The sequence below is a fragment of the Melanostigma gelatinosum genome (assembly GCF_949748355.1).
Source record: "Melanostigma gelatinosum genome assembly, chromosome: 3".
NCBI lineage: Eukaryota > Metazoa > Chordata > Actinopteri > Perciformes > Zoarcidae > Melanostigma > Melanostigma gelatinosum.
In genome coordinates this window covers 22512943-22657121 of record NC_136636.1, presented here as the reverse complement: position 1 = coordinate 22657121, position 144179 = coordinate 22512943, and the positions used below count along the sequence as shown (strand labels likewise).

The window sequence follows — 144179 nt, the reverse complement described above, 5'->3', positions numbered from 1 at the left end:
GATTAATGATTGCCGTTGGATTCTCCTGTCTCTGGGGAAATTCCACACACACGCCTGCCGGGATTCCCTCTAACGCTCATGCGCGTGCCCTTTTTTTTCCAGCACAGTGCCTTTCATTGCCAGTCACTTTTGTTGGCTTGCTAGTGGTAACAGCAGTCTGGCGGTGTGACCCTGAGGAATCCGCGATCTCTGGATTTGCAGATAATAGTCTTTATCACACACTGGGATTGGAATAGCTATCAGGAGAGCAGTTTTTCTGTTGATAAATGCATGTTGCTCATGGAGATACAGACTCAGCTGAAAGCTTAGAGTGGTGACCTTAATCCTGCCCTCCACCTTTCTTTGACTGCAACAAACAGCGTCATGTACATGCTGTTATCCAGGTTGACAAAGTTCAACTCTCTGTGTGTGTGTGTGTGTGTGTGTGTGTGTGTAGACTGACTGTGCAGCTTGCTTAAAATGATGACTCAAAAACGTGCAGATTTTAAATTACGAACCTGCAGGACATTAACTTCAGCTGACATTATCACCCAGAGCTGTCAGTTTGATGTTAAGTCATGCTGCATGATTTATCTCAGCGTTTATCTTTGTTTAGTACAGTGGCGGGCCGTGTGTTTTATACCTGGGCCTTCACTGCTGCCCGACTACAGTTGAACCACCTCCTAATAACCTCATCATGACGCCACAGCTATGGTTTATTATTGTTTTCATGTAAAAAACGCATATTCACATAACACTGCAACATTTGACAAGTGAAATAAAATGTTACATGAAGCTCAACACCTACAAATACACTAACTGCAGAGTGCAGATACATGACTATGCGCTGAACTATTTCAATCAGGAGAGACAAGTCAGGTAAATCATCGGTTCGGTTCAGTTCCAGGAAGAAGTCCTTCTCGATTGCCATGGATGCCAATGATGACAGTCGAGCCTCCCCAGTTGTAGGCCAGCAGAGAAAGCCTTGAAGCCTTGAAGGCCCTGACGGCACACCACTGTTTAATACAATTCTTTAATTAAAAGATTATTCTGGGTTTATAAGAATCAAGAGTCTCATTTCCGTATCCTTGGCATTCATTCTTACTGGTAATGCTTAAACTTTAGCGTACTTGCCATAGTTGTGTAAACACACATTTTTTCAGTGTATTGAAGGATTTATTACTGACATTTGGGACGCGCTCACATTCACCTTATCTCCAAATAAATTGATAGACATGATCTGGCTAAAGGAACGGTTTGTTCACAACCTGATGGATCATCTGATTGCTGTTGTTTCTTGCAGCATTTGTCTTTGTTGTAGAGATGTGGCTGTGTTAGCAGTTTGGTGCATACAATGATCTAATTACATATGTGTAACGTTGTAGATGTCCGGATAGGCGACACCCGACCACAGCGTTGGGTCATTCATCCACTTGGATCGGGGAGGAATGAAGGGATCATTCTTAATTTATTAAGGTATAATGAATGCTCAGGTTCAGGCAAAAATAATGATGAGACATCTAAAAAACAAACGCTTGTTTAACAAGAAATAAATGCATGCATTTTGGGTTCAGCATCTTGCCCAAGGAGACCTCGACTGGAGCAGCCAGGTATCGCACCTTCAACTCTGCAATTATTTGGCGTCCTGCTCCACCGAGTATCTTCCACCACCAGCCAGTTTCTCCAACAGGCTGCTGCTCATCTCTGTCTTTCTGTCTCTGTGAACTCATTTTGTATCCATGAAAAATAAAATCTCGTCTTCCCCATTGCGGCTCACGAATAGAAGTACATGATACTAATAGAACTAATGTTGCAGACACACACACTCTTTTGTGATGTGCATTATAAACAACGTTTTGACTCACAATATCATTCACTGCAGGTGCACGCTGAATTACTGGTATTTGATCATGAAAAATGTATGAATGCACAGCAGTGGGCATGCTCTTAATGTTTTAGTCCAAAATACTTTTTCCAGCTGGTATTCGTAGCAGGACTGAATACAAATTGCAGTCATTGATCATTGTTCATTCAAGAGTCATCTTCCAAAGCCGGTGTTGCAAAACTACATCCCCCAGGGCAATTATCTCTGTCTTGCACAGAAACCAATATTTTACGATATTTCTGCCCGTTTTGTTATATCTTAATACAGATTTACATCTTATATTTGCATTCGCATTGTTATCTGTCAAGTTCAATTCAGCTCAATTTTATTTGTGTGTAAACCACTTTCAAAAATCACACATTTTCCTCAGAGGGCTTTACAATCCGTACGACATCCAATATCCTCTGTCCTTGGACCCTCGCATCAGATAAGAAAAAAAAAAAAAAAACCTTCAACAGGCGGAAAAAAAGGAAGAAATGAAGGAGGGATCGCTTTCCCAGGATGGTGCAATAGATGTGTACAGAATGAAAAACATAATTCAATAATGGCAACACTGAACCCCCGGCACCCAGTGTATTGCTCAGGTACACTTCGACATGTGACACGTCCCAGTCGGGGATCGACCCGTTGACCTTCCGGAAGGTGCCAGCTGTGGCTGTTTATAGTCTAGTACAGTATCTGTCATTTAAAATTAAACTCTGCAGTTACAATGAACCTCTTTAATAACACCAGCAATATGAAGGATTTAGAATGTAGACGTACATGTCTTTGTTTGCTTTGTTTTTATTCAGACATTTAAAATCTCCCATATAGAAGAATGTCGGTCTTTTTGAAACAATAATCAATCATTTATAAATTTGAAATGGGATTATTAGACCGAAAAAGCTTTTTTGTTGTTACAACAAAACTGTTTTAGGAGGGGTATCTTTGAAATCTTCTTCCATTTCCTCCATTTATGGAGCATTGTCAGTGTTTGGACCTAAAGCGAGATTGTATTTCAAATTATGAATACAAATTCATAAACACAACATTCTCAGAGTTTTATGATCTGATAGATTGATCAGTTCTCTATGCACTTCTGCTGTGACTTTTACACAAATATCAATGATGTTGAACACTTGATACAGTCATTTAATGAAAATGCATTCATTCATTCATTCATTCATAATATTTTTCACAGGAAAGGGCTGCATCTCAACCAGCACTGACTCTCTGAAGAGAGATCCAATTAGTGCTGATCAGCAACAGCTGTGACAACTGCACAATGGGGTTATTTAGCCTGCCATGTGGCAACAGGTGTAGCGTTTTCTGCTGGTGACTGAAGCAATGGGAGTGTTTTGGGCCTTGTTTATTTGTGCGCTGACTGTCTGGCTTACCAAAGGTATTTATATTTGTTCTGTTTGAAGCTTGTATTCAATAAATTGGTAGTTGAGTATCGCTAAAGTGAGGTATGTTAATTTCTTAATTCCTGAAATGCCATTTAGCGGTGACAAGTTTGTCTTATGTGCAATCAAACAGCACAAACATTTGATTAACAGAAAGTATTGTCCATAGGCTCTTGTTTGCCTGTTGGTGGCTCAACTGAAAGCAGCTCTAATGGGCTACAGAGGAGAATGAGAGGTAAGAATATTGGTGACTATTTTAATATTTGAGATTTTCTGAGCTTCTTCCTGACACTAAATTTCTTTTGTACTTTAGATCTGCCTGCCGATGACTTCTCCATAAAGAAGGCCCTTACTCTTCACCATTCACATGAGGCCATGTCTGTGCGAAAGTATAAAAAAGGTGAGCAGGTTCTGCTTAACCCGATTGGAAAAATGCAACTTTGTGTACGGCTCAGGTTCCTGGTGTCATGTGGTTGGTTAAGTCAAGTTAAGTTTTCATTAATGCTTTGTCTGGCTTTTGGTGTTTGGGTTCCAAAAAAAAGGTCTAAGCTGCATTGACTATAATATTTCAGGTGTACAGTTGCTGCGTATTTATCATTGGGCACGGTGAGAGGCGTATGTACTGTAGTGTTGTCGTAAAACGTATATATTTTAAATCTTTCAAGCTAAATATTAAGAGCAAGTGTTTGCTTTAAGTTTATGAACAGAATTCTCAAAGCACTGTTTAATTTAGCAATCGACTGTCTTTATTTCAGTGACAGTGGAAGCCAATGAAGTGAATGTTGAGGCATCAGCTCTCTACCTAAAAGTTCTTGTTGAAAGCAACGACAAGAACCGCTCCCTCCTGGCCGACAGCTTCAGCGCCGAGGGCAACCTCTCCCTCCTGGCCGACAGCCTCAGCGGCAACCTCTCCCTCCTGGCCGACAGCCTCAACGGCAACCTCTCCCTCCTGGCCGACAGCTTCAGCGCCGAGGGCAACCTCTCCCTCCTGGCCGACAGCTTCAGCGCCGAGGGCAACCTCTCCCTCCTGGCCGACAGCTTCAGCGCCGAGGGCAACCTCTCCCTCCTGGCCGACAGCTTCAGCGCCGAGGGCAACCTCTCCCTCCTGGCCGACAGCCTCAGCGGCAACCTCTCCCTCCTGGCCGACAGCCTCAGCGGCAACCTCTCCCTCCTGGCCGACAGCCTCAGCGGCAACCTCTCCCTCCTGGCCGACAGCTTCAGCGCCGAGGGCAACCTCTCCCTCCTGGCCGACAGCCTCAGCGGCAACCGCTCCCTCCTGGCCGACAGCTTCAGCGCCGAAGGCAACCGCTCCCTCCTGGCCAAGAGCCTCGGCTGAACAGTAGCGTCTTTCTGCTTGTCTGTACTTTTATATCTATTTTGAATAAAAGTTTTTAAATTATATTTTGGTTTCCTTATTTCTCTGGGGAGGGGAAGAAGAGTGGGGACTGACAGTGCATCCTGAGATTTGATATTTTTTTTTTGTCTCTTTTCAAAACAATGATGCACCAGAAATCCTGACTCAAAAGATTTGTGGGATTCTTTCAGATTGTATTTTAAAAGGCTAACTTACAAAATATCAAATCGGGGCAAAATATCCAGCAGCATGTGTATTGACCTGGCTTGTTTTGAGAGTATCTAAATCTGCTATTTATTGCAGCAGCATAAGATAATCCTTTTATTAGTCCTGCAGTGGAAGAATGTACAGGATTACTGCAGCATAGCGGATGGTGAAAACAAGACTACTGTAAAGAATATTAAACAAGTCAAAATCCACAGTAACTAAAATTATTATAAATGCAGACAGAATAATTTTTTGTTGCGCGGTATATTTATATAGTGCTGATTTTTAGTGTTGTGTGGTCCATTGGGAACACGGCTGGTTGTGCAGCCTGACAACAGCAGGAAGGATCTGCGGTATCTCCTTCACTCACCGGGGGTGACTCGGCCGGCGGCTGAAGGAGCTGCCAGGGAGTCCTGCATGGGATGGGAGGTGTTGTCCATCAGGGATGATAGCTTAGCCATCATCCTGTCTTTCCCCCCCCCCCACACTTCTGATTAAAGGCTGATTAAATATCTGCAGGGCTGGTGAGGGAAGTGGGAACAGGTGAGCATGTGGTTGGACGGAGGTGTTGAGGGAGAAATCTCCTCACAATGAAATGGAGCAGGCCAGCACACGTGGACTGATAGCTTTTCAGCCACACGGCGCTAAAAACGTTACCGAAACTGATTTACAATTATAAGGAATTTAATTCCACTGATGCAAGTACGATTACAGTTAAACATTGGAGTACATACTCCTATGAAATATTAAAACAATAAAACCCCATTTGCAAAAACCTCAACTCAGCTCCTCAGGTATAAAACACGTCTGTCCTCCGAGGGCCATCACACGAGAGAGGAAAAAAGACTTGAAATTAAACCTCCCACCTCTGTTCGAAACACCTCCTCTTCCATTTATCCCGATTCCTATTGGCTAACTTCCAGGAGTGTATTTGCCTGTCTGCCCCTGAGTCTACTAACACATTCAATGACTGTCAGTTACGTTTTAACCCCTTCTATAATAATCCTTCAGTATGAAAGTTAAACTTCTGCAACTTGGCAGAAGCTTCATGTCTTTTAGCTACTATTCCTACATCACTTTATGTTTATCTTAATTATGCATTCCCAAAACCCTTATGATTATGACTAATTATGAATTATTAATTATGAATTATTAAACACTTTTATTATATCTACTAACTACAGTTTTTTGCTCAAATTTCTTACAGAGGGACGACACTTTGCTCAATCCAATTTCGTGAATACAAGATATTAAGTCACTATTTTATGTCCACTCTTCAAATCCACTTTAAATTCAACGTGTTTGTTCTCACTGTGAAATAAAAGGCACTGTTCCCTCCACTGTGTTAATACATCATGAAATCCTCTCCTGTACACTTGCATTGAATGCCAGGTGAATCGAGGACGCTATTGCAGCTATAGATCCAGTGTGAAACAGAGAGCAGTGACTTTACATTAGGCTCAAGAGAGGTATTTGTGCACACGCAGTCGCGGACGAGGGCAGAACCAAGAGCCAGAAAAACATCACAGCAAAGAGGTGCATCATTAATGCAATTTGAAAATCCTCTTCACAATGTGTAGCATGGTCAAAGCCTGCATATACCGAAGATAATTATTAGTGGGCTAAGTACTAGAGTTTGGCAAAGTGAAATATCCAACAAAGTAACTAAAAATGTGTGTTGAAAAAGAAGAGGCAAATAAGGAATTGTTTTATTTTTGCTCACTATTTTCAGTTCTGGCACAAATCAGGTAACGGGCTTTTATTTCTAATGATTAGTCATATTATGATAAGTTAATCAACAGAAACTGCATGTTTAAGATATCAGCTGCAGCTGCTATGGTATTGCTTAACAGCCTCGTTACATGTAAATGAATCCACGTCTCAGTTGTTTCAAAGCTTGAAGATTATTTTCAAATTCTTTCATGGTTGTCACCTGGATTCACCTGATCAGTGTGAGTGACAGATAAGAATCCCCGACATCCGTTCAATGAACTCACAGTGAGGATAAGTTTTACTGCACATAAGCATGGGATTAGGGAACAAGGAAGACAATCGCACACGCAAGCTCCAGTGGTCACAATAATTACACATGCATGAATCCGAGGTAATCTGCAGAAATTGTGGGTATTGGCTATGTAATAGGGGTCGGCTAACCTTGTGTACTCTCTTCCCCTCCGAGGATTATCCTCCCCTCCCTCCTCGCTGAAATCAATAATGGCAGGACACGCAACGGGGGGGGATATACATTTCCCCTGTAAATGTATATTAACAGGGGAGGGGGATATGGAAGCTGGGCCCTGTTACAGGCATCTGTGGTTTGTTCCACCCTGGAGGTTCAGGCTGTCTGGCTACAAACGCTCATGTGCCAGGGCACTGATCAAACAAATGTAAATGCTTGGATTTGCCTGGGCCTCTCGTGTATCTCATGAGTCGGGATATTGCTCTGGGCAACCGAGAGAATTGCTTCGAATTCACAGGAACAGACCAGGACTTCAAGAAATGTGTTTTGGCTGTTTGCTCTCTGCTGTAAAAGCGTTTCATTTTTTTTTTGAAAACAGTTTAAAGCGTAAAGGTCACAGATGATGGATAATCATTACACTGCGTGAGAGGAAACATGTAATGGTGGTCTAATGGTGGAATAATTCATATTAAATGCCGCTAGACTGTATTTTACGTACACACTAGCTAGGCTAGCTTGCGCAGCTAACGACAGCTAACTTCATTCATTCAGCAACATTCATACAAGTATGTATCACCAACTTACTTTTTATGTTCAGTTTCAGTAACAAGGTTATTGTTGAGGCAGATGACACTTTTGTATATTGAAGTTGAATTTGCAAATCTAGTTATTTACTTTCTTGCATTAAGAGGGAGTCGTGTTTGGCTTCTGTTATTGTCAACGTTGCATCCTTCATTTGGTAAAAGGGTTTTGCCAGCCAGTGTATGCAATATGTTCTTCCTGTGTGTTATTTAGCAAGGTCGATACGTTTTTTGTGACGGTTTTATGGTATTTTGTGTTCAGCTGTGTCTTTTAGAGTGCAATTTAAATAATATTCACTTTTGCTTGTGAGCTAATGAGGGTAATGATGACAACTTAACACAGTATTCGACCAAAAGTGATCGAGTCTGAGCCAATTCCATTCGCTCAATGAAGACTGTGAGATGAACTTCCAAATCTAAAATCTCGTGCAGTTTAGTTGAAGCTGCTATAATCAACATTTCCACATCTTTAATATTTTGAATTACATTGTGCTAATAAGTGGCTCAAACTAATCAGTTATTGCGTTGCAGTTAATTCCAACAAAAGCGACAAATTGACCCCCAAACACTTAACATCTGTATGCACCATTTCTTTTATTCAGCATGAAACTACTTACACAAGACTGTGTCACCATTCAGGACATCATCAATCTCAATTCATATTTCCAATATCCAAAAAGCATACACACAGATCTTTTATTGTTACAAACATTAGAATATGCTCTGTGCACTAAAATGAAGAGATGTCTGAATCAGTCTCATGAACACAATCTAAACTAAGATGCTTATGCTATAATTAGGCCACGTCTTCAGGTATAAAATCAAAAGGGAATAGTAAGTGTGGAATCTAAAAGCATAGAGATGTACGGCTCTACAGTACTGATCATTCGTTATCGTGATCATATCTATCAACAAACGCTTCTTAAAGTTAAATATGTGATACGTTTGGAGAGGGTGAGGCTGTAGTCTGTTTCATATTTACATCATGTTGAGATCACCAACCAGGAGATTTCAAAGGCTACATTTAAAACCAAATGCCCGAGCAGAATTGTGAATATATGTACATAAAATGATAAGATAACGATAAGATTTGATATTTGCTGTGTTGGGAAGGACATCATTTGGTGCCATTTCACCATTTTTTGCTGGTGAAGATGTGACAAAGCCACCCAAAGGCACAGGAAGTGGATGTTACAGTGCTTTCCAGGGAGGGTGAGATGGCCCAGCAGATGACAAAATATGGAAATGCCTATATACAACAATTAACGACCAATTATGGAATGATGAAAATGGATTTTGGACTAGTGTATTGAATTTGGAGCAACGTCCTCATTAGACTGAATTTGAGACTGTAATAGATATGAACAAATGACACCACTTCACACATTTCCATTTCATAAACATCAAGGAGTCAAGTCTCTCTTCAGTCATACAAGATTCCACACCGAGTAAAAAAGAAAAGAAAAGGAAAACGACCAAGAAACTGTGAAAAATAAAGTGCTGCTAAAAAGAGAACTTTCCTCAAACAACGCATTTAAAGAAAAGAAAGGCTCAACTAGTGATGCAGCAGTCATTGACGACTGAATACAAGGCAGCGCACTACCCGAAGAGAGAGCTGACAATACTGCAGAATTCAAGGCACAAAACAAGCCTTGCAGCAAAGCGAGACGTGTCCACCTCCTCAGACACATAACGGAACGACGGGGTTTGACCCAACACGGGGCGACAAGCACTTCCAGGATAAGGAAAACCTTCCAAACTGCAGACATTCACTTTTGGTCCCCATTATTTATTAATTTTTCTTTCTAAGATTTATTTTCTGAAGATGCTTCTGAGTTGCAGCTCCCGCTTGAGGGGAAAGATCCAGCTCTCGAGCCAATTCACCAGACTTCGGAAGCTCTACAGGTTAATCTCGGCTCGCAAATAGTTAAAGTGAAGATCGTCCGCTGGACGGATCAGGCCGACCTGACTGCTCCTCTGTGATGAGGCTGTCACGGCTGAAGGCAGAGAATGCTACATTGTTTCAGAAGGGAACTTAATCCCTCAAACGTTACGGTTCTGTAAGGCGGATGTATTTTTGGTTTTGTGGCTGCTGATTGTGAACGCGTACTTATCTGTTGTGATGGTAAAATGGATGGATGATTTATTTCTTCTGCCAAGTTTAGCGCTGTGGTGCGGATCTGTGCAGATTCTGTTCCTCGTGCACCGATCCGTGCAAATCCAATAAAGAGGGAGTAAAAACACACGAACGGTGGATACATTTCATATATTACTGTCTCCGTGGACATAAATCTAAGAAAAGTCTTTTGTCAAACAATAAAAAAAAAAAGAGTAAAATATTGTCCAGCAAGAGTAAATAAGTAAAAACATTGTAGAATGTGTGGCGCGCTAATTTCATAAAGGAGATTAAAATCCTCACAGCAGTGCACTGATATATCGCAGTCCCTTAAAAAAGGTACAAATAAGTTATTCCACATCAGTGGCGCATCGGGACCTTTCTTTCAGGGCAGTGCCCCACCTGGTGGGGAGCGACATCGCGGAGCTGTGCAGCATCTAGTCTACACTGTAGACTCTACAGTGATACGGCATTACAGTATTTATGATCAAAACAGTGAGCGGATCTCTACAGCAGCGGGGCTCTTCAACCAGATGGTAACAAACAGACTTCATGGTAACAGGCTACAAAGAACAGAGCATGAGCCCATATCAGTTATATATGTATAAAGTGAAAACAAAAAGATTAAAAAAGGTAGTTTGATTGATGACACTTCTTTTCCTTCTTTAAAATATCTTTAAAATATTAAAAAAACCTTCCCTATCTATCCTCCGCTCCCCGCTCCACACCAGGCGACATAGTGCCCATTTAGTTTGTTTCTTCGTGCGACACGAGAGGGACAGCGGAGGACGTCATGTAGGAGAATCACACGGGGCTGTTCGTTTTGGTAAAAATGCCTGAAATGTGGCGATAGTGTGAAAATGATTCTACCAGTGGATGCGTCTACTTCTAGTTCGTAGACCCTTCTCGTAAACCTCCTAGGCCCGAGGAAGAGTCCGTCGGAAGTCAAAGTCCACTCAGAGCTGAGAATCGGCTCCCAGGCTGTTCAGCTCCTCCGGCGAGTGCTTTTCGGCTCCGCCGCCAGCCGACTGGCGGAAGCCGGCCGAGATCTCGTCGAACGTCCGGCCCTTGGTCTCCGGCACTTTGAAGAAGGTGAAGACGAAGAAGCCGAGCAGCAGCACGGTGAAGATGATGAACACGTAGGGGCCGCAAATCTCCTGTGAAGAGAGATAAGGGGGAGAGGAGCGGAGTCCAAACAAGGTTCAGTCCTCAATAAACTGGGAAGTTTGTAGCAAAATATGAGGAAGGAGCAAATATATATATATATATATATTTCTTTCATTTAAATGAGTGACGAATGATTATTAATTGTTTAAATTGATTCTTTCAAGGCCATTCCTCTGAAAATCGATTTATAAATTCACCTAAACGTGGGAATTTTGTCTCATTTCTGTACACTGAATTAAATAGTCAGCTCACAAACACAAACATCCCCAAAACACCCCCAAACCATCCCCAAATGTTTTCTTTGTCTCCTCACCTCCACATACTGGAAGGTCATTCCTACTATGAAGTTCGCGGTCCAGTTGGAGAAACCAGCCACGGCAAAGGCTGAGGGCCGGGGTCCCTGCGAGAACAGCTCTGCCACGATGAACCAGGGGATGGGGCCCGGGCCGATCTCAAAGAACGCGACGAAGGAGAAGATGGCCACGATGCTCACATAGGACATCCATTTCAACTGATCCTACAAGAGGACGAGAGGGAGGTCAGATGCTGGCATTTTTGTGGGTGGGAATCTTGCCCGCCACATTGTCTTAAGGGAAACCTACCAACAGAGCCAAGGCAATGGTCATCAAGACGGCAGAGCCGGCCATTCCCATCAGCCCCACCAGGTGCAGTGACCTGCGTCCTGCACGCTCCACAATAAACAGCTACACGGAGAAAGAAACCAGAAGAGTCAGAGCAAGGTCAGTGCAGTACGACAATGTGATGAACCGTATTTCAGCTGGTTGCAATCTACAACCTCACCACTAGAGGACATCCTCCACACCGTCTCTTTAACGCTTTTAACACCTTTATGCATCTGTGCTGTAACGAGGATTTCCCTTTGAAATCGGAGAAGTTGAACCGTACTCACCGACACCACAGTGAAAGCTGTGTTAACTACACCGGCTCCAATGGTGGCATAGACGGGCTGCTCGACTCCGGCTTTCTCAAAGATACGAGTGGAGTAGTAGAATACCTAGCAAGTAAGACAAACACAAAGAAATGAAACATGAGAGAGTCTCCTTTTATTTACAGCAGCTGACATGTTCTGGATATCTTTGGGTGTGAATGTGTGCCGAGCACGTCGGGGGAAAGTGGTGTTTCCCACTGACAGTCCTCAGAGTGGACAGCGGGACGGTGTCTGGTGGACGGACACTCACAGCGTTGATGCCAGACAGCTGCTGGGAGAGTTGCAGGACGACGGCAATCAGGAGGGGCTGGCGGTAGAGCGGCGAGCGGAAAAGCTCCAGGATGGTCACGGTCTTCTCCCTCATCATCTGCCGGCTCTCCTCCTTCATCTCCTGCATGTCGGAGCTCACGTCTGTGGTGCCTCTGAGCTTCTTCAACACTGAAAACGTGAAAGAGGGAAAGCAGGTCGTTAACTCTACCCCCAGTTCAGTGACGGTTTCCTTTTTTTTGTTCGTTGTTTTGTTTCCTTTTGATTACATCTTTGCACATTTTAGAAGCCCATTGGAATCTGGGGCGATGCTTCAAATTTGAGAGAAACCTCGGTGTAAAAACACAGCACTATTAGACGATAAAAATAGTAGGATACAGCAGTTATGTGGGTGTATGTGAACTCACCAGACTTGGCCTTGTTCTCTTCGTTCCTGTTGATGAGCAGGAATCGGGGGCTCTTGGGGCAGAGAGGCAGCAGGATGCACTGAATCACAGCGGGGATGAAGGTGAAGCCCAAGAGGAGCGGCCACAAGTTGTCGTTGCCCATGAGTGCCTCCATTCCAAACACCTGCCATCAACAGAGACACCAGTAACGCACATGAACCACACGCACAGGCTGCTAGCAATGCGCAGTAGGATGCTCGAAGGCTGTTTTGAAACGTTGTGACGTTGACCGACCTGTGCAATGAGGATGCCGACGACGATGCCCAGCTGGTGGAAGGTGCCCAGGGCTCCACGTAGGGCTGTTGGGGAGACCTCGCCCACATACATGGGCACGAAGCCTGTGGAGAGGCCGGAGTAGAGGCCCACCACAAAGCGACCAGCGATCAGCATTTCCCAGGAGCTCGCCATCTTCGAAAAGCCCATCAGAATGGCTGCGATGAAGGCCAGGACGTTGGCCATGAGCATAGAGTTCCTCCTGAAGGCAACACAGAACAAGACACATTCAATGCATTAAAGTCAGACAAATTACATTCGGTTCATGTGCTTCTATACCTTCAGCATTTCTTCCACATAAAATGAAGTAATTATGTCTTTAAGACCATAAAAGCTGAGAAAAAGCTATGCCACACAAGAGTGTGTGGGTTTAAAAACATCAATAAATATTTCATGACGAGATCAGTTCGTGAAGTGCCCAAAGGCCTCAGAAAACATTGACCTAAAAAGTTTCAGTCTAACAATCGCAGCTTTATTGTTATTCATCATATTTACTGCATTTGTATCCAGCAAAGTCGACTTCTTGTAGAAAAGCCCGAGGATGTCACGCTGTCACAGCAGCAGCGGGGGCTTTTGTTTTCACCTCACCTTCCAAAGCGGTTGACAAAGAGCCCGACGGAGAAGGAGCCAAAGATGCCGCCGACAGAGAAGATGGCGACGGCGACGGACCAGATGGCCGTGAGGGTGCCTTTGGAGATGGGCTCCTGGTATCGCTCATACCACGTCTCATTGATGTACTTCTCAATAACCTGCCACGAGAACAAATATCACAAGGACCAATGTTAAGAAAATAAATAAAAGAAACGTTTGAATGTGTTCTGGCGTTCTCTTGGAGTGGACTAAATGGGATCATGTTTTATTCTGTTACATTATTACAAAGTGATGGTGAGCTGCTGCTGTGTGACCAGCTGATGGCAGCACTGTATTACCATCTCAACAGCCGTGGTTGAGTGTCAAGTTCCCCCCCCTCTCCCTTTTCCATCCTCATCATCACCCGTGACTATGTTGACAAACACGGCCGGGCGAGCCAGCGGAGCCCGTGTCTCCTTATGTGTGGGACACTTCTCATATGATCCAGAAAGGTCAGCACCCTGTCTGCACCCTGTCATCACCCCCCCCCCCCCCCCACTCCCTCTCTTGTAACCTCTCGCCCTGTCATGTGCCTCTGTGAAAAGGGTAATAAAAGCTCAGCAGTGTCCCCACCAACCATTTGAAGATAGCAGCGCTATCGTTTCTTAAGAGCTTTCCTACGGTGGAGGGATATATATAGGAGGCCACTCGGATGCTCTTGACACAAGGATTGGGTCATGTACACTATCAACTTTCACTCACAAGACCTTGCTCAGTGATATCACAAGTACGTCATGGAGCACCGTACCGTACCCATAACATCCACCCTTTAAAACCAACCAGTTTGACCAACTATTTAGAGGAGCTCATGCTAATCGCTGAGTTTTAAACCTGCATTTACTCTAGATGTGTACTTGAAGTACAGTTTTAAAAGGTACTTGTACAACTCGACCAGAATCCATGAACATATAAAGCCAGAAGAGGCATGTTTTATTGTTGAATCAAAGTAGATTTGAGGCTTTTCAACACTGATCAACAGAAAATCATCCTTAAATATATCAAGTGAAAAAGACCTTTACAAATATGGGCGTAACTGTGTGCCGCGGAAACATTGACTGTTATCATCAGTGTGCATTTGCTTATCTACGGTATTAAAAGAAAATGACATAAGGGTGTGTGTGTGTGTGTGTGTGGGACTTAACGATACAGACAGGTCTGGCTGCGCTACAGGATATGTTAATTGGTAATAATCATAGGACATATTTTTCATGAGTGGTACTTTCACTGACTTGAGTGGCTGATTTTGAAGAGTTATTATTTTGTTCTCTTTCCGCGTGTTTCTCTGAATAGACGGTGCAGCTCAGATCAGCAGCTCTAACCCCACAATGAAGCAGGCTGTCAGCATCATGTTGAGCTCAAGGTGAGCTCTGTATTCAGCACGCACAAGCTGAAAATAAACAGACGCATACAACTGAAATTGTCTGTCTTTGAACAAGAAAGAGTTTTTCCTTTTTTTTCTTTTTTTTTAAACGTCCTTGAATTTGTAGTAGGTCCTAAAAATTGTCTATCCCACAGGAAGCCATATTCTAGTAGCAGTACTTTAGATATGTCCTGCTTCGGGGGGAGCAACCTCACAGTTGGCATGAACAGCGATAAACACACAGAAATAAACTTCTTTCAGGGAAAGAAAGGTGTAGAAGCTCTAACCGTAAAGATGTTTAAATTAAACCAATACACACACAACACAGATGACCCTTTCGATAAAAGTTCCAAGCAAGGATATTGTTTGCTTTGTGGCACAGGCAGGCAGGCAGCAGCAGGAGGAGCAGCAGCAGGAGGAGGAGGAGCAGGAGGAGGAGGAGGAGGAGGAGGAGGAGGAGGAGCAGCAGGAGGAGGAGGAGGAGGAGGAGGAGGAGGAGCAGCAGCAAGAGGAGGAGGAGGAGGAGGAGGAGGAGGAGGAGGATTTGCAGCTCGGCCCTTGAAAGAGCGTATATCTAATCAGGGGGGCTCGGACACGGAGCTCGACCTGCGTCACAGGCAACATCACGGCAGCATTTATCGCACACCGGAGCCCAGAGCGGTAATCTCCAGTGCTGTTGCTATTGAAAAGTTGCATTTGTGATATTATAGCCTCTTAAGTGGTCATTAACAAATGGTGGATTCAGAACATGTGTTGAGCAACAGTTTTTCAGCGGGTGAAGTTGCTCAGACCTCTCAGTGTGTGTGTGTGTGTGTGTGTGTGTGTGTGTGTGTGAGAGAGAGTGAGACGGAGGCTTGGGAAAAGGGGATAAAGAGCCAAGAGGGCAGCTTTACACTAGCTCAGTGTGTAACAGACCACATATCCCCCCCCCCCTCAGTCTGCAGCCCCTCCTGAGCTGAGCTGCATGAAGCCGAACACAAGCTGTTTTCATGGTGGAGTAAATCTGTGCGACACCAGGAAGCTGCAAAATACCGGATTAGATATTATGAAATATCAGTACATCTCGATTACTTAACAGCTGGTGAGGTCAGGAGCCGCAACGATTAGTCAACTATTCTGATTATTGAGGTCAAGAGAAACAAAGAGCTTCTCAAATGTGAGGATTTGCTGCTTTGCAGTATATTTAACTGGTCTAGAACATTATTGAAATGATTTTTAGTGGCATACTTAGCAGACTGAACCTTTTTTTACATCCTCAACCAGATTTGAAAAAGAACACAAAGGTTTTCTAGTATTAAGTTGCATTACATCTGTGTTTGCACAATCCATGACTATTGCACAATTTCATTGCACAAATGTCTCAAGACCTAAAATCGTATGTGCTGCCCACTTCTTCTGCTCTTTATGACTCAAGAAGAATTGAATAAGAGATCTGATCTTTAACCGAGACTCCTTTCCGTCTATAATGTGTCAATAAGTGAACGTGTCTCTCTTTTCACAGACGACTGACGAAAGCTTCTGTGATTTACAAAGCGTCCTTCGCGTCAAAGCCTTTGACGGTGTGGTGACAGAGGACGAGCAGTTGGAAAACCAGGCTGTCCTCACAGTGAGAGCAGCCACAAGCAGCTGTGACGGTCCGTCTCCGGCACACAGAGGACTCTGCACATGTGAAGGGTAAACAAAAAACAAAACAAAAAGGGCGAGCTGAGGTCCGACCTGTGACCCGTGGACAGACAGCTGCGTCACCACAGGGTGTGTTCGGACCAACGCAAACTAACCAGGCAGAGGTTGTTTGCGCGCGATACCGACATTCCCCAGGAAATGAGTTTCTACGGTACACCTGTCTGCTAATAAAACCTCCTGTCGACTTAGTGATTCACCGACCGTCTACAATCTTTCACTTGATCTCCTCTGAGTTTCCTTGTGTAGCTTTTCCCAGCCTGTTGCTGGTCAGCAGAGGTCCATTTTTGGGCATGGACACACTCTTTTACACAGGAATCAGAGTCTGTTTAAGAAAGATGTCATTGGGCCACATCGGCCCCAATGTGGCTATTATTATCTCACCCCTTAACCCAAAACTCAAAAAACATCCAGCACTGGGGCTGGTTTGGAAGGGGAAATGAATCAGTATGAATGATATAGTATACATATAGTGCAAACCCAGAAATATTGGCGAGCTGAAACACACCGTAAAAAATCTTTTTGGAGATAAACTAAACTAAACATTCAGACGTTTAACTCACCTTTTGAGGGGCATTGATGACTCCGGTGTTGTAGCCGAACTGCAGGGAGCCGATAACAGCTGATCCGACACTCAGCATCAACGTGAACGTTACTTGCTGCAAGACAACGGAGAGAAGAGGAAGTATTGTCAGCGAAGAGACCAGTTCGACCAGTTTACCCAATGCAAAAAGGAGCTTCAGTGCAAATAGTATGATGAACAGTTATATCATCTTTCCGGATGACATGTTTTATCTAGAAACTCTCACTTACATACGTTGATGCCAGTTTTTCTGGGACAAGGTGTTTTTACTTGCGGTTGTGCTTCGGCCGCCCTGGAATCGACTGAATATAACGTTCAGGTCGGTCAGCCGCTAACTTTATCCTCACCGCGTATTCATAACAAGCACAATGAACGCACACATCGACATATCCTGAAATATCTTGAAGATGTTTGGTACCAGGCCCCTTTAAGCACCATGGCGGAGCTGGACTGGCCATAAAAGACGCTTTATGACACCTACAGCGATCTGACAAACAGATGGAGAAATCTATGTTGACATCCAACATCTGTTCCCTGTTTACAGAGTTGTCTGCTTATTTTTCTAAAAAAAAAAGAAGAAAGACCTGTGGTGAGGATCCGTGTTTTTCCAGGTTTGACTGAAGGAAGCTGCTTCTTGGAACGTGTCCAGGTTCAACCCAGGTCTGCATGTTATCGTCAGTGTTCCTGTGATTACAGAGTTCACTTGCTGCTTGATCTCGGTCGAGCCCAGCGGATTAGTAGAGATTTTCCTCATACCAAAAAGTTAATAAACCAGAGAGGAGTATGTCGCTGTCTATTTGCTTCTCTCAGACAGACCACGTCTACATCGACTAACTTTACGTCCGAGCGTCTCAGTGTTGGAAAACAACCTGAAAACACCAGCAAGGATTGCGCACACACACATGTTTTCGCATTGGACCACTGTGTGGACCACACAGTTTGTGCAAAAGTGCACAAACTTCAGATCAAATTGAGAGCGGCATGAACAGCATTTCACTGTTTCCATCTTTCATACCTCACCATCAGTCACCATGTGTGGGTGATTAACGTTTGGACTTGTGATTCACACTACGCCTCTTTCCACAGAGATTCACACCAGATAGGGTCCTTATGTAATGGCAACAGAATACCTGCCTTTCAGTTCCTTTATCACATGCAGACAATACGAGCAAAATGAAACGTCTTCCTCTGAAACACTGTCGGGACACAAATCAAACCTGCACACGTTACCAGAGCGAGAACGGACCCAAGCCAAGGACCCCTGTCCTCTGACCCGCCGAGACGTTAAACAAAAGACCTGCAACAGCCAGTGTTGACGTGTCTTTGAGCAAGGCACTTATCAATCTATCTCTGCGTGTTGTAGGTGCACAAACCTTAAATGTTCCTGTTTTTGTAAATACTACTGTTGTTTGGCCACTGGGGGCAGCAGAAACAAGCATGGCCGCCAGCTGGTGATGAAGTGGAGGTTAGCAACAGCTCAGGTGCACTTAAGGTGGACTGTCCTATAAGGTGGACTAGCTAATGTTTTCATTCGTAGTATTTCTTAATGTTGCTGATATCATGGTTAAACGGGTAATAATCAACACCTGCCATCTATGCTCTGTTTGTATCAGGAAAACATCATTGTGTATATTTTATTCATTACAGTCAGTAAGTGAGGAACATCTGATGAAAATAGATGTTTTCAAAGTCACAGTTAGTATTATGTTCTGTTATTGGTACTCAGTATCGGCAAGTACCCAAATGTAAGTACTTGTACTTGGTCTGAAAGAAGGTGGTATTGGTGCGTCCCTAGATTTGGCGAGTTTAACTTTAAGCCAATCTCGGGACCCATCGGCTATTGGCGGATAAGCCTCCAGGGGGGGGGGGGGGGGGAGGAGCTATATTTCTGGGGTTCTGGAGCAGCCAGACCCCCGGCATGTTTAATAAAAAAGAATAATCCTTAGAAGTGATTGTGCATGCTCCTCTGCAATACCACCAAAGTGCACGATCCAGACACTTAGTTTTGTGGGAACCAGAATTCCTCCCCTGCATAATAAAGAGGAAGGACAAACTTCTGTGTGTGTTTGGAGGCCGTCACTCCTCGGGCCGTTCAGTGGTGCTGGCTGAAGACACTTAAAGACCCGCCTACATTTCTGCACCAATAGGGACTCTTGTTATGAGGTCATCAAGTCCACGACAGGACCGCATAGTATGTAAACACAAACCCACACACCCTCCTCGGCCCTGAGGGCTGGTCTCTTAAAGGAGCGTCTCATGTTGTTCTGCAAAGCCACTGCTGGTTTGAAGCGAGCAAGAAACAGCACACAGTTTCAGTAAACAACTACCAGCTGCTTTTAACTAGAAACAGAGTAATCCTTTCTTTCCCCAACTGGTAAAAGAAAAGAGAATAGCTGCAAATATTTTCAAAAACTACATTGATGTCAAAAGTGGGGGTGTGTTCCAGTGAAATCCTCTTTGACATCTTTACCTTTAACCTAGATACTAGCAGACCTCCCTGAGCCTGACTTCAGTCCAAACACACTGATTACTGCATAGAGTCCGATGAGTGCGAGTACAAAGTCCACCAATCACAGTGTTTTGGGACTTTCTTCAGCCGAACCTCCCCTGTTACCTGTCAACAAAGAAGGTGAATTTGATACTCTTCCTCATCTCCAGGAAGCAGAAGCGGCAGCGTTATACAGGACTTCCTCACCGGAGAAACAATGAAGTCACACTCAAAACAAATATCTCATGATCATAACTAGCTTTTTGTTTTGTTGACATTTTCTAAATAGAGTTTTTGTCTTTGTTTACTCGCACATGACGGCTAAGCTAACCATAAGGGTATTAAACTGCACAGCACGCTAATTTGCAACAAACCTAAAGCTGATTACAGGAGCAGGAATTCACTTAGAAGGATCGTATTATGATGCAAAAAAGGATAAATAACTATTACTAACCAAACATTTCTCAACATGAGGGATCAGTATAAACAACATCTAAATATCTATTAAGCATGTTCATTGTTTAAACAACATAACTACTTATCGGTGAAAGCTAGATTGGAAGGAGTACTTAATGCCTTGTAGTTAACAAAGATTTACGGATATTTTCAGTCATGACTCACAAGGATTTGGGTTCATAAAAATGTCAGTAAGGAGTGAAAGTGAATAATCGCTTGTGGAATTAGCCTGCACAGGTCTCAGCGACTTTTGTTCACTTTTTCAGTTTTTAACCTTCAAATTGAAGATGTAAAAACGACAACATGAACTGTCAAAAGGCTGTTGATGGTTCATTTCTCACCACAGTTTATTCACTCTGTGTAGATCATTTATTTACCCTAGGGTCACATTGTGTTTTTTATGCTTTTAAATGTCTGCTCTGTTAAGCACTTTGTGATAGCACTGTCTGTGAAAAGCGCTATATAAATAAAATTCATTCATTCATTCATTCATTCATTCATTCATTAACCTACATAGGAATGTCCACGACCTGATAATCACTCGGTATGAACAGCTACTATCACAGAGGTTACAGCATTAGTAGTTCTCTCAAATGTGGGTGGTGCTGGAAGAATTATTGAGAGCCCTCTTAAGTAATATACAACAATACTGATAAAATACTTTAAAATATTACTTAATAAAGTTAAGTTCTAAGTATAAATACTTAACTCAAAAGGTGTTTTTTTTTCAATAATGTAAAAGCTGAATCGGAAAAGTTACTAGCAAATATCGCTGACAGATAAATTAAATGTAAAAGAGTAGAAGTATAAAGTCACATTAAATAGAAAAACTTTGTGATGTACAAGTACTTCAAAGCTGTACTTCAGTACAGTACTTGACCCCTGACATTGGACACTGCCTCAGGTTTGCTACAGAAAGTGTCTGCATTGCTACATTTCACTTCCAGTATGCAAAACATTCCGGTTGTGCCTCTTCATTCTCAGACATGTTGTCCAGGTAGTAAAGTCAATGTGACAGCCAACAAAGGGAAAATATGAAATATTTAGGTGAACACTCTGAAGGCAACTCCTAACGCCAACACTAAACAAAGTCAGCAGAAGACTGGAAACAAAGTCTGCTTGACTTTACGTCATTGTTTCGTTTTTACTGTAATACTACTTAGTTTGTGACTCATCGTATCCGGCTTCCTCTGAATCGGGTCATTGTTCAATTGTAAAAAAAAAGAGAAGAGAAGAGAAGCATGTAATTCGACTCAGACCACTTCCTGGTTTCCAGAGTGCACCTGGTTGTTGGGGACGGCCTGCGTTGCTGCCGCCACGGCCCTCTAAACGTCACCTCTAGGTCTCAGCTTACAGCTGTGGGGAATCCAATACGTGCTCACCTCCTCTCAGATCGGTTCAGCTTTAAAGCTTAAAGCCTCCGCATGCTGGGGACAGCTCCCAAATATCTCAGTGTTTGTTTTAATGTAGAGCGACGTATTGTTCTTACATTAGACTGTTAAGACACTGCTGTCACTAAAGTTAAAGACCACATACTAGGACTGATTGAAGCCAAATTATGTCTCGGCCTAATGCATGCTTTATTTAGTGCTAAACACATAATTAATAATCTTCATATTTTACCTGTTAGTTTTGTTCCTCTGGTCCCTAAGTCATTATTAAAATTGTCTCCACTTTCATAATTAGTTGCCTCAACTCTGTTCATTTCATTGTGTATTTGTTTCATGTGTACAAAACAAAATAAGTAGAATGACGGCACTGTGCGTCTGTGTTTTAATACCGAGCTCAGGTTCACACTTGGTCAGATTCATTCATGTGCAGCTGAAGCTTTCTCTGAAGGGGAAGCAGGCTGATCTCTACAGTAACCATGGGCAGAATAACCTGATGAATAATGTAATAATGTAGGAGGGATCGGCATATTTGCCTTTGAAAACTTCCATAGACAAATATATGCAAAACGACACACAGTTGAATGTGTACCATGTAATTGTCCGAGTTTCCTGGTACTTTATTGTCCGTTACTCAAGCACTGCAGAAGACAAACGTATCTTCTGCATGCGACAAATAGCCTAAGATAGATCATCATTTTGTTTTGAAATTTGACTACTGCATTTTGACCCATCCCTGTATATAGGGAGCAGTGGGCTGCCATTGATCGGCGCCCGGGGAGCCGGGGGTTCAGTGTATTGCTCAGGTACACTTCGACACGTGACACGTCCCAGTCGGGGATCGAACCGTTGATCTTCCGGTTCCCAGACGACCCTCTTAACCCAGTGAGCCACGGTCGCCCCGTTTGTGAGGCTAACAGCTTCAGACAAATAACCCGCGTTTAAATCCCCCACGGCGCGCAGTTTTAACGAAGCCTGAGAAGACGAGATTACATTTAAATGTAAGGGAGGGGACAATATATACATTAGCATTACAGGTAAATACAATAATACTAATTTGAGGTGTGTAATCTTTTCATAAGTATTAGATCAAGGAGTAAAACTGCTGAAACGGTAGTTTTACAGGTCAACAAAGTACATTTCCCACGTAGTAAATCCTACAAACCGTCACACTATTTTCAGATACTGTAACTATTCCGCTCAGGTCAGATTAAAAAAAGTCAGACCGTTCAAACTGACTCTGCAGCGCAAGAGTTCAGAGGTCAAACACATCAGTTAAAGCCCCGTGGTTCAAAGGGGTTGTGATTGATGACGTCGAGCTAATTTCAACTGAATCGTGAGAAAGTCAAAAAGGGGTCCAGAGGGGACGCAGCGTGGCCCCGCATGAACCACTTCATCCGACCATCTCGTCCCTGTGAACAGAGGGATCAGTGCCGTGTGCACAGTCCTCCTCCAGCTTCTCAGAACAGCGAATTAAACGAGCACTCTCGCTTGCTTGTTCGTCTCAATTAAAACCCTCCCAGATCTCTTGATCCCAACTTTTGCAGCGAAGCCTCATTAAGCCCCATTAGAACATGGCTGACCGTTACACGCTGAAGGGGCCGGTCATGCAGATGAAAGTAAACCTACTGGACTGTCTGAAGGGAGGCAGGAGTTGGCAGATGGCTGCGAGGCAGCGGATGGAGAGGAGTTAAGCCCGTGCAATTACGTCTGGACAATGGAGGCTGCTTGTTGGCTCCGGACTCCCAATCAAAATACCTGTGCTGTCAAGTCTGCCAGTAATAAAATGCTGAGTGGCCGTTTCTATCCAAAACAGAGCAGGTCAACGGTCTGCTGGACCCCAATTACTAGTTTTCATTCTTTGTTGGGGGACAACAACAGCACTGAGGTGAGCTTCTCAGAGCCAAACAAAGCTTCCTGTTGATGAGAGTGAAGCTCTCGTCGGGCCAACAATGTGAAATCATTAACACGCCGTGTTTGTGATGGAAATAACCGCATTGTAAGATAATTACAGCTGCACTGAAAGAAATGAAGAGGAACCATGGAATTAAGTTACAGATGGGTGATATTAGATTGCCCGAATTTGCACCTCCCTGAATCAAACGCACAGTAAACGTGGACTGAGCGTAATGCGTGAGACACCTGACTGAATCAATGGTTGCCTGGGCAGGTTTTACACTCTGGGTCAGTGAAACTGTAGTTCTACCACTTCTGTGTGTCACTTTGTGAAGTTTACACCAACTGGACTCCGCCTGCACATAAATAGGCCCAACACTAAGCACAAGCCAGGTATGAAAATCCTGACCACAAGTTGTTCAATAACCCCGCGCTTAACTTCTGTTTAACTACGGCTCAACACTGCTGGAGGCAAAGCAACACAAAGGAGGGAGTGAAGCCAACAGCCTGGGAAGGGAAGGGACTTTAACACCCCAGCAATAGGCGGAGCACTTCCCTCTGTCGAGTCGCACTCCCTCTGGAAATCTGCTGTGTCGGTGTCACAGTGGAAACTGGGAACACGGAGAACTGTTCCCATCACGTCCACAACAAACCCGCGTCCAGCTGACGACCCCCCTCCCCCAGAGAGCACAGTCTAGTGGTGATGGCTAAGGAAACATTCTCTGACCTCCGTGTCGCACCGGGCTGCCTGGTGCTGCTCCACTGGGTTTAATTAACAGGAGGGGGAAGTCGGTGGCGTACGTGCTTCATTATGCAGCGTGTTGCATAATGCACCAGATAAGTCCTGTTTACTTTCTTTAAAGCTGTAACTGGGATGAGGTTTGAAAGAGGTTGTTTGGATCAGATTACTGGAGAAACATTACAAATGCTCCGGCACACTCTTCACTCGATCAGCATCGAGAGGCAAATGGATTAGATGCAATGAAAAGTCGTCCATCACAAGTTCTCAGAGGCTAAGAGGATGCTTTCCACTGTCCCAAACCAAAAGCAGGGGATCCAAATAATCAATTGATTAGAGACAGAAAACTATTTCCAAAACAGAACAATTATTGAAGCAACTTATTTGTCTTGGTTGTTAGCAAGTGATTTTAATCCAGTAGAATTTAGCAGCACTTGCACATTGAGTATTTCCATTTGCAGCTACTTTACTTCTAACTATAACACTACATTGTCCTTCTTCCTGACAACTACAGTTGCTTTGAAGATCAAGATTTTACATAAAAATATAAGTGTATAAAATACGATGCATTGCTACTGATTCATCTGCCAACAGAATATCGGGTAATTAAAATTACCTCCAACACCTACAACAACAATAGCATATTAGAGCTGAAACGACAAGCATGAAAGATATTATGAAAGATAAAAGCAAAGCAGAAATGCCAAACATTAGAGGATTCCATCTTAAATAATTAGGAGCCCTGCAACAGAGACTATCCTGCTGCATAAAGAGTACTTTAAGTGGATTTCGCGAATACTTCTGTACTTTATAATGGAGTACTGCTACTTGTACTTCTTCCTCTTGGTCTGAAACAAACACTGTTGTATACGGCTCTTATAAAAGACTTGTGTATAAATAGCTTCAGTAGTAGCTTTAAAACAGGAACAGAAACGCATTGAATACAGTCTGCAGTGACATCATGCTGATACACACACACACGCGCAGCACCACACACGGGGCTCGAGACATGACAAAGCACTATATACCCCCCACTCACCATGACGCAGAGGAAATAGTTAGTAAGAAAGCTCCTATTGAGCGGCAAAACTGTTGATTTTCAGACATATAACGTTCGCTAATACAGGAAAATAATAAATAATGGAGCGACTTAAGGTTACTAAGGTTACGTGCAGACACGTACTGGACTATTAAAGTGTATCTTAAGTGATATAGAAGTGATGACAAAAGAGTACTTTTAACTACTGCTGACGCGTACGGAAGGGTAATAACTCCGCAATAGACAACGTGGGCACTCGCGGCATCATGGCTCTCCATCATGGCACATGTGGAAGTGTATCATGGGTAAGAAAAACAAATACGGTGAACTGACTTAACCGGTCCTCAGTGACAGCGTGGGGCTGAAACAATAAACACATGCAAACCAACAGGCTCGACAGGATTTAAACACCTCTTGTTGTGAAAAGAAGGGAGGAACAAAAAGAGCCACACAGTGAATAACTACCTTGCCGGAGTCCATGGCTGCGTTGTGAGCGACACACTCTTCTTCTTATTATTATTATTTTGTGATCGCTTAGGGTGATGGTAGAACTTCCTCGGCGGTCTCCCGGTGAGTGTTGCTCAGAAGTCGGTCATCTTAGAGGAATTTTGCTCCGTTGAAATGACTTTAAACTTCAGTCGAGTGTTCTTTATTTTAAGAGAGAGAAATGGTTCGAGTCTTTTGTCGATAAAAGCCCGGCAGCTTGAGTTGTGTGTGTTTGTTTCTCTCTCGCGCGTCGTTTTAGCTCACAGCTTCAGCTCACAGCTTCAGGGATGTGTAAAGTCTCTTCCAAGAAGTTACCGGGGCCAGGCGGCCGTGGTCCATACAATATATAGCTGACGCAATTCTTAACGGGGTGTGTCCGTACTCGAAGCCCATCCTCCAACACAACCAATGGAGGAGCACAAAGGGTTTTAATTCAGAACACGCACGCACAGAGAGGGATGGGGGAGGAGGGGGAGGGTTATCACGCCTGCTAGCTGTGGTGGAAGTATTCAGATCCTTTACTTAAATAAGAGCATCAATGTAAAAACACCCCTTTGAAGTAAAAGTCCTACATTCAAGCCCTAACCTTAGTATTATTAAAGTAGTATCAGCTAAATATACTTGTATCAAAAGCAACAAGTACTGAAGCAGCAGAACAGCGCCTGCTAGTTGTATAGTTCATATACATCATATCATCATATCACAACTTACAGAAACACTTATTTTTTTGTATTTATTGTAAGTACACTGAGAGCAATGAAAAATACAGTCATATTAATTGTATGTGTACACATACTTGGCCAATAAAGTTTATTCTGTTTTTGTTTTTATTATTATAGTTTATTATAGTTTTGTATTATTATCTTATTTTTATATTGCTGATGTGTTTATTGTAAGCAAAACTTTAAAGCTGAAGCTTGTGGAAAAAGAGATAATTCATCTTCTCTAAAATTGTATTCATCTAACTTTTTATTTATACATTTAAAAATCTTCAAATATATCTTTATGAAGAAAGGCCTTTCCTTCTATTTTTTTTCCGTGTTTTTTTTTTTAACAGTGGAGTCTCAGGATACCGAGTCTTCACAACCTGGCAACCCAACACTCATGAATGGTTTATGCCTGATCTATGAATCCTTCGTAAATGATTTGTTAACTATTATCAGCACTGTTAATCACAACGTACAAACCGTTTATAAAGGGTGCTTTATTTGAAAGTGGTACTAAATTTGATACTGTAATATGACGATATATTGCCATTAATTGTGACATTTCTGGAAAAACTACAGAGCAACCACCTGTGGATAAAATAATTAGGAAGGAATTGTTTTTGGGTGAACCAGGAAATTAAATATCTGACACATATGGTATATATCATCATATTACTCAACCCTAAATGAGTTACTTTACTTACTTGTCTCCCATGCTATCTTAACTATGGTTCTGTTTGTTCTTTCCATTGCTCTTTATCTTTTACTCAATAGAGTGGTCTCGTGTGACGTCACAGTTTAGCTGTCGGCCATGTTGGAATACACACAAAGCCACTGGCATGCACGACTGAGTCGCATAACCTATCGATCATGGTGAACTTTTGTGCTGTCTTTGGTTGTGGCAGCAGAGCTGATAGAGACAAGAAATCATTCTTTCGTTTGCCAGCGGTCATTACACATCAAGGAAATGACACGAAGGAGCTATCCAAGCGACGTCGCAAGAAATGGCTGTCACGCATCTCTCGAGATATAAAGGAATATCCTGCCTCTGCTTTTGTTTTGAAAAAAAAAGTAAAATAATTTATAAAACTAAGTCGATAGAACGGGAATCTTAAATTCATTTTCTAGATATCCACACCCCTGATAATATATAGTCATTGTGTGCATGTGTGTAGCCTGTAGGAATTAACTTTAAACTAACGTTAACCCCTAACTTCACCCCCCCCCCCCACACACACACACATATATATTATATAATTATATATTACATATTAATTATATATATATGTATATGTAGATGTAGGGGATATATATGTGTGTGTGGGGGGGGGGATGAAGCTCCAACTCGTCTTTTGTGTAAGGACTGGGGGTGTTCACGAGATACGTGTAGATGTTGGCGTAGTTTACCGATGGAAGATAAGTAGGATCGGCACTGAAACGATCTGCACTCATCGTATAGGGATCCAAGTTACCAATAACCTTCAATTTGGCCAGGTAGCGAACCTTTGATGCACTATCCAGTGATTCAAAGTATTGTATTTTCGCCGCACTTCCTTGTTTACTCGCCGCCATGTAGGATCTGTATGTACTCCAACATGGCCGACCGACCTCGTAACTAAGGAGATCGTGACGTCGGCGAGACCACTCTGTAATGTATACTCAGTCCCAGATAACCATGGAGGTTATGTCTAGTAAGTTGTTTTTAAGAATGTTTGTTACACTATCACTTTAAAGACGTATTTAGAATATAATGGATTGATAAAGTTGTATTTAGTACTGATTGATGTATTCTCATTACCATGTTGCTCGTTTTGAATGCAGCATCTGTCGGCTTGCCTTCAGTTCTCAGCCTTCTAACAATGAGTTATTGAAAACACCCACATGTGTGATCTAATGATCTTTCACTATGTTGGTGGAGATACTGTATGACATGTCTGCCCCCCCCCTCCCCCCATTCAATCCGTCTTCTGTGATCTGGGATGTTTGTTGCTAAAGGCCAAAAAAACCCAAACTACGCACTACCTTTTGTTTGGGATTGAGGGGAGGTGTCCGGTCTGAGTGGATGTAAAAAAAAAAAAATGATTATGGGAAATGCATGCGTTTTCACTGTGCACGAAAGCTCTGCGAAGAGGGAGGGTAACGGGTAGGATTTGTCAAAATGTGTTCCCTTTGTATTTGATCTTCTGCCTTTGAAACCTTGGGAAAACAATAACAGGGAAACGCCGGGGAAAAGGTCGAGTGTAAGCCACAAACGGACTGCACAGGTTTTTCAAGAAAATGCCTTAAATGTAGAATGTAGAAACAAGCAACACGGCAGCAAGTTTCAGTTTGTCCTGAAACAAGTGTCGGGAATCGCGCTTATACCATTTCCTCTATATTAGTCGTTTGCAGTAATGGTAAAGAAAACGTTTTTCCATCCGTTTGAGGTGATAAAATGCTCATGTATGGTTTTTATCAAACATGCAGAGCAAATTCTCGATGCCTAAAGCTAAGATGATGGAGTGCTGAAACAAAATGCTTCTCTCCCTTTCCTCTTCCTGTCTAGGACCACTACGTCCAATACACAAGCAGAGATGAGGTGACATCACCACCTTACAGATGATGCACATGTCTTTTGTTACAGGTGCGTGGTTGAAGCATATTGAAGTGAAAATAGTCATGATGGCGGAGGAGGAAGGACGCCTGCATTCATACGACAGCGGCGGCGGCGAGGGGACATCAGGGCAAGGAATGACACATTATGGAACAGTTTATTTATGTTTGGTTTTAAAATGCAAATCCTTTGAAAGCCCAACGAAAACAATAACAGACATTTTTCTGGAACAAAAGCCTGGTGCTAGTGTTCTGAGGGATGGTATTGTGCACTAAATCAAACACGCAGGATGCCAGCGACAAGTGGTCCAAGTTTTGTCCAATTTGGACAAAACCTTTGCATGAAATTATATTCTGTTGGACGCTTTGCTGCGCTTAGCGACGCATGGAAATGTTGCTTTCCCTGTTCACAGAGGAATCCTCTTCCATGCGCTTCCAGGCCTGCAGACAAAAATAATCTCAGAGAGAAATGAAGTGAATAGTTTAAAGCAGGGATTCCCAAAGTGGGGTGTGCGCACCCCTGGGGGTGCGCGAGCTGCCTCTAGGGGGTGCGCGAGAGGAAAAATGTAATGGCGGTGCAGTCCTGTCTCCTAAAAATTACGTTCCCCCAAAACTAAAATGTATTCTCAATTACGTTTTACCACGAACGTATTTTCTCCCTGATTACGTTTGTGTTTGACGTACAAATACGTTTCTCATCAACATATCTTTGCCATACTCCAGTCTTTATTATTTTTCTGTGATCTGCCTCGCCTCTACCCCGCCACCCACAAGTTATTGACCCGCGGCCTGTTCCGAGGGCTGACAGACCTGACGATCGGGTGCCTCACGGCGTGGGCGGCTGGAGACCTCGCGTCCCGGCGCCAACGAGTGAGCGCCCGCCACTCGGAACCATAAAACCAAGTCCCGGATTTCACCCGGGGGACATTCTGGAGGTATTGTGACCGGGTGATGTGCCTCGTTGCTGGGGAGGTATGAGCCGAGAGTGGCGGGGTGTTATGGAGGTATATATTACAACTCGGTGTTGTTCCCGTGCGTGGATGAGCGCATTTCTGCCGAAGACAGGCGGCGTGTTGTGGTAGTATTCTGACCGCGTAATAGGGAGAAGGAGAGGCGGTGGTGGAGAGGGAAAAATGTTAAAGAGATGGTGGAATGTATGATTGGAGAGAGAGAAGCGAAAAAGTTGTACGTGATCCCGGTGTCCAACAACACTGTCGCGCGCATCGATGCTTTGTCCGAAGACATCCTGGCTACATTGGTCGGTCGCGTGAAGAAGAGTGAGTTTTACTCTCTGCAAGTAGACGAGCCTACAGATGTGGCCAATCTGGCCAATCGTCCGTTACCTTCGTAACGTTACGTCCGTTACCTTTTCGAAGGCACGGTGCAGGAAGAGTTTTTGTGTTTTTTATCTTGTAAACAAACGCCACGCGCGAGCAAACTGTTCTCTCATTCGTCCGATTTTTATGCGGCTCTGTTGCTTTTTTTTTTTTAAGGTGTGTGTGTGTGGGGGGGGGGGGGGGTTGGGGGTGCGTGAACCCGGTCGGGATGTAGAAGGGGGTGCGTGGCCTAAAAAGTTTGGGAACCGCTGGTTTAAAGCAATAGCAATAGCTTGGCATTTTGGGGAAATATGCCCATTCCCTTGATACGGTAAATGTGAAGTTACAGCCAGCAGGCAGTTGGTTGACCTTAGCATAAGCCTGGCTCTGTCCCAAGGTAATGAAATCCACTACCGGTACCTCTGAAGCTCACTTATTAACAATTTATATCTCCTTTGAAGGAGGGAGGTTTACTTTTGGACAGAGCAGGCTAGCTGTTTCCCCCTGCTAAGCTAGCCACCTACTGCTTCTGACTTTACATTTAGTGTACAGACAATAGAGTTGTATCAATCTTCTCATCTAACCAAAGCGATAAGCGGAAAGCACAATGTCATATTTTTGCATTTGTTTTTTTTTTCACTGAAAAGCCTTGAACATATCTGCATTAACTTATATTTGGTCCCTTTTGGGCAACAGAAAGTCCAATATTCACTCTTTTTAAGGTTTTTTGTCCCCATTCATTTCATTCACAAGCTTGTCGCTGGATTTGTGTAGCGTTTGGTGCTGGGCAGGTGGGGTTTTATCGCTTTTTCACTGAACACTGGCGTTTCCCACTGAAAATAATGGCCTGCTATGAGAGCGGTGAGACTGAATCACAACAGGAAAGTTGTGTGCTATAAAGCCAAGAATGAGCTGGAAGATGCCATGAAGCACAATAAAGCCTATACTTCAAAGTCACATGACATGTTGTCATTTTATCCATTGTTGGGCTCTGATGTTTTGGATTTACTTTGCTGAATTCATGTGAGGATCTCCCCTGCAGGGTGCTTTATTTGTTGACTTCCTCACCCACCAGTGGCTCTACTGAAACCTTGGGATAATTTTCACCTGACTCAACAGGCATCTCAAATTCTCCTGTTCTGAATGGGAGCCCGGGCCTCAGGCTGTGCCCTCGTGCACGTAGGCTACCCTGCTTTGTTTGCTCACGAGTCAGTGTCCATCACCAGCTCCTGTGTCGCTCTCTCAGGGCAGGTTTGCAGTGCCGTGGGAGCTCACCAGTTTCTCACAGTCACTTTTCAATGAACCCTCTGCTGTAAAAACAGTGAGCTACACAGACTCTTTTCCTTGTAAAATTGATCAATGGTGAGCATCTTCAAACTCTGAGTGAAATTCTAGGAATCTTGATATGTGTGTTTGCAATGGGGCCTGTCCACAAATGGGTGCGTCAACCCTGAAAGAGACACAACTGACACGCCCAGATCAATCAGAGGACACATCAGCTAATTAGTGCGAGATAAGTTAGCCTGGCTCTGTCCAAAGGTGATAAAACCTACCAGCACATCCAAAGCTCACCAATTCACATGTTATATATTGTATGTTTGATCTGTACAAAAGCCGAATTGTATCGTTTTTACACATGTTTTTTTTAAAGATATAACATTAACTAGTGAGCTTTATTAGTGCCATTACGTGGATTTTGTTACCAACAGAGCGAGGTCTTTATGCTAAGCTAAGCTAAACAGCTGCTGGCTGAAGATTCATCTTTACCGTACGGACATGAGACTGTTATAAATCTTCTTATCCAATACTTCCCAAAATGTCCAACACTTCCTTCAAAGTTGGAACACTGTTATAGGTCTGCAGCTTGATTAACAAACTATTACCTGCTCTAAATGGACAGAAGACAACTTTTACGACAACGGACTTTAACTCTGAGACTGGTGGTATTTGACAACACCATTCAAACCTGATATCGATAACATACAAAGATAAGGTCTTGACTATGAGCGGAAATGTGACATCGGGTTGTGTTCCTACGGCATCCACCTGTTTGTCACACTTTACATCTTTGCAGGAGGTTTTCCGAAAACCGAGCATGTAGACGCAATACGGACACTCCCAAGAGCCTGGGTTTGGGTTTATCAAAAAAAAAAACAGACTTGTTTCCTGTTCTGCACAGCCTGGGTTGTGGTCCTGCAAAACACAAACGCATCAAAGGCCTTCTTTTATCATGGGGTCATAACAGTGCATCACTGGTGCGTGTGATGTTACACTTTACCCATGGTGGCCTGAGATACCAAAATCAGCATAAGATAAAGACTTACATGACATCATAAAGTAGTTAAACATGGTGTGTCAAGGAAAACATCCTCATGAACATGGCCTCATGTTATCACATATTGTTTGGGATTCATGTTACTTTTTTGCTATGATCCAGCAAAGGAGATGAAAAGGAAATTGTGTATGTATATTTGTATGTATAACACATACATTGACAACAGGTGTGCTAGAACAACAAGCTGTACACAACATTGGCATATCACCTTATGAGGCAAACCTGTTCTAGTCATATACTGGTTAGAAACGGTGCAAGATTGGCATTCATTTGGAGTCATGCTTGTGTCTACCTGATGAATACAAGTCCAAACGTCAGACTTCGTTTTGCTGTTTTGATAACCAACTCCTGAGGGAAGTATCTGGGAAGTATCTTGTCTGTCCGGGAAGAGAACGTCCACCGGGATTTTAGAGCTTTCTCACTGAAAAAAGCTGCTTGCTGCATCTGAAAATGACACTAAAGAGAGCAATGAGAGTTAACCACGGTTTTGGTTAAGTCATAAGGAGTCTATAAAGCCAAAACAATGAGCTGAAGGACTCTGAAACGTTCCATATAGCGGAGAGAAACTGCTGAGTTGAGTGATAATCCTCTGTTGGTTCATCACGAAGGATGACTCCCTTCACATGCAAACCATTTGATCCATTGCAACAGTACAAATATCAATTAGAACAGCTTTAAATCATGCATCAACAACATATCACATGGGGTTTTCTGTGATTTCATTCTGTTGTCACAGAAGCAGGGCTTCCAGTATGGTGAACACAAAAGTCCTGTAACGGACCAGTGACCTTCCTGTGGACCTTGTTTTCTGTCACTGGTGAAGTGAAGAGTTATGGACTTGGCCTCTCGATGGAAAGTTTTCCCTTGGCCCTTCACTGACATGTCTGGTAGGTTCATCCTTTTCAAGCATTTTCAATGTAGTTGGCCGACAGGATCTCATGCCATGGTTGTTGTTAAAACAGTGAGAGATGTCCACACCCTGAATGCGATTGTGCAGGGTTACTGTTACTCCCAGGAGCATTGCTTACATAACCATGGATACAGCCAATCCAAAGATATGTCCTCATGGGACAGGGACAAATGGGGAAAAAACCAAAGAGGGACAAAGTAATCAGTTCAGCCCAACTGGCTTCATGGCTCTTTGGATGGCAATGTCGGTCAGTTGGTCCACTGTGAAACCGGAGCTGCTGCAGGACAATGCCAACACGTCTAACATTGGGACATCTGTTTGGTTTATCTCCGTTGTGTGATGCTTATTCAGCAGGTATTGATAACCTGGACTGTATGTGCACATGCTGTCACTCCCTCCCATTGCAACATCCAATATCAGTCACTGTTAAGATAAAACTACCCACTCACATACCTCTCTGGTAACACAATAGGCCATATCTACAGTAACTGCATTGCATTCCACTTCAGTCAGCTGATCTGCAATGCTAACATGCTGATATTTATCAGTTTAACACTCCCCATGTTCAATATCTTAGCATGTAAGGTTGTGAACATTTGCTAATTAGCACTAAACACAAATACCGGTACACTAAAGGCTGATGGGAGTGTCGTGAGTTTTGCAGGTATTTGGTGATAAAAGAGAGTATTGGAAAATGTACTTGTGATGGTATTGTATTCCTTTGTTACCTCAGCATCAGCGGAGAAATGACAGGAAATGGGATTCCCTCGAGGTTGAGGGGTTAAAGCATTGACCAAGGACTGTTGTTACATTTCCCCATCTCTTGCACCTCTTGTTTTTTACCATCTCTCTGCTCTCTAATAATGGAATAAAATACCCAAAATACATAGAGACAATGCGTCATACTCTGAAAACCACACCCACCGGAGGGGAAAACAATCGGTGGCACAATTTTCAACCAATGGCTGAAACACTAACAAAATGCCTGTAGCTAGCTAAAAGGGTCAGATTTCAGCATGTCAATGGATTAGTTTAGCACCCTTTGCCTGCCAGGGGTTAGCTTTTCGCAAGCTAATGTTAGCAAGTTACTCTAGTTAGCTAAGGCAATTACAAACATAACACTGCTTATTTTTCCGAATGTTATCCACAATCCTTTATCAAACAAATTGCACATTGTCAATCCTTTAGCATTACAAAAATATAGTTGGCCTAAAAATGAGTTTTGGACAAAATGCTAGCTGCACACGTAACATTGGACATACTGAGTATCACAATCCTCCAGTTTTCATATTCTTCCTGCTGATGCCACATGTCTTAGTGCCTGTATCCTCAGTTTTTTTGGTTCCTATAAGAACTTAGTTCCGGGTTCTTTACTTGTTGGTGGTGCATCCCACCACACAGCAGCTTTTAGGTTTGCTAGCAGATCAAAGTGACAAAGGGGCATCTTCAAGCAAAACAAAGTCAATGGCAAGCAATGACTTGTTTTCCCCTCCGGTGTGGGCGGGATTTAATTGTGCTCTGTCGACATAAAAAAAAAAAAAAAAAAATGTAATTACAGGTAAAGAGGGTAAAGAGGGAATGACATGCAACCAAAGTCCCCTGTAAATTGGGGATGGATTATGGTCCGGTCAGGGTGGCGCTAAAGGAAAAGCCAGTGGATCACCGAAGTCTGTAGGTTTCCTCCTGTGAGGACAAACGTCTGAACAAATTTACAATCCATCCAATAATTGCTGAAATATTTCAGTCTGGACAGATATTGCCATCTCTGGAGCCATACCGCTAGCTTAGCAGGGAAAAAAAGTAATAATGAAGTAACAGCCAGGGGCAACATGAAGGAAAAACACTGAACCCTGAAAATGAAGGTTATGTGACTGACATTTCGAAGCAAGGAATGTTTCACAGGTGTTTTAAAATCAAAATAGAGGCCACCTCCTGTGTGAGGTGCAGTTCTCTTTTTACTACAGCATGTTGGGAGACTACTTTTTTATTTTATTTATTTATTTTTTTTTCCAAAGGTTTCAACTCAACACAACAACCAACCAACATGCAGTGTCATTACAAGCAAACACAAATGAAAAGCCTCCGAAAAATTCACTTTTCCTTTCTTTTTAAACATCACTTAACTTAATGGAACATTGTGTTGCTAATTACATTTGACCAGCTGCTGCGCTGATGGTCACTGATAACCTTTTACCCAGTGACCTCTGCCCCTGGCCTCAGCTGACAATGTTTGCATGCTTTCACTGCTTTTACAATAGAATTAATGAGAAAAGAGTTCTCCTAAAAAACTCTCATTTAATCCCCAACTCTTCTCAGAAGTTTGACACAATTGAACCTCTGTTGTGACCTTCTAAAGCTGCAGTATGCAGATCTGAATCCCTCTCAACTGCTTATAACTGTGGCCCTCCTCCAAGAGGCCGTACACAGCCTCCTCTAAGCTAAGCAGGTTAGAACAGGTTTTACTTTTCGAAATTGACAACTCGTTCAACACAAAGGGCCAACAGGTCATTCTGCTTGTGGTAACGATCTTGAGGCGAGCCGGAGGGAGAGATGTTCAGCAAGTCAACTTTGCTTGTTTGTTGTCACGTTGGTATTATTTGACTGGCAGGATTATCACTAAATATGTTGCGTAACTGAGGTGGAATTCAGACGATCAAGAAAACAATCTAAACTCATGGTCACCTGAGTTGTGTTAGCAGCCACGACATTCACATTTTAATTGTTGGTTATTTGTTGATATGAAAGTTAATTGTTGAAAACACTGCAGGAGATTCCACTGACACATACAGATCCATTATAGTTTTCACTCTCCTGCTGTCTTCATTGACACATGAGCAATAATGTAATGGAGATAATTATCGACAAAGAAACAATTAGATCTGACTTGGTTTACCTTTACATAAAAAGGATGAAGCTGTACTTGGCAGAGTTACCGCTCTCTCCTTTTGTTGATAAAAGGCAACGTCTTTGCTCTGTGATCACTCCGTCATTCAGGTGAATGGTGGTTTGAACAGATTTTAACACAAGGAACAGTCAAATTCACATTTTACTTTATTGATGTCCATATTTAATTTTCCTTTAGAAGAAAATATTGAGTGTTAGCACGTCAGTGATGATATCAACTGGCTACGTCCAGATAATACAAAGAAGGCCTATAGACTGTATATAAGTGGACGTAGTCACTGTGACGTCTTCCGTCAGCGTTGAAGTATGAAGACGAACACACGAACAACTCCCAGACCGGACAACGTCATGGTAGCGACCTGTCAATCACAAGGTAGCCAATCCATGAATCATACTCTGCTTTATCATCTATTTTACTTTAACGGGGCCATAATTTACCAAATGATCATCATGCTGTATTGAAGAAGACTTGGAACTAACGATTGAGACCATAAACTGACCGTTATAATGTTTAATAAGGTAATAAATCAAGTGAGAAGTAGGGTCGATTTCTCATAGGCTTCTATACAATCTGTCGTCTTTTTGCAACGAGGAGTTGCCCCCTGCTGGTCATTAGAAATAATGCAAGTTTAAAGCACTTAGGCATTGGCTTCACCCCTCAGAACCGGAGGTTGCCGACTGGGAAGGCCCAACCAGATAGCATCAAATTCCATCGCATTTTTAACGTCCACCAAGGAGGTAATGTTTTCGGTTCGGTTTGTTTGTCTGTTCGTCAGTCGGATTATATTAAAACTACTGGCCTGGTTTTCATGAAACTTGGTGGAAGGGTGTAGCATGGGCTAAGGAAGAACCCATTACATTTTGGAGCTGGGGCTGCTTTGGTAGCTCTGTGGTTACAGCGCATGCCATGTAACCACAGAGCTACTGGGTTCCACTCTGGCCATGGGACCTTTCTTGCATGTTATACCCTTCTCTCTCTCTCTCTCGCCCCTATTTCTACACTGTCCTCTTTCAAATAAAGACAAAATAAATGATTCCATCCATTATCTTCAACCGCTTATCCTGTTCAGGGTTGCGAGGGCCGATTCTAGCTGACATCGGGCGAAGGCAGGGTCCACCCTGGGAAGGTCAGCCAGACTATCGCGGGACACATAGAGACAGACAACCATTCACGCTCACATTCACACCTACGGGCAATTTAGAGTCATCAATTAACCTAGACTGCATGCATTGGACTGTGGAAGGAAGCTGGAGAACCCATGAGATAATACCCATGATAATAATAATAATAACAATAGTTATTATCATTACTTATTTTGTATCACAGGCTGGATAAACAAATTATTATTTTTGTTAATATTGCAAGTATGGCCTTGGCAGAGGTCTGCGCTCTCCATGTGCCCTCTATTTCTATTTGATACAGTTTTTGGAGGAAGCACTATCCCAGGGGAGAGTATCAACAGAGTCTAACCGTTTACTCCATCATTCCTATCAGTTACGATAAGTACTGAGTTATGGGAACCCGTCGTCACAAATACTGAGATGATTTCTGCAGGATTTCTTTTCATTACAATGGCAATTTGGGATTCTTATTATTTTTAATATATATTACACTTATGCGTATGCCTAAATCTGATATTTGGCAAGGAACAAATAATGGATTTTATTTTATCTGTTCTTTCCAAATTTATCACATGCTATTTGTATTCTGAGGCTTCTAATCAAAACATAGACACCTGAAAATGTTAGTTGGAAAGTGTTTCTTGTCCATAACTGCATCAAAGCATATTAATTTCAATACAATATTAAAAAAAACACTGAAAACGTGCTTGAGCCAGTTCAACAGCTATGGTTTTTTTTACATGTAGTTTTTGTGACAATGATATAATCATCACATAGTCATGCAGTCCAAAGTAATGCTGATGTGTGGCGTGTTCATGCCACATGCTCTGAGATGGGAGAAACTTTGCAGAGCATGTTATATTATCTATTCTGACCCCCGATCCTTTGTGCAGCAGATCCAAAAACACGAGGCTCAAAGTTCAAGGTTCTGAGGATTGTGTATGTCCCAATTGAATGCATACTACATGCAACATCACATACCTTTGTAAGGGCAGCTGCAGAATGTAACAAAAGTAAAAAGAAAAAGTTCCCATTTGGAATGCAGCTCTGGAAAGCTTATTTAAATTCCTTTGTAAATTGCACCACAAAGAGTCAGAGAACACATTTTCCGACAGAATACAACAAAAAAAACTCTGTAAAACATCCCAGTATGTGACAAGGAAGGTTAAAGAACCTGTTTGAGGCTTCATTGTTTGAACTGTTCCTGCATATCAGTTGCTGTAACTCTGTTGCCTCATTGAAAGTGTATAGAACATATTCACGGGGAATAACACAAGCATTGTTTCTGCATTTGTTTGCCCCAAGTCTGCTAAGCTCTTACTGTATTTCACAAATACAGAGAAGGTCTTTGTCCTTTGAATAACCGTGTATGAGCTCTCTCTGCACCGCCTGATAGTGGTTAATGGCCCATATTAGATACAGTGAAAGACGGAATCTACATCGATATCTCTGCGGTAAACGGACCAGGAAGACGTGTATTTGTAAAGACTTATGCAAGTCTTTTCAGTGGAAGAATGTTTTAAAGTCAGCCCAGTAGTTTACAAGGTTGAGTCCTTGTTCTAACAGCATGAAGTAGTTGTATCGCTATATACACAATATGTTAACACTGAAAAATGATTTTATACAAAACCAGACGTGGTTGTTTGTTGTTAGCATTGAATATAACAACACGTATAACAAATGCTACTGTTGAATACAAGCTGGCATTGCAACTTTTCTGATTCAAGGAGCTGTCACACTTTGTCCATATTTGCTTTTTTTAAATCGAGGAAAGAGTCGAGTATGTTATGTAGGTTATCAACTTGGTTTTTCCCAACACTGATTACTGACAAAAAAAGAAAGAAAAACATATCGAAAAACTGTAGAATTGTTGTTAAAATATATATATATATATATTCGTTCATCTTTTGGGAGTGCGTTTTCAACAATGTAAAAACCATCACGCAGTAAATAACTAAATAAGTAACGACAAATGTCTTGTCAAACAGGTTTTATGGGATGCAACTCAAGTGACACATAGGGTGTGGTGACTGAAATTAACATTCACGCACCAGCTCAGGATATTTGAATGACACCAACATTCACCAACATTCACCAAGGCAACAGACAACAGAGTGGTGAATATGTGTGTGGTGGCCTTTAAGAGAGTTGGCATGCAAACTATGGTCGCTAAGGCTTTGTCAATCTCATTCACTTCACCCATTGCCTGAGAGGTTGGGAAACTACAAGATAAAGCACATGTTGCCAACAACAGATTATGCGTGGCATAACATAAAAAAAACAAAGAAGAATACATTGTGTTGCCTTGAACTGCTATGGGCCACCGGCCTTCTTTAATCATATAATTTTCATAATTTCCCCAATATCTGTTGTCAGGATTTCTTTTCACTGGAGCTAAATGTTTTATTTCTTTCAACAGAAAGAAATGCCAGAGATGTGAATGTTAAAATGGGAAGTACTTTAGTTTTGTGAGACGTTTTCCAGTGTTCTTAGTATGAATCATCTTCTGTAGAAAATGACTGGTAGCACAGATTTACATTTTTATTGGCTCATTCCAACCAAGCGGAAATATTATGATTTCCAGTCAAAGTGCTGTTTGGATGAAAAGTAATGAATTCCTTGAAGAACATTTATGAACGTTTGCACAACTTAACAGGAAAGGCCTTAATGACATAATAAAACATTTTATTTTGCAACTTCAACAGCCAAAACAGTAGCAGCACAAGTTACAAATTACATTTTCATTATTTCAACATGTAATGCAGATTTACAATAAAAAAGAGAATGGATAAAATACATCGAATAAACAGGAATCAAATAATTAAACAACAAAAAACTGAAGAATCAAGTAAAGTAAGTCAGCAATCAATTACAAAATGTACAAAACATTATGCTTACATTTTTAAAACTGAGAATCTAAAAAAATAAAGTGCAAACTCTCAAATCAGCCGTCTTTTACTTGTGTGTCGAACAGAAATGCAGGTAGATATTCATTTGATCTAGAATGGAACTAACAAGTTGCCATTTTGGATGATAAGAGGCTGCTTCATGTGATTATGAAGACTCATCACTGCTCTGTGCCAGCTCAGTACCAACCAGCTCACATGAACGAGCCCGAACCAAGAAACCAACCGGATTAAACCGGCTGCTTCAGAGGCAGCCAGAGGGACTAAATACCCATTCTTATTCTCTCCATCTCGCCTCATCCGTCTTTGCAAACTCACCTCGGTCCAACAAGGTCTTGATTCACTGTAACTGGGCCTGTCACTCTGCCCAGTGCCCCTGCAGAAACCCAGTTGACCAGGCAGCAGGCAGGGGGCCAAACAAGGCTGTAACTCTCTCCTAAATCGCTGACACACTCCTTTCCTTTCTTTGCTGGGCCCACAAAGGCTGCACCCCCTGTACCACGGGGCCCCTAAGTCCGTCCCGATTAAGATGCCCGTGAGCTGCGTGGAGGGGGGAGGGGGGGGGGGGGGGGGGAGCTGAAAGTGTCTAATCCCACAGTAATTAAACTACCGGAAACTTTAGACTTTAATGTTAAATGTTTGGTGGTAAACTTTCCCATGACCCTCTCACCATTGTTTGCCTTTGTCTGTCTTACATTACCCAAAATGATTGGTTCATGCATTTAGGATTGTAACAGTAGCTCTGATGGATTTGACTTATACATCTCTGTAAAAGAAAAGCGTTCCCACTGGTGTCATGGACTGTACTTTAAAGCGCTTTTCTAGTCTTCCGACCACTCAAAGCACCCCCCCTTCCCCACCACCACCACCACCACCACCACCACCACCACCACCACCACCACCACACACACACACACACACACACACACACACACACACACACACACACACACACACACACACACACACACACACACACACACACACACACACACACACACACACACACACACACTGATGGCAGGGGCTACCATGCAAGGTGCAACCTGCCTATCAGGACCAGCTAATCATTCACACCCGTTCATAGATGACAGGGAGCAATTTGTGAAAAATGTGAAAGTAGATCATTGCCATGATTCTTCTCCTAAACCAGCACTAGCATCGGTAATGCGTTATCAAGGAGTTCAAAGTTGCACATTGTTCTTCATAAAAAAAGGTGAAGTGGGCACACTGTCGTCTCAAACGCAGAAACCCACCTCGCCTCTCTCCTCATCATTATGTCCAATTAGAGAAATGTCACTCCCGCCGCCTCCAACACCGTGCAAAATAGCAAACACAGATTGTCACATTGCATTAGGCCGCTGCTGCAGTGTTTGCTGAAATCCACTGGAGCATCTCTGAGGTCTGCAGCCCAGGGCATATGAGGTAAGAGGGGACTGACGCCAGTGAGAGGACATGTCAGCAAGTCTGCTGTCTTCTTGTGAAACCGTCTTCTTCTTTTCCAGAGAATGTTGCTGTACAATAATTCACTATTACCGTCTGCTGCACGGCCACAAGGCCCATAGAGGTGGGATAGCTGCTGGTGAGTAAAGGTCGTTTTAGCATGATTATGAAAGCAAGGTGGAATAGGGGATAATTATGTAGCATACAGTAATGGAAGTTTTGCTTGGTCATACTTCCAGCCCACAGTGTAAGAATTCCAGTCTTGAACTTTAAGGCTCAAGCAACTTTTAGGAAATGTTTATTTCCTGGAAAAAGAGCATCAGTCTTTTATGTTTATCTGTTGGCAAAATGTATTTACATGTTTGGCTTATAAGGAGGGATATTTAGGTTTTTTATAGCATTCACTTCGCACTTACTCCTTGCTATGCTCCCTTCTAAACTTCCTGGTTTGACTACCTCTCCATTTTCCCTTTTAAAAGAGCTTTCGGAAATCTGGCTAAACAACATGTCTTATCAGGCTGGTCTCATCCAGCAAAAACAACATTCTTTTGTATGTTGTAAACGTATCGATGAACAAGGAAGTATAAAGACTGCTAAAGCACACACAGGGCGGGAGGGGAGGTGGATGAGTCCAACAAACCTTCTTTGTTCTTCAATCAAACTTTCACCAGGAGACAGCCATTGATCTATTTGTCCTGTAACTTGCGTAATTCAATAGCACTTCAATAACAGCACTTCTGTGGTTGTTGTAATTGTTTTAATGAAAACGACGAGCGAATCGTAACGAAGTGGTTTCGTTGCCTAAACCGAACAAATTAGTTTCCTGTGAAGACGGAAATTTATTTTTGAAAACACAGAAAGACAGAAGGTGAATGGACGAAAAAGTGAGGAGTAACTTTTTCATAAGACATCATACGAACAGTTGTATGAGGATATGTTGGCTATGAACAGTTGAGACATGGACTCCGTCGGGCTCGGGCATTACTCTGTCGGACGCGCGCCGGGCTCGGACAGAAACATTTGGCGCGATCCATACTCTACTCTACACTAACAACTTTGAAAGTATGTTTCCATTGTAGGATGGGTGGCAATGTAAGGCTAGCAGGTTTGCACTGTGTGGGTAGTTAGCCTGGCTAGCTAACAACGACCTGGGCTTCTTGATAGCTACTTACCCTCTGGGTGGTGAAAAAACTTCATATATCTCGTTTCTTTTTTGGTGGCATTTTCCTATCTACAAAGCACAAAAGGGTCAACTATCAATGCTGAGACCAAACGAAATACTAATATGAGGCGTTATTATTTCCTAGTGTATTTAGTAGCTTACCATGTCAGACCACTGCCAGCTGTCTTTCCGCACTTCACGATTCACGGAGTGTTTCTGACTCTGCCACTTCAGCAAATTAAATGACAGCATCTTGTCTCGCAGGCTCGAGGGCGCATTGGAAAACTTGGAAATGTATTTTTCACTCTTCGGGTGACAAACACAGTATAATAATACGAATGAGCTTGCAAATATATTGTGCAAAATTATTTTTTCTAACAGGCATTAAAATTAACAAAATATTGGTGGGGACAATTGTGTCTTTCCCAAACTTTGGTCGTGACTAGTCCCTATGGACCCGATGCAAACCTACGCCCTCGGTTTAATCCCACGGTTGTTCAGTACATCCGTGCGTTTTAGTTCCAGTAAGAAGTCCTTCTCGATCCATGGACGCCAGTGAAGACAGTCGAGCCTCCCCAGTAGTATTTCTTGAATACGTTTGAATGCGTTTGAGGGCTGAAAATGTCCGCTCCACAGAGGCAGCAGATATTGGGATTGTCACCACCCAACATGTCAGGCTAGCCCACTGACCAATCACGTACTTGTAGGCCAGCTAGCAGGTGCTGGCACGTCAAAGAATATGCCCAACATGTCAAACTAAAGATCTGATTGGTTGAAGACGATGGCAATCAACAATATCGTCCCCATTCACTTAAACTGCAAAGAGATTCACTTGTGAGTCTGCAGGCCTCGGGCCTCTGTTCTTACCTAGAGACACAGAGGTGAGATCTGATTGGATAACAGCTCTACTTAAAACAAGCTGCACTGGAAGCAGAGCAACTGAGGAAGACAGTAGCTGTGCAATGAGAAAATAAGATAATGGGAAAAGAAATGATAACACATGTAGTGTATTAATGAAAAAATATAAAATAAAAAAATAGCTATAACTTTGTGATTCTGTCTAGGCCAGCAGAGAAGGCCTAGCTGGCCCTGACGGCCCACCACTGGCCTAATAATCTGACTGTGACTGGAATGATGTGTGAACTACGAAAATACATTGCAGTAATATCCTTTAGGATCCTCTGCTGGGGGACCATCTAAATCTTAACCAAATGTCACAGTAAGTGGCTGTGAAGACATCTTGGAGACAGATTGACAGACCATCATTAGGGAACCAGCTGGCTGACCATCACTATCGTTCTCATTTTTTCAGCCCTTTCACAAGTGACTGAAACATATTTAGTGTGTACTGGAGAAGACTGTGTGATTTATTTCATCAGGCGAGGCGGCGAGAGCCGTACGTCGATGTGAACTCAAGAGGAAACCCGAGGCTGGCTGTTGTTTTCAGGATGGTAATGCATTATTAAAACCTTACAACTAAGGAGGGACTGTTGCAGCAGCCGGCACATTCAGGATGACACTGGTTCAGCTTCACGCACTGATATGTCAGTATGACTAGTCAGACTCCCCTCTCTCCTTTTTTCTCGCCCCACATTTCTGCCTGCACATCTCGTCTTCACTGTTTTTAGTTTTAGTCATGAAGACAGAGGGGGAAAAGGCATCTGGTAGCACTATATGGAAGGATAATATACCTTTTTTCAATTTAAGAGTTGAGAATTATTTGTGTACACCTTACAACATTTAATAAAGTTCTATCTTATCTTGTCTTTTTTGGCTCACTGCCTCTGATGATTTCCATCATCCATCTCTTCCTCATTGTTTAAATTCAGTTTAGTATACACAAGAAGATGAGCAACATTATTTACTCAGGCTTTCAGAGTTTGCATTTATGCACTTCCGGCTCCCTCGTTAACGTTTTGTGTGCTGCGCTATAAAATACTCCCTCTTGTGAATTTTGAAGCTTTAAAGTGTCTTAAAAAAGGCGGTTGCTAACGGAGACTAGAACAATCGTTCGCCTTTATCTTATTGGTGGTGACGTTGAAGTCATGTGACCTGAATTTACATTTTCGCCTCAAAAATCATAAAAGCAGTGTTCATTTGTGAAGATTATCTTTTGAACAAAACATGTACGTACCAATCGTTTATAACCACAGAGCTTATTTTCTGCAATAATCCAAAATCCAATCCAAAAAGGTTTTGTCAAGGGAAGCAGTGCGATGCTAACTTTTAAGGCGGCCTAAAACATAATCCCTTCACACGCTACTGCTTTATCTAGTTTTGTTAAGCTATTTGTTTATTTTGCGTTTGGTGTTTCCGTCTCGTTTCGTCTATATTTTTCAAGTGTATGCCACGGCCACTGTTTTGTGTGCCGCCCATTGCGGAAAAAAAAGAAATACTTGTGGCACAACGCCATAACTCTAACACTAAACAGAAGACCAAGCCTTGGTAACCAGTTTGTGGTTCAGTTCACCTGTTCAGTTTCATTCACGATATAATAATGATCTTGTGACTTTGAATTGATGATGCAGGCACCTCTTCCTGTTCGACGACATACTGTCATGGTGAATGTGCACAGTGTCTGGTATACTCATTCTCGTTGTCTCTGTCTGAGTCACTGTTAGTTGTCTGACTACACTCAAAACTTTTTTTTAGGTTCTGCCTCTTCACAGATCACAAGCCTCTGTGGTTTAAAGCCTCAACTCTCTCTCACAGTGGCAGACTGAAAATAGAAAGTGTGTGCGTGCAGGCAGGCATGCTGCACACACTCGGTAAGCTGCAGCAGACCGCCCGGCTGTAGACAAACTGAGTGTCATACAGCAGAAAGACATCTAGTTCACCATATGTAGCTACATATGATCAGCTTTTCAAGTTAAAAGAAATTGAGCTTCATAGGTCAAACCACTAACGCATGTCCAGAAGTGCATGTCCCGCCTACACTGTTCCTGTTAGGTCACCTCATTTTACCGGCAATGCTCACTCACACACACACACACACACACACACACACACACACACACACACACACACACACACACACACACACACACACACACACACACACACACACACACACACACACACACACACACACACACACACACGCAAGAAAGAAGAGGGAAAATGAGTTTCTAAATGAATGTCATGATATCATTCCTTAACTCCGCAATGATCTTTGCCAAGGGAATTCACAATAATAATCTTATCACCATATCTGTAGAAAATTTCAAAAAAATGAGTTCCTGGATTATTTACACGATTTTATCAAATGTGTATTATAACACGATAATCATTTGTGCATTCACACAATATCAATATTTAATTTGTAAATATCAGTTGTCATTACAAGCCTGACAAATACGCCTCAAGTATTTTTTATTTGATCTTATTTTATCATGTGGCTATGAACACTGACAATCATTACCACGCGTACATCCAACTAACACACCACCTTTTATGAAAAATACAATAATTACAAGGACGCATTGCAGTAAAATCTTTTTTCAACCGGTGTTTTGTTTTTGTCTGTGCAGCTTTGACGCATCAGGATGCTTTTGATTGACGCCATTTTCGAACCTTTTACACCAATTTGCATATCGACAACATTTAACAAAACGGCTTGCATGAGCATTTTTACAAAATGTACAAAAGGTATAAATATTAAAGATCCACATGCTATTAAAGAAGAAATACGAGGAGACAGGTATGAGGGATCAGAAAAGGATATGATGCAGAGGAAATCCTCCCCAAGTTCTTTTTTTTTTCTTTTTCCAGGATGCCAGTCTTAAGTCAGTTTCATTTCTCAAGAACAGTAACTGGAAAGACCAAAAGTTCAGTTCTGGGTTGAATTGTAAATCAGAGGAAGTTGGCAGCGAGTCATCCTCCTGTGTTGCTTCATACATGACTGACAGCTCCTTTAACTGGTTAACTCTACTTGTGAATAAGTGTAGATGGTGGTAGTATTGGTGTAAGCACACCACGACTGAGTAGACACAGAGGTCAACATAGCCTGTAATCCCAAAACCTGTCTTATGCAGCAGGGAGGGGATGTCTGCTGGTGCTGAATCAGTCTAAATATCCTTCCTCACAATAGTCATCCCTGCTGTACAAACAGAGTGAGACAAATCGGAGAACTACACAACAATGAGGAGAAAACCCAGTAATTCTTGAACAAATAAGCAAACTTTGATGCGAGAGGCCACTCTATCGTCATTCAAGCTCTTTCATGCCGAGGAAAAAAAAGAAAACGGTTCAAAGGGCATCAAGGTGGTGGTTTAGTCTCTCTCTTTGTCGAGGATAATAAAAGCAAATACAACCGGACGAACCAGAGAGGAAGCAAACGCACGCAGCCTTTCATTTCAGGAATTTTCATTGTTTCAGGGAACAATTAACCGAGTTCCTGGATGCTATTTTAAACACAGTTCACTGGCCTGAATGACGAACTGAGACAACTGGTTGAACATTTATTTTACAAATGCTTATACATTCTTTAAATCTCTTCTTTGAATACCAAACAATTCATAGATTTTGTGCATAATGCTCACACTAACATCATTTTCCAAAGACAACCACATAATTCTCCACTACTTGTAGAAATGAATTTGGGAAATCACACTTGGTCGGTCATGTTTGTGAAGTCAAGTGTCTGATGATGCAAGTCGAACGCTATTTTCTATGATGTCTCGTCTTTGGTTGTGCCTGCCTGGAGGAGCCTGAGCAGTGAACGTGCTTTGTAGACAGATTACATGATGGCGCCCCCTTGTGGAAGACAAATGCAAGAACATCACACGACTTAAAACATCTGTAAGAGAGAGAAACATGTTTTCTGCAGTATTGACGAACATCCCCCCCATCTGGATCCAGCAGTCAGATAAGCTTTTTCCTGGATGAATAAATGTAATGAGGGACACACCCTCCTTTTGCTGTGGGTCGTTATAGTGAATGTAGTGTCGTGTCGGTTAGGTTTGGATCGTTCCGTCTTGATTGTGACTCACTAAAATGCTATGATGCCTCACTCTGTGGTTGCTTTTCTTGATTTTTGTGTTATTATCGTGTCGTGCATGAACAATATGCCCGAACCAAACAGCCTCACAAGACACCATCATTGAGAAAAAGAGACCAGAAACCAGGGAATCCATTTTGTCATCAACACTGCATGAAAACATTTCAAGATTTCATTTAATATAGATATTCTAAATAAAATACAATGAAGTAAATACAAAAGAAAATGTGATTCATTCTCAAATTCCCCTAATTTGCATAATTCACACAACCTGGTTTATTTTAAAACTGCCAACATCAAGTGCCCGAGGTACGATTCCTGATCTCAACTGTGCTACTAAAGACCTTTGACCTCTTAATAAACTTACTAGAACATAAGGTTCATTGCCATGATCACGCTTGATTTGAATATAAGTTTTTCATTTTGGTATTAAGATATCTTTCAGCCTTTTTTTCAACTTCACCAAGTAACTTTCCTCTAATTGTATGTTGAATTATAATTTATTGCTGTTCATGTATTGTAAATTGGCTCCCTCAAAAAGATCATGAAGTTCCGTTGCCCAAGGAAAAGAAGAAACACTTTCTTATTGACCCTGTGTTCTGACGTAATCAAACGATTCTTCTAATCCATGCTGCAACTCAAACATTCAAAACCTCAGCTCAGGGTTTGTCGTATGTGTGTCTTGCTACGGCTTGTAGGTCTCCTTGTAGTTACAGACAAGATGTTCAATCAGAGGGTAAAAGCCTCAAGTTGAAGACAAGTACGTGTTGCGTCATAAATAATCCATCCTCTCGGTATAAATGTTTGCACTGGCCACAAACACGCAAAGTGACTCATCCGGGGCTCGAATGATTCACACTGCATCAACGTGGGCCGACGACTGCAGTGGCTGAATTTCAATTTGAGTATGTGCGATTAAAAAAAAGGAAATATTGCATTATAATAATGAGAAAGTAATATAAAAGTCACATTTTATACTCATGCCGGTTCAACTATCAGGTCAAGATGTAACCTGATCGTAAACTTACCTACTGACTGAACTTCTGTAGACTCTTCCTGACCTCCACCTGAGGCTAAATCTACTCCTTTATTCAGTCACAAGAGAGTCACCATACAATATGTATAACGTGTATAAACTGCATGTATAAGCTAACAAAAGTGGTGCTTTCCTTGGTTTTATGGGGGGTTTTGACAATATTCTCTGGGACAAAAATCCATGTTGTGTTTTCTTTAAATGACAAAGCGTTAATGCTTCCAAGTGGCAGTCAGTTCTGCTCACTCAGTCTACTGTTCCCTTAAAGGGTCATCTTCCCGCTCTCCCATCACCTCAATCTATAATGTAGTGAAGTCATTATGTGTCAGAGAAGAGCTCGTCATTGGTTTTAAGGCTGATTTATTCAACCTTGAGATAAAGCGACAGATTGCTTTAGCTGTTAAACATGGAGGTCGTTGAAACCAAAACATGCCACACTAAACTGTATTCAAGATGGTGTTGAATTAACATGCAGTTTTTTCTTAGAACGAATCATGAGCGTAATGGAAGGTTAGACACCGTCTATTTAGATAGCCGGTGGTATAAAGATATAATTGCAGATGGCTGAATCTTTGATGCAGATGGCTGAATCACAATATAAAATCGCAGCAGGTAATGTAACAGCTTTAGATTATCTAAAAGAGATGTGAAAAGAGACTATATTCCTGTCAATTCAAATCATTTCCCCTGAGAATTAAACCTTTAAATTGTAAGAATTGTACTTTACTGGGTAAGATCAGTGTTTTCTCATCATTTACCAACACATATTACATTTAGCACACACTACCTGTGTGTTTCTCCAGCAGGAGGCTGTGCTATTGTGTATTCTCACTGAAAACATTTTCTTCAGCTATGATCAGCTATAATACTCAAGATAAATGCTTCTTCACGTTTTGTTTTGACCCTAGCGCTGGTCAGCAGGGTTGAAATGGTAAAACACATTCAACTAGAGGCCATCTTACGATGCGATCGCACCAGCAGCGACGCATAGTCACTGGGGAAGGGGCCAATTCTCCTAGCACCCCTTACTTCCGGCGCCCTAGCTCGACCCACACCCATCTTCGAACTCGGCCTTCATTTTGATCTGAACTACACACCTGGATAATTACGGGCCTCCATCTTGCACGGTTGTAGTACCATCACTGTCATAACATCTGTCCAAGGACAGAAATATAAACACCTGGAAAAGTACTTGAAACCTCTTCTGTAGTAGTTCTTGCTACAGTAGAAGTCTACAGGACCACATTTTGCCATGACACACACGCACACACACACGGTAAAAATAATAGGCCGCATATAGAAGTCGACATAGTAACTGTGACGTCACCATTGGTTAGTGCGGTTTTGAAGCCTTAAGTTTGACATTTTGGCCTTTGCCATCTTGGCTTTTTACAACCAGATGTAAAACCAAACGCTGAATAAGGCGTTTTTAGGCGACCACAATGTTATAGTTCATTTTTGTGAACCGCAAATACACGGAGAAAGGGTTAAAGTTGTGAGACGAAATAATAATATCTCATAATGTTCCGTTTCAAACCAGTGAGCAGCACCGTGCAGACACAGAGACACTTTGCTTGCTGATAGAGAACCAACCACCCAATCCCTGACCTTGTTGAAATGGAGGATCAACCAAGCTGAACGGGAGCCCACATAAATATTCCATTAGGACTCTCATGTATTATCTACACATTACATCTGGCCCATTATCTTGCATAAACATCACCGTGCAGGTATGTTCCAGCCCAGCAGAGCAGTGCTTGAATTTAGCATCACCTCTGCAGCAATATATTAATATTAATATCACACAGTGTGTCTGGCTGCGGGCCCATTATGCGCCTTTGGGGATTAACCGAGTAGCTGGAATGATACTGTGCTCACGCTCATGCTGCGAGCGAGGTATCAAGGGAGCTATGAAAGACCAGATAATTAACTCAAGGGCCAAGCAAATAAGTCATATTCTGATCAATTATTCAGTATTTGCAGGCGGATGAATGCACTCCCTGCTCACATTGCGAGGAACACAATAGCGACTCACTGAAACATTAGCCATTCATGGCTGATCGATTTATCACCGTGCTCGGTCGCTTCCATGTGGACACGCAGTGTGGATTCAATGCTTGTTGTCCAGAACAAAAGAGAGGATCTTCAATCATCTTTAGTGTATTTGATATTACCGGGCCATCACAATATTTCTCATAGGACGCACAATATATGCACAAGAGACCAACTAAAGGTCTCATCATTCTCCTCTAGAGAATGAAAGAACATCACAATAAGAAAAGAAAAAGAAGTTCAATCAAATATTTAAAAAAAACAGTTGAAAGAATATAGAAATAAAGTACTACATTTGAAATAAATATATATAGAAACAAATATATTAATTTAATTTGCTAAATGTCCAGGCTATGGTTTTTTGTTTGCTGATGAAGACCAAACGATGACGAGGGTGAATTCAGAGAAAGCAAATACACACATTTTTGAATTGAGATTATTTTGTCGCACGAACACCAAAATGGTCTTAATTTAGGGTCAGCAATCCTCAGTTGTTTATGGAGATATTAAACAATAAATTGTACTTTGTAGTGATTAGCCTATGGGCAAGCAAGAAAACAAAAGCTTCCTCTGACCTGCTGAAGTGCTCAAAATCCCAAATCTCGACCAGCTAGTGGTCCCGTTTAGAATATATCTTCATCTTTAAGACTTTGCTCTGGTCCTCTTGTAACACTATTAATATGAGCTGAAAACCACTAATAGTAAAATGTGACTAAGTGCATTTACTCATATAGCCGTCTCACACTCGCAGGTCCTCCTCAACACAAACACTGTTCACACACACTGCAACACCTCCGAGCGCACGCAGTCCAGCGTCCACAATATAGTCAGCCTGAAAGGTCAGAGATAATTAGCAACAGGTTATATCTGTGCCAATTAACCCTGAACCACTCCCACACATCTCTCCCCTGCAGCTGAGCACAGACCATGCCCACTAACACAACACAGTACTGTTAATGTTGGATGTACTTCTACTTTATACTTTATTCAACACAACTTTATACTTCTAGAATATACCTCTATACGAGTTTCTTTCATATAAAGCGGGGATATTAATCCAAACGCATCATATATAATAATAAAACCATTTTACTGCACATTAGGCATACTTTTACTTTATACTTTGGGGCATTAACTGCAATATCAATGACATAATCATGAACCTTCTGTACCATGTTCTCTTACACCTAACTATACTTCAGATCTGATACATGCATACGTAGGCAACCCACCTAGACTGATCCTTACCGTTCATTTTTTAAATTTCTTTATACATACTGTTAACTGATCTTGACATTGTATTTATTGTAAATATTTTGGATTTGCACCTTATCATTGTTACCTTGGAATTTACACTCTATATTTGCACTTTTCCCACTTTTTCTTGCAACTGCTGCACAGCAAATTCCTTTATCTATCTTATCTTATCTTCAGTAAATTCTGCTGAAACTTCTATAGGTTTTGAATGCAGGACTATTTCTACTGTTGCTACTTTTACTGTAGTAAAGGATCTGGATACTTCTGGAGCTGAAAGTGTAAATAGAGGACAGTGCAAGGGTTAAATCCCTTGTTGCCATGGAGATGAAGCCAGCGGTCGCGACTTGACAGGCGCGTGGAACCAGCCACAAGGCGGGCGGGGTGGGGAAGGGAAGGGAGGGGAGGGGAGGGGGGTTGGACCTGAGGGGAGGGGGGTTGACAGTAGAAGGGGCGGGGTCACATTGCATACTCTGTTCTGATTGGTCAGATTGACGTCACGTTGTCAGCTAGGAACGCAAATGTAAAATAGTTGCTCTGGCCCACCCCTGCTCTGAGCCACCATCCACAAATGGTGAAGAATATCAGGAAAAACAGCCAGGGACTGCGAGGCTACGAGGCTTTTTACGATAACGGTAAGTTGATTCTTCGCACAGGGTGTCACGCTCGGCACGGGCGGGGGTCAGTCACCGCGTGTGTATGTAACGCTAACGCTGCGTGTGTCGGAACGCGTAAAGTTAACGAGTCGTATTAGCTACGTTAACGTCTTCCCGGCCGGGGCCCCAAAACAACAACAACAGCAGCGTTTGCTTCTAGCTTGCTTGCTAACGTTGTTTAACGGCCACGTTTAGCCTGCAGTGTCTCCATAAAACCAGCTAAAACTAGAATCAGTGTGGTGGTGAACAACAACCCAAGTAGCTCTAGCGTTAGCTAATGTTGTGAAGGAATTCAGTACCCGCGAGGGAAGGAGAAAATTAACTATGAATGGAAGTCAGTGCGTGAGAAAAGTGTTTTAACTGAATGTTATGGCCATCGACAGCAACTCTTCTTCGGCTTGTGTAGTTTAAGTTTTGCCTCATCCTTCTAAAGACGTTTGCTAAAGTTAGCCAGGTGCTCACCAGAGGGTCTTCGGTCCCAGAGGTCATGGCCTTTGGCACAGAGGAGGAGTTTCGTCGTTAAGTGGAGGTCATCACCCCTATGCTCCAGGAGAGCTGGGGTAGTGTGGCCGTGGCCCTCCAGTGACCTGAATGTAGTCGCAATAACATCACTGCTACAGCCAGCCCTTCGGCGCGTCTGTGTTTGGTTTACACACTGTGTGTATGGTCACGTGGGTGTGTTGGCACCTGGGCTGCTGCTAACAGCTGTTTTCCATTATAGATCATGTGTTTTTTCTCTTGCTCTTATTGCTTTGTTTATTTCCCAGAATGCAAGACAACATCTTCAAATTGCTATAGTCTGGAATGCAGAGATATGCAGTTTTCTAGGAAATTAGCATTGTTGCATGGAAAATGACAATCAATTGCTTATGTAAATAGTAACTGATAGGATTTGGTGTCTAGCTAAATAGCTGATTTGAAGTTTATGTCAATGATGTGTCATTTCAGCTCTCCGACACATGATTGACCTTTTCTCGTCCAACACACAAATGTGTAGAAAGCGTATCTGTAATACGCGCAAAGACGTCACATCACTGTAACTTTAGGCTGATCAGTCGAAAGCAACCAGCGCCGAACTTCTACAGACCGTGTCAAATAAATAGATGTAAAGATGTATTATCGGTGCACTGCAAAACATCAAGACTGAGTAGGGTTCACCAAGTGGAGAAAAAAACAACAACACACACTTACTGCTAATCACACTCGCATGCTACTCTTTCTCAGATGCGGGATGAGTACATTCGTGGCTCGTTAAATGAGCGACAAAAGTGAGAGCACCGAGTACATTTGACTCCAGGCACACTCGAGGTGGAGCTCTTAATGGGCAGCGTGTGCTGTGGTTAACTCACTTTGCAATGGCCTTTGTTCAATTCGGTCACACAGCCACTTTACAAGGTGATGCCTGATGACACGTGCCACCTTTCACATCCGTTTGGAACCACTGAGTGAGCAAAACTTTCAGGGGAGTGTCTGACGACGTAAATCCCCCCGGGATTTGGGGTGCGTGAACCCGGCCGGGATGTAGAAGGGGGTGCGTGGCCTAAAAAGTTTGGGAACCGCTGCATTAAGCTGTCGTGTGCTCTTTATCTCGGCGTCATGAAAAGGCTGATTTGTTTATTGTGAGAGCCACACGTCGCACTCATGTTTTGTTTAGACGTATTTGCATGCGAGATGTGACGCTCCCTCATCTGTGCCCACTTTACTTTCTCTTGCTTCTTGCGCTACATCTATCAGAGGAAAGCGTGAGCAGCATCAGAGGGGCTTGATGTCTTCACTCAGGAGGAAATAGTTGGATTGATCTCATTCTAGTGCAAAAGCAGCAGACCTGGGCATGCTTTCGTTGGCATTACACTCACCAGATGTGTTCCTGTATGTGCGATGTGCCAGTTGCAGTCACAGTGAAAAATCTCTCAAGGTTACCGCAGATGTGGGAAGTTGACTGGTTGCAGGAGCGTACGATTAGAACCGCTTCTTAGTCGAGTGCTTGAATCACACGCTTGGTCTTTCCAATTGAATTGTTTTCTTTGTCGTTGCCATATATTTAGTGATGGGTGGGTGTGGATATGAGAGAAAAATACAGCAAATTGAACCACAGCAGATAACTGCACGTGTTATGGAAGAAATGATCATTGTTGCCCTTCGTTACTAAACTAACTTAACAGATGAAATGATGAAAATATAGCAAAGGATGGTTCGACCACAACTGTCATAATCCAAATGCTCGATAACTGCTATGCACAGCATGAACATGAATTGTGGCGTGTAATAACAGCTATTTAACAAAGGTATGGTAATTATTTATATGCAAAACATAATTAGAAACACCTGCACAGCTCCTTGCAGGAGCACAGACTAGTTCAGTTCAATCGTGGCAATTAACAACAATCAACCGCAGCCTTGTGTTAAATCCCTCCAAAACGGTCACTAACAAAAGGCTATCATTCAGATGCAATTAAAAGCTTACAACAGGGGTCACCAATAGGCGGTCCGGACCCAGACGCTGTTGTATTCCAGACCCAGACATAAAACCGATAGCTAATTGAGAATTATTAAATTGTGACAGAGCGCTTCTATTTTAACCGGCGCAGCTTTTCCAGCCTTTATGGCACTCGTTAGTCGTAAGGCGGTCCAGGAAACACACCGACCAATTACTCAGCCAATCAAATTTGTGTATTCAGATAAGCATCGCGGCATGAGTGAGCTATAAACAGACAGGAGACTGGACCAGAGGCTGCACAGTCAGAATAGTACTGAGTCAGAAGTTATTTCACATGCCGTTCTCCAAAAAGAGAAAAGTGGTCAGTGAGACCAGAGTCTTTCACCGAGAATGAACTGACTCTTATATGTTAATTATTAAAAGCGATAATGTGAAGCGCCACTATGAGACAAAGCACAAATCTTTTGAGCAAACGTACCCACTCACATCAGAAATGAAGGAACAGAAAATAAACTATCTTAAGAGGCAAATAGAGTCCTGATTAATTAACTGTTTAACAATGATGTTAAAAGAGGAATAGAGCTGAAGTTTTAATTACCACAGTGGACACACATTTCTCTTATCAGATGAGAATAATATAATATTGTGGCTTTGTTGGTTGACATCACTTCACTCTGAATGAACTGAATTTAGAGCTGCAGGGCAAAGACGATTCAGTTAAATTCATTGTTCTTAAATTAAGTACTTTATTTTACGATGCACATGTTTCAAGCTGTCTACGGTTCCTTTACTTGTCTGCTGCTAACAATCTCTTCATTGACAATAATTAGAGCTGCCTGTGGCATCAGCTAACAGCTGCACATGATGGGTGGGACAAACGTCAATGAAATCAATGAAACGACCAATCAGAGCCATTGAACATAAAACAGCCATGCTTTCTCATTCAGTGTCTTTTTTTTGTCTTTACAGCCAGAATTTCCATTTATAGTCACCTACATGTTGTCAGGATGTGTGCAAGACATCAGGAAGTAATTTTTTTTTGTTGTTGCCAATTTCATGTCTGATTTTGTAATAACAAGTGCACATTTGTTCATCTTTTTATCTCTTTATGTGCAAATGTGACAATTACTAGCCGGGTTTGAATGGGTGAAGTCAACGACATCCAACTGTGCCCTGATAGAAACCGCTGTGATGACTGAAGGGAGCAGAATCTGCGCTTTATTGCGATGAAAATAAAGCTTGTTGTCTGACAGTCGGTATGATACGGAGAAGCTTTGCAAAGACCCACCTGCTGGAAAGATGCAGGAACAGAGATGTTTGGAAACGTTTCCCTGAGCAAATGTCACATGTTTTCTACCCACTCGTTGAAGAAATCTGTGCTCGTCACACCAAGTGATTGCAGGCAGCTGGAAAATGTAGTGTTTGTATTCAATACAGGTACAAATATAGAGGAGTGGTGTTTAGTCCCCTCCACCAAGCAGCACAGTTACAGCGGTACGAGTCTGTTGGTGCAGACTACAGTCAAAGCGGTGTTCCACTAAAGTAGACAACAACAGCATCAGCCACGTATTATTAATATGAACAGCGTCGGTCAAAGATGTTTGTCAAACGCTTCATAATTTTAAAAGGCTGTGCTTTTTTCTTTTTTCTTTAGATAAACACAGGAAGTGCAAGACAAAATGTCAGATGAGATCAAAGAGCACTCCGACCCGGTGGTGACCTTTGAATCCATCTCAGGGAGCCGGCTTATAGATGATCAGCTCGACCTTTGCGTCTGCTTTGAACAACACAGTGTGTGATCAGGATGTTTGTTATGAGATTAATATTGTTCCGAATGAAAGGGAAATGCGGTCCTTCATTTCTAACCTCATCAGCATACATATGGTCTTCTAGTTCATGGAAAGTTGATAAAGGAATACATCCTTGCAGATATCCCGCGTCTCCGGTGACCTGGAGGCGTCTCTGTTATCCGTCTGATGTGGGGCCTGGTCCACTGCTGGCGTTGATGGAAATTGAAAGTGCTCGTGTCTGATGAAGGCAGCGAAGCGCCACATTTTTCCGTGCTGCTGCTCATCTCGGCTCATACCTGACCTATTTTATTTCTCCTCTCGCTGCGATCGAGGCCCGAGAGCGATGCCTCTGTGACTGCTCTGATTGAACAGTCGGGATTGAAGCGTGGTGCTAATCTGCGAGCTTTGCCAGAACTATTTAACTGCGGTATTTATAGATCGTTTCGTTTTCTGCCACAGTCTGACTCTGTGCTTCTCCGTCTGCTTCTCCTGCATTTTGAGAGTTATTAACAGTTGGAGCGTTTTTTTGTTGTTGAGAATTTCGCCGAGCAATCGGCACTTCGCGGGCCGAGGCCCTGACTAAATACAGCTGAACATGAAAAAGACCACGGCCCTCTGGGGAGAGTCAAGTGAAAGGGTTTTGTATCTTCACAGCATGAGGCTGTGTGTGCGCTGGAATGGACACACACACACACGCTCTGCACACTTAACCTGGAAAGCAGCCAGCATCTCTTTGTGCTGGCTTACTCTGCTGTGGAAGGTCCGTCTGGGTGAGACGGCTCAATTACGGCTACCCGACCAATCTGGCCCCGGGATCAGAGGGTATCTCTGTCTTACACACTGTAACAAAGGCAGTGCCCTGCTCGCTCTGTTTGGACAAGACCCATCGACCGGCGTAACCCTCGGGGGACACCGAGGAAATGCTGCTCTGGAGAGGAATCTGCCTTTTACTGTTATCATCTAAACAGCAGGGCTTACCCTCTCAGTCATTAGAAATTAACCACAATATAGGAGACTAGAGATGCACCGATACTCTTATCGGTCCGCTGAGGACTCAAATAGCCAGATCGGGTGTCTGTGACAGTGGGCCAATCCGGTATCGGATACCATTATTTTAGTAGATAACAATTCAGTACATTTATGTATTTATTCGTTGCATTTATTCGCAACAAAGTTAGGAAAGCAATGTTTAAGTCGAGCCTGATGTTGCCTTAAGAATGAGCCCAGTCACTTCCACACAGTGAGGCGTACAGCTTATTGACTAAACGCCGCTATTGGATCGGTACTCGCTAGCCCGGTATCGGGACTGAAAAGGTCAGATCGGTGCATCCTTATATGTGACATGTACGTTAAGATTTGTGAGTCCATTAGTTCAACATGATCACTGAACTTACTTTTTCCATTTAAGAATCTGCGAGCCACCTGTTTTAAATGGCAGAAGAACTTCCCCTTAAGAGTCAACGCTGGTTGTTTTTCCACAACCAAGAGTCCAAAACTCAAAGATTAAAGTTACAATTTCACATAAAGCGCAAAAGCTGCACATCCTTTAATCTGAGAAGCTATTTATCATTGGAATCTATTATTGTACATTTTCTGTCGATTGACTCATCAGCCCTATAATCGTGCAAGCATACGGCATAGTTGGTTTCTTTTCTCCTTTTTCCCTCTTTGTTTTTGAGGAAATTTCCACCAGCTTGAACACGTCCATGAAACTCGATGAGCCTGGCAGGCAGATGTACATCCTCCCTGTGTGATTATAAACGGGCACTGCTCACCAAAATATAATAATTGAAGACAGACAAACTCAACCAATGGAATCATCCCCTTAAGAACAAAGCATTTTCTGTTTTTAAAGGACTACGGCATTTAATTAAGCAGCTCGTGTAGCTCATTTGTCACTTGACATGGTTTCATTTACAAGTTTTCACATAAATCATAACGAGTATAGAGTTAGTATGTTTTCCATCAAACTTTTTAGTGCATTGGTTGGCGATGTCTTTGATGTAGGTGTCTCGAAGCTACGGCTCATATGGTGCCTAGACCATTTATAATTATGCTGCTCCCACCAAGAGCTTGTTTGGCGTCAGCGTTCTTAAAATTAATAATGAGCTTGAATGCTCTTTTGACCAAAAGGTGTCTGGGGCTTATTTGTTTTAAAGCCCCTTGCTGCACCACCCTGCTGCCTCACTTCACTGCGACCGCTCTCTGTTGATCTGAGAGTCCCGGGCTCTCATCATCAAGCGGCTCACGCCGTACTGAGCCGCCCCGCTCCTATCTTTATTTTACTTATTGATCCCTCAGCTCTGTCTGCCAAGTGTCAGACTGGAGGCTTGCGATGATTCCGGCTGCACCGCCAGCTAATCTATATGCTAATGAGAAGATGATAATCAATGGGGATCATGCATGGTTGGCCCCAATCAATACCACATTGCACCGGCAAACGGTTCAAATGGCTACATTTCATAGCGCCAGACGGTTGGGTGGCGCGCTAATGTGGCGAGGCAGAGCATAAGTATGCCATTACCCTCTGGTTTTATCTTTCCTATTTCACATCAATGAATTCTGTTGTTAAAGAGAGGTTTGGATTCAGCTGCAAAGATATCCCGTTTCAATTTTAGGGAGAGGGTTGCAATTTTCTAGTCTTATTGTTGAGCATTTTATTTCCATAACTCCTATGAGTCGGAGGTTTGATGCTTTCCTGCTGCGACTTCATAGATCCTGAAGTATATTATTAGTGGAGTTTGGACTTTAAAGGTGCGGTTTTAGCAGGATTATATTACTTTAAAAAAATTTAAATAAAAGATTCTACCTCACAACTGACAGTTACTGGCTAATGGGCGTCTTGATGGATCATGATTTTATTTATTTCATCGCATCAGTGTCAGTCACAAAATTGATGATGATTACTGTGCTGCTAGTCAGATGATGGGTTCAATGCTCTGGCCGTGAGTTACTGCTCCTGTCCATCGCTCAATGTTATGATACAAAATTGGCCCACTTACTGCTGCTGGTTATTTGTGGAAATAGTGCTTTCTATAACTTCTCCGGTCGACCCTCAAATTTGAGGCACTGAAATGGAGACATCTGTTTTCATCTGTCCAGATGTAGACTAAACAAAATAACGCATATGCTGTCATTAAAATACCTCATTACCTTGGATTTAACAAAAAAACAATTAGGTGATGATTACACAGTCTACCTTATGTTGAAGGGTCTAAGCATCCTAAAAAAATAAAATCAGTATTCAGGCAGCAGCAGAGGGGGAGGGGAAAGACGGAGTAAAATCATTACCATCATCTTCATTAGAGAGCGTCCTGCTGACCAATGAGCACGCTGCTCTGCACGGGGATTCCATAGGCACCCCGTTGGCTGTCGCTAGGATACCAAATAATCAGGAGGCAGCCCGCGGCCTGGTTGGTGGAGCGGGGTGTTGATGCTGTGTGTTGGGGGTAGACGAGAGAGAGGTGCTGGGGTTTTTTTTGGGATACGGCACGGAGAGACGCGCTCGCACACACCGCTCATTCATTCAGTCCGTCGGCCAGTCAGCCAGGCAGACAAAGAGGAGCAGCATCCTGCAGGAGGACCGCACGCTCCCGGGGGATGGGGCATCATACCCCTGCATCGCGTTGGGGGGGCCGGAGGAGGTAGGAGCACCGTGGTTAGGGGGCTTTGTCTCAGCAGCAGAGTACCCCATCTCTTTCCCACACACACACACACACAAGCAAACATTGCTCAGGATCTCATGGCTATTAAAGCCATTATCGCACATCTATCGATTTGTGCGGCGTTCCTAGTGGTATTCTTTTTTTTTTTTTTTAATGTAGGTCGTCAAGAGTTTTCCCATCTGTGCACTGAAGGATGCACACTGATGGACGCTACTGCACTTCCTCACTGTGATCTAAGCTCTGTAGAGACAGCCAGTCTGTCTGTCTCTTAACAGCTCTCCTCTTCCTGCAGGCCACGCAGATCCTCCAGACACAAGTCTGACAGTTGCTTCTTGCGGTCTTGTAATGCCAGCATGAGCAGATCAATATGTTCTCTGGTGAGGAACACATTGTGTTGTTATGGTACTGACTGGCTGTTTGCTGGAACTGCTTTGATTTGCTGTCAAACACTCTTGGTTTCACCACTTTTCGTGGGTACCATCTAAACCATCTCACGGCATTATTGTAGATGTGGATGTGGGGTTAAGGATTGGAGTGTGTGTGTGTGTGTGGGGGGGGGGGGGTTGTTCTCTATTGCATCTCTTCACTGATGGATGGCTGACTCCTCTCAGAAAGACTGCATGAAGGCATCATTACCAGAGGGGATTCCCTCCCCTCTCCACACATGATGGGTAGCAGACTCTGGGATGTAGGCTAATGACGGCATACTGGCAGCGCTGGTGCTTTGTTTACAACCAGAGAGTCCTCTAGATATCAGCTTCGGAATGGAAACCCACTATTCCTTTGTTTTGGGGGACGACAACTGATTTTAGTTTTTATATTTTTACTCAATTTAATTTCTGCCAGGTGAATTTCTGTTTTCTTGGGGGGGCCTGGGTTTGATATTCATGTTTTATTCAAAGTGTCCTCATTTCTTGGGACGACCCCAGACATGCTTGCTGAGATAATAGTGTTCAAGAGATTTCTTCTGTTTTGCATGTCAAAGCATATTTCATTTCAATGGTTTGATGCTATTCAGTCACTATTCACCTAATTCATGAGCAGCTATAGAGCACAATTCTACAAACAAAAGCCAAACTCAAATGCCAGTCAGTTTCTCATTCACAGGTTTAGGGCTGATCTGCTTTTGCCATTTCAAAGAACAACATTTGGTTTAGTGAGATTGCAGTTTGTTTCCTTGTCTGCTTTGTGACATAAGTGGGCTGTAGAGCCGTGTTCTTTGGCCCCGGCCCCTAATCCGTTGAAAAGAATAATGAGGAGGAGGAAATAGCTGAAGAACTGCAACATGGCGGCAGCATTGGTCCTTATTTAATTACTTCCATCACACCCTCTTTCAACTCCAACCCTTTAAAACCCTCAACCTGCTCACTCAACCTCCCCCCTCTAACTTAAAGCTCACACCTCTAACCTCAAGGCTAGAAATTCCATCCTCCCTGATTTGGCCTCCCTTTTCAGCTCTGTCACATCAGCTGTTTAACCCCCCCCCCCCCCCCCCCCCACATACACTCTCATTAATCCCACCTCGTCCTCTACACACCACCAGCATCTCAAGTCCTCCTGTCCCATCTGAGCCCTGCTTTCATCAAAGACCTCTGAACTTTCTCCATATTCTTTGAACAAACTTTGCCTCCACCGAGGAAGGATCCTTCCTCTCCTCCCATCCTCTTCGTATCCACTCGCGCTGAAGCCTCCTCCATCTCGTCTGTCTGCAGTGCTCTGAGCCTCTTCCTCCTCCATCTCGTCTGTCTGTAGTGCTCTGAGCCTCTTCCTCCTCCATCTCGTCTGTCTGTAGTGCTCTGAGTCTCTTCCTCCTCCATCTCGTCTGTCTGCAGTGCTCTGAGCCTCTTCCTCCTCCATCTCGTCTGTCTGCAGTGCTCTGAGTCTCTTCCTCCTCCATCTCGTCTGTCTGCAGTGCTCTGAGCCTCTTCCTCCTCCATCTCGTCTGTCTGTAGTGCTCTGAGCCTCTTCCTCCCGTGCTAATGGACAGCAGAGCACCAGGGGAGCAACCTTTTACGGAAGGGTGGTAAATCATTCCTTCTTTTCTCTTCCTCCTGACTGATGAGAAGAAATGGACGTGACGCTGTTTATCTTATGAACTTGTTGTTAAGAAGGACACTGGACTGGACTCTCTGAGAGAGTCTAAGTACCGTACTTTTCGGACTATAAGCCGCTACTTTTTACCCCACGCTTTGAGGCGTCTGCGTATAGTCCGGTGCGCTTTATATCAGGATTTTTTCCTGAGCTTTTCTCAGCCACAACAACAGCCGCAACTTCCGGTTCCGGTCTAACACAACATTTACTAGCTCCCGACACAGAACAGTTGCTACCAGCAACCCCTCTGCTACCAGCTGTTACTGACAGGGTCGCTACAATATGGATGAAGTACCTTTGACCTACCTCTCACTAGGGCTGTTAACAAAAAAGGTTGAACGGCAAGATGCTTTTAACAGTACATGTCCGACTCGCTAGCTTCTAAGCTAATTTTAACATTACGGCCAATGGGGAAATGCTAACCGCGATTAGCATTAGAGAATATATAATATATCTTTGTACATCTTTTCATGCAGACATACTTGCATTACTGACTAAGGTCTCTCACGGCTACCAAACGAAAAGCAATGAGGCAATAACTGTTGATGCTCATAGCTCTGAATAGCTGTTGTGCTAGCAGCAACTGGCCAAGCCAGTTAGCCGTAAATGCTATTCAGAGCTATGAGCAGAGAAGATCAGCTTTTTCTCAAGTCTGCCAGTGGATCCTAACAGTGCGGAACAGTGTGAAAGAATCCACCTTCACCAACTGGTTCTGAAAGGCTGGGATACTATGAGATTAAGGGGACAGCGCAAGCTCAAGGGCGGATTTGCCCCGGTATACGATGTGGTGTGTTCAAGGACCCAAATGCAGACTCGTTTTTTCCACTTTTTTTTTTTTACAGTTTTTTTTTTTTACAGTTCTACAAAACTTGTTCAAGAGTGTGCGTGTTTTTGAGTGAGAGAAATAAATGTTTTGTAGAACAAGTTTTGTAGAACTGTAAAAAAATAGCTCTGAATAGCATTTACAGTTGCTGCTAGCACAACAGCTATTCAGAGCTGTGAGCAACAACAGTTATTACCGCATTGTTTTTCATTTGGTAGCCGTGAGAGACCTTAGTCTGTAATGCAAGTATGTCTGCATGAAAAGATGTACAAAGATGTATTATATATTCGCTAATGCTAATCGCGGTTAGCATTTCCCCATTGGCCGTAATGTTAAAATTAGCTTAGAAGCTAGCAACATGTTATGATGTTCATAGAAGAAGACAACTTTAGTACTGTTAAAAGCATCTTGCTGTTCAACGGGGACACCTGCGGCTTATAGACCAGTGCGGCTTATCTATGTACACCTTCTTTTTTTCTTTTAAAAATCAGCTGGTGCGGCCTATATACCGGTGCGCTCTATGCCCCGGAAAGTACGGTAATAATCGGGCCTTTACTTCTAATAAAGGCAGTTTCTTGTTTGCGGCGGTTCTGATGGGAGTGGGAGCCCCCTGCCGCCTTCTTAATTAACTTGCACTAAGTGTGTGTGTTGCTGTATGTGACACACTCCACTTTTTAAGATGTCATTTAGGGAGACCACTAATGTTAGCCAGCCGCTCCACCTCTTCTGCTTAATTTCTCTGGATTTCATTTGCTTCCCAAATGGCATTTTTGTGCGCTGCCCTAACCAGCTTTGTTGTGCCATGCCTCGCTTTTTGGAGAATGACGTCATACTCTTTGTTTAGGCCGAGTGTTTCAGAACCTGCCGGTTTCCGTCTGTAATCACAGGACAGTGCAGGGGTAGTTTATTTTAACAGGCTCCTACATTTACATTTGATATTCCTGCTGAGGATTTGTGCATAAAAATAAACTTCAAAAGAATCCTTCATTTCACGGCTGACTCTCGTCCTGCTGCAGAGGAGTGTTGTGCAGAAGTTTGCATTACTTTGGTATTTACTGCAGTGAGTCAGTTGACTGGCAACTATGTTTATCGGCAACTATTTGGTGATCAATCGGTTTCAGTAAATTTTTCAAGTAAAAAAAAACCTTGTTTCTGGCTTCTGATTCTCTCTCATATATGAAGGTTAACTGAATATCTTTGTTTTGTTGTTAGTCGACTTAAAGGAGCTATCTAAATAGAGCACGTTGAGCTGTGGGAAACAGGCATTTTTCACTATGTTGTGGCCTTTTATAGACAAAAAGAATCCAATAATTGAGAAAATGGTCTGCAGATGAATGGATAATAAAAACAATCGTTAGCTGCAGCCCCAAAAATGTTTCATCTCCGATGTGCCCACACTCACTTCCTTTATCTTGATCAAATCTTGACATTTCATAAGTGCTGCTGGTCTCACATTTGCTCTGCGTTGAGCTGCTCATTAGCTGCCACGTACAGGTGTAGTTCAGCTTCTGCTGCTTCAGCTGTTTCTTCTCTCATCCATTGTGTTCTCTTCTTTGAATCTGATGAGAGACGTTCGGGTGTAAAGAAAGTACACAGTGTGGCCAGGGTAGGAAATATACATATTTTTTTGGGGGCAATTTTTGCCCCCACTGACTGAAATCCAGGGGCATTTTCTAAAAATTGGGGGCACTTTTTGAAACTTGTGAAATAACATTTAACCTTTGTTCAAAATAATAAATATACTTATTTAGGCTTACAGTATATGAGCAACTGTCATCAAATGGCAGTAAGACTATTAGGCAGTAGCCTACAGATTCAACAAAAAACAAACATAAATCAGACAATCATATTCAATTTCATTCTTATTTCTTTGTGGTTATTTATTGTTATTAAATGTTTTAAACAACTATTAACAATTATTAAGTCAACGATGACTTGAATACATATACATCAGTCATTGTATGGAATTATTGAGATTTTTTTTTTATAGCACCTTAAAAATAAAAAAAAATGTGCCATTTGAAGGTACAAATTCAGTTCAGAGGTTTTACTTTGTAAAATATCTTAATTGACTGTCGGTCAGGTATTACTCATTTCCAGCAACCCTCAAATCAAAGAATAAAGACACTTTACACACACTTTAGGTACGTATATTTTCCCTTTAACTCACGAGATGCAGGTAGCATGCTTTATACTTCATGTGAATATAATTCATTTAATCTAATTTCCATTATGCAATATTTATACTTTGTCTTATTCTGAAAACCGGATGTTCGTCTGAAGAAACCGGATGTTGTCTCACGTTAATCTTTCCGTTAACTTTCAAAGTCCTTCGCTCGCTCCCGATCTGCGCCGTTTGAATGAGTTTACTGTGAATTTCAGGATATAGGTGCACTACAATTTAAGTGTCTGCTGAGTTGACCGCAGTCACAGGTCAAATTAAGAAGCGCTCCATTTTTTTATTCGTTTAGAAAGTTCGGGGGCATTTTTTGCCCCTCTCCTAGTGATATCAGGGGCAAAATGATATTTCTTCGGGACAGTTTTGCCCTTTGCCCTCGTGTATTTCCGACGCTGAGTGCGGCACATCTTCTCATGTGCTCTCTCTCTCTCGCTTCTCTTCCTCAGGCACAGGAGAGCCATTCAGAAGAGCCGGGGGTCAAAGGTGAGAAGAGCAGAGGGCACCATGGAGAGCGAGCCGGGGGCCCCCGCCTCCGCGGCCAACAGCACCATCGCCTCCTCCAGCACCACAGCTGCCAGCAGTAGTAGTGCCTCCAACACTACTACTACTACTGCTGCTGCTACCACTTCCAGTACTAGTAGTAGTAACACCAATAGTAGTGCCAGTAGTAGTACTCCAGCAGGAAGACAGACGGTGCCTCAGATATCTGTTTACAGTGGGATACCTGATCGGCAAACAGTGCAGGTGAGTTTCTTGAAGTTGTTGACCGCTTGATGTAAAGTTGAGGTATTGTGTGTGTTTGAGTGACACACATGACTGTCCCTTGCTCTACTGCCCTCTATTGGTGTCTGTAGCGCCACATAGAAGCCAACACTTCATTTTCTAATTGGAAATAAATGAATGAGATAGCAGCCATTTGTCTTCCCGATCGAGGCATCGCTGGAGGAAACTCAAACGAGTGGCCGTCTCACGGGATCTGTCCCAAGTTGAAGGAAGGAATGCTTCATGTGCTTTAGTGCTGCTGACCCTTTTGACACCAGGATAAGCCTCTACAGAGGCTTTTAACTTTCAGTGCTGATGCTTCACAGCGTCCTGCTCTTGTACTCAGCCGGCTGACGATTACACAACTACAAGGCAGGCGCTGTTGTCGCCGGCAGCCCTCTGAGCACAACGGACTGCTGGTCGTTTATGGTCAGCGAGAGTCGTGTTGACTCTGCTACTAATTTTACCCCCCCCCCCCCCCCCTCCCGTTTCGAGAAGGTGCGGGGGTCCGGATGCTTATGTGGACCACAGGTCAACATCCTCTCTGGTTACTTGGCAACCAGGAAGAGGGCACTTTCAGAGGTGAAGGGTGAGGAGAGTTATTTAGGAGCTTCAGTCACGGAGTCTCTTGCAGACAATGATTGAGGGAATGGGTTTATTTTGGTCTGCATGCTTTGCGGTGATCACAAGTTTTGGACGTTTTGAAACACTCTAGAGGCGAGTTAATCTCTCCCTGTCAGTTGATATTTATCGACTCCAGATTCACAGTCTATGATCTATTTAAAAAACACCCAAGTCCTTCAAAGCCCATTCCTTTCAGCCGTGACTTGGAGATGATATTGTTACTCTTTTTTTACAAAATGATTTGGACAGATTTGGGACAGATCTGTGGTCGTGTACCAACTCTTAGATATTCTACTCTTCTAATCTTTCACCCAGACATCATTTGATTTGTGCACGTTGCACATTACATAACCAGCTCTCTCCGTCTTTACATGCAGGTGTTCCAGCAGGCGTTACACAGACCCAACACAGCAGCACAGTACCTGCAGCAGATGTACGCTGCTCAGCAGCAGCACCTGATGCTGCAGACCGCAGCCCTCCAGCAGCAGCACAACCTCAGCGCCGCTCAGCTCCAGAGCCTGGCCGCGGTACAGCAGGTCGGCAGACGCTCATCGCATGAAAAAATCACGCTCACCGTGTAGCAACGATGTTGTTGTTGTTGTTGACCCCCTCCAGGATGCGTTTCAGGAAATTGCAAATTTCTCTCTCTCTGTCTCTCTGTCTCTGTCTCTCTCTCTCTCGCTCTCTAGGCCAGTATCGCAGCTGGCCGGCAAAGCTCTTCACAGAACGGCACTTCCTCCCATCAAACAGGATCAACTCAGACTACGGTACGAGCAGTTTGTAGTGTCTGGTGTGTCTCCTAAGAGCCTCACAGGTTAACGTTATCATTGTCCATTAATTAGATTGTCATGGAACTAAGCTGATTTTAGTGACAAGATGCTTTGAGGAAGCTTTGCGCCAACACTAGCTGTGCTCCTGCTCTTTTGCTTGTGGGTTTCCGTTTCACAACATGCCAAAGCCACATGACATAGACGGTTCAGCAAAGGAAGTGCATAACCCACCTAAGTGTCCCGTTGATTGTCTCCCTGTAGATCAACCTGACGACCTCTCCGGCAACCGCTCAGCTGATCAGCCGGGCCCAGAGCATCAGTTCGACCCCCACCAGTATTTCCCAGCAGGCTGTTCTGCTGGGCAGCCCGTCCAGCCCCACGTTCACGGCCAGCCAGGCGCATATGTACCTGCGCGCACAGATGGTGAGACAAGGAGCGTAGCCGCTGCCACATTTACATGAGCGTGCATCTTTCTGTGTGTTCTGGGATTGGTGCTCACTCTGCCATAGTAAACAGTGCGCTTTATTCTCATTTTGCCACCAGAGGAGGTGGTAGGAATAATCTGTGTCCCAGAGGGCTGAAGGAATACACATCGATTTATTGGCTTATTTTGCTGCTGGTTGTGGGAAAGTTGTCTGTTTGAACTTTCCATCACTTGTTGTGTGTGTGTGTGTGTGCTTTCCAGGCGCAGCAGAGTAACCTGGTGCAGGTGGCCAGGAGCCTGGGCCGGGCTGTTCCTCTGTCTCCCCAGATCATCTTCACTCCAACGGCCACAGTGACGGCCGTCCAATCAGAGAGCTCCACGCAGACCTCCTCACAGGTAGGGCCATGTGGAGGATACTCTCACTAAATAATTACGAGCTCATATTAAACGTCCTGGACTTCATCCCTCTGGTCAAAAGAAATAGAAATGCAGAGGTGAATAACTGGAAATCGTGCATTCGATTATATGAAATTGCAAAGAATATCTTCGACTGATATCTGATCTTTTAACCCACTTTGTAAATCTCTCCCGTCATTCTGTCTCCATCAAGAATCAGGTCCAGAATCTGGTGATCCGTGGCCAGCAGGGGGCGCCCACGTCCTCCTCTCAGACTCAGACCCTGCAGGCTCTCAGTCTGAAGCAGAGCCCCGTGCCCATCCAGCCCGCCTCCCTCATCAAGAACCCCGGCCAAGTGACGCAGGCCTCCGCGGGGGGGAAGGCCGGCTCGTTTGAGGCGGGCAAGAAGGGCGACAGCGCAGCGGTCACAGAAGTCCGAGCTATAAACATGAGCCGCAGCGTCACCACCATCAGTGCTCAGCCCCTCATCGCTCCAGGTGAGTGGAGACACAACCTCACCGCTGAAAAGTTAGAATAATGTTAGCGTCTGAGTATGTGCAGGCTTCTTAATACTGATGCTGGCAGTGTTTACATCAGAGCCAACCAGAGGAAGGAACTCTCTCACAAAGGCTTTCAGTGTTTGGTCTGTATAGTTAGAATAATGCAAAATAGCAATATGGGTTTCAGAGCGGAATAAATTAGTGGATTAACTCAACTTCGATGATTGATAAAGTGTCATACACCTGTCACTTCCAGCTTCTTCAATGTGGCGATTTGCTGCTTCTCTTTGTCTGATGTGATAGACAAGTGAATATATTTTTGTAAGTCAAAACAAGCAATTTAAAGATGTCACTTTGGTCTTTTTTTTTTTACCATTTTCAAATTGCATCTAATCAATCAGTTGATAATGATAATTATCATTAGTTGGGAAAAAAATAGAAAAATGGTGAGACACTCAGACTTACATATTTATTGATCAAGTAAAGAGCAGAGTTAGTCAGGCTGAAGACACAAAGTTTAACAAATAACAGTTTGTGAGAAGGTACCTAAACATGTTACTTGGATCTGAATATTCAATCAGTGCGTCACTTATTTTTAGCCATAAACTAGCAGCTCGTCAATTTACTTCATACAGCTCAATATCCTATATTACAAGTTTACATGTCTCAACATCTACTGGACGAGTAACAGAGATTCAGGGTTCCTAAATGATCAGTCCTCAGGACTTTGGTGATATCCTGACTTTTCTTCTTCTTTTTCTTTTTTTTCAAGCACCATAACCAGTTAAAACTTTTAGTTTGTGTGAACATGTCGGGGCCGCACCAGAAACCCCTTCACGCAAGAAGTCTTTCTGAACCATTTATTATGTAATCAAAAGTTAGCAGCTGCTGTTGTTTCTTTTTAGTGTGAATGGTTGTGAATATGCCAGCAGTTCAAGCTGATTACATCACATGTAGTGCTGTTTGTTTGCAGGATAAGGCCCTTCTGATGCATTAGCACATTTTAAAGAGGGTCCTGATACGACATGCATGTATATGTGCTGGGAGGGGTTTACACGACTGTAAAGTGTGCGTGCGTGCGTGTGTGTGTGTGTGTGTGTGTGTGTGTGTGGGGGGGGTGTTTGGATTATCTGAGTGTGTCAGTGCACCACTGTGTCTTGCTTTGTTGCAGTAATGGATTCACATAAAATGAAAGGGAGGATGGAAGCCGAAAATCTGGCTGCACGCTGTCACGGGTTGCCATGGCAGCGGGCGGTGAGGGACAGGTGTGCACATGAAATGCAGGAGAGTTAATACACCGTGGACCAGCGGAGAGGAGGTCTGATGGGACTCGGATTAGGATAAAAGCTTGGATTCAACGGGACTGTGACGAATGGGTCGTTATGCAATTTGAATTACAACGTTCGGTCAGGGGAAGGTTTTTAGTGCCGACGTGTCACAGATTACGTTCATGACTGATGTTTAGTGTCCTGTTCTTATCAGTCATTTAGCTTTAATGAGTAAATATCATGAGGCTTTGTGTATAATTAGTCAGTATTTTTATTGTTAAAATGTGGAGAATTGTTTCAATCAAAAGTAGTTACACACTTATTACTGTCAATAAGAGCATTTAGTTACATTCATTTGACTTTCCTCCTTAAATGGGTTGAGCTAAGCTCACTTTTATTTTATTATAACTGTAGACTAAGCCTGCATTACTAGCATTAATATTGTCATCTAAATAATGACAAGATCTTCTATGAATCTATTTTTCGGAGTCATATTTAGTACATTACCTCTCGTTTCTTTTCAGCATTTTGCTCAGAATCTGAGCTCTGACTTGAAAAACCCGGGAAATGCGTTTGACAGATAAGATGCCAATAAAGAGTTTAAAAAAGGCTCAATAATTCTATTTTCATCAGGTCTGGAACCTTATCAATAACCATAATGTGATTACTGAAGGGGTATCGTAAATCAAACACGTCTTTACTTTATAAGCGCTGAACATGACTCAACAGAAGCCAGCCTGGCCTGATCTGAGAGAACAACAGACATGGAAGAACTGTGATTTATTGTGTTTCTTTGGTGCTATTTTTGGTCATCAGTTTTCATCTCGCCTTCCAAAAGATAGCGGATCATTTTAGAGCTACGTCTCTGCTGCTGACATTCAGAGTCGGTGCCTTGAATAGGAATTGGATTGGAAACAAAATGTTACTTCTGGCTCGTTGGAGTCAGCGTTTGTCATCACCTTACTGTAGACAAAAATAGAAAAACACAGCAGGGAACCCCCAAAAGCACCATGCTCACACATTAAAGACCAGATCTGCACACAAAGCAAAGTATTTATGGATATTTATGGAGCTTCTATCAGTTGCCAGTTTCACTTGAAAATTATGACAAAAAAGAGAACCCACAGTTAAACTTTAACTCTGCAAAACTTAATGTCCACTGATAATTCACCTTCCTATCTTTTGTCTTGTCTATTAAAATGAACATTCAGCACCTCACTTTATAAAAATAGAGCGTCACTGTAGCGTGTGCTACTGTTAAAATACTGATGTGTGTGTGATGAATTACAAACCTGATGGTGAATCGTACTGAAGGGAGGAAAGATGTTGTTTCATGAACGTGAGCCAAAGCAGCAGAACAGTGACGATGTGGAATCTCAGGGATTTTCCAGGTCCGGGTGCTACAAACCCATCGGGAACGTAGACCGTCCTCAGCGGCGGGATGTTGTGCAACAACACGCAGAGGGAGTACTCGAGGGGGGGGCGTGGAGGCCACTGCCACATACTGAATATTGCATGATGAGTATGTGGGCGGCTGAGTCATTCCAGCCCTTAATCCCAAGACCTTGAGGGGGGGGGGGAAAGAATCTAAATGAATCCCCCTGTCGTTAGGGGCTTGAGAAAGTCACCAGGATTCACTGGTTGTATCCGGTTTATCCGATTCAGAAATCCCCCTCCTCCGTCTGGGGCTGAGAAATCTCTCGCTACTTTATGATTTCAGGGACATTTTGACGTCACGGTGCTACTATTAAATTCTGAAAACTATTTTTTTTGCTGCATTTTGACGCTGGTGTGGTAGTTTTTAATAAACACCAGTATTAACCATGAAAAAGGTCATGTGAGTCCTTTCATTACCGGTAATGAAATGGTTGAGGGGATGTTTGGCTGCAGTGCAGTCTGGGTATGTTGTGTCTTGGTTCTGTTGTGAGTTTTCAGTTCTGAGTTCCTTCACATGCCCTGTTGTCCTTGAGCTGTGCCACTTTCTCATGGTTGTTGTCTTATTAATTGGTTTCCAGACGTTAAGTACGCAGGTCATGAGAAGGAAAGGAACTGAATAAGTGCCCTCATCCTTGACATATTTTGGTCTAGCTTTTGCCTGAGTTTGTATGTCAATTTGATGAAACTAAAGTCGAGCTTTGAGCATCAGTATACGGTTGGCAAAACGTAAGAAGACGCCGGGCGATCCGAGACAAACGCTGACGTTTATTCGGGGCTTTATTAACACCACGTCAGTGTTCACGTGCCTCATATAGCAGAGGCTGTGCTGCGGTGCAGGAAGCCTTCTTGTTTGGCTTCCAGCAGTAAGAATGAGTCCATTAGTTCTCAGTATTTACTGGTAGATTTGCTAAAGATGAAGGAGACAGCAGAGGGGCCCCTGGACCTGCTGACTCAACATTAACTCCATGAAGAGTGTTGCGGTCAGTTGGCTCTGCGTTGTTCGTTCTTACATTGAGCTAGCCTCGGGCTGCTTTCTGCTGAACCCATCTCGCACTCAGACGTGCTCCCGAAATACAAGATTGACGCTCTGTGTCTCGCTGCTTCGGGGCAAGTTATGAGTTCAGGATGTCTTTTCACTGACAGGTGGTAACAGGCCATTTTTAAACGATTTGTGAATAATGGCCAGGGCCTCTCTGTGCACCTTTCAACGAGCTCTTACTCTCACATCCTGTCAACAAAGGGGCGCACGGGTGGAAGGAGAGCTACGCAACTACTTGAGATATTTCTGAGTTACCTTTAGAGAGGACGATGGTGTTTGATGGAGACTGTGGCACGCAACGTGTGTTGTGTAATCACACGTCTATTAATCTGAAAAATATTTTGGGTCTGTCAAACAAAAAAGGAGCAGAGACTCAAATGTGACGTAAATGTTGTCATTCCAGCGTACACACAGATCCAGCCCCATTCGCTGGTTCAGCAGCACAAGCAGATGCAGCAGCAGCAGTTTGTGGTCCATCAGAGTCAAGCTTCCCAGAGGGCCGCGGGCCAGCTGCTGCAGACTGCCTCCATCCAACCGTCGCAGCACCCCGTCCCCGTTCTGCCCAAACCTGCTCCGCACCAGCCCTCCATGCCCGGCCAGCAGGCCACCATCTTCCACTCCACCATCGGCCCCCACGCCCTCCACTCCTCCCTCAACCACGCCAAAGCTCAGCCCGTCCAGCTCACCGCCATCAACCTCCAAATACAGCCGACGGTGAGTTCAGATACACACACCAGGGTCTCAAACTCAAGAGCATTTGGACAGCTTAATGGCTGTTGCCAGCATCACTGATAAGGTTAAAGCCAAAGATGGATGTTGGTGTACAAGCAGGACAGGGACTTGCTCTGTCAAATCAATGTCTGTGTTTAGATTTAGTTCATGCAGAAAGGCATGGAAATATTTTGTTATTGCAGAGTGTTTCTAAAGCATAATGTTGGCGCTAGAAAATAATGTTGCAGCATCGTTCTTCCAGTTTCAACGGAGAGCTCTGTTAATTGGGATCTAAATCATTTTGTTTTTAGCCATGCGAGCTAGCAGCGTGGTTGTAGGGATGGCTGATGGTCTGTTTGTCAGTCGGTTGGTCAACTTCGGCCCAGACCGAAATATCTCAACAACTATCAGATGGATTTGCCGTGATATTTTCTGCAGACATTCATGGTTCCCAGATGATGCACCCTACCTACTTTGGTAATCCCCTGACTTTTCTTAGTGCACCACAAATGACGTTGACATTTGTGGTTCTGAGTAAAACGTCTCAACAGCTGTTGGATGGACAATTATAAAATTTGCCGAACGCATTTATGCCCCCACCCCCGCCCTCAGGATACATTATCACTTTGGTGATCCCCTGACTTTCCTCAGCCACAAAGGGCTGCTAGCTTGGCTGTAAACTCGTAGTCTTGTTGAAAGTGATTTACTTCATTTGGAAATACTTGGGAAGATTAATTAAAATGTGGACAAACAGTCGATTTTTGATTCTACAGAGTCATATTTCTCATATATCGAGAGGATAGGAGGGCACCTCCTTCTCCCAGTCACAGAAAATCCATTGTGTGTTTCCAGTATTGCATATTTCATGAGAGTCATTGTTTTTGTCCACCATTTGTTTCCAATGGGACATGACTTTCTGTCCTGCTTAACATCTTAACTGCTCACATTCTTCTTGTTTTTTTTTTTGGGTGGTAACCAGCAAAATACAAACTACTGTTCCAACAACACCCACTTGTTCCAAGAACACCCACCGAATCAATTTCCCCTCCAAGACATACATGTAGAAAAAACACAGGAATCTTCTGAGTTTGGGGTTGGTGGTGTAATATTTTCCCACTGGTGTGATGTTTTCCAGGCCTAATGGTCTCTTAGTGTTTGAGTCACTGACATTAAAAGTACTGACGGCCCCTGATCTGTCTCACATTTCTCATGTTTTCCCTTTTCTCACATTGTAGGCCTCCCGACTGGTTCAGGACAGTAAAGACAAGCCGACCTCGCTGGTGGTCAGAGAGACGTGTCCGCCCCCCCTCACCGCCTCGCAGCAGCAGCAGCAGCAACGGCAGCAACAACAGCCACAGCAGCACCAACCTGCGCCTTCGCCATCGCAACCCACCAAACCTGTAGAGCAGCCCAAGGTCACTGCAGCCCCACCAGCTGTTCAGCCGCAAGGTAATGACTCAGCATGATTTCCTAAGCTGCTGAATTAAGAGTTCTCAAACGTTTAAACCAATGAGCCACTGGGACTAGATGTAGCAGTTAAACAAAGAGAAATGTGTCTTCATCTGTGCTCTCCTCCAGTTGGCCAACTCTTAGAAACTGTCAGTGGAGGGAAAGAAAAATCAATGTTTACTTGTAATTCAGAGCGTGTTGTGTCTGCGGCAGATTTAGTTTCTCTACACTTTGTCTCTTATTGCTCTGTTTGTCCTTTTCTCTGTGATTTTTCTCACTGAGCTCAGGCCAAAAAGCTCACCTGATACCCACAATTCCCTCTGCGCTCTGTTGTGCACTGAACATTTAAACCCACAACATTAACAGTCCTACAACCCGTCTCATAATGCAACTTTATTGTTTTCATTATTTTGTTGCTTGTAAATTATATTGGAGACTGTTTGGTGCACACTGGTTCACTGTGTTTGTGTGGGTTGAGGGGTTGAGGCCAACACCCACAATGCAGTGGGGGGCGCCATGGTCATGTTTTGTTCAGTTTCATTTACATACCATGAGGGGGGCAGAACTTTTGGACAAGCTGTTTTGTAATGTTGGTTGACTCTGAAGTGATTTTCAAAGCATAATCCAGTCAAAAAGCTTTCATGTAATGATAAAAACACAGAAATGTTTCATCGTCAGCCAGATGTATTTTCTACTTACTGTGCACATTTAGTCAGCCAGGTGATTTGGATAAAAGTGATTAAGCAGGCTCTAATAAGTGACTCATGGCCAGTAGTGCATCACCCTGCAGCAGCTGGACTCTTCTTGCTGAGCATTTCATTATTTGGGTATATATTTTCTAAATGTGGACACATTATATTGTGATACTTCTCCTAAATGGTTGGAAATGGGGCTGATGCTGTGTTTCTTGTAAAATGAAACATTGTGTGGACCACAAATTGCTGTTTTATGGGCAGCGTCTTGGGTGTGATGCTCATCACCAGAGCAGGAAACTATTTTTGTAATCCACTGGCTGCAGGGGCTGACGATGACGGCCCCAAGTCTTTTCTTTTTTTTAACTTTAGGAAAATTTAACAAAAACTGCTTTTCAGTCAAATTGGCTTATTCAGCATTCAGGCTTTCCAGCTCCAAAGATGTATGACACCTCAGCCTTTAAAAAGATATTCAGACACACCGTCTCTTCTCTTTCAAGTATTTAAATGGAAGTGTGTACAGTCAGAGTAGCAGGCATTACTTTTCTGGGTATTTGGAGGACCCAACATTGGGATCACATTATGCACCTCACCATTGCTTTCTTAGGAAAGTTTTGCAAATATTAAATTCATCTTACAAAGAGTAATAATGGACGTTGTTTGTAGTTGAAGGTGTCCTGTCAAAAGGTTTCACAGATGTCTCTTTTATAGTGGTGGTCAATGGGGGGAAATGTTTTTAGGTACCAGCACCAAGCAGTTCATTTGTCCCAGTGGCTTCAAACTCATTGATCTGTTAGCAAACTGGACTTTCTGGATTATATTTCATATGATGCAGAATGGCACATTTCAGTATAATGTGCATTATATTATTGGATTGAATTATTGATGCAATAATATATAAACTGGTTACTACACTATCTGCTGGGTATCTTGTGAATTTCCCCTGGTGATCAATGCAATTATATCTTAATCTATAACATTACATCATTGTTTATTTGCTATTTATTATAAATCTGAATCTGCAAAGTAACTAAACTCCTCAAATAGATTTAGCGTAATAAATGGAGTACCTCAAAACTGTTCTTTAGTACAGTACTTTGGTTACTTTCCACTACTGCTGCACACGGCCCTAACTCCACCAGCATGTTCCAAGCAGTGTGGAAAATAAACTTGAATCCAAAAAGAAGAAGAGCCTTTCGGTGTCTTTTCTCAGAGGGTGACTTGGACCCTAAAGTTTCTCTCTCTATGTATCTGCTGAAAACGTGAGTGTGTGTGGTTTTAATGGGCTCTAGTTGAATTGGTTGTACTGGCAGAGTGAGTGGATGGGACGACGTTAAAAGGCTGAATCTGGAGACACAGTTGAACCATGTAGTCTCATAGCAGCAGGATGCTAACGCTAGCATGCTAACGCTAGCTGCTGTGGGCGGAAGCAGGGAGGCGGACCCTGGTTTCAAAGCTTCTCTTTAGCGGCGCTGCGGCTTCAACGCGAACTCAGCCTCAGACAGCAGCTGCAGCAAGTCGTGTGTGTGTGTCGCGGATCATCACAACAACAAACACGAGGAGCAAACCGCACATGTTTTCTCTGTGAACTCAGCGGGAGTCGGTAAGAGATCCAACTCAACGCAACGCCGGTGACTTTACACATGAAGCGTCGCGGCTTCGTGTTGACTTTCGCTTTGTGGGGTTTTTGACGTGGGTGTTGTGATGGTGGGAGTGATCCGTGACGCGCTGTGGATTCACTGTTTGTTATTGACCGACTGTGCGGCAGCAGGTCACTTCTAATGCTCAGCTAGACCGGTAAGGAGGCAGGTGGACATGACCGGATGTCTCTATAATGCAGGGGTGTCAAACTCATCTTCACTCTGAGACACATCAGCATCGCGGTCGCCCTCAAAGGCCGGGTGTAAATGTAACTTCTCCCTAACATATTGGTAAATAACTGTCTCTGCATTTGATTATTGTTTATTCAAGTGTAAAAAATATTGTACATGCAGTTATATTAATGTAAATTATATTTAAGCACATTTCTGTTGTAACTTAAATCCTTTTAATTGAGGGTTAAGAAACCCACATTACTCTATCAAAGATCAAACTATTAAGGAAAATAGCAAAGACAAATATCAAACAAGTTATTACAATAACTTTGTTCAAAGCTTAAAATCCTTTGAAGGGTGCATTTGCACAAGCCCACGTGAAGTATTTCATCTGTTGTAAAGCCACGTTTAAAGTACGGTAGTCTTCAATGTTCTCACAATACATTTCAAGTGCACAGTAACCAGCTAAAGAGCTGCTTCTATGACTGTGTTTAAGTATCTCATAACTTCGACTATGGGGATATTTTTATTATAAAGTCTAACTTTAAATTATAATTTTTTTAATCTGATGGATTCGTGGGCCACATAGAATGACGTGGCGGGCTGTATGTTTGACACCCCTGCTATAATGTGATAGCTGTGTGTCTTGTTAGAATAATAGGACTTCATAAAGGCTATGATGGGATTATATTGTACTGTTCCACATACGAGCCGGAGACAGAGTGAAGTCCTTGCAAGAGGTTTATTAACACAAACCGTCAACAATAGTGCAGAGCAACTCCAGCGAACATTATCGGTATTTTTTACAGTGTTTTTCAATAACAACTCTTCGTCGTTGGTTCCGGTCGAACAACCTTTACTTAGCTCCCGACACAGAACAGGTAACCCCCTCCTCCCCTCAGCTCTACCAATCACAGGCACGCACCTTGACTAACGTGTACAGTGCATCCCGTGATTGGGAAGAAAGAGGGAAGTGACAGCCTGACCCCTCTACTACCAGCTGTTACTGTACAGGGTCGCTACACTATTAAGACAGGCATAGCTCGATGAAAATAACCAATCAAATGATTTCAAGTTTTAGCTATCTATGTTATTCCTCAGAAGTTTAAAGACATCAACAGTTTGATGATGTACGAAAAATAAAGTGGATGTGCCGAGTTAAGGTGGATTTGCTCTCTTAAATTCTGCATTGCTGCTGTAAGTTTCTTCACTGTAATTTGATTTAGGACCGCAAGGAATGATTCATTTTATTGTTAATTAATCTTGTAATTTGTTTCAAGATTACTTATTTTGACCTATAAAATGTCAAAGTACTGAAAATGAATTCTCATTCCAGATTCTATGAGTCAAAAACTCAAACATATTCAGTTTACCGTCATATACGACGAGGACAAGCAGCAACACTTGAGAAGCTGGATTCAGAAATAGTTTTCTTTCCCTTCAAAGATTGGATCTGACAATTCATCTCAGGCTGCTGATTAGTTTCCAGATTAATTGCCTATAAAATGTCACAAGACGGTGTAATTATCCAAAGCACAACTTGACATTTTCAGAATGCTTGTTTTGTGTGACCAACATTCCAAAACACCCCAAAATATTAACTTTAAGATCTCATGAATCAATTGCTTGAAAAACAACTATGGATTAATCAACCCTTTTCCTTCAGACTCAATCCACCAGTGAGCAGCGCTCACAGAGTGCATGTTCTCTACATTGATGGTGATGGTGTCGTATTCATTTCTCTGGTCAGCAGGCGGGGGCTCGACCAAGAGGCCGAGCGCTGCACCTGGGACCCCGCCTCCGGCCATGACCTCGGGGAACGAGAGCGAGGTGCCCACGGTGACGGGCAGCGCGCCGCAGAACGGGGAGAACAAACCGCCGCAGGCCATCGTCAAGCCCCAGGTCCTCACGCACGTCATCGAGGGCTTCGTCATCCAGGAGGGGGCCGAGCCGTTCCCAGTGTGTGTGAGTGGCCCCATCTCGACATGATAAACAACCCAGAGCCAACTCGCTCTCTCTCTCTCTGGTGTACTCGCCTGCAGGGAGCTGTCAGCGCAGGCAAACAGAGATCCCTCTGTTACTACTATTACTGCCGACGGCTCACAGCTTCTGTGGGACTCAGTCATTCATTTTAGAACGTGTGTGTGTGTGTGTGTGTGTGTGTGTGTGTGTGTGTGTGTGTGTGTGTAATGAGCTGCAGCCTCTCAATTATCTCAAGGCATAAAAAAACCTCCCTTCTTTAATCTGTCATCTCCCTTCAAATTGATGTTACTACATTGTTTATCTGGTGTTTGTACACAGATGTTGACATGTGTATCATCCAATCTGTATTATAATCACACACAAAAAGGTAAACGTTAGACTGAGCAGCCTTTTGTTCAGGCGCAACATGCTGACATGTTTATTTCTCGCCTTTGGGCTCACTGCCCCCTACTGGACATGTGTTGTGCTCAGTATGTGCTCAGTATACAGTATTTGAATGTACTGGATAAAGGCACGAACAAGCACAAACAATGCATACTGTTGTGTAGTATCTACATTACAAAGACATTGATTGTTGGTGTTTATATATTCTATGACTGAATTAAGTGTTTATTTGAAGAATGGCACAGGGACGTCTTCAGACTACCCATTCTGTCTGACTAACAGAACAAAGCCCCTTTAGACATTGCATTTTAAATGATATTAAACATAGAAAAGCAGAGCGCATTCATTCATTTCCCCCCCATTTGTGCTTGATTTAATGGCTCGATTATCACAATGGTTGCGGATTGATTTCCTGCTGCTTAACCAATTGTTTCAGCTCTATTGAAAGCAAACTTCTTTCTTTGCCAACAACACTCTGATGTCAGTCACACTATTGTTGCTGCTGGAGCGTGTTGCCGGCGTTTCGTTTCGGTAGATCTGTGAATGTTTTCTTCCCGTCACCAGGTGGAGCGTCTGCCGATTCTTATCGACAGCCCGAAGAAGCTGGATCACCAGCTCTCCTCAGACCCCGACAAAACCCCCGTCAGCAACGCAGCAAACAGCGACTCCGACCCCGAGGACATGAACCAGACGGGTGAGACAAAAAGTATTCGATGCTGTCGTCTGCTAAAGTACGACAGGTTGTGTATGAAACGTGTGATGCACCGATGCAACCTTTTTCCAAAGCCTGTTCAAATCAGTTTTGGGAAAACTCTCCTTTGTCAAGCGACAAAACTGCAAAGGTCATCATTAAAGGTGTGCATCCTATGTTCCACTGGTACCTGAAACAACACGTCCTGTGTGTAACGCACTGCTCTAAAAAACTAATATTGAGTGTCTGTCTTTTTTCTAATGCTCCAGAAAAAGAGCAGGAACCCAAGCTGACGTGTGAATACTGTGGATGGGTCGACTTTGCCTTCACATTCAAAGGCTCCAAGAGATTCTGCTCCATGGTTTGTGCGAAGAGGCAAGTCACCTTTATGTTTTATTTATATCTATCGATCGATCGATCAAAAGCTCTAATAGTGGACCTCTGTCGACAGGTACAACGTTGGCTGCACGAAGCGGATTGGCCTCTTCCGTCCAGAGAGGACTAAACCGACGAATCGCTGGCGCAGAAGATCTCCGGGTCGCTCCAGTGTGCCGGCGAAGAAGCAGGTACTTTTACAATCGAGACAATTAGTTTAGATGACACTGAATAATGATAACGGTCTTTTCAGCAATCCTATTACGGTTTTATAGCCGGAATCTTTTGAGTGATGTAATGCCTCGAGGGTTGAACCTGCTGTGCTTTTGTTTCATGTTTGAACCAAGAAGTGACTTTCATAATCCAGAGGGTTCAGCTCTGGTATCCATCAAACCCCTGCAGGTGTACTAGACTCATCTGAAGCTATTTAACAGTATAAATCTCACTCGTAAACCCCTTTTAATCTTTTCGGCGTCTAACACATTGTCCCGGCGGTATTTTACTGACGATCCATTTATTTTCACGTCATGCTCGAACTGTTTCACTCCTCAGAAGCTGCCCCCCTCCCCGCAGCAGACCCCGGGGGGCTCCGTATCCTCGCCGCACCCTTCGCAGCCCAGTCAGGAGGAGTCCAGCCCGTGTTCGGACATGTCGAGCTACGAGGAGCCGCCGTCCCCGCTGTCGGCGGCCAGCTCGGGGCCCCTGGCTCCCGCTCCGGCCCCGGCTCAGGTCCCCGCCCACCGGCATCCGAGCAGGGCCTCCGACCAGGACGTCTGTAGCGTTCGAGATGCGCCTTCGCCCTGTCGGCGCTTCTTACCCAACGACCCCACCAAGTGGAACGTGGAGGAGGTTTACGAGTTCATCCGGTCGCTGCCAGGTCAGAGAAGCAAACGCGGCGTTGCACACACACATTTATTCTGCTTAGGAATTTGAGTGTGACTTGACTTCTTCCTCTGCGGCTCGTGCAGGTTGTCAGGAGATCGCGGACGAGTTCCGCTCCCAGGAGATTGACGGACAGGCCCTGCTCCTGTTGAAGGAGGACCACCTCATGAGCACCATGAACATTAAACTGGGACCTGCACTCAAGATCTTCGCACGCATCAACATGCTCAAAGACTCGTAGCAGCAAAGAGTGACTCACGTGCGTCTGTCTGCAAGTGTGTGAGAGAAGAGCGGACTGTCAAACTAAATTATGATCACTCAGACGATATCGTGGCACTGACGACACAGACTGACTGCACTATGACCTCGCCTTCTCCCCACTACTGGACCGGTTCCTTTGAAACACTCGTATTCAGCCGCATCTGCTCAATGGCGTTGCAAACGTCAGCTCTGTCTTTAGCAGGACTGATGGCGGTTAGAGTTGCAGCTGGAGCGCTGGAAGCTGTTAGTCTGTGTTTACGTGCACTCACAGGGACTAAAATCAGGAGCCACAGTGAGGTTTGTGCCACATTACAAGATATTCATTCTCACATTAAATGAGTGAATGACACACGCGGTACTAACATGCAAGCTGTATCTTGATACCTGATCTGGCTAAAGAACAAGGCATGTGAACGCTCTGTGTAAAATGCATTCGGGCTGTTCAAATTGGCCTCAAATTACTTTCTGATATTGGCTCTTAAGAAGTGCGTATGTTCAAACTGTTAAAAATGTTTTGTTCATGACGCTGTGTTCCTAACTGGGCGCCAGTTTTGAGCTGAACTTTTGTCAGACGCAGTGCTTCTCTTTGTTCTGGTTGCTTGCTTTAAACGGCTGATTGGTGAAGTTGAAATAACGAGCTGGAGGGAGATCGACAGGGAGCGGAACGCTTCTGTTTGCTACGTTGTACGTCATTACCAGGACATGTCACAACATAACGTGTGTTTTCTGTTTAAAAAGTACAAATGTGGGAAGATAAAAGGCACAACTCGCCCATCCTTTAAGTTCTGTCTCCAGTCAGGCGCACAGCTGATGGTTTGTTTACATGACTTAACGTAGCGCTAGCGACGCCATGTTAGGACACGGTGTCGCTCTCTGTGGCCGAGACATTTTCCCCAATCGAATATTAATATTTATATTCCAAATCGTTTTTTCTTTCCTCTACGAATATATATTCAAATTGAGAATATTGGTTGACGGCCCTAACGTGCATGCAGAACACGTAGCATTCGGTCTGCTGTTGGATCCACCAGACCTGGAACCCAACACTGATCCGATCGCAGCCAGGTGTACCTATTTAGCATTTTAAGATCTTATCATAATGAGGGCAGAACATTCGACAACAAGAGCGCTTATTAATACCAGGTGATGATGCTAAGGCCTTTATTACATGTCACTGTCCAGACAACACATCTAGTGGAGGTTCCTTGATACGAGCAGGTGAAAAGAGGAGAAAATATCAAATAAAAGTGAAAGAACCTGTCGTGCCAAAGTGCACTACAGCTCAGTTGTGCCCGAGTCGGGTCTCTGAATTACGGCATTAGGACAACGTGAGTGAAGTCTGAATGGATTATGTTATTATTAGAGATGTTTTTTTGTACAGTTTTGTTGGCGTGAATGAAAGAGGGCCCCTTCTGTGAGGCTGGGAACAGATACTTGCTTTGATCAATGTTCTCATTTTTATTCAGTAGGCGCTCCGTTGCCTTTTTCTAACAATGCGACTCGCAGCTCTCCAATACAAAGCTCGAATCCAGAGAAACGGTTTCTTTCGTGACATTGATTTCCCTTTCATGAGGAACTCTCCAGTTTTCCACCTGTAGATTTTAACGACTTACAGATGATTTTTTGCAGCTTTTTCAAAATGATCTTCTAGAATGTGACATTGATTTCTTGTCTCAGTTTCATAGGAAGACACTAAGTTTTCCGAGGAACAATGAGGGTGTGCTGCTCTCTTCACCCAGCCCCACTTTTGGCACTTATTTTCCTTTTTACTTGCTTTAATGTTATGAGACACTCCATCAGAGTGAGAGCGGAATTTAAACAAGTGTATCTCTACATAGCAGCTTGATTGAGGGGGAAAGACTGAAACTACGTGTGAAGCTGTGGTCTTCTTTAAGTTAAGCTTTTTTATTTTAAGACAGAAATTGAATGGTGTTTAATATTTTTAAATATGCAAATGTATAAATATGGCCTGGGAATTATTTTTGAATGTTTGTTTTTTGTCTAATGAAATATGTTTAAATCTATTTGTGTATCGTGGCTGTGATGGAAGGTCAACCTTTTTTTTTTTTTTAGATAAGGCTTTGTCAAATGCTTGTATTTATCAAAACAGTTTGTTACACAACATTTTGCAATTATAAATAATTTGCAATGCAGTTCTGTCTTCGGCTATTTTTTTGTGTACGTCTGTGTGAAAGAGTCTATTTCTGTCTCGGCACCTTCTCAAAGACAGTAAAAGTCGCTGGTTTGTAAGAAAACAATAACTGAAAATTATTATTGTCGGGTATTTAGGTTTTGTTTGGGCTGGGAGCAGCTTGCAAAATGCCCTGTAGCAACCGCTACCTAGTGCCTCAGTGTTACGCTGAATTCATACACAGACTCAATATGTAATATAGAAGATTTAATGGATGCAAGCCAAGGCAATAGTCTACACGCGTTACAGACACATCCCCAAGGCTCCTACCTTTACCAATGAGGCAACGAACACAACTACACAACCCTGCAACAACGATGTCCCTGCAACAGGATCCACACCGCACACTCCTCTCTAATATAACACACGAGCACATGTACCCACTCAAACCCGACACAGACCTTTGCTCGGCTTCTTCTCATTGCCGTGGGCCGATGGCTTGGCCCCCCAGGAGTGGTGTTTGTTTTGAACCACTCGCTGCTCGTTGACTCCTGTGAAGTGGGACTCTTGTACCAGGAGAGAAACACTATTTGACACGGGAACAGACTTCGACATAACACCAGGTCTGGTTTAGGGTACAGTTGCCGGAGCCACGCCGCCCGTCGTTTTCCTTTGTTCAAAGTTTATTATTACTGAAATATTGCTTCGTCCGAATTGCCCAAAATAATGTAAGACTATTTTTATTAAGTACAACAACTGTCACAACAATTTTAAGTGTTTGTAACAACTTTACTGTACGAACAATGACATTAAAAGTATAATTTAAAGCCCCCCAAAACATACACAAATACAAATTAATTGAAAAAAAAGTATAAACAAGACGGTAAATCCGACAGTATTTCTAAATGGAGGGAATGTCTTCAAAGTAGTATAGATATTTTAGGGACATAATTGTAGAACGTGCATGCATAGTAAACCGTGTATGGGAGCACGAAGCAAATAGCATCTAGAAAATGATATTGATGATGATTTCACCAGAGATGTTTATTTAAAGAATTTGGAGTATTCTTCACATGTTTGGGTCATAGACTGGTTTCACTGCATCCTCTGCGGTTTTAATCTCTTCTGTCTCGGTGCTCTCTCGAAGTTCCTGGTTCATCGGAAACAGGACATTTCCAGCTGTTTAACTCATAAATGTGTCAAACAATGGACCGTTTAAACAAACACGTCGACCGCTTTCTATTTTGTTTCCACTGAACACACAGGGAACAGGTACAAACACGCTGAGTACAATACGTTTCTTTCAAAAGCACTAAAGCAGTAGTGACCCGCTACTGACACGCCCACTGTTTTGATTTGAGAACGGACCAAACCAAATGAAGCCGCTGTCTTTTTTTGTATTTTAAATAACAAATGTAGAAGAGTCAACAATTTAAAGCGTGTACATGTACGTTTACATCACTCTAAAATTGTACAAACAGGTTTAGATTATGTGTTCAAACGATAACAATGGCTGTCATTTTGAACTTCCCCCTATATCCTTTTTAGAGTGGTTTAGCCCAGGTTCAAACTTTAAAGCTGATGTTGTGACAGGATGTGTATGATACTTTTAAACGGTAGAGACGGGTGTGTGTAACGTTTCAGCTTGTTATTTCCCATTTGTCATACATACGTTTGAATAAAGTGACCGAAATACCAGCTACAGGTAGGCTATATAAATATGTCTTATAGTCGTCGTGAGATTGTTCTTCTGTATGACCTTTGCTTTTTTCAGTGGTGGTAACGTTACGTTTGATTAACCTTTACTTTGCTTAACTTTAATTACAGTGGTGGATCCTTTACTCAGTAAAAGTATAAAAGTATTGTCAACAAAATGTACTCAAAGTATCAAAAAGTACTCGTGATGCACAATGGCTCATTTTAGTTTTTTGTTGTAGAATATTACATTACTCTGTTTCATCACCAATTAACACAGAGCATTGTAATGTTGGAGTTTGTCAGTGTGAAGCCAATTTCAGATACAGTACTTTGTATACTACTGCATTGTTGGAATGGTACTGCATCCTATTTAAGTTTCCAATGAATGTAGTGGAGCAAAAACTACCATATTTCCCTCTGAAATGTAGTGTAGTAGAAGTATAAAGTACCATAAAATGGAAACACTATATGTCAAAATTGTACTTGGGCGCTGAGTAAATGTACTTAGTTACATTCCAGCACTGCGATCTGGATGTACTTGTACTCTAGCTACTTGAGTATTTCTATTTCCTGCTTATTTTTCCATAACTGTAATTTAATGTTGGCTACAGTATTTATGAGTATTTCTACACTGTGGTATTGTTACTTTTACTTAAGTAAAAGATCTGAGTACTTCTTCCACCCAGACTTTTGCCTAAATGCAGAATCAAAGAGACGAGGTCGCTGATGATTCCCCTGCGGATCTTCCATGTCTGGAAAAACTTGACTCTCCCACAGGTATGAAGCTTTATTATGGCCGTTATTGGGCCATTAGGGGACCATTAGTAATTGAATTACTACCACCATGGCAGCTTTAATTATCTGCGTGTGTGTGTGTGTCCTGTCTGTGGTGTCAGGGAGCCCACCCACCGCCTCATTATCCAGTCTGATGGAGCTGGAAAATTGTCTTTCCAACCTGAACCTCGCACATGAGATAGTGCTGAACCGAGACTTCTGCTTCAAACCCAGGAGCCCTCCGACTGACAGGCAAGAAAAACACACCGAGAGTGACCGTGGTTATTCCCATATCCCAAATTAAATGAGAGTAAAGTCTCTTTGGAGCTGTTTAAAAAAAAAAAAATCTTTAATCGTTTTTTCCTTCTGTAGCCTGGAGGGCAGAGTGACGGAGATCGTTCACCAGGCGTTTTGGGACAGTCTTCAAGAGCAGCTGACCAGCGATCCTCCAAACTACAGCCATGCCGTCATTCTGCTACAGGAAGTCAAGACTGTAAGTGTGCACGGCATCGAATCAGAGGCATCGGTATAGCCGAGGAAAGACCCCATTCATCCTGATGTGAAGATGAAAACAGAGTGTCTCCAGTATGGACAGATGATGACATAAACACACGGCTCATTAGAGCTGTGTGCTATTCACAGGGAAATACATGTCAACTTGGTAATAATAATAATATCAAGGGGAAACAACGGAACATGTTTGTTGTTGATAAATCTGTTCACGCTGATAGACAGTGATGACAAAGACAGTGATGCGGTGCTGTCAGTTGGTGTAATAAGTGATGATAATCTTCATTGTGCTCATTCACTTTCAGGCAGAGTTAGATGGGAGGATTGATGCCACTCTTATGTCTATTTATTGGTATCTTCTCATCTAACTCTTAGCATGAAAGCGAAAAACATGTATTTATAACGATTACAGTATATTTATTTATTTAATAACCAAGGGACCATGTTCAATATGAAATATAAATGTTGGTATTTGATGTTCTGTACCAGAGTTGGCTTAAAGCTCGTCTGTCAGACGCCATGTTTAGAGATCAAAAAGACGAGATGACGATGTGTCGGCATACATCAGAGACTCGACATGAAATACCGTAATTAAAGAATTATAATCAAGCTACAGTTTGTACTTTGTCATTTTACAGATGACAAATCTACTTGTCAGCGTTCTCATCTAACAGCGACACCATTTCTAAATGACCTCACACACATCTTTGGCATTACTGTACAGGATTTAATTATTTTTCTTGTTGCTAATGTTTGCCTGTAGATCCTTCAGTCCCTGCTGCTGCCCGGTCACGTCAGACTGAGAGCTCAGCTGGACGAGGTGCTGGACATGGAGCTGATCCGGCAGGAGGTCGATCACGGGGCTCTGGATCTCCACAGACTGGCAGGATACATCATCGACACCATGGCATCTCTATGCGCACCTGTACGTGACCCAGCGGTCAGGGCGCTGAGGGACCTCAGGGACCCTGTGGACCTCCTGAGGTGAGGGGGGGGCGGAAACTGACACCAGACAAAACTTGTTATATATTACCACATTATTTTATCAATTTCTCGAAAAGATAATTAACCAACAATGTTTGACCAACCCAGAAAACAGATTTAATACATTGGGTCGCACCAGTGAAATGTCAGGAATGTCCTAGAGATAGTAAAGACTTTAGTAAAAATCATATTCAAGGAAACATCTCTGGTATTGTCCAGTCAGAAGCTATCAACTATGTAAACAGGAAGTCACTGTAGCATCCCAAGCTGTTTAAAAAATAGGATTTTAGTCGGCCAAATGATATATTTACCTTAACTGCCAATCCTTTGTAAATGTGGGTTTATTTATATACTTTTTTTGCTTTATTGACAGTGTTTAACTAACTGACTGACAGTCATTTCGTCAACAATATTAGCACTTCCTTAGTTTTGAGAAGTGCAACATAGTTCGCTTGTTTGCTTTTTTGAAATTTTTCGATAAAGCATCTGAAAAGCTGTTTCACTCAAAAGCGCCCCCCCCCCCCCCCCCCCCCCCCCTCAGGGAGATCTTCCGCGTCTTGGGCCTGATGAAGACCGACATGGTCAACTTCACCATCCAGAGCCTGAGGCCTCACCTCCTGCAGCAGGCCGTGCAGTACGAGAGGGCCAAGTTCCAGCAGATCCTGGACAAGCAGCCGGGTGAGGAAGGGTGTTTAAATCTCCAACCTGACTGCTGCTGTGTGTGTGTGTGTGTGTGTGTGTGTGTGTGTGTGTGTGTGTGTGTGTGTGTGTGTGTGTGTGTGTGTGTGTGTGTGTGTGTGTGTGTGTGTGTGTGTGTGTGTGTGTGTGTGTGTGTGTGTGAGAGAGATGGATGATGAAGGTGACTTTGTCACTGTGAAATTTATTCTTTTCAATGAAACTGATTTTGACCTTTGTCCCTCTAAAGCACCATCCTGCTGTTTTTCAGCTTCTCACAGACAAAAAAACATCTTTTTAGTAAATTAATTACTGAGGTTAATAAATGTTTTCGCTCCTGCCAGCAATATCTTAGCTATGGAAGAAGGTGCCAGTATATTTCAAAAAAGTAATTTCCTGATCGTGTTACAGCTGTTGTGAGAGTGAAGCAAATGTGCCGCGAACGTAATTTAACTGGTTTTATTCTCCGTACTACCTAAACAGACATTTAAAGGTTCAAATTACAATTCTTGGCCACATGTTCCAAACAATATTTCACCTCTGATAACCGCTAACTGACCTCCCGGCGGCTCCAGGAGAAGCCAGTTAGCGGTTAGCTGGAGTTGTTTCGTGGTGGCGGCGAGGACACTTTGGATTAAATCCAATAAACAAACTATCAATACGTAGGCTAACAGACGCTGTACCCCAAAAGGCAACACGCCCTTGGAGCAGTTACTTCTTCTTGGAGCATAATACTGCGTTCACACCAAACGCGTTGATTTTTTGATGCACCGCAAAAACGCGTCCAACGCCGGAGAGGGGCCGTGGTTTATCGACTGGAAGCCGTTCACCTGGCCGCCATTTCTTTCCGCTTTCAACCGTGAAAGGAATAAGGACAATTGCTGCTTTGTACGTGTTGTGGAAGTCCCTCAAACGTCGGAATGCCAAACGCCGTCATATCTGGTTCATAATATTGTTCAGAGGAGATTTCATCGAGCTGTATTCACTGTCTAGCAAGCCACCGGTTGCTGTTTACTACAGCTGTAGGAACACAACATAAACTGATTTGGCTGTGATTTAACGGAAAATAAACCGACAAAAAGGGACTCCGAAATAACTACATAATGATGCCGATTTGTAGGCTACTTGTCTTCTCAATGGAGCTCTGATGGATCGGTGCTAGGCTATGCTAACATCGTAGCAGCTCCACCAGCACTCAATAACGTCACGTAGACGTAAATACGGCAGCGTCTATTCATTGTTTGTACCGTATGGTTTACACACACACATGTATACACATAGTTTGGTCGATTTGTTGGTTGATATGAGGTATCGTAGCGCTCTGGGTGAACACAGACGGCTACAGGATTTATTTCCTGACTCAACAACGGCAGGAAGCCAGTGATGACAGGGGGAGCAACTCAACGCTGATAGGCTATCGCGCCACAGCGTCACGCGATTATGTCGCTGAAGTTGAAACATTTCTACTCGCGCGTTGGCGATTTTGCGGCGTCCAACGCAAAAACGCGTCCAACGCGCCATCGCAAAATCGTGGCGCGCCAGTCTCATCGCGTCTGTGCATAGACTTTGTATGTAATCTCGACGCGCGTCAAAAAATCGACACGTCCGGTGTGAACGCAGCATAGTCCGCTCATGAGGGCAGACTGCACGCTACCGTGACTCACTATCGCCTCTAGAGGTGATATTGTAAGACAGGACTGTTTGCGTGCTCAACTCAGTCGATATCTCTGCGACACAAAACAAAGACGTCTTTACATCCTGTTGATACTGTTGGTTCACTTTTATTTCATGTTTTAAACTACAAATACTGGGAAGAGTTTACACATTGCCCCTTTAAACCCATTTTCTGAGGGAGACGACTGAAGCAGATCCATGTCTGTACCAGCCTAAACACCATGCGACTCCTCTGGTAACCGCTACCTTTGTCGTGTGTTTTACTGTTTCCCTTCAGCCTCTCTGGACGACACCACCGCTTGGCTTCAGGCAGTGGCGTCAGAAGAGGCGCCGGCCGTCGGAGCTCGGCCTGAGTCCTCCAGTCCTGACAGCCGGGGTCCTGTCAGCGCCACCGCTGTCCTCGACCGGGCCTACATGCGTCTGCTGCACTGGGACCCGCAAGACCGGAAATATCCCGAGGTCAGCTGCAGCCTGCATGAATGACGTCACACTGCACTTTGCAATTTCAATCGAGTGATATTTTATTGATCCTCAGGAAATATTCAGTCCCCTCACACACTCCTCACCCCGCCGCATGTTAGCGCATGTGACAGCACATTAGGGCTCAAGCAGCATCTCTTCAGTCTGATGCACTGACGCAGCCTGTCAGATGAGTTCACACACTCCTTCATCAACATCACCCATGTGACCTCATCATCTGATTTTACTCCAGGTTACTTAACACGATTAATTATATAGCAGCAGACATTGTTAGCCTCCGATAATACCTTCATAATTAAACTGAATGTTTGGGTGCTTTTTGTCAAGTTTGCATTTCTGTTACTTCCACATGGAGTGCGTAAACATGTATCCATTTCTTTTATCTAATCATTTCAACCACATATTTATTACTTAGCCAGCTATTTGAACTTTTTAATCAGTTTTATCCATCTTAAGTTGTTTTAGTGATTTATCCATTTCTTTTCGTTTGCAACACCATGTCTATTTATTACTTCTGGACATTTATTTAACATTTTATCCATTTAGCTGTTGAAGGGATTTATCCATAACTTTTAGCTCACGATTTAAATAATTTATCCTTTTCTTTTAGGCAGCAGTTTCACCCATATATCTATTACTTTTAGCCATCTATTCTATCTATCTTTAGGATATTTTAGTTATATTTCTTTTCGTTTTCAATTTCATGTCTATATTTATTACTTTTGGACATTTATTTAAAATGTTATCCATGTAGCTATTCAAGCATTTATCCCTAACTTTTAGCTCACAATTTAACCTTTTATATTTATTTCTTTTAGCCATCAATTTTATCCACTGGGCTACTTTTAGCTTTTTAATCAATTTATTCATGACTTTAAGCCACAGATTTGAATAATTGATCCATCACTATTAGTTAACTGTCCGCTCCGTTGACGCCTAGTTTTCATATCATATTTATCATATTCTATACGATTAATTAGTGTTAATTAGTGTTTTCCATTATTTTTCCATTTAGTAGAGCTACAATTTGTCTGTTTCCAGTGACACGGTTTCATCTAGACGTAGCCGTTGGTTTTGTTTGAACCTGCTTCTATCTGAGCTGCAGATTCCCTGTGATTAACCATTTAACACGTGACCCTGACCTCCACACGCAGACTGTGCTGATGGACCGAGCCCGGCTGGACGCTCTGGGCCAGCGGATCCAGATGTTGGTCCTGGAGGCGTCTGTGCTGCTCCTGACCAACTCTCAGTGTGGGGACGCCGTTTTCTCCCTGCAGGGGTTTGTAGGTAGACTCAGGCAGTCTGTCACTGCCTTGCTGGAGGGCAGTCACACCAGGTAAGAGGGGGATTTGGTGATGCTTGTACTGGCTGTCATGGGGAACAGGTATTGTATGAGCAGGAAACCGATGGAGGTGACAGGAGACAACCGACCTGTCAGAACGAATCCAGCTAACCTCATTCTTTCTGTTCAAGAGAGGCCCCGTCATGATTAGTGGGTAAATGTGGAACAGCAGCTTGTGATATCCAAGGCCTGCTCACACTCCAAGCTGCAATAAAATGCAGCACCGGCTACTTCTCAATTCTTAATCACCTATCATAAAATTTTATTTTGTTGAATCTAAACCAGAGAGCCCTAGAAGCTATTAAACACCCTTATTTATTGACTTCCATGGGTCCCAGGACTCTTTGCTCAACACTCCTTATAAATGGGAAATTTCATAGGCCTTTGACTTAATACACATCCAATGAAGCCTGCTGGTAATGTGTCTCATGCTGGTTTCTGGTGCCGCAGGGAAGCTGACCTGAAGGGGGCGCTGCTGGGGCTCGGGGAGACGGTGCTGCAGCTGGTGACCGAAGCTGTGCCCGGCCAGGGAGGAGCAGCGCTGCCTCGGGAGAGCCAGGATCTGCTGAGAGGACAAATATCGGAGCTGTGGAAGCACAACAACCCTGTCCGCACACTCATAGGTCAGGCTGAGCACAGCCAATGATTATATGAAGCACAAATGTGGGGGAAGTGGTAAAAATCCACATAGAAGATTCAAGTTTCTAAGTATTTAAAGCTGGTATGGCACCAGTGTTAGTTTTATTTCTTTTAAAGTGTGTGGTTTAGAAAATTCTGTTCGTTTAGGGATGCACCATTTTCACTGGACAAGAGAAACACGCCCTGCAAGTAACGGTTATTTCATTATTGGTTAATCCGCCCGTTATATTCTTAATTGACAGCTACGGGGACATCCTAACACACATCATTTTCAGTCCAAAACCAAAACATTTTGCTCTCATACATGAAAATAAAAAAACCAGTAAATCTTCACATTCAGAAGCAGGATTTTTTGGGCATTTTGGCTTGAAAAAAAATACTGGCTATTAATTAATTATCAAAATAGTCACAGAATAATGCGGTATATGGTAGTATATTTTAATCTGTAAGAGAGAACATGCGTTAGAATGTCATTTAGTTTGCCTTGTCACATGTCCACATGGATGTTTTTGAACTCGGATGCGTGCCGCCGCAGAGTCCCGACTTCTTTCCCTCTCTCGCTCTCCACCCCCTCATCCCTCTCTCCATCAAACACAGGAGACAGAGTACAGGGCTTCCTCCGGGCCATGCTGCAGGGCAGCCTCGCTAAAAGGAGTCCAGACCTGCCCGCTCCCCTCGGGCTGGTGAGCGCCGAGCTAGCCGAGCTGGGGACGGCCTTTGGGCGAATCGTCCACTTCAACCGAAGCGTCTTCGGGCCCTTCTACGCACCCATCCTCAGGAAAGTGCTGTTCCCACCAGGAGAGGCCGAGACCAGGGAGGACTCGCGCTAGGCTGAGGGCCACCTCCGGTGACCTTAACATAAGATGCCATTCGCCATTGAATGCGTCGCCATAGTGTAAATACAGTGAACAGTGAATGTTTAAGGGAAAGACATTTACAGTCCTCAGATTTGAAAAAAAAAGTTGTATATTATATTTTTAAGGTGTTTAAACAAAAAAAAAAGGGTCAAAAACAGAAGGCAGATTCATTATTATTGCAGTGGTGCACCATCACCACACATTTAAGAGCACAAAACATTAGGAAAACAAATTGAATAACGGTTTTCACCCAGACAAGAGTAAGAAATAGCTTTTAGTGTGCTAATGAAAAGAGACTGCTTATGATCAATAGCCTGAAAAAGGTTTTCAGTTCCCAGTTCACTTTATTTCAAGATAAACACCCTCAGGAAAAGAACCAAATAAGTACCAAAGATGATGCTAAGTTTGTAAATAATACTTCTAATAGTTTTAATATGTAGCTGGTTTCTCTTCTTGTCTTTATGTTGATAGATGTTTATGTATAATTTACCAAAAACTGTGTGCACTTTTTCTGAATTCATTTTTATTTTATTTTTTGCACCTTTTTATTATAACCCAACAATATTCTCAGTGTTTCCCTGACAGTTCAGATTGGTGGGTGGTGGTCTAGCAAACAGGTGCTCATTTGTAAACAAATATCGAATCGATTCATTTTTCACTTTTTTAGCAGCCATGACTCACTCCACGCAACAAATGAAAATATGCGTATTGAAATTCTGCGAGGCCTCACGTCCATCTTGATGAAGTTGAATCAGTATTCCGGGAAAGTGATGACTGAATACATTTGTAACAGTTAGTTATTATGAGTGTATCCAGTTAACTTCACACGGGTTTAGCTAAACACAATAACAAACTGAAAGTTCAAAGTGCAACGGATTGCTCTCTTAACAGCCAGTACGGTTGTATTTCGATCTTCTTTTTAAAGTGACTTGAGTCAAGCAAGTTTCACATCTCAGCTAGCATATTTTCATTTTGTACGGAAATAAATACACACATGGACACCTTGAACGTTAGCCGAAATACAGACCAAATGTGAAAATGTTGTAATAGAACTCGAAAGCGGAACGGTTATCATGAGGAAATTGTTCGAACAGCTCCGAGCAGAGCAGGAAGTCAGACGCTGAGCTCTGGGGCTTGAATGTAACACAACAGATGGTACGCACACGTCTTTTGTTGATGTATTAGTTGCACCGTCCACTATTCTCCACAGCAGGGAAACACTGACATTGTACAATGTAGTTACCATGTTGTTACATTTGTCTCTTTAGAGTCCAAACAGCTGCTGTGATGTTTCTGTGTTTTACTTTTTAACCATAAAACAAAATCAATGCTGACAACAGACATGAGAGGGATTCTTTACTCATTGTATTATTTAATTCTTCATCAATATAATATTGCTTTGAAATTTGAAACAGTATCACATTTTCATAGACAAACCGTGCTCTGTCCACAAACATGGGCGAAGCATTGTATGCTGGTAGTTTATTCTTTTTGTTACATTTCTGTTTACCCTTAATAACTGACAGTTACTACCACCAATAGACCCTGAATCAAGAGAAATGTTCGTGAAATGGTCTTTATCATTCATGTCTACAGTGCTTTAAACAAAACAGTACCTATACATGACACGGTCAGAAAGTCACATGGAGCTCAGGACATAGACGTGACCCGTTTCTGATTTCTGAGTGATACACAGGTCCCGTTCAGCCAGTGACGTGGGACAACAGGTCACCTTTTCGTCAGTGTGTTGGGATTTCATATGAGGGGCAGTGGAGGAGCGGGATATACAGAGTGAGATCGAAATGTCTGCTTGGCCCTGCATGTTACCTCTCTATATCTCTCTCTCTACCTCTTTCCCACTGCCCTGCCCACCACAACTCAACGCACACACTCGCATCGGCTGCTCCCCTTCAACTCACAGCTTGGTATCCGGAAACTTGAACGCTGGGGTGAGCTACACAAGGAAAACACCAAATGTTAAAGAAGACTGGTACATGCACAGCCAAAAATCATGCCACCAAAACTTGCTTTACATAGCGGCTGCTCGTTAAAGTTGTAATGCTTTTATACTATGCATCCATACTAGAGCAGGTCGTCCTGGTGACACGCCAAAATGGAAGAACATACGTGACAAAATGTTGGGAGGAATGATGACGTGGAGGGATGAGGATGAATCGCTGTCATGGTGCGTGACGAAGAGGTGGGGGGGGGGGGACATGAAAAGCAAATGGCAGGTGGGTGAGAGGAGACGGACGAGACATTTGCTACAGTACATACATAGACTGCTCAGGCTCAAGTGCATCGAGGGGTACAGAAAACACACAAGAAACACTGCCAACATGCATCGTCAGTGGAAGCTAACAGTCAGAACAAAGTGGCAATGGCACAGCCACGGTACCGCACACGAACCAGCTTACATCGCAACACTCAGTCTCCACACACACACACACCGCCTTCTGGAGAGGACCTCCATACCTCACATCTCCTGCAGCACACACAGACAAGGACGGCGGGACAGTGACGGAACGGCCAAACGGTCCAAACTCCCATGAGGACAGACAACAAGGCATACAGCACGCACAGTAGACAGTAGTGCACACAGGGGAGGACCAACAGGTATGTGTCGACTCCACCACGAGCATTTTTGAGTCACAGTGCAGGAAGGAAATTCTTCTTTAAAAAAAAAAAAAAAAACTGTCATGTTCTCAGCATCACAAATCCATTCGTATCCGCACAACACCAGAGCTACACTTAGATTTGGCTCTTTTAATGTCGTGGAACTAAATCTTTTCACTAGACGTTCATTTTCAAGTGACATACTTTGCATGTACTGTGCCTAATTCTAAATTGGTGCGAAACAGCATGGATACCGACCCATGTAGTCATGATAATGAGATGCTACGTTGGGGGAAATGTGCTCCGGGCTCATTAATATACAAGTCAAATGAAATCATGTTGTGGATCCAATGCCAGTACACTCGTGTGTAGTTTTGTTTGGTAGTATTCTCTTTGTTGTTGGTTGTATCAACGTTGGGATCCTTCATGACCCCCCTCTTAATCGCTCTGTTCAAAAGTATTTCAATCTGGTGTATCAGTCTATCAAAAAAGTATCACAAAATGCATTAATATCCTGTTTGCACCGTAAGAAAAGAAAAAGAAGGTATTAAAAGGGATAGTGCTACATTTTTAACACAGTGGTCTTTTCTTTCTTTTTTTTAATAGACACGTAGAAGATGTGAGTCGCAGTCTCTCTGTGCGACCGTGAATGCTGAGAGACTGCAGACAGGGCGAAGTACGAAGGCCAGAGCGAAACGCTCATCTGGACAAATCTGTACCATCATAAGAACGACATCATCATCGTCAGTCAGTTCAACACAGCGGGGAATCAGAAGTGTTGTCTTTGTTTCTTTTAGAAGCAGAAGGGGAAGGCGTGCAGCTGTTGGGTGGTGGTGGTATTCAGGGAGGTCGGGGGGAAGGTGGGGGCCTTAGTTGATTATAGATAACCGAAATGACGTAAGGCTGTTGTCCTCGGTAAAGTGTAGGAAAGTTGTCCACCTGTGTGTGTGTGTGTGTGTGTGTGTGTGTGTGTGTGTTCGCGGGTTGAGTTCTTGGTCTGTTCGAGTTCAGACATCAGTGATAGACCCATGACCAATCCATGGTGTAGTTATGAGTATTGTACAAATGCTTAGAAGAAATAAAAAAACAGCAGGATGTTTGCTGCATGTTGCTGTTTTGTCTGTCATTGATTTAATTGTCCGTCTGGCATCCCATGCTAGCAAAGCAGCCTCCTCATAGTGCCTCACAGTGGTAGATGCCTGGTCAGACACAGGCTGAAGATGGAGAAAGAAACAATCTGTATAACTTGTCTTGAAGCAAAACAACCAAACAATTCAGAAATTCTAAAAGAAAAAGTGATGGCGGAAAAACTAGAAATGGATTCATGCTTTTACTTTACAGAATAAACCTTCTATATCAGCGATATCCAAAGGAAATGTTCAAAGGAAAAGTTAAACGTTTTGGGGGAAACGCTAATTGGTTTTCTTGTCAATATTGACTGACCCTTTTGGTATCATACTCATGTTTGGAGTTTACTGAACCTTTCTGGAAATTAAACTAAGCTCATTTGGAGTCTAGAAACAGAGACAAATTAAAAATGCTCATTTTGCCTGCAGTGAATCAATTTAAAGAATGGCCTGAAAGAAGAAGAAGAAGAAGAATAAAGATGGAACCTCTGGTAGATATCGGGGATTTGGAGGCAGATGCACGTTGAGGAGGAGGAGGAGGAGGATGAGGAGGAAGAGGCAGTTTGGTTGAGAGAGCAGGGCCACTGTAAAATGAGATCAGCCCAGGATCATCCGTTGTGTCCATTGGCTGCAGCAGCAGCAACACGGGGGGGGGGCTGCCAGGGGGTTTTGGGGAGGCACGGGGGAGCCGCAGGAGTGTTTGTCATAGCGGGTAAAGAGGTTGGTGTGGGTCGCTAGGCAGGGCAAAGGAGGGTGCAGGAGTAGGCCGCCCTGAGGGATGCTATACCATCACAGTGAGAAGGCACGGGGCTCGCATGTATAAACGTGTGTGTGTCTGTGTGTGTGTGCGAGAGAGATAAATAAAGAATCGGATGCAGAGGGGAGAGGGAAGTACGAGGGGGTGCTGAGGGCCGCCTGTGGGGATCCGGCCTCAGAATATGGTGGTCTCGTACTTGGTGCTGACGGGGCGCCTGTGGGAGTCCCGCTGGTCCAAGAGCCAGGAGGTGCTGCCCAGGGACTGCATGTCGGCGTCCATCTCCAGGGGGTCGATCTGCCGAGGGGGGAGGGAGGGAGGAGGGACGAGAGGAGGGCGTGAGACGGGCGGGCAGTGGAGGAGGCCATTGCGCCAACACTGACAAGTCCTCAGCTCACACACGTGCATGTGGATTAGAGGTGCAGTCCAGTGATCGTGTTATAATCACAGACACTCAGGGCTCAATCCACAACATGGATGATGTCTGACAGGAAGTACACTCGGCCTCTGGAAGCAGCAGCAGTCAAACCGAAGCTACGACCCTCTGGGAGCTCAAAGATACACTGATTAGTGGTTCAAAAGCAACATGTGCTCTCCGCCGGTGGCTCAGACAAACACAATATAAGCAGTCAAAACACACATGTGCTGGTTAATACTGATTTACATACAGATTACACATGATTTTGAAATGGTCAAAAAAAATTCTCTGCATAAGAAGGACATCTGCAGTTCAACATGTCTTAAAAAGACCAATATCAACATGTTTTCAAAAGGAGCTTTAAACCACCTGACGGAAACAACCTCAACCATTGCTTACAAACTCTCACTGACGCAACGAAGCCAACAGCCATCATAGAAGCTCATGTACAGAAGGTAAACAACATCAAGAACACCGCTCTTCCCTGAATGCGTTTAACCACAAAACTTCAGCGAATTGCATCTTAAACTCTGAAATGTAAGATGAAGATGAGAGATGGGAAAGTAAAGGGATGAGGAGAATGTCTATGGTTGAAATGTTAAGAACCACAAAACAAGGATACAAAGTGCACTGCGGCACTGCGGCACCCCAACCAAAAAAAAAACCCCACCAAAAAACCCAAAGAGGGGAGGGATGGATGTGTAAGCAGATGAGCGTGGTGATTCCAGGTTGAATAGAGGAAAGGAAAGAGAAGGACCTGGACTCCAGGGCTAACGGAGTGCAACGGGAGGAAGGAAGGACGGTGGGTAGTACACGTGTGACAGTGACAGCAGCGGCATTCGAGCAGAGGGGCACCCTGGGAGGCAGGAGGACCAAGAAGACAAGAACAAAGACACGTTAAAAAAAACGAGAGTATAGAGGGACAGAGCATTTGAATGCATCGGAACGGACAAAGAAGAAATCCAGTAGCAGCAGTTCATCACCTGTTCAGAGCTAAAGGAGCCAAATTATACCAAAAAAAACCTTCTACGTTGTGTATTCTTGTATTTGTATTCGAGAATTCTCCCCCGCATGGCAGCTCTGTCGAGCTTTGGATGGTTTTCCTTCTGTGTGGAGGCCAGACCTGGAGTGAAGGCTAACTTTAGCTCCTTCATTCTCTGTATTGGAGTCCGCTCCAGCAAATCTAGCCAAGAAGGGTCCTTGAGATTACGTTTGTCGAACACTTTGCTTCGACCCTCATCTTAACAGCTTTTCTCTTGTGTAGGTTTAAAAGTTTGAAAGGACAAACCATGTAAACAGTGTCATGTCAACAACAGTCTGTAATTACATTATTCCTTATCATACATATATATATATATATATATGATACTAACAATCTTTACACTGTAAAACGTCTTTATCTCCATGTTTCCTCCACAGACAACATGCTGACATGGAGATTTCAGCACAATATTATGTCAACTACAGTGAAAAATGTGCTATCTGCTGCTATATTCATCTTCTTCTTTCTTTCTAACGGAGCTAGCATCAGCTGAATTAGCTAGCTAGCTACATCTGTCTATTCAGGTGGAAAATCTGCTGTCGACAGCTAGAAATGAGAAGCCTGCGTTGGTCTACCTCTGAAACCACACACCCATTCTTTCAAATGTTACAAAGAATTCAAAACGGTCCGTCTGTCGCCCTTATCATTGCAATAGGGCTGTCCTCGACCAAAATAATTAGTAGTCGACAAACACTTGTACAATTTTGTCGACGAATCGATGAGTCGATTTAATCAACAGCTCAGTTTCTCCACGAAGAATCACACAAGAGCACCTCTATCTTTGGACCAAGATTCAGTTTCTTGGAAATGAGTCATCCCGCATGAAAAAAAATCCCCAAAACAACCAGTCGACTAAATACATCTTAGTCCGCTGAGACCAAAACGAGCGATTAGTTCATCGTCTACGAGGGGACAGACCTACATTGCAAACTGTGTTTAAACCAACTAGGCTTGGAAGCATTCACATAGCCATAAAAAACATTAAAACTAATTGCAGTAGATAGGAGCCCCCCCCGCTAATTAAACCTTAAACAACCATCCAGACTGCAGCTCTGTGATTACTCCATATATTATCCTTACAGGCAGGTAGTAAAACAAAGTGATTTGTGTCCCAGCATCAGCATGTGGTCTTGCCGTGTGCGTGACAGTGATCACTGAGTGCTCGTTACATGCAGCCTGAGAGGTCAATGCATCAGTGCGAATAGATCAGCGTGTACGTGAACGTTTAAGCAACACACTCCATCAATAGAGAGGAAGCGGCGGATGGGTCCAACTAGCGGGGCTGAGCTCTCAGAAACACACCAGAGGGAATCACATACCTGCCTGTAAGCAGCAAATGAAACGATTCATCCATCATGTTTTTGTTTTCTTTAAATCTCGCCTGATCTGAGTGACTCAGAGTTGCAGGGGGGGGGGGGGGGGTGAAATTGGTTACAAAGTAATGACTCATCACTTTCTCCCACATACGCAGCAAATCTTCCTTTGTAAGCGGCCTATTGGGGATTCAGTGGCGGGGAACAAGTCGGCCCCTCCTCTGTCCTTTTTAACAAGTAGCGCAAATTTAACCCTCACACACGCTCACAGATAACACACGTTCAACATTGTTGTTGTTTTTCAAAGAGTTGTAGGGTGGTACTCACTGCTGATCTCCGCATACTGCTCCAGGACTGAGATACAGGACGGCTGGCTTTGGTCTCTATGACCTCTGAACTCAGAGACGTAGGCGGGACATAGTGTCTCGCCCTGGCCTGCATTGCCATCTGATAGGCCACCTCGAATGCCTGTCCCAGTGTCAGGATGATCTCGTAGGTCTGTGTCTTTGTGAATGAAGACATTTTTTTTTTAAAGACACTGAACATGAAGTAAGGTCTTGGTTATAAAAAAAAAAGTAAAATTCAAACAGCTGGCATTTTAGCTGCTGCCAACTGACACACAACAACTTCTTCACAGTAGTTTTCTTTTGGTTTCACGATACATCTCAAGTGAATTCACATGAACCTTAAGAGATACAGTATATGTGCATGACAAACCGTTTCATTTCATTCATGGCCTCTCGTAAAAGCAGAACACTTTCACAAACATGACTGAACATTTAGTTCCTTAATACAATTTTAACTAAATCCACTGTATCATTTAAATTACTTATGACTGTTTCAATATTTGTTAAGAATTACAGTCACTTTATTGGTTTTGCAAAGGACTCAACAATGTGTTGTGCGTCACACAAAAGCGCTGCTCGTCACATTGTTTGGATAATTGCTTTGCGTAATTTCTCATCGGCTCAAAAGCAAAACGCCATTCTTTACACAACATCGTGCGATGCGGAGCGGTCGCGCTGAATACAAATAAATAAGGCTCAAAATTGTGAAAACTTTCAGGATCACAGTTCAGTTAAAACTGTGTCCCCGCAGGTATCTGGAACTCCACAGTGGTCCGCCTGCTCAAGAGAAAAGATTGTCTTTGACCTTTTACGGAAGCTGAGACACAAATTGCAACATAATCTGTGCCTGTACATGGAAATGCCATGCGTAGCGGGAGAGCAACTTCAATCAAGCCACTCGATGAGCCAATCAAGGAAATGACGGCCACAGGGTGCTGCACACAGCTGTAACTGCGGGATGCTGTTCATCCCACGAAGGACACTTTGCTTTTCTAAATGAATCAATGAGGAATTCACAAAAAGCTCAAGAACAATATGAAGACTTAAGGGTTTCCTTATAGAGTTGTATTACTCACCACTTCCACAGTGCTGAAGACATGGCAGAAGTGGTGGCCACTCTTCAGATCCTTGGTAATGTAAGCAAAAGTGCAGAGGTCATCTGGGTCTTGGGCGGCACACGAGATGTTCCTGATCTCGTGCTCCGCAACTATAGACTAATGGAGAAAGGAAGGACGTGAGTACTTACTGGAAATCAACCACTAATGGAGGCGGAGAGGGTCGACTGCAGTGTTTGTGTTGGACAGATCAATATATACGCACGGAGGCACACAAACCTTCGTGGCTGCATCGATGAACTTGACCCCTCTATAGGTAATGGACAGTATGACGACTGGACCCTTTCTTGAATCCTTTGATTTCTGCAATAAAATAGGTGAGATATAGCACAACAAAGCACAATGGTTCATCCACTATATATGTAATAACAGAAATAGTTAGTTATCATGTTTCATCTGTAATTCTTGTCATTTAATTTGTATTGTTTTTCTGCAACACTTTTGAGTTGTTCTCTAGCTTTGAAGTAATCCTTACCCTAATTTTAGCACAGGCGTCTTGTGTGGACTCGATGCCTCGTAGATCCCTGATTATCATTGACCCTAGGTACTAGAGAGAGAATCAAAACACACGCTACACGTCAACGACACTACAGGTTGGAAACAAATTGAAACAAAAATCCCAGTCAATCTATTTTATGGAACCACAGGGAGTTCTGTCATGTAAAAAAAGACCAATGCACGTCTGCTGCTATGCTACAGACGGTAAGAAGCGACTTACGGTTGTCTCGTACCCGCAGGAGTCCAGGATGAGCTTCTCAGGCTGGTGGTGCCAGGCGGACACCGTGGCGTAGGTAGCAGACTGGCTCGGCGGCCGGAGGTTCAAACGAGAGTCTTTGTGTCGTTCACTCTGTCTGTCCTGCAGAGATGCAACATCATTGGTTGGTGAAGACAACGAGAGGAAAACACTGCTTACATTCTGGCAGTAAACATATTCATTTGTTCTAAAATGGCAATCGAAATCCTCTAAGTTTTGTAGGGCCGAGATACTTTTCTTCACATACGCACACAAGACATAGTATTTCGTGCATATTCGTATATTAGTATGAAGGCAACGGGAGTCTGCTTGGTCAGCACTTTACTATACAGTAAGTCCTTTTTGATCTGCTGGTATGATCATGAATATTCATGCACATGGTTGGGCCTTTAGGTTAGAGTACAATATACTCCTGACAATAATCCACGAAGAATTTAGGAAAATGAAAAGTATTGATTTTAAGTATGACGGATCCTGAGTGGGCCTTCGCCCTGCGTCAGCAGGGATCGGCTCCAGCTCCGCGTGACCCCGAATAGAATAAGCGGTTCGAGAAAATGCATGAATTGATCCTGAGTGGTGTAGTTGTTCAACATTTCTCTAGTCTGTGGACGCTCCTCTGTGTTTTCTCTTTGACCTCAGTGAGCCAGAAACGAGGCATGCCAATGCATGTGTCATAGTTTAGCCTTTTGCAAAATGGTAAATTTATTTAAAGTTATTCTTGGTTCATTTTCTTGAAGGCGAAAGCAAGAAACTCAGGGAAACACTGAAGAACTGAATTCATGTCAGTCAATGAAAATGCTGCATTCAATTTTTCCCTTGTCAAATATTTCTAAAAACCAGAGCTCCTCAGGAGACCAATGATCATAATGAGTGAGTTAAAATACGCTGAGCGGAGCTGAAGACCACAGTGCTTTCACGTCGTTCATGATGGAGATTTAATGTGCTACAGTAGCTAAAACAATTATGCAAACTATAAACTATGTTATGTTTGAAAACAGGAAGGTAGGGCAGGCCAATAATTCAGCTTTGCTTTTTAACTTTCACTGAAATGTCCTCTGGTTATAATCTAATATTGTTGTGATTATTTGGGTCTGCCCACTAACGTTGAACTCAACCAGTAGGTTTAGTTTTGCATCGCAGCTCCGCGTCTGAGAAATGCGAGTACAGCTCCAGCAACAATGTGACAAGACACCCCGACACATCGAACTTTGTGCAGCGTCGTCCTCCTCTATTATTCAGCTCGTCGCTCGCTTAAGGTACGTTTGATGCTTTCCCAGAAGACGTTAAAAGTGAAAGACGGTGGAACTCACGACAGAGCGCGGCCTCTCACTGTACGAACGCAGAGAAACACTACAGTCTTGGTCAACTCCCCTCCGCCTCCGGTCGGACTCGGTCGAGGGCAGGAGCATGTCCATGGAGCGACTGGTGTACGGGTCCATCTGACTGAGGGGGGATGTGGTCTGGGACAGGAGGTCATGGAACTGCCAAACACACCCAGTCACACAAAAGAACACACACACACACACACACACACACACACACACACACACACACACACACACACACACACACACACACACACACACACACACACACACACACACACACACCACAGATTAAGGATTTGATGGGCTGGTTTCCCTGATCTACATCCAAGCTTAATCCTCCACAAAAGAGCCTCTTCCACAGAGATTCTCAGTTCTTTTCAGCCCGGTTTTAATCTGCCTGGGAAATCAGCCGCAAGTATTTAACTGTTGTGAACATCATGATATTGAAGAATCTCATTCCAAAATTAGACATCGGCTGCTGAAAAAAAAAAAAAAGGATCCATTTTCTCACAAAATGATGTTGGCGTAGAAATAAAGCTTGTCGAGCAACACTGCTTAACTTTCATCCTCAGCTCTGTTTTGATTGTTGTTCAATAAGAAAAGTAAAAGCATTTAATCATCGATCTCTATTGAAATATAGAGCACTATAACAACTATCAAAAAATCATATTTTTACCTTTTATAGGCATCACTGACACTAAATAGGGGTTATATTGAGGCCAAAAGCAGAACAGCCCTTGTAATTGGGCATATTGAGCACACCCAACAACCCAGTTCGGTGAACTGTATCCATTTCTACATCGCAGGTCTCACCATAATCGGGGACAGACGACGGGACTTTGATGGAGCCTCTTCATAGGGCCTCTCTGCTAGAGAGGCAATGATCCTCTTCCTGTGGCCCACGGCACCAATCTTAATAACCTAGAGGGGACAGCATTAGAGATCAATATAAGACGAGAGGTTCCACTGCATTGTCACATCAATAGGATACAGGAATTTATCTAGACGAAGCTAATAGAGATATATCCAAAATACACTGACACAGAGTTAGTGGCACGCTCCGCTCACTGGCAGGCCTCGGCGGGCAAACAGCAATGACTCTCGTCAACAATTCAGCCTCAAGCTGTTTTGCCGTAAGCTTCACGTATAGCACTGTCTCCTTCATGGACACTATGATTCACGATCCATTTTTGGACGTAGTGCTTAACAGAGATTAGAATTTGACGATTTTTGGGACGACAACGAGGTGATATGCAAATATAACCGTGCGACTTTCAAATAACTCGATTACACAGATCCACTTATTTTCACAAATATTACATTTGATTTAATTGACACTATTTTAACACTGCAAGTTCACCTGACACACGTCTCGCTGTCTCTTTTACAAATGCCGTCTGCTTGTTGTGCTAAACCCTCAGAGGAGGAACCATTGGTTCATTTTATGGAGTCAGAACTCATTATCTTCATACTGTACATTTGCATAATTGGCTATTAACATCCATGCTCATCCAGCAAAGGTGGTCGTCGAGTGATTAATGTTACAATCGCAATTATGTAGCTGCTACAAAATATTCCATAACTGGCTCGTACGGCTCTTTGTCTGGAGGCTTCAATTATTTATTCAGTGAGAGTCAGTTGAGGCAACTGGTCTGTAGTCTGGGTTTCTCGTGCTGCTTTCCTTACTCTCGCGTACAGAATCCCAGTGAGACCAGTATGCATGAGGTGTGTGAAATAAGAGAGCATTTTAACAGTAAAAAGAGTCTTGGGACTATCTGGGAATGAAAGGCAGCTCGTAGATCAAATTGATGGTGGATACTAACATGCTGAAGAGGATGTAGGAAATGCTAATAGAAAAAGCCATTCCTGCCAAGATGCTCGCAGGCGGTTCTGCACACTGAAGCAAAGTGAGCTGCGCTCACACCCATCTTCCTGTACTGCATCGCAGGCTGCTGGACACTATCCCTCGCCCACTGCATATACAGTATGTTAGGCTGCTGCATTCCTGCTGCTGCTGCTGGTTTCTGCCATTACTATCTTTGTGTGTATGCACAAACTGATTTTGCATTTACAGCCGTCAAGCACAGGAATACTCGTCCAGCTGAGCTTAAAACTTGCACAGATTAATTATTTTTTCCATGGTGCAAAGAAATGAATGTTGAGCGAACAGTCATTTTATAACCGTGATTCAGGTTTGTAATTGCAATGAATTGTAATTTTATAGTTGTAGTGGATTAATGTGCTGGTCTCGATCTGTTGATGTTTGCTTGCAGTGTGATAGAGACTGTGTAATGTGTCTGCTGGTTGTTCTGTGTGTATGGGAATGAGCTAATAGCTTAAAGGAGCTGTATTTAACATTCTGAACAATAATGACAGAGCAGCAATCAACTATCATATGTAAAGCTGTGGTGGAGTAATGTCTACCTGAGCAGATAATGAAGTCTCTCTCCCTCTATGTGTGTTGTTATCCCAGCTCCTTGCTTTGTTGACATGGCCGGGCCGGCCGCCTCACGCTTTTAGTGCACGTTAGCGCTGTTAGCAACGTTAGCTATAAACTGCCGGCTCGCCATCTACACGCTGAGAGGCAATCGAAAAGCTCCTAATCTCAGATCTTGCACCTTTTAAACAGGCAGAAATCATCTCTTCATTTCATTTTCATTTTGAGAATAATGTTTTTTGTGCATGTTTCTTGCTTAATAAAGACTAATAATACCACTAATAATAATAATCTTATCTACTCATAGAAATGCAGTAATAAGTGTGTCAATTATAAACGCTGTAAACAAGCTCGTCCACTGCTCCTACACTGCCTTCAGAGAGTGCTTATCAACCGTATCAGAGCATCCGTTTGGATTGTCTAGTTGCCCGACAGGCCATGAACATTTATAATGTCTTCATGATTGGTTATTACTGCCGTTTAAAACTTAAAACATAACCTTGTAATGACATCAGACAAAAATGGACTTTTCTTTCTTGTCATTATTATCATAAAATGTAGCACGATTTACAGAAAGACGAAACCAAATGATATACTTCCCTGTCATCAGTCACCATATTGCTCCTTAATTCACATTTTATTGCATAGTTAACTTATAATGACTCAGTGGTATTGAAAATGTTCCTGCTATAGTTTTAAGCAAATGCTTTAATCATCGAGCCCGCTGATATTTCAACATTGCATTTTAAGGAGCTTGTAAACCTCAATTATTATCCATAAATCGAAGTTGTTTTGTGATTAAGGACACCATTCGGTGAGAACTGGTCCAGAATGTCGAAAGACGTTGAGTCCATCAACACTCACGTCTCTCTGTAAGCACGTAACACACTGAAGAATCATCAACATTTGAACTGCACCGGATAAACGTAAGCGACGGCTTCTTACATTGACAATCTCCAGCTCCCACAGGTTCTTAACACACTCCAGTGTGCGGTAGCCACTTGACAGAAAGTTGGGCAGATATTCATGCAGGCCAAGGACGTCCAGCCAGGAGACAAGAGATGTGCTGCCATCACAGCCCAGTGCTTTTACCTAGTGAAGGGAACATGCGAGGGAACAAGCACTGAAACCTTTTGCATTGAGAAAATGGCTTCAACTAGAAATGTACAGTATATATATTTTTCTCCAGTTGTGGATATAATTCTACCTCACTAAAGCTGAACAATGCCGCTGCTGTTTTTAGCCATACTAGCTTGTCCAATACTTTGCTTTATGGCCAAATACCTGCAAAACGAATAACATTGTCTAATAAATGAACTAATAAAATGATAGCATGCTAACAAGCTAAGATGGTGAGTATGGTAAATATGATACCTGCTTCACGAGCATATTAGCATTGTGAGTATATTAGCATGGCTCTAGCTTGGTTTTTGTAACCGTCCACATTCGCAGGGTTGGACACATCATTTTGTCTTTGAATACATTATAAATGTTTTCCTTACTTTGCCAGACTTTTCACCTACAATCCTTGTGCAACCTTTATCATACAGTATAAAGTAGACCAATCCTTATTATCTCATTATCTATTACAAATTGTATTTGTTTGTTGTTAAATCTATAATATCTTTGGTCAAAAAAAGGTTTTTACATCTACTATTTTTTATCAGAAGGTTTTTGATTGAACTCTGATGAACCTCGGGATCTATCCACAAGTATAAGACACGTCTTCCCTTTTCTGTATTATCTATTTGTTTGCTTACCTGCTATTCTTATAAACATGACATTTATGATGTTAAGTACCTTGGGCAAGCTGCGTGCCGCATGGAGGATTTTCTTTCTGTGTCCTGGGTCAGTGATCCCAATGTCTCTGAGATCCTGGTCCTCCATCACGTTACCCCCCTACATCAGCAGAAACAGAAGAGACACACACAAAAAAACGCATTCACACACAGGCGCACACGCAGTCAAACCCGCACACACGTGCACGCAAACATATAAACACAAGCACAAAAACATACACATGCACGGAGACAATACACACAGTAGACATACATCAGTAGAATCCATGAAAATAAATCTGTAATCCGTTACACTGTGCAATAAATTCAATGTCTGGACACACACACACACACACACACACACTGGTATCCAATATTTACACATAGAAGACACTCTAGTGGCATATGACAAATAGATTTGTGTTAACAAAGGCCATGACTCATTCTGCTCTGTAACTACCAGGGCAGCATTGTAGCTGTGCAAACACACTAGTTAATAACATACACACATGCACACACACACACACACACACACACACACATACATAGAAATATGCGCATCTCTGACACAAGCAGTAACAGCAGAGTGGGAGGACAATGAAGTCAAATTAATTGGGCATGGCAAGAGTAATCAATCTGATCTGGTGCGACTCTGGAAGGAACAAAGCCTTCATAACTGCAGCAGCATCTACAGGATCCCTTTGTTGCAGTGTTTCATTGAGGGAAACTCAACCGTCCAAGAGGAAACGAGATTTCACTGCAGTTCGTAACAATTCCTTAATTTAGGGCATAGAAACAATGAAAAAATCGTATTCCGGTTTATAGGCGGGAATAAAGATACAAGGAGAACCTTGAAAATGTGGAGCTAAGCGTTTTTCCCCCCGTGGACTGCTGCAGATTGATCCTTCCTGGCCAAGAATGTTAAAATGTTCTGTGGTCTTTACTCAACCTGCTCTTACTGGATTGGTTTCAGAGCACGACGCAGCAGTTATTCACAGGCCTGTATCATGGTGCAGTTTAGAGATTACTCACTGATCACCCGAATAAAAAGGTCAAAATGAAGCGGGGTCTGATGTAAGGGAGGCCCAAAATAGATTCTCCACTGTTATTAAGACAGTTTGAAGTCTGATGATGCCTCGGGAGACTCTGCAAACATATTACTTCATGCTGGATTTGAAACATGTGACGGGAACATATGGTTCAGTTCTTACATATCTTATGAGCAGCGGTGGTTTGATTTAATCTGACACGACTTGCAGATGTAGCCATGGTAGAAGTCCTTCATCTCACTAAATGCACTCAGTTAATGGGGGGGGGGGGGAATTGTTTTAAAAAAAATCTAATTGTGTTACTTTTTCAAGAGTCAGCTGGCGTAGAAATATTTACGTGTTATAATATATATGTTTCGTTCTACATTATGACGTTGGAGAAAGAGAGGGCTGCAACATCTGGTGCGATATTAATGCAGGGAAGATGCAATGTAAATGCACGATGGGTAAGTTCTAAGGCGGTTCGCACTAGGAAATTGGCCTCATTGCCACATTAGTTTGGACATCGGGGCAACGAAACACAACGCTACAAAAGGAAATAATAAATGTCGTGGAATTACTTGACTGACAATGAATCCCACGAACTAACCCTGATGTCCACACTCAGTTAGATTGATTACATCTGAAGCAAGTGTGGCAGAATCTAAAAGGGCACAATATTAAACATTCACAACGTCTGTCTGACGACACTGACCTTTCCCTTGTTTTCAACCTCCACATCCTTGTAAATATCCACGGGTCATTTGGTAATTTGCCTTGTGAAATTAATGATTTATGCCCTTTGATGCATCAAGTCCAGCAGAGACATTAGCCGTGGCGTGAAGATGAACATAGGAATGCTTAATGACCCGTCTTCCTCAACGCATTACGTCCCGGAAATCTTGATCAACGTGGAATCTTCCAACCCACTAAGACAAGAAGGTTGCTTTGTTTTCTTTCTAACTATACTGTCTAGACATCTGTGAACTAGTGCCGGGCAAATATAACAATATACACTGAGGGACGATGAAATATTTGTATCAACCATTGAAGATTCTGGGATATGTTTAATACTCAGTTCGCTGTCTCTTGAGTATCTCTGGTTGCATTAGGCTATTGTGGGCAATGCAAATCAATAAGCGGGACTGATTTATTTATTTATGTAAATGTTGGATTTACAGAATGTTGGCATCAATTGAATTAAATATCTTTATTTGTCAGGTATTCAATTGACTAGATTAGTGCAATGCCAGCATTTCAATTTTATCGACATACGATTTCACAGTTTCCACAGATCATGGTATATAATCATGGTATATAACTATAGCCACTATATCATGGTATGTCATTTCCTGTCCCCTCTCTCTCATGTCTGCTTATGAAAAAAAGGGCATTAATAAATACCCCAAGAAAAAAACAATTCTTTTAGTTCGTTTTTTAACTCTGTGATCATGAATACAGTACAGTAAATAAACTGTTTTCTGGCGGACAAACTATGTAATAAAGACACAGTTTCAAAATACAACAAACATTTCTTTGGCATTTCTGCACAGCGATGTCTTCCTGCTTATTGTCTGACGTGAACACAATGTCGATACATCTGCATCAAGCTAACATCTGTGGATTTATCAGACAGGACAACGTATTTGTCCGGCTGCTCTACCGTACTCTTTTTACTATGAGCATATATTACGACTATACATACTACTTTAGGTTTGTTGTCACCTCATGAAACAACTACAAATGTGAGCCTGAAGCACTTCATAGTAGGAGCGATCACATGTTCACGAAGACTTCCGTCGTGTTGTGATCTCAGGCCTTACCAGTAAGAAAAACTGATCAGAGAGCAGCAGTCCTCAACAGGAACGCTTTATGAATACAACCACTTTCCCTCCGAGCTTACTGGTCTCACTTAAGCGAGCTCAGCTGTGACAAGCTGATGTAACATATAGCCCATAGTGCTACTGCAGCTCTGTGGCATGAGAAATGCCCGCGTTTACCCTTTGGACCTGACTATTTACAGCGTACGGCCATGTTTTTCAGGTTAACATGGACCCGGGGATTGACAATGTAGTGGTGTTTTCTACAATCATCACCGGCTGAATAGCAAGTCTCCTTGCAATGTTCTCGACAGGAAACATGATAATGCTTTCAGTCAGAATGCGGACGTCGTTTGAGCTGCAGCTGAATGAATTTATCAATATGTAATCTGATGAAGGCGTTTGAAAAATGCAAAACATCCATCCAAAAAGGGGTTTTGATGAATTCCAGAAACTGTCTGATCGTGTTTTAAAAACATTGCAGTTGACGAATCATGTCGCTGTTAATAACTTACTTACTCGTGAAATAATAAATTCGTTACCAAAATAAATGTCTGCATGCAAAAATGTGTAATTAAGCGCTTGAACCCGGGAGTATGCAGCATTTAAAAACAACATTAGCATGCTGTTGCAGTCTAATCACTACATTGTACAACTATTGCAAGCCCAGCTCATAAGCACCACAAGCAGAGCATAACGGGTCGAGGATTCAGTGAGATTTGGCGAGCAACCATGCAACTACAGTGTGTTTCGACCGAGGATTGTTTGTCCAGGTCATCTGATTGTATCTACAAGAGGTCAAGACCACTGACTGTAAATAAGAAGATTGAATATAAGGGGGAGGAGGAGGTGGCTGCAAAATTGTACAGTATATGAGAGGGAATGTTGGGGGAAAGTTAATGGGTTTTGGTCGTCATTTATCTTTCTGTTGGCGACAGCCCATATTCTTCATAGGGATTCAGTGCGGGTCCATAAATCTTTGCAGGGTCATGCATTGCAGAGGAGATGAAGAGGAGTTATGAGGGAGGGGGAGAGCGGAAAAGGTGGAAGGGAGAGAAACGGTGCAGGGGGGGAGAGAGCCGAGTGGTGACATCAAAAGACAAACGCGGCTAGGTTGGCACGGGGAGAGGCATAGTGATGTGAAGTGCAACGGACCCCTGGGATGACGTGCTGCAGGTGACTCACCATGAATCGTAGGTCGTCGAAGCCATTGAGCAGGAACTTGCTCTCGTACTGCGGCAGCCCCACGTGCTCCAGCCACTCTCCGACCGGCTGGTCCAGGGCTTTACCACAGGCCCCATCTGCCGAGAGAGGGAAGCGCTTCAGCAGGGAGAAGCCGTTCAGCCGGTAGCAGCGGCACTCAGAGGACGACACATGGCATTGCCACATCATCCTCGGCCAGCAGAGGCAGAGCCGAGTGCAGCAGCACCGGGCGGGGTGGGGGGGAGACAGGGTCCAGGCCGGGGGTGAGGGGCTCCCAGAGTACGGGTGGGGGCCCAGCTAATCAAACACAGGAGGAGGGTAGGAAGTGCTGCGGGCCCAGCTCAAGCCCTGCAGCGGACTGACTAGGCTAATATACACCCACTGGTGTTAGTGTGGCTGACTGAGAATGTCAGGCGAGGGTGGAGGTAGTGCAGGGAAGGAAGCCCATCTGAAGCTTGGTATAGTTAGTGATGTTGGACTGAGCCACGATGGCATCTTCCAACAAACAGGGTTCACAAAACATTCCTTTAGTGAGCAGATGAACGAGTGTAAGAACAAGTGCCGAGCTAGTCCAAAGACATAACAGTTCTGAAACACTACAAGTCAACAGACTCCCGGTAAATACATTTCAGGCTGAGGGAAAATGGGAACATCTATCACTAAATCACACATTTTCAAACATCACACATTATTTACCATGCTAAACCTATCCCCGTCATTTTGTACTATCAGAAATGACTCCATCAGGGTGTAACACAGACATATTCAGTTCCCCCACAATAGATTTGTCACTGTTTTCAACACATACTTGTAAAGCTCTGGCTGAGTCCCATGGCTTCATTGGTCAATCTCTTTGAGAGCTAGGTAGCAGCATTCTAAAGTACTGTTGAGGTACTCTTGTTATAATTCTTTTTTTTATTTTTTATCAAGGAATACACATTTGCTTAAATCATTGTTCGCCTTTACTCCAGAGCCACAAGGAGTACGGTCAGGTCGACATATTGTAAATCCTACATAAAAAAATAAAAACACGTTGGCTTAGGATTTCCAGTGTGCTGACTCCAAGCTCCTCAATTCATAATCAAATCCAAATATAGATTCCTTGATAAAGCTCCTGGTAATGGGAAAAGGCTCGGTGTCCTTGGTGGTGCCGGTGCTGCCCAGCATTCACAGTCCTCAGCAGGCTGCTGGCTGCGCGGCTCCGCCAGAGAACGTGCTTCTCATCTCTCAAAGCAGTAAATCCAGGTTCGATCCGACAGACAGCAGGTGAGAGACTCTTGACTCTGAAGCCAGGATCACTTAAGCTATATAGCTCCTTCCTGAGGCAGGCGCCCAACCAACCACCCCCCACGCTCCCACCCCAGCCCACCTGGTTCTTCTCCTCGCTGGGTAAGAGCTCGCAGCCTCTGTGCTCAGGGCAGAGGTTTGCTGCATCCCCTGCCTGTCTGAGACATGCAGGCAGTCAGAGCAGCTGCTCCCGGCTCACACACGCCACCCCCTCACTGCCCACAGGGCATAACGTCCTGACGCCCGGCTACTTCTGCACAGGGGACCAAAGAAACTGCCTCAGCCTCAGCCACTGCTGCCACGTCCTTCCCACATCCACGACAGGCAAGAGACTCAGATCATCTCCCCTTCTCATCCAACCAAATCCCTCAAGCGCTTCTTTTTAACTCCCCCCCCCCCATCTCGTCTCTCTCTGCTTTCTTTCCCTCGCTCCAGATCTCACAGCCCCATTCCCATACTGTGTGATCACACTGCAGGGCTGCCGTATGCTGCCTGATGAAGTGGGGTGCTGCTCCACGTAACAGCCTCTCTCTCTCCCTCGCTCTCCCACTATATCAATTCCCCTCCCTCCCTCTCTCTCTTTCTCTCCCTCTCTCCCTCACTCCGTCTCGCTCCCTGCCTCTCATCCTCAAACACACCGAAGCAAACACACACACACACACACACACACACTCTATTTATCTCTCTGTGTTGTCTGTCTCTCTACCCCTCTCCCCTTCTATCTCGCTCCCATTTCTTTCACATACAAATGCACACACACTAGCTCTTCTCCGTCTGTCTCTCTCTAACCTTATCCTCTCTCCCCCCCCCCCCCCCCACTGCACTGATGAGAATTGCAGAGGCACCCTGATCTTGCCAGTGCAGAACTGATACCACCATCAGAGGCAAAGAGCAAGCACAGAAAGCCTCAAAGATCACAGTCTGTCTCTGCCAAGAATGACTAGAATGTAAAGGGATGACGAAGACCCGATCCGGCCCAGTCCTTAAGGCTAACATGGGATAATGAAACAAAGAGCCTCATCAAGCCCCCGCTTATTAGCGGATGGCTTTAATTCATTTACATCTTACTTTGATGATAGGACAAGGGGGGTGGGGGGGGCAGCATTGACTTAAGACAGGAGAACAGAAGACGAGAAGAGACGCACTTTCAAGTCCTGTCTCTTCTTCATCTCAGTCATACACCAGGAGGCACATTCCATTATGTACTTCCAGATGCTCACTTCATATTGCACATTTTTTGAGAGACAGCGAGATCCTTCTTGTGGCACTGGCACCTCTGTGTCACTCAGCGTCAGTCTGTGTCACTCAGCGTCACTCAGTGTCACTCAGTGTCACTCTGTGTCACTCAGCGTCACTCAGCGTCAGTCTGTGTCACTCAGTGTCACTCAGCGTCACTCTGTGTCACTCAGCGTCACTCAGCGTCAGTCTGTGTCACTCAGCGTCACTCTGTGTCACTCAGCGTCACTCAGCATCACTCAGCGTCAGTCTGTGTCACTCAGTGTCACTCAGCGTCACTCTGTGTCACTCTGTGTCACTCAGCGTCACTCAGCATCACTCAGCGTCAGTCTGTGTCACTCAGTGTCACTCAGCGTCACTCTGTGTTACTCAGCGTCACTCAGCATCACTCAGCGTCAGTCTGTGTCACTCAGTGTCACTCAGCGTCACTCTGTGTCACTCAGCGTCAGTCTGTGTCACTCAGTGTCACTCAGCGTCACTCTGTGGTACTCAGCGTCAGTCTGCGTCACTCAGCGTCACTCAGCGGCAGTCTGTGTCACTCAGCGTCACTCTGTGGTAATCAGCGTCAGTCTGTGTCACTCAGCGTCAGTCAGCGGCAGTCTGTGTCACTCAGCGTCACTCAGCGTCACTCTGCGGCACTCTCTGGCACTCTCTGGCAGCTTTTGGCACCTACTGACATACATATACATATAAGCAGAGGAAGAGTGAAGATATATTTCAAACATGTATTTTTGGATTGGACATTTTATGGGTTTTAATTTTAATTTTATATATATATGCAAAATCATACTGAAATAAAATGAATGAGAAACAAAAAAGTACAACGTACCTACTCTAAGGATGCATACAGAGAACAGGGGGCTCCGGTGACTCAACTAAAATCATAAAACTGATTTATGGAAGCTGATCTGTCCTAACAACAATGGGTGTTCTCAGGAAATGTCTCAGGAAATGTGGCTCCGCCCCCTCAGCTCCGCAGCTTCTTGACTGGTCCCGAACTATGCTCGCCTGCCACAGCTGACTCTTTCTGCTGAACTGCTGCTGAGTGACGCTGAGTGACACAGAGTGACGCTGAGTGACGCTGAGTGCCACAGAGTGACGCTGAGTGCCACAGAGGTGCCACAAGAAGGATCTCGGCCCTGCACCATTTTTTAGAGCATAACAGAGGCTTCTTACGGGGAAAAAAAAAGCCTGGATAAACAAGTGAGATAATATAAGAGATAGATTTGGGGTAAGGCTTTACCAGAGTCTACACAGGAAGTTGTAGACTTTAAGCACCCACCTATGCAGGGCTGCTCACTGTGTCCATCACGGGTGTTATCTGGATACAGCTGAAGGCAGAGCGTAATTACGCAGGCTTTCAAGCTGCGAGCAATCACCTCACACATTCCCAGATGGGTAGTCAGCCCGTCAGTGAGGCAGTCAGGGCAAGGAGAAGCGGTGCCAACTGAGGGAAGCAAAGTGAAGGGCTATTGATCGAGCCTCCTCCGTAATTGGCTCAGGCGTTAACGATCAGGTAAAAGGCCACGTCAGGTCTCCGTGACCCGTCAGTCATACACGAGGACCAGCGCTCTTCATTTGTTATCAGAGAGAGGAGCTGCTGTCAGATTTGCCCTGAGTGAGGAGAAAGATGATGGAAGGAGGGAACGAGCGAGACAGGGAGAGGGAGAGAATGAGCAGGAGACAGATAAGAGACAGAGAAAGACGAGGAGGTGATGAAACATGAGAGCGAGATAAGATGGTAAGAAGGATTGAAGCGGACTAATTATGACTAACCAGATCCCACAACTCCTCCTTCTTTACTCTTTCCTCCCGAGCCTCATGCCAAAGTCAGCTCTTACACCACGATATCCAGACAAAGACTGTTAAAAATACCCGCCACCCCATCCAATTACTTCCATTAATTTGGGACATCAACACCTCCCACGGTAGTCAGACCTAATTACTGACTGACAGAGTATCCAATGCTCCTCCACTCTCTTATCCCCTGTTAAACAGACCAAGCTGTCAAAGCTATCCAAGTGGGTTTGTGTACCGTTTGAGCCCTGCTACTTCTAGATGTGGCTCCAAGGAGCGCCCAGCCTTATTTACAGAGGTTGAGGTCGTTGAGGTCGAGGTTGTGCCGAGATAAAGCCGTGCCTCTTCATCAGAGCAGGAGAAAAGCACTAGCTCCTTGTCAACACACCCAAGCAGTGGAGAAAATGAGCCACACAGCTGAATTAATTCAGGGAAACTAAAGGCGGACTCTTCCTTTGGATGTCTGAGCGTGCCTGTACACAAAACGAGCCGATGCCTCCTGTGCGCTGTTAGCCGAGCTCTCTCTCTCTCTCCGCTCCCTCTCTCTTTTTAAGCTCATTTACTCAGTGCTCTGTTAGCACACAATCGAGGCACCCGTGATGGACACACAACACAAACAACGTCATGCTGATGTGTGCAGAATGGCACAGAAATCGCAGGGCCGGTTTACAAAAACACAGCCACAGAAATCAGACGTTCAGAATTCATCCTTCTGGAAGATGAATTGGTCGTCCTTGGCTCTTGATATGAGAGGGAGAGCACACTAGGAAAAGGTGTATGGAAAGAGAATACACTGAAACAGGGATGAGGTTTTTCACAGTTCTGTCACAATAAAAAGATAAAGGTGGAATGTAGAGGGATAATTTAGGTTTCCATCTTTGTGTAATCTCCCTTATCTCCTTCTCCTTCCCCCTCCTCTCCCTCCCTCTCCTGGCGATGACGCTGAACTGTACCTGTTTGTTCTCTTTCGTTACATTGTGAAGAATTGTGCACGATCTCAGATTAAAACTGCATCTGCAACTGCATGACTCAGCTGAATCTGGGACACTTTCTGCATGCTGTTCTTCAGACAAGGGCTATAAATAGCACACGCCTATGTGTAGAAGAACAAAAAAAGAAACAACATATTTCCTCTTATGTAATGTACAATAACCTCAGGCCTTAATTGGTAGGATAGCAATTAGTCTAACAATGCTCGGGTGTGCTGGAAGTAAAATCATTAATGAACACTGCAATAGAAACCAGCTTTGCTTTAGGATTGCTTTGCTAATATGAATCTCCTCTTGGTTATTCTTACTGCAATTATCCTTTTAGAGTTACAGTTATTTTAATGTGTATTTGATCATGTTTAGTTGTTTATTCATTTGCTTCCCTTCTCGTTGCACATGTATTTCAGTAATCTAACGCGTTTAAATTGTCTACACTTTTCTTTTTTTATCATAAGGCACACTGAGCTGCATTTTGTTTCTGAAAGATGTTTGATAGTTATTAACTCTGCCAGAGAGGTAATGTTTTCGGTTCGGTTTGTCTGTCTCTCTGTCTGTCAGCAGGATTACGGAGAAACTACTGGCCCGGTTGTTGAAGAGTGAAGCATGGGCAAAAGAATATTCCAATAAAGGTTGGAGCGGATCCGAATCACGGGATGGATACACAAATTGTTTTTCACTTTTGTGAAAATGCGAGCGCCCTTCTAATTTAAAATAAAAAGAACATTAAAAAGAAGAGAGTTGATTGAAGGAGTAGAAGTCCTTGGCATTTTGTAGACTCAGCATTTAGTTTAATTGGTTGAGCAGGTCAAACTATTACTTTCCTTTTATGAATAATTGTAGAGTATTGCCATTTTAACGGCTTGCTTTGTAATGGGCTGACAGGAAGAAGTGATGTCAGATGTAATATAATTACACCACACACTGACACGAGTATGGTTAAATGGTGGTGCGGCAGTAAAAGCCTTAATTCTCCTAATACAAATGTAATTTCTTCTCTACTTTTCTGAATCCTTGCTTTGAATCCTTTTATCACCACCACATATTTTACCGTTTCCGTCTTTCAGCTCGGGCGGTGTTCCACCTTGCAGTGGTCAGCAGATTGCTAATCCGTGAAACATACGCCGCATAACGAATGGAAATTATCTGCAGAAGAAACATTCCTTTCTTAGTCCCACGGTGGGGAAATCGTTCTCTGCATTTGCCCCATCCCTGTATATATAGGGAGCAGTGGGCTGCCAGTGACAGGTGCCCGGGGAGCAGTTAGGGGTACAGCGTCTTGCTCAGGGACACTTCGACACAGGACACGGTGCAGCCGAGGATCGAACCGGTGACCTTTCGGTTGGCGGACAACCCTCTCTACCCCGTAAGCCACGGTCAGTTAATAAACCTGACTTCTAAAAGGCAGTCCCGTGCATACCCAGAGGAGCTGTTACACAATGCTGTATGATGAAAGCACCTTATGGCAGAGTCTCTGAGAGAGGTAGGTTTACACTGCATCACCTCAGGAGGGTTATCGAAACAGACTGAGCTGATGCCAGCTGGCTTCTCCCGCTGAACCGCCTGAAGGACACTTGATGAAGCATCCTGTCAATTCAAGCCCGACTGAGATATACAGTAACTCCAGAAAAGAAAAAATATGACAGTGAGGGGAATTTTGAATTTGATTTCCCACAAAGTGGAAACCTTGCGTATAACAAGTACCAACAATGTGCCAAACAAGTGTCTCCTTGAATCTCTGTGACTTATAAGGACAAATAAAAACCTCCCCTCCTTCCTCTCTGAAGCTGTGTTTGAATACTGAATAGCAGCTCGTAGAAAGCTGTTCACAAATCAGTTAAAGGGTGGGAGAAGTGTGGTTGCTGCTAACATAATTCCCGCCCAATAAACTCTACAGAGTTATCATGAATGCAGCAACAAGAGCTTTATTAAGAGCTTTATAAATGGTTAATGAATACGACTCACTCAATCCCCAGACCCAGTTGTCATTTTTGAGTTAACCAACGAATAAATTGCACACCACATAGTCATATCTCTGGAAGAAAAATATAACTCAAGTCAGCATGAATGAAAAAAGGTCTATCACCGTGAAAAGATAAAAGGTGGTGAGGCGTTACCTGAGCTTGGGGCGGGCTGTTTCTTTTTGGATGTTTCAATGCCTGCTCCAATCAAGTTCATGATCTTCTCAATCTGTTGAAGAGAAGAAGGATGAAACATCGGGGAAATGTCAATTACGAATCCACCATCAGCCAAACCAATTAGAAAGCAGGAACACTGAAGGACTGGCACTGGGTGAGGAGGCATGAGGACAAACTGCTGCTGCTGGGAGTACTGGAGTGGAGGCGGGCAGTTTTGCAATGATGGATTACAAGCAACAGTCCGACGTCAATGACCAACCCACGACTCAGCAGAAGCACAGCGAGGTGATGAGGGGAATTACGATCGGGAAGCTTTTGAAACTCCAAACTATTGAGGCCCGTTAGGCCGCGTAGAGCCGAGTCCGTACAGCGCACAAACTAACCCTCCAGAGATTCAGATCTGTTGCTGGCTGTTTCTTTGTGAGTATTTGATTGCCCTCTCAGACCTGTATTATTTAACCTTCACAGAAGGAAGGCAACAGCTGACTGCAAGGTTAAGTGAGCACAATGCAGGAGATTACAGAGCAACTCAGAGAAGAGTTGTTTAGTTGCTTAGAGATGAAAAAAATGTTTATTTAAGTCATCTCAGGCTTTCCAGGAGAGCCAAAATACATTTCCAGGTTGTTTGCTGTTGTTTATCTGCTGGATAACTGAACAAGTAACTCAAGTTCCAGCAAAGTGCTTTCGGAACTAGATGCAGTGGGTTATGAAAAGCGGTCAGGAAATATAAGTAGGACAACAAATGGGCTTTAGTTTTATCTTCATCCAGAGAAAATCTAACGACCTGCATCTATAAAGCTCGCTAATTAACACTTTACATATGTATCTCATCTGATTTATGCAGACAAAAAACAAACCACTTGTGCTTTTGTCGAGGGTTGGGCGGGTTGCCTGTCAAACTCATGGTGACGACAGGAAGTCACACTGTCGAGTCAACAAATTGCCCTTCACACAACCGCCATGTAAAAACCACAAATTGTCATTTTCACTCTTTGTTTTTGTTGTAATGTGACTTAAACAATGTAGCCAGGAGTCGCAAATTTCATGAATGTTTGACATCACTCTTCATATGCTAATCCTGCCAGCTGCCTCAAATTGAACGAGCAGATAAGCGAGTGGTAGCAATCTTCTCATCTAATTCTCAAACACCAAAGTGAACAAGCAACTAAAACAAACACTCTGGGATTGATCAAATGTCCTGCATATTTGAATCATCACTTATCGCAGTTTGTCCACAGAAACCACACTACTTGCTGACACTTCATGCTTCAAGGACAACGGGACGATCATGCACGAATGTACCATTCACTCCAGAGAACACACTTTACATATTATTATCATTTTATAGTCTTTGACTGTTGTAGAAGAGAGGATATCAGCAAGAAGTTATTTTGACAATTTTAAACGAGGCAATTAGCAGGCTGGAGTCACCTAAAATGTCATGTGCAAGCTAGTGCAGATCTAAATTTAGAATCACTAGACTAGTCTATTCACAATCTGCCATGAAGATTTTTGTGAGCCTGAAAAGCTGATTCTGCTTCCACAAGTGACACCAGAGACACAGCCAGGCTTATTTGATGCTATATTTAGTGTTTGAAAAAGCCATATGCACTTCGCTAGTGGCATCAACACTGTGGAAAAAGCCTTGATTCATTTGGAAGTCAGGCACGTGGGACTGTAAGAAATTTGAGCAAAAACAGGGGTGGTTAGTAGATATAATAGTGTTTAATAATTCATAATTAAGATTCATAATTAGTCATAATCATAAGGGTTTTGGGGATGCATAATTAAGATAAACATAAAGTGTTGTAGGATTATAGAAGGGAGTAAGTCATAACTGACAGGATTTGAATGTGTTTGTTGCAGGTAGAGCGAGATGTGAAGACAGGCGTTTACTGAGGTGTGAGAGTAGGCAGCCAATAAAAATTGAGATAGATGCAAGGGGAGGAGTCGCGAATGAATATGAGGGAGGGATATAGGCAAGCGTTTTTTCTCTTCTGTTACGTAGCTGTCCTGGGGAAGACGTGTTCTCCTGGGACGGGGAAGAGTTTTTTTCCAAAGGGGGTTAATTGTTTAATATTTCAAAGATTCATGTACACCATTGCATAACTGTAATTGCAACAGCAGGATTAAAATCCTTTCTGACGGTAAACCAGTTTCGGTAACGTTTTTAGCGCCGTGTGCCTGAAAAGCTATCAGGACCACGTGTGCTGGCCTGCTGCACGCTCCTCGAGAGGAGTTTTTCCTCAACAAATTTGGCGACCGCGGCAGGACATCTTGCGGGACGAGACACGCATGCGGACGGCATCGGTCACCTACATCTCCAAGGCGCCAATAAAAGGTAAGAACAGCACCTAACGAAGTCTGTCTAGGTAGTTTTAGGACAATTTATTTGGAGATGTGGCCGACCGGTGTTTGCCCTGCTAACGTGCCTTTGTTCTGTGAGGAGGAGGTGTGAAAATAAAAGGCGCGTGTGTGAGCAGGCCGTTTTGAGCTGAGTGAGTTGCAGTTTGCAGTGAGAGTATATTTGTAGAATGCATTAAAGGGACAAGTCCAGTGTATACAGAGGATCCTAAGAATAAAGAAATTAAAGGCAGACAGCGCTGTAATTAAATCATCACATTGGTATCAAGCAGCTGTTAGCTAAAGCGGACTAAGGTTGCACATACTGAGAGACCTCTGGCTCGGTGGGTGCAATTTTGGGTTTGTGCTGATAACTAGTTCAAATAGCAGGTATGTAGCTTGGCGGACTGAAATATTGTGGCATTCCGGCCTAGGCGTGCAACCCTTTGCGGGTCTCGTTCATGAATTTTCAGGTCTTGAAACATACGCTGTTTAGAGAAGCTAGGCTAGCGGGAGTTAGCTTCTGAGGCTGCGGTTCCTGGAAGTCACTCTTGCTGCTTTGGCCGTGTATAAATAGTGGATCGTGTGGTTGATTCAGAAGACGTAGAATAATGGGCTTTGGCGGTGCTAGGCGGACTGGGCGAGTGGTGTGACACTGGAAGTTTCTAACTCGTGATCAAACGTAACAATGACCTCAGGTCTGGAGGAGCTAATAGCCTGTTAACCGGAGATTTAAGGTATAATAAAACCGGACAATAAGTCCAATAATACGTGTGACTAGTCTGTGTTTTAGCAGCGTGGAAATACGTTTAAAAATGATGAATAACATTGCATGATCTGTGGCAGCTGTAAGAGGAGCTAACGTTAGCTACGACGTAGCTCCGGGCTTATTGTACTGTGTATGAAAAATAAAAGTGCTTGTAAAGAAAATAACTGATGGATTGTGAGAGGAGACAGAAGGCGTATGAGTGAAAATAAAGTGTGGGATTTTGGTGAAACTTGTGTGTGCGTATGCTCTATTAGAAGCTCCGTTTTTGCTGTTAGCATTTCCGTTAGCATATTCCGTTAGCATTTCCGTTAGTATATTTGCTGGCAAAGGCTGAATGTAAACAGGAAGGTAGATAAAACGTAGAAGAAGAAAACGCCAGAAAGCAACTCCACCAACTAGTGGCCAGGAGGAGTAACTAATAATAATAAACCTAGTGTTTCGAATCTGTCATTACATTAGTACTAAAACAGGCTGACATCTGGTGGCTTAGAGAGACAATCACAGCATAGTTTTATGCCACCCAGTGGCTTCCTAGATAAATTACACAAAACAGTCTTAGAGATTCATTGTCCATGACCTTTGAGCTTACATCCTGACTTTAGTTTTAATTAAGCATTATAACTTTAGTTGTTGACTTTGGTTTTAATTCAGCATTTTAACAAAGATTAATGGTTTCAGTTGTGCTCCTTCAATTCTTGAACTTAATAGTGATTCAGTAGTAAATGTGATTTATTATTGTGCTGTGTGGTGTTGCTGAGGTGTCAATGATTGCAGTGTGAATTGTAATTGTAGTTTGACTTACATTGGCTTTGCTGTTTGAATGTTTTGAATACAGTTATTGAATTTGGATTTTGATATTGATAATTTTTAATTGCTTTAGTAATTGATTAATTATTAATTTTTAATTTCATTTTAATTTCGATTTTAAATTTGATTTGGAATCTTAATCTTAATTGATTTTTTTTATTGATTAATTATTGATTTTTTAATTAAGCGTAATTTTGATTTTAAACCTTTTGAATTCGAATTAGGATCTGATTTTGATTCTGATTTAGGTGTTGCATTTGTTTAAGAGTTCTAGCTTCAATTTTGGTTCAAAATTTCTTCACGTATCCCGTCTTGACTAATTTTGGTACATTTACTAATTTACGCAGTTCCGAAGAATCGACTTTGACGGGGACGGTGCTACGACGGGTGAGTGAACGTTGAGCTCACCTAGGAGATAGAATGGCCGTCTTAACTGCTCAGGAAATGTTGGGAAGAGCCAGAGAAAGGATGGAGGACCAAACGGTGCCCAAAGAGAGGGGAAAGGAATGGGAGAGGATGAGAAAATATCTGAAGAAGTGGCAGAGGAACGGGTGGTTTCCAACGGTGACGGCACCCACGGCTGAACACAGATGTAAAGTGTGGAGAGAAGCTGCGAAGGCTAGGAACAACGCTGTTGCAGATCATGTGGGAGCCAGTCGCCTGAACAAATTAGGTAGGAGCAGGGCCCGCAATATGGAAGAAAAGAGGTGTGCAGATACCAAGCGTCTGCTCACGTACTGGAAGGCGGTCGACCCGAACACCCTTCCAGATGCAGTAGGACTACCTGAGGTCCTGAAGGAGACTGGCTTCAAATCCACCACCACTCCCAGACCTGACACCCCTGGCAACACACCAGTATACCCGTCAGTGCTGACAGAAGCACATGGACAGACTGGGCTTTCCTCACCTCCCCCGCCATATGTGAAAGTGAAGAGAACAATCTATCCCTCAATCCAAGCACCTATCTACAGAGTCAAAGGGGGAACATTGGATATGGAAGAGGAGAGTGAAGAGGGAAGCAGGTCTGGGAACGAGCTTGAAGACATCAGCCCACAGACTGACAGTACAGGAGTGACGGTAAGTACTCCAGAGAGTTGCCATGACCAGCGAGGGGCAATGGGGGGCAGAGTTGAAGGAGAGACCTCAGGGCCCTTCGGTGATATCCAAGCTCCAGAGATGTTGCCCCTGGAACAACGTCATGAAAGGGTGGACAAACAGCTTATCTGGGACCTAGAGTGGTCAAGAAACCATCAAGAATTGACATCAGGCAAGAAAGGAAGACAGGAAAAAAGTGAAGAGGAAAAGGAAGGGAATCTGAGGATGGGTGAGTATAAAGCAAAAGGTTACTTGTTCCTCACCCCCGAGAACAGACGGACAGCAATCACCAGTGGCGATGAAGACACTGATGAGGACAGAAGAAAGAGAGTAGAAGGAGAAGATGGAGGTCGCTCACCTGCCAGACGATCCAGTAGGAACAGGAGGCAACCAGAGCGCTATGGAGATCATATCTATCCTGTAAGAGGTGAGATGACACCATTAGCCCATACCCAACAGTACCCCCTGCTGGTAAAATCCAACAGACAAGCTGAGTTTGTGCCATGGGGACATCGAGACATGGACGCACTGGAAAAGGCGTTGCCACCGCTGGCCGGTGGAGCCAATCCGTGGATCCGTGTCTTTGAAAAACTCACAGCAGCTGATAAATTGGCATTGGGAGACATCCGTGCCATGATAATCCGAACAGAAGGAACAGCCCAACTGAATATTTTGGAAGTAAGTACAGGAACGACCAATAGGGGGGATGAAACCTCATTTGACAACTTCCGAGGAGTTTTCTGGTCAGCAATGAGGGGCATCTGGGCCACAAAACCCAATATGAACTCTCTTTCTGGACTGAAGATAAAATCAGAGGAAGAGACACATCAGTATCTGAAAAGAGCTGAAGTAGAGTGGTTTATGGCCACAGGAGGGAGACATGACAGCGATGAGGCCACCACTGTTGTATGGCGGCACACTGTACAGCAGGGCCTGCCCCCAACAGTACAAACAGCGCTGCGTGGAGTAGTGGGATTGAGTAACATGACTGATGCCATGTGGAGAGAACACCTTACTCACTACACCCAAAGGCATCTAGCGGAGGAGACAAGTGGAGAAGATGACATAAAGAAAATGACGCAGCGACTGTTGAAACTTCAACTAGCAGAGGCAGACAGAGAACTCAATAAAAAAGTTCAGGCCAAGAAACAGATGATAGCAGCAGAAGCCCAGCAGCCACCAACTCCAGCAGTGCCAGCCCCCATGGTGGAGTACTACCAGCCTCCGCCCTATAGAGGCAGAGGACGTGCACGTGCATCCAACAGAGGCAGAGAATATGGAAGAGGCAGAGCTTACCAAGCAGGCGGATATGACCAACCAGGAAACAGAGAAAACCCTGACAGGAGTGGTGAATGCTACACCTGTGGGAGATGGGGCCATTGGGCCCGAGACTGCCCAAGGCAAATGGGAGGAGGAATGCAGTTCAGTGCGTCACCACGACAGGCTCCATTCTCACCCCAGCGGCAGCAGTACCCAAGACCAGGTCCGCCAGGACCACCTGCACCTCCCATCATGGGACCTCACCGCCAACAGATGCCCATGAGGTCACAAGGACAATGGGAGGAGGCTCACCAACAGAGTGAGTACTGAGGAGGCCCAGAAGATCCAGAAGCATGGGTGGTTTACAGGGCTCAGACAGAACCAATGGTGACCTGTAGCGTTGCCGGAGTTGACACAGAGATGATGGTTGACTCTGGTGCCGCAGCCTCATGCTTACGAAACCTAAATGGGAAGACACCCCCACTCTCGGATAAAACGATGAGAACGGTTGGATATTCGGGAAAAACAGAGGTGCAGAGATTCACAACACCATTGGAAACCACACTAGGAAGACAATGTTTGCTTCATCAATTCCTGTACTCTCCCAAATGCCCTGTCAACTTAATGGGAAGAGATTTGATGACAAGGGTTGGAGCTGAAATTCAATGTTCAGCAGACGGACTTAGAATTACGTTCAAAGGTCAACCACTGACTCCATGGCAGACACATGGGGGAAGAATTCTCTTCATGACAAATTCTGAACAAGCAGAAGAAAAGACTGAAGTGTTTTGGACCAGGCTGGTGCCAGGAGAGAGAGAACAGCCGTGTGTCAACAAAACATACCAAGACTGGAAGCCATGGATCAACAGCCAGGGAGCATATGGTTCCCCTATTGACCCATTCCATTGCACCTATAATTACTTGAGGGCACCTGACGAAGAATATGCTGACGCATGGGAGGAAGAACGAGAAGGAGTGCAAGAGATGATCAGGATCACAGACATCTTTGTGGGTGCAGAAGGAGTTGCAGCACACTGTGAACTCACTGAAACTCAAGCACAATGGTATGAACTACACCATGAGAGTGAACCCCATGTCACGTTAGCCATAGCAGCAGGGCAGGAGGCCCGCTCACTAGGACCGATGATGAAGAGAGCCCAGGAAATAACAGACTGGTGTTCCACTGCCTCACCGCTACTTCATCACAGTCCAGACAAGACAATCTGGAAAATAGCACATTGCAGCAGGGAGAATGGAGTATCGGAGAGGCAGGAATTGGAAAGACATCACGGCCGTGAGTTGACTGACCACCCTGCAGCAGAAGACTTGTTGAATGAAATGCCAGAACATCTGTGGGCAAAAGGCGACTATGATGTCGGCTGCACTCCACACCATTTGGTAACCATAGAAAAGAAATCTGGACAGCCATCGGTGTGGAAACCACAATATCGTCTTAGCAAAGATGCTGTGGAAGGGATAACAGCCACCATTCATGGCCTGCTTGAAGCAGGAGTGTTGAGATTAGCAGAATATCATTGGAACACGCCCATATTGCCAGTTCCCAAAGCTGGAGGAAAAGGTTGGAGGATGGTACATGATTTAAGAGAAGTAAATCAAGCCACAAAGACGAAAGGAATTGCAGTGCCCAACCCATATGTGGCACTACAGAACATAAGCCCACAACACCAGTATTTCACAGTACTGGATCTGGCAAACGCATTCTTTTGTCTGCCACTTGATCCTGCCAGTCAAGAGATGTTTGCATTCACATTTCAAGGCCAAAGATATACTTACAACCGAATGCCTCAAGGGTTCAAAGACAGCCCCGGCATATTCAATGCAGCATTGAAAGACGATTTGAAGAATGTGAAACTGCCAGAAGGAGTGACCCTAATACAGTATGTTGACGATCTACTGTTGGCAGCTCCATCAGCAGAAAGTTGCCTGGCAGCAACTGGAGCTGTGCTAAGGAGAGTAGCAGAGTGTGGCTACAAGATCAAAAAACAGAAGACTCAAATTGGGAGAAGACAGGTGACATTCCTGGGAAGAGTACTCTCAGGAAACAAGAAAAAGATTTCACCTGAACAGAAATCAGCGGCATTGACCTACCCCAAACCCAAAATTGTCCAAGAAATGCTCGGATTTCTGGGATTGACTGGATACAGCCGAAGCTACGTGCCAGACTATGTCAACCTCACTCAGCCTCTGCGTGACATGCTGACTAAAGTGGGTAACCGAAACCTGAAGGCAGAATTGATCTGGACAATTGAAGGAGAGGAAGCATTCATCAAGACCAAGCAGTGTCTGACTCAGGCAGCCGCATTAGCAGCCCCAGATTATGGATCTGACTTCCATTTAGATATAGGGGAAAAGCAGGGGGTAGTAAACGCAGTCTTATATCAGATGAGGAGAGAGGGAAGAGCAGTTTTGACTTACCATAGTTCTAAACTAGACCCCATAGAGCTAGGACAGGTAGGTTGCACCAGACATTTGGCAGCAATAGTCAGGGCTGTCCAAAAGACAGCATATATAGTTATGTGCCACCCATTGAAAATACACACACAGCATGGTGTAGTCGCCTATCTAGAGACTCAAGCCTTTACTATAACAGCTACAAGAGGAGCTAGGGTATCAGACACATTGACACAGCCCCACTTATCCTTCACATCACAGGGAGTAAATATGGCAACTGGATTGCCAAATGATGAAGGCACCCACGACTGTGCAGAAATGGCTGGAAAGGAGACCAAGTTAAGATCAGACTTGGAAGGAGAAAAAGATCCAGATGCAGAGATGACACTCTTTTGTGACGGCTGTTGTTATCGAGGACCAACAGGTAATGTGGCTTCATACGCGGTAGTGGAGCAACTACCTGATGGGACATTGGTGGAGGCAGAAGCAGCAATTATTCCTCAACCTGCTTCAGCTCAACTGGCAGAAGTGATAGGGCTAACTCGAGCCCTTACTTTGGCCAAGGACAGAAGAGTAAACATCTACACGGATTCTGCATACGCTCATGGTGCAGTACACTTGGATGGACCGCAATGGCTGAGAAGAGGGTTTTTGACAAGTTCAGGAGCCCCAGTCAAACACCATGAGGCGCTGAAGAATCTGTTGGATGCTGTAATGCTGCCAGCACAAATTTCTGTGATAAAGTGCAGGGGTCACTCGAGGGAGGACGATCAAGAAGCAAGGGGTAACGACGCAGCTGACCTTGCAGCTAAGAGAGCTGGAGGGTACATTGGTAATGACACACAAATGTTGGTAATAAGTGTAAACGAGCCACAGCAAGCCCCGGATGAAGGTGACCTTGTTTTGTTGCAGAAAAAAGCTGGTGCTTATGAGCATTCCCAGTGGTTAGCTCATGGAGCATCCTGCAGGGAAGGATTGTGGAGGTCCCATGATGGACGAATGGTAGCTCCTGCCGAGCTGGTACACTTACTAATGATTGAAGCACATGGTCCATCTCACGAGTCGAAAAAGCGAACATGTGCAGCGTTGGAGAAACATTGGTGGCATCCATATTCTAAAGAGATGGTAGAAAACTTTGTAACAAACTGTGCAACTTGTAATGGGTATAATAACAAACCAGTGTATAAGTGCCCAATGGGGAGCTATCCTGTACCACGAGCTCCTTTCCAGGAAATTTGTATTGATTATACAGACATGGGAGCAGACAACAGAGTGAGAGGGTTGCGATACATGTTGGTAATGATAGATCGGTTTTCCCGATGGGTTGAAGCAATACCCTGCCGAAATGAAGATGGTGCAACAGTGGTAAAGTGGCTCAGGAATGAACTTGTTCCGAGATATGGTCTCCCGAGAGTTATACATTCAGACAATGGCTCTCATTTTGCTAATGTACACTTAGCAGCGGTAGAAAAGTGTCTAGGAATCCAACATAGGTTTGGATCAGTTTATCATCCAGTATCTCAGGGAATAGTGGAGAGAGCTAATCAAACTTTAAAAAGGAAAATTGCTAAAATCTGTCACACCACATCTATCAAATGGCCAGACGCCTTGCCTTTGGCACTAATGTCCATGAGAAATACAGAACACAATAGTACACACTTAACACCACATGAGCTACTCACAGGAAGACCTATGTCTGGCCCACCACGGACCAGTAGTCATGGTCCTAGCCTAGACTTGCTAACTTTAGAAATTGAGGAATACACAAGAGCGCTAACTAACATGAGCCGAGTTTTGTTTTCTCAGGGGACAAACGCAGAAGCAGCAGCTGACGAAAGGAAGCCGCCTCCTGTCGTGTCACCAGGCAGTCTGGTGTGGATAAAAGTCCACAAGCGCAAGTGGAGTGAACCAAGGTGGACCGGTCCATGGGAGGTAGTATTGGCAACCTCACATGCAGTAAAGGTGAAAGGTAAAACTGGAGCTACTTGGCACCACCTCACTCACTGTGCAGCAGCGAAGGTAACGAGTGAGACACTCGCAGAGACAGGATTGAACATCAGACAGGCAAAATTTGAAGTTAAAGACACCTCAAAAGAGGGTTTAGACAGTACTGACAATGACGTTTCCCCCACAGTTTAAGCGAGGCCTTCCATTGGGAGACTCTAGCTTCAGTAGGTTATGGAAGTCTGTAATTACTTTCTTCCTGATTTCAGTAGTTTCCCTCTTAGTATGGGGAATTAACCACAGACAGGAGCCAGAACACATGCATGACTACATCAGGATTCGAAATTTAGCTTCAGTAACTAATCAAACCGATCTCAGACCACGTAGAGAGGCTTCTCTGACGACACTCACCTATGAAAATGTAACTCTCACTCTTACGTTCAAAGAAGGTACAACATCAACGGTCCAGTTCGACTTCTGTGAAGTAGTTTCCTGTCCCAGGTATGAACACACCTACGGGTGGATGTCCAAGACCTTGTGCATCATAACTGACGAGTGTGGGCCCGCCACAAATAAGTATGGTAAGCTGTTATCGTATCATAACTGTGATTGTGAAGATTGGGGATGGGCAACGATGAACACAGGTGGCGAGGGTTTAGGAAAAGACCCCAACCCAGGTCTTAAAGACCGACTAAAGATGTTAAATGCCCCAGCTTCTTATCACATGTGTAGAAAAGGGGTGGGTAGATGTAATCCTTTAAGATTTACCTTAACAGACCCAAAATTGACTGACGGAGGACTTTACGTAGTACAGGGAAAGGCAACTACTGATAGTCCTGCTCCACAAGGGCTTATTAGGATTATTGTTAAGCCTGCCAAAAAGATCATGGATGACCAGGTTCGACATATGACTGATGCAGAGAATGAGGTACCGGGGGTGGAAACTGGAATGGCAGATGGGAATTTATGGCTCCGGTGGGTACAATATACGGCTTCAAGTCAGAGAAGTACAGATTGTATTGTGTGTTCAGGACCTAAACCCCTAGCAACACCAGTTCCTTCAAGGTTTAGACCCCTGCGCCCTGAATTTAGTTGTATTTTAACTCTGTTTACTGATGACACTTTGCCCCTCCATCACACTTGTCAGGGGCTGCACTGGGATTACCCACCTGTAGAATATAATACCCCACCTCTGTTCAAGGTTTCAGAGGGTCCATTTGATTGTATAGTCTCAGATACAGCTATGGGGCCCAATGTAGGCAGTATTATTGAAGCAAATTGTAGCAACAGTCACAATGCTAGCGACTATCTATATAACAGTGTGTTAAGACAGACAACACCCAGAGCTGATTTATGGTGGTGGTGTGGAGGAAGAACCATATATCCAATCCTGCCTAAAGATTGGACAGGTAGATGTGCGTTGGTGCAACTTATATTACCATTCTATATCTTGCCTGTCAATGATGCAACTTATAGAGAACTCATCTCTCCACGCCCACATGCTAACAGAAGATCCAAAAGAGATGCTGGTAGCCCGAAGGGAGCCTTCGATGACCAAGTATACATAGATGGCATAGGAGTGCCAAGGGGGGTGCCGGATGAATTCAAAGCCAGAAATCAGATAGCTGCCGGTTTTGAATCTGCATTTTTCTGGTGGGTAACGATTAATAAAAATGTCGATTGGATCAACTACATTTACTATAACCAACAGCGTTTTGTAAACTTCACCAGAGATGCCATATCAGGACTGCATGCACAGCTGGCGAAGACTAGTTTAATGACCTTGCAGAACAGAATGGCATTAGATATGATATTAGCAGAGAAAGGTGGCGTTTGTCAGATGTTTGGGACTGCTTGCTGTACTTTCATTCCAAATAACACAGCTCCTGATGGATCGGTGACCAGGGCTCTGGAGGGACTGACAGCACTCAGCCGAGAGCTAGCGGAGAACTCTGGTGCCACTGATCCATTCACCGACTGGTTGGAGAGTATGTTTGGCAAGTGGAAACATACATTTTTGTCAATCGTAATTACTCTGTGTGTTGTCATCGTAGGCCTCCTAGTCGTCTGTGGATGTGGGTTCCCTTGCATCCGTGGACTTCTACAGGGGTTTATTGCTTCAACGATGAGCCTGACACCAGTCCAGGGCAACCAGTTATGTGTCGAGGATGAGGGAGAATTGGAGCTTCTGATGGCCACAGTCTAGATGAGGCCACCAGCGGTGCCATAGCGGAACTTCACAAGCGGTTCCTGACCATCCTCTCGGAGATCCTGAAGGACCTGATAAAGGCCCAGATGGACTTCTAACACATCCGGTGAGATATTGGAAATTTGGGAAATAGACTGATTGTTCTGGATGAGTAATTTGAGATTTTATTTTTGTTTAATGGGTTATAATGAGATTTTAGGGTGTAAAGATTAAGAAATGTAATTTTGTCAAGTGTAAAAGAACAGTCAAGGCTTCTCAGTATGTGTTCTCTAGCCTACAGGCTGTATCCTGATCCTGCCAGCCCCAAGACATGGAAGGCAGTGATTTTCAACGCAGTCGATCTTTTCCTTTGTTACGGATTCTATCTTTCCCTTTTTACGGATTAAATTTTTCCCTTTTTTTGTCTTCCTTTTTACGGACTCAATTTTGAAACGGACTGAACAGAAATACTTGAAATGATATCTGTATGCATGAATTGTTTGCCTCTGTTTAGATAGATAGGGAGCCTCTCCCTGGATTGAGTAGGGGGGAGGTCTCCAGGGACATTTGAGTAACTAACAATATTTGAGTAACTTACTACATTTGAGTAACTAACTCACAGTGAACTGTGGGTTAGGGGGGAATTGTAAGAAATTTGAGCAAAAACAGGGGTGGTTAGTAGATATAATAGTGTTTAATAATTCATAATTAAGATTCATAATTAGTCATAATCATAAGGGTTTTGGGGATGCATAATTAAGATAAACATAAAGTGTTGTAGGATTATAGAAGGGAGTAAGTCATAACTGACAGGATTTGAATGTGTTTGTTGCAGGTAGAGCGAGATGTGAAGACAGGCGTTTACTGAGGTGTGAGAGTAGGCAGCCAATAAAAATTGAGATAGATGCAAGGGGAGGAGTCGCGAATGAATATGAGGGAGGGATATAGGCAAGCGTTTTTTCTCTTCTGTTACGTAGCTGTCCTGGGGAAGACGTGTTCTCCTGGGACGGGGAAGAGTTTTTTTCCAAAGGGGGTTAATTGTTTAATATTTCAAAGATTCATGTACACCATTGCATAACTGTAATTGCAACAGCAGGATTAAAATCCTTTCTGACGGTAAACCAGTTTCGGTAACGTTTTTAGCGCCGTGTGCCTGAAAAGCTATCAGGACCACGTGTGCTGGCCTGCTGCACGCTCCTCGAGAGGAGTTTTTCCTCAACAGGACGCATGGCATATGCCTCCAGCAATGCAGACCTCACATCACTCTTTGAATTAACCCAGTTACATTCTATATCACTCACACACACACACACACACACACACACACACACACACACACACACACACACACATCAGGACTACATTACGTCTGAGCTTAAGTGCATCGTTATTAAAACCAGTCACCTAAATGCTGCCTCTAGGGAAGCCTGCATCATCATAGTTTAAGTGCGGAAATATTTCATAACACACCGTCAGCGTCATCCACCGAATAGCCAGCTGTTTGGCTCAGGGACGGACGAGGAACGTGTTGAATTCATTTATGTTATTCAAGAGAGAAATGTATTGTTAAATATCAGTTCATGAAACAGACTTGCCGTATGAACTTAGGTCAATTGGTCCATTAGTATTTCCATTTCCATCCATCCATTAGCTAAACCCACTTAACCTCGTGGGGGGACTGGAGCCAATCCCAGCTGACATTGGGCGAGAGACACAGGGTGGCCGGTTAATCACAGGGGACAGACAACCGTTCAAACATTCACACCACATGCAAACGCCACAAGAAGAGGCCAGCCTAATGTAAGCAAAATAAATTGGAAATGTTCCCAATTATCGAAAAAAATTTCACACAGCGCTTTTATTCAAAGCACTTCCCAAGGCTTTTGCCGCTCATTCACGTTCATCCATTCACACTAACACACTGGCCTGACAATCGGGTTTAGTGTCTTGGGTTTAGTGCCGACATGTAACTACCAACCCTGTGATCAATGGGCAGTCTGCTCTACCTACGGCCCCACCTATTATCTGCTACGTGTTCTCAGATTTCTCGAACCATGTCATTTTGGGCAAAAGGGTCATAACTGCACTGAAATGGCCCTGTGCCACAAAAGTGCTCAGATAACAGAAAGAAATGTCAAAAAGGGTGCAAACAAAATCAAACTGTACAATAATTACATGCGTCACTATTAACAAAAGTGCCTGACAGTACATTTAGCCTCGATGCCATCTCTTCTATGATTAAATCAGCAAATACAATGAGCCAATTTAGAAACCATACCTGTGTCCCACTTGTACATTAAACACTGATTCAGTGTGCTAATCTTTATATTACACTTCATGCAGCCAGAATACAAGAAATTATTTTGTACCAACTGTGAGACATAAGCTGTCAATCATCACAGTGCGACTGCTGTGAACACTGCTGCCAATTAAACTTGAAAAAGGAGAAAGCAAACGGTTCACTTCCTTCTTTGTTCTACAGGATGTTCAGCTGGCTCACCTTCCCCAATTGTTCAAGCTTTGAGCTGCTTCTCGACTTCATGTGTGCATTGCATTGTGGGGCAGTATTGTTCCTCAACAGATCAATGAGAATTTAACATAATTACTGACATATTTTCAGTACTGCAGCAACACTCTAAAGTCATGTGTTCCTAATTCAGCAAGTGATCTTTTTTTTTTTACATGCAATTGCCTGTCTCCGCATCTTTCTTGTCGAGTAAACTACATGCTACCAAATAAGATTTGGATAATGTGAACTAATCATGAACAATGTGCTTCAGCGATAACAAGTACAATATTGTCCACTGAGCCAATGTCTGCCGCACATAAACGATGGCAGCGAGCCCGAAGCAGAGCACATAATGGAAATGATGGCTGATATAATAAACTCACCACAAAGGCTGCCTGCCTCACTGGCGCTGGCCTTGAAACAGGATTACCACTCAGTATCATTGTCAATAGAGACAGATGGGCCACTATACCAGACCCAGATCACACAATTCTATCCAGCAGCGCTCATGATTTTGATGATTGTTTTCTTTTTATGTATTGGACAGCTTTGAAACCGCACAGCATAAATAAAGCTTAAGAATGATCATAGTAAAGTTATGATGGCATTTATGGTGTGCTATAAATGTGGCGAGGCATGGTGACATGAATTTGATAGTTTGTGTGGATTTTTCCATCCTGCATTCAGCCTGTCAAATAGTGCTGGGATTGGGACTTAATGTAAGGTAACGTCAGATTATCATGAATTAAATTCCATAGTGTGTATTTTTCCACCTGTACAAAATAAGACTGATCAAATATACACGACTGACGGGTGAGATGTACGGCTGACGGCTGCAACTAACAGCTGCTGCTGATTACATTTTGGATTGATTGTTTGACCTATGAAGTGCCATCACAATTTCGGGAAGCCGGAGGTGAAGTCTTTAAATGTCGGACCAACAGTCCAAAACCTAAAGATATTTAATTATTACATGAGAGAAAGGAAAGCAGCAAATCCGCACAATGGGCAAACTTGGACTCCTAAATATTTGTCATTTTTGTTTGAAAACTGATTGAAATGATTTACCAATTTCAAAATAGTTAGAAAATTATTTTTCTGTCAATCTGAGGATTGATTGATCGACTACTTTTAATGTATGTCAATATATATTTTACATATAAATATATATATATATATATATACAAACATACACTATACGTAGATATTTTTAATTAAAAATAATGTTTTGGGGGAAAGTACTGCTGATTTATATGCTTTTCTTTGAGACATCACACATGTTTCTGCAACAAACAACTGCTTAATTAAGTATATAAGCCAACTATTATGAAATGAGACACCAGTTTTAAAAGTAAAAGGTTTATACAATCATCCCTGTTATCGACACCTCTTTTGGGGGCAATAAAAGTCATAGAAATGTTGCAAAAGGTTGAAATTGAATGTTGTTATGGCCCCTCCAACTAACCTGTCTCCTCCTGCAGGAGCCTGCAGTCAGGAGGGTCGTTATCCTAATTTGGTGGCAGCTGTTCAGGCCTCCACCAAAGCAACAAATATCAGCCACTTTTCATTGTCTACCTCTTGCTCTCCTAGAATTGACACCGCCCAGGTTTTGGTGTGGTTGAACAATTTGCTGCCTGCAACATTTGCACGTACACCGCCCACACTCGTCCAAACATTCCGCTCACTACAGATGCATTTACTCTCCACAACCCATGCTCTTTTGTAAATAGTTATGTTTGATTCATTTCTAATAAAACATTTAATTGGCCCTTTAACTTGACTGGTCTCCTATGTTACTGTTGGGCAATATGTTTCCTAAAATGTGATTTTTCAAAAGCCAAATCGTCACATCTGACAGTCATTTATAAGCAGCTGATATTGAACCAGGCTGTGAAAACGGCCAGCAGTCAAGTCAGTCTGAGCTAGTCTGAGTTCAGTTTCAAGCATGTGATCACAACAAAGAAAGCCAGATTGAACCTGTTTTTTCATTAAATAACATACAACAATTACTTAAACGCTATGAAACTGGGGAGCCACCATGTCTTCCCTTCTAATTTAAATCCTCACATTGCTATTTTAGAAGTGTCAAGCTTCTGTTGGGTTTTTTTTAAGGTGCAAAATGGCTTTAAAACAGGTGCATGTGTGAAGAAACAGCATTTAACAGCAGGTTGGAGGAAATGTAATGTCTCATGTGTTACACCGGGTGAGAAATTTTACGGGCAATGTGGCAGGTGAAAAAGGACATGAATCAAGCTCAGTTAGCTAACGGGTTATATTCTCCAACTCCAATAGTCTAGCCTGGTTATTCTCGCTTCTATACGCATAGCGTTAATGTTACTTTAAAAGGCGTTTTGACCGGTTTGTCAAGCGAAACGTTGGCCTTAGCTTTAATGTTAAGCAGGTTTAACGGTAACGCTAGCTAGCTAGCTAACTGAAGTTACAACAATTTACATGAAGTTGACACAGAAATAATGGCTGTGAGAGACAAAACTTTTACTGAACAGAAAAGACATGCAACATTAAAAGTGAAGACTTCGCGGTTAAACTTGTGTCCCGGGAGTTGAGGACATCACCGGTAACGTTTTATGAGTTATCAAATGCCATCTTTGTCATCGCCGACGCTACACAACCTTGGGTTCCATACCCATGGCTGTTGTCAAGCTTAACAGCTTAACTAAACTGATATAATGTGGCAAAAAAAAGATTAGTGACTCCGTTATTCTAGTTCAAGCAAAGCTTTAGCGGATTTACTCAGGTACAGTCTCTCTTCCGCTCCACCCTGCTGCCCATATTTGGATTTTGCCGACTCAGACGATAAAGATGGCGGCTAATGGTAATGCTAATTTCTTTTTAATTCTTATGTATCTATTGCTTTCATTTGATTTTTGATCATACGATTCATTGATTTTTATGTTTGTTTTATTTGTCTCCTTCAGGTAAATTTAGTGAAAACTATATAGCAATGTATGAAAAAAAAGTGTTTTAAAGGAAACTCTCATGGTATTGAGAATGTTTTTGTTTTTATTTTTGTTTGTCACATCACCTTAAAAACTTCATGAATATGATAATACCACAGCCTCACTACTTTCCTCAAATCAATTACTCACTTTAAGTAGCGTAATTGTAACTTATGTCAAGATATATTTTTTACCAATAGGCGATGCGATCTGATCTCTTTGTTCAGATAAAAGTTTAAATAGAATACCAAGTACTTTTGCTAATAGGACAAGAAATGGAAAAAATGGTCAGCAGTTACACAAGCTGCCAGACATAATACCATTCAAAATGTACATATACCACTGAAAATGCCAATGGGGTTTAAAGGTTACGCTTTATCTCATAACTTCCTTTTTTATGATGACAACATCTGAAAACCAGCATTCGTATTCAGTTTGTTTGCTTTCTGTGTGCGCGTGCACTGACATATGTGTGCGTTTGTATAGCTGATCTAAAGCCCAGCCGCCGCCTGAGCCTCGTGCGTCGCTTCGATGTTTTACGCTGGTTGATCGCTTGATGGTGGTTGACGAAATATACTCACAAGAGTCCATTTTTGCCACACACACACACACACACACGCATATCCCCAACCCAAACAAATCCCTTGAAATCTGGATGAGAAACAGACACTCAAGAGCAGCTGCAAAACAGGATGCCCTTGAGAACAGGACACCACACCCAACATGGCCTGAATAAACAGTTTTGTCAGAGGGCAGAGGGGCGGAGCACTGAGCAGGCTTTGGACAGGGAGGGATGACAAAAAGAGGGATACACAAGGCCAAGTAAAAGTTCAAGATGTCGAAGTGCTCTGAGCTGAGGTGACACCCAACTGCTCTTGTTGTAAGGATGAAAAAGTGACATGCTCACGACATAATGTAAAAGCTAGACCCCCTCTTCTGTGACCATAACTGCAGCAGGGCTGTCGTCAAGACCACTGAAGTTGAGTCTAAGATGTGTCTTTGTCCAAGTTTGGAGAGTTTCAATTCAATTCCAAATGAAGACAAGACCAAGTTCATGCTTTGTGTGCGTGTTGTGCATCTATCCATGCATCAGCAGCACCTGCTTTGTGTTTGATTGCTGTTAGATCACTTGTTTTTCTATTGCAGGAAACAACATAATCTTTGTGCATAACTCTACACATCAAAAATGAGGATGCGAGATCGTTACATGGCAAAGACATGCGATGAGAAATAAGCATTACTAGCAGCATGTGAGGAAGAAGTTTACATTTTCTTGAGGGAACTGACGGTAGAGCAGCCCCTTCAGTCTGCTTTAAGAGCAACTACAGTGCTTGGCAAGAGAAGCCCCCCCAACCAGGGTCAGTAGAGGCCAATATGGCTCCAGCCAGGGTCATGAATAACTCCAAATAACTCCAGCAGAACCCCAAGCAAGAAATGATGGACCGGCCTCCATACAAACTCTGCAGAAATTCTGAGGACATAAGAAAAATCTCAAAATGTCTCACTTGGGTGTATAATCACATTTTCGGTAAGTTTACCGGCCTTACTTATGGTCTAAATGTTCTTTCAAACTTGTCTTTACATTGCTGGGGTTTTTTTGCCGAAATCTATCATCATATCAGAAATTTAGTCGAATGTATCAGAATCATCCAAACCCAACATGTGTGATATTAATGTAATCGCAAAATGTAGACTCTCTTCATGCCATTAAACATCCTGTATTCACATAATGACTAAGCATTAATACAGTACAGTTCATGTCCTCTGTGTACTCCTGGCAAGTTCGAAGCTTGAAAGAAGGGTGCCAGGATATATAACTTCTTGAATATATGTATTTAGAACATTACCTTGGACTTTATGGAAGTTCTGCTCTGTTCTGCTCAACTTTGTATCAAATCGGCAGATAAGAACGCATAAAGTCAAAGTAGATAGATGTGAACTGCTCCTAAACAGACTTTTCACTGTCGATAAGTTGCTCGACAACATATCTGTTGGTTATGACAAAATATTGCAGTATTCTAAGAATTTAACCTAATATTCTGAATAACATCTTACAGTTTTTTATTGTTGTGATGGGGATTAAACACACACAGAAAGTGTCAGAAATATTCTCGTCTTTTGTTTTTGGATTACATAATTTTGCCTTTGAGCTGTGCACTGTGATAATATACTGTAGTATCAGACATCAGCTGTTGTCCCCTAAAGGTTTTGACTATTTAAGTGCGTCTGGATGTTTTGGTAAGATATTAATACTCTGCAGTGCTTCAGGGTACTGCATTGATGCTCCGAAGTGCTCAAAAATCACAAGTTATGGTTTTTGGGGATGGGGGGAGGGGGAATTGGTCACAGTGGGCTGAAAGTAGATGGCGTAAGACGGAGCAAAAAGGAGCCAGAGGAGTGCAGGAGGAGACGGTGGAAGCGTGGGTCGGCCCCTGAGACATGTACTGAGCGGATGTGGACTGACAGCACAAGCCCAATTAGTCTTAGATGCCAGGGCTGCTACAGGGAGGTCGGTGCAAGTGATCAAGCCATTCATGTATTCAAGCACTCACCCACAGGCACTCTACGCCAACGGCCTGGGTAAAGTTACTGGTCTATCACTGCTTCGGCTGGACTCTTGATCACTCTCATAATGCTGCCTCTGCTCCCCTTCCTTCCTTCCTTCCTTCCTTCCTCTCTCTTGAAATATGCTACTTCCCATTTCTTTTTCTTTTTTCCCTCACTAATCCTCAACTGCATCTTTCATCGGCCTCTCTTTTTTTCCCCTCACACGTTCACTCTCGCAAACACAGTGCCTCTTAAGGACACACACTCTACTTGAAAGCCTGTCCATGCCTTAACGCTGACAGTGGCACTCCCTCTGTCATCTACACCCTCCCACTTGTTTCCCGTCCCCAGAGCTGGAGTATTACCTCATCCCACTCAGAGGCAAAGGAAGGCATGCGCTCCATGGACGGTTGCCCAGAGCTGCAGTTAGACACGGATCCACTGCGGCCAGCCAGACCTCCATCCTCCTCTCCGAGTGGTGACGCCAACAAGTCAGAGTCCGACTTGGACAAGCTTCGAATCAGCCCCAGGTCTGCGGGTCTGACTTTGACCGCTGCCCTGACCGAGTCCTTGATGTCAGCTTGTGGATTTTGGATCACCTTGGTGGGGTTGGCGTCCTGTGTGCACTCCGCCATTGTTCTGGAGCTGCCAAGTGCAGCTCAGGTTCCTCACTTTCCTGCAGTAATATGACTTGTTTCGTGGGTCCAAAGAGTGATCCAGGATCTCTGAAGTACAGAAAGACACAGCTTAATGAAGTATAACTTGAGGAACTTGCCTCCAACTCATACAAAGTGCTCCTCTTTTTAGGGAAGGAAAGCATGGAAGTGAAAGATTTGTTGTGCACAGAAACAATCATCAAGGCCCAACCCACTAGTTGTATCCTGTTGCCCTCCCCTTAGTGGCCGGCTGCCCCAAAGAGTCCCCCTCCTTTATCCTCTCAACTGTGACTTTTTCTGATTCACTTTCCCACATTCACATTGTCTGTTATAACTTATCAGGCTGGGTATCTTTACAGTCATGTGGTAATATAATTGAATATCAAGAGAATATTCCCAGACCAATCTGAAGTAGGAGAGTAGCATTTGTGGAGAATTTCAGTATTCAGCACATAAGTACATTAAATAACCCCCTAGTGATGAGTAGAAGTGTCACAATAATAATATGTTAGTCACAATATGTTTACAATATTCTTACTGATAGAAGATATTATGTGTTACAGTATATTAACTAATTGAATGTATTAAATCATAAAAGTACAGTCACTAAAGGTATTAACACACTGTAAGAATAGTTTGAGGGTCAGACAGGGATTCTGAATGAGACATGCAGCAAATGGAGGATGTGGTCAGTGGGGAGGACAAGCTGACCAGAGGTGGAGTCAAGACAGATGTTTTTCAAGGCGCAAAGCTGTTTCGCTACAGGATCGATCCAGGGAGGGGACAGAATTAGAATGGAGCCAATCACTGATCAATGGAGGATCAGTCACACGTTTTATGACATATAAGAGACTGTTCTAGAGAGAATTCCTCAGAGCACATCCGCTCTCGTTTTTCAGTACCTGAATTCAGACCTGTGGGTGAGATGCGTGCGTGTGGTCTCTGTTCTCGAGAACATTACTATTGATAGTTAATTCCGTTTGTAAGTGAACTTTGTGTAGTACATTAAATATTGTTTCATTTTGAAACCGGATCCAGTTCCGTTTTTCTGATGCGCATGTGCAGTAGGAAGCTTGAAGCAGAAATCTCCCTGCAGCCTGCCGAAGCCTCGCATCCTTCTGTTTCAAACCCTAACAAATTATAATGCCTAATGTCTGATGGTTAAAAACTTCACCATCAGCTGACATAGAATTTAAAAAATAAACTCCTCATTTTAGCATCCTCTTACCTGCTGACTTGTGTAGCCCTGGTGCTTTCCCTCCTCTGTGGGTTTTGCGTCTGTCCTGTTCTGAGGTTGTTGCCAGACTCTGCAGGAGGACCGGTGTGTCCCATACTGAGGATCCGGGGACGGGGGATCCCAAAGCCCGGCCTTATTCAAACTGACAGCTGGGGTAATCAGGTTACTGACACACTGGGTGGCTGCTCCATTTTAAAGGAGGGAGAGTCGGGATTCCTCTTCTTCTTCTCTCTGTGTGTGTGTGTGTGTGTGTGTGTGTGTGTGTGTGTGTGTGTGTGTGTGTGTGTGTGTGTGTGTGTGTGTGTGTGCAGGAAGCTGAGGTTACTGAGTTGAGCTTAGTTCTGTTATTGTAGGCCAGACATGGCTTTTTCTGAACCAGCATGGATATAAACCGCCACACGTGATACAGCTGGCAAATAACTTTTAACTCGTTTTAATACTGCTGTGAAGTTCAATATAGAATAACACCTCATACTTCATCAGTTAAATATATTTTGCATGAATAATCTGAATCTGCGAGGTAACTAAAGCTTTAAAAATGAATCTAGTGCAATAAAAAGCAGAGTGGAAAAACTCAAGTAAAGTATAAAGTACCTCAAAATGTAAGTAGAGTACTTGAGTAAATGTACGTTGTTACCTGTCTCCACATCCATCTACAACACTGCTTGGCCTAACTCCGTAAGTGTCAATGACCTGAAGTGCAGCAGAAGATTTAGGTTGACGCTCCTCCTATTTTTCATCGGTAAATTCGGCCTGACCAGGAGCTTCTGCTCAAATATGCTTTCACACACATAAT

The 144179-nt window shown here is 43.4% G+C and overlaps 4 protein-coding genes across 4 annotated transcripts; 2 read left to right on the top strand and 2 right to left on the bottom strand.

Moving 5' to 3' along the window:
- Nucleotides 1-8154: 8154 nt before the first annotated feature.
- On the bottom strand, nucleotides 8155-25823 carry slc2a1b (solute carrier family 2 member 1b). Its single transcript, XM_079265516.1, has 10 exons — nucleotides 25513-25823; nucleotides 17022-17117; nucleotides 13377-13537; nucleotides 12750-12990; nucleotides 12477-12639; nucleotides 12053-12240; nucleotides 11764-11868; nucleotides 11456-11557; nucleotides 11167-11370; nucleotides 8155-10843 (listed from the first exon to the last, which is right to left on the bottom strand). The coding sequence occupies exons 1-10, from the start codon at nucleotides 25525-25527 to the stop codon at nucleotides 10643-10645; spliced, it is 1476 nt and encodes a 491-aa protein (XP_079121642.1). The 5' UTR covers nucleotides 25528-25823; the 3' UTR covers nucleotides 8155-10642.
- A 40537-nt stretch (nucleotides 25824-66360) lies between these two features.
- Nucleotides 66361-84524, top strand: phc2b (polyhomeotic homolog 2b). Its single transcript, XM_079296974.1, has 14 exons — nucleotides 66361-66653; nucleotides 67673-67831; nucleotides 67985-68062; nucleotides 68327-68488; nucleotides 68751-68885; nucleotides 69100-69382; nucleotides 73533-73843; nucleotides 75076-75289; nucleotides 79546-79760; nucleotides 80727-80856; nucleotides 81123-81228; nucleotides 81305-81419; nucleotides 81781-82105; nucleotides 82197-84524. The coding sequence occupies exons 1-14, from the start codon at nucleotides 66414-66416 to the stop codon at nucleotides 82349-82351; spliced, it is 2628 nt and encodes an 875-aa protein (XP_079153100.1). The 5' UTR covers nucleotides 66361-66413; the 3' UTR covers nucleotides 82352-84524.
- A 1564-nt stretch (nucleotides 84525-86088) lies between these two features.
- Nucleotides 86089-95490, top strand: LOC306797787 (T-complex protein 11-like protein 1). Its single transcript, XM_079297208.1, has 10 exons — nucleotides 86089-86207; nucleotides 86887-86977; nucleotides 87097-87226; nucleotides 87347-87467; nucleotides 88248-88468; nucleotides 89010-89146; nucleotides 91095-91276; nucleotides 92452-92633; nucleotides 93090-93262; nucleotides 93876-95490. The coding sequence occupies exons 2-10, from the start codon at nucleotides 86899-86901 to the stop codon at nucleotides 94106-94108; spliced, it is 1458 nt and encodes a 485-aa protein (XP_079153334.1). The 5' UTR covers nucleotides 86089-86207; nucleotides 86887-86898; the 3' UTR covers nucleotides 94109-95490.
- Nucleotides 95491-95962: 472 nt separating this feature from the next.
- anks1ab (ankyrin repeat and sterile alpha motif domain containing 1Ab) lies at nucleotides 95963-142125 on the bottom strand (the record flags this gene model as incomplete). The annotated part of the gene is made up of 14 exons (XM_079296579.1): nucleotides 95963-96089; nucleotides 98832-98929; nucleotides 101733-101909; nucleotides 102829-102966; nucleotides 103087-103170; nucleotides 103343-103414; nucleotides 103586-103723; nucleotides 104932-105102; nucleotides 105763-105870; nucleotides 108332-108478; nucleotides 109187-109285; nucleotides 113198-113313; nucleotides 120639-120711; nucleotides 141856-142125. The coding sequence occupies 14 exons, from the start codon at nucleotides 142123-142125 to the stop codon at nucleotides 96014-96016; spliced, it is 1767 nt and encodes a 588-aa protein (XP_079152705.1). The 3' UTR covers nucleotides 95963-96013.
- Between the last annotated feature and the right edge of the window lie 2054 nt (nucleotides 142126-144179).

Coding starts and splice junctions, on each gene's coding strand:
- phc2b (XM_079296974.1), top strand. CDS start 66,414: ATGGAGAGCGAGCCGGGGGCCCCCGCCTCCGCGGCCAACAGCACCATC. Junction 75,290..79,545: donor ACCAGCTGTTCAGCCGCAAG/GTAATGACTCAG, acceptor TTCTCTGGTCAG/CAGGCGGGGGCTCGACCAAG. Junction 81,420..81,780: donor GTGTGCCGGCGAAGAAGCAG/GTACTTTTACAA, acceptor TTCACTCCTCAG/AAGCTGCCCCCCTCCCCGCA.
- LOC306797787 (XM_079297208.1), top strand. CDS start 86,899: ATGCAGAATCAAAGAGACGAGGTCGCTGATGATTCCCCTGCGGATCTT. Junction 87,468..88,247: donor TGCTACAGGAAGTCAAGACT/GTAAGTGTGCAC, acceptor GTTTGCCTGTAG/ATCCTTCAGTCCCTGCTGCT. Junction 88,469..89,009: donor GACCCTGTGGACCTCCTGAG/GTGAGGGGGGGG, acceptor CCCCCCCCTCAG/GGAGATCTTCCGCGTCTTGG.
- slc2a1b (XM_079265516.1), bottom strand. Junction 13,538..17,021: donor TCATCAATGCCCCTCAAAAG/GTGAGTTAAACG, acceptor TTCTCGTGGCAG/GTTATTGAGAAGTACATCAA. Junction 12,640..12,749: donor TCGGCATCCTCATTGCACAG/GTCGGTCAACGT, acceptor TGTTGATGGCAG/GTGTTTGGAATGGAGGCACT.